General features: G+C 43.3%; 1 protein-coding gene across 1 annotated transcript; it reads right to left on the bottom strand.

Annotated features, from left to right (window-relative positions):
• Positions 1–58275: 58275 nt before the first annotated feature.
• GRXCR1 (glutaredoxin and cysteine rich domain containing 1) lies at positions 58276–142336 on the bottom strand. The gene is made up of 5 exons (XM_059721675.1): positions 141862–142336; positions 115402–115414; positions 99679–99908; positions 69773–69838; positions 58276–62213 (listed from the first exon to the last, which is right to left on the bottom strand). The coding sequence occupies exons 1-5, from the start codon at positions 142273–142275 to the stop codon at positions 62034–62036; spliced, it is 903 nt and encodes a 300-aa protein (XP_059577658.1). The 5' UTR covers positions 142276–142336; the 3' UTR covers positions 58276–62033.
• Positions 142337–144179: the final 1843 nt, after the last annotated feature.

Genomic DNA, 144179 nt, shown 5'->3' with positions numbered 1-144179 from the left:
CAGGATCACAAGTCACCTTTGAAAACGTTGTTATCTGTGTAAACATCTAATATTTATTATCTAATTCTGCTAAGTATCTGGACAAAATGCCATTTAAAAAATAATCTAAAGATCCAGAAACCACAGATGTGTGCCACGCTCTTTCAAAAGGATCCTAAATCTATGCAGTTTACTGTGTGGGGCCCTTTCCATATGATCCAGAAGTTAACTGTATGTGATGCAACTAAAAATAGGCAAAGTATAGTTATTTTCCCTCCTTCCCACGTCCAGATGACATGCACACCTGACTTAGTATGGAGAGCAGAGAAAAGCTTAAAAATCTAATGGGTGCCAACCAGTAGAGGTGGTGCGGGTGTGTGGCTGTGGTGATTCAGTTTCCCCAAAGTTTAACAGGGTACATACAAGGTGGATTTATTTATGCCCATAGGCATTAGAGGCCTTTGTACACACCACAAAATTGGCCTTTAAAGTGCCTTAATTGCCCTTTTGAACCGCTTTAACAGCACGGCTGTTTACACTGTCAGTGGCGTATTAAGTGTTAAATGACTTTAGGACACAGCAAAATAAAACAAGTCTGAGGGGTTTTAGTTTACTACCTTACAGCCACGGAGGGAAGCACTGGGCCCTGTGAAACTCAGGGGCTATGCAGGCAGCTGGTGCAGGCAGGCTCCACTGAAGGAAAAAAAACAAAGCAGCGAGCCTGATTTTTTTTCTTTTCCTCCCCAGAGTCTGTCTGCCTACCTGAGCTGTGCAGGGACCCATTGCTTCCCTCCATGGCTGTGGGGGGCCCAGTGCTTTCCTCCATGGCTGCAGTGCCCCCGGGGACTACCTGAGCTAGGTGACTTTGGGCAGGTGCCACCTGGGAGGTGCCACCACCATCGCAACAAGAAACACCACATCCCCCCCACCCCACTCAGGGACCACTCAGCCTGCCGGCAGCTCACCCTTTCCCCTTCCCTCCCTCTCCACCTCACCACCGGAGAGACAGGTAAGAATGATAAGACCTGACCCTTGGGCACACACCATGGGTGTTTACTTCATCCTAAACTGAAGCAGTGTTTTCACCGGTTCAATTTAGGGATAATTAAACCAATATAAACCCCCAAACCACCAGCCTAGAACTGCAATCTGTGACGTAACCCACAAAACCCAGCACAGAATCCTGATAACAAAATTACCCTTTTCAGCTGTATAACTTAAAATGCCAACTCCAACAGTCTCACAAGGACCCTTTGAGATAAGACTCTTCACCTTGTGCACAGCCCCAGCTCTCCCAGATGGCATAAAGACTCACACTGCTCTACAGCCTTCTTCAGCCTTTTAAGTGCCACTCACTCAGGCCCTGCTGTATTGTAGCAGTTTGATTTTCTCTCAGCTTGTGTCTCCTCAGTGAGGAAGTCAATTCTTCCCCCAGCTGCATTCAGACCAGGCTTCTCCACAATCTCCCTGGGGCCTCTTTCAATGCTGCATGGAAGGTATCAGGGAGCAAGGCCTCTCCCCTGCTCTCTCCATTTGATGCCAGGCAAAATTGCCCTCACTTTGCAGCTCCTCTTTCCCAATTCCCCTACTGATAGCTCTCAAAGCAGTCTGCAAGCTGTAGTTCAATCCAGCCCTTTACATCTGGTTTTCCTGGTTTTGGAGTGGCCCCACCCCTCTCTGCTTAGTCCCTCACAACCCAAGGGTAGGGGCTACAAAAAAAAAGATGTAATTTATGGTGCCAAAAATATCAGGTGGTATACTGAGCAAAATATGTTTGTTAATTACAAAAACAATCTCTAAAACAAGAATTGTCCTAACCAGCAAGGCATATTTTTACTATGAATTGATATTATTCTTCTAATGTAGCAGCAATACTAGTAGTATTAATCATCATCAGTCATAATTATGAACCAGGGACCCTTTTTGTTTGGTGCAGTACAAGCAGAGAACAAAAAGTTGTTCTTTGATCCAAACAGTTTAAAATTCAGCTACTTGGACTGTTAAAATAAAGAGGCTTCTTATAATTAGGGTTCTACTTAAATCACACTAGAAGTGCACTGTGCAGTGACTTCTTTAATCTTGTTCTTTTCCCTGCACCTCCTCTCCCACCCCCACCCCAATGATTGGCTGAGGGACCTTGGCAGTCCCGTCGTTTGCTCCTGGTCATCCAGGAGACCAAAACCACAATTTTAAATATGCCACCATTTTTGCCTCCCACTTCTGGTTGGCTGAGGGGCCTCAGCAGCCCCACCGCCCACTTCTGATCAGCCAGGAAACAAAAACTATGGCATATTTAAAACTATGGTTTTTGCTGATCAGGATGAAGCAGCAAGTGGTGGGGCTGTTGGGGCTCCTCAGACAATCAGCAGCAGAGGGGAGGCACATAGGGAAACAAACAAGATTAAAGGACCTGCTGCACAGTACAATTCTGGTGTGATTTAGGTAGATCCCTACTTATGAAGGAAGAAAGAACATTGATAAATTGGATTTCTTCTTATTTGGGGGCGGGGGAGGAAACACACAGTATTCTTAAAAAGGAAGACTCCTCCTCTACCTGTGCATCCATTCACCTTTTATTGAATACAACTAAGAGCTAATTCATTCATTAGTGTGATTATTCATTAATCCTGATTATGTGGTTTGACACAGGAAAGCTTTGTAAACATTGCATGGTGTTTTCAATATTTTTTTCTTTCAAGTAGCTTTAATTTATGTATTCTTTAGCTACAAGCTGATATAACATGAGAGAGAGCAGACCACTCCATTTTCAATATTGGTGAAAATAGGCTTTTAGCATTTTATAAAATAGCAATTTATATAGAAAGAAATACTAAAAATGAATGAAAAATAGAGGGTGCTTTATTATACCTGCTGTTTGCTATTATTAATAGTAGTATGCTCTCAGCTTGGATGAACAAAAGTACTTAGCGTATTTTCCTTTTATGTTTCTTTTGTTCTTTCTCAAAGTGCTTAGGCAACATCACTCTACTGGTAAAGAGGACCTCATTAACCAAGCTCTTGTTGAAGTAAAAGAGTTGTATACATAGATTTATAGTAGGATGAAGCACATGCATGCTAATACTATTTACTTTTTTGTCTCCACCCTATTTATAGCTGATTTATAGCTGCAGTTATATGGCTTGTTATCCAACATCCAATATTGTTTCTTTATTTTTCATTGAAAAAGATATATTCAAATGTAAGTGGTATTTTGGGAGTCCCCTTTCACCTCATCTACCTTATCTTAGAGTTGCTTGGAGTGACAGAAAAGGTTTGAATCTTTCCCTTCCCTGCAAATTCATAAATTCCACCTTGATCATGGCAGATCCCAAAGAATCCCCTATGGCCTCATACAGATATTAGTTTTCTCCTGAGATAATTGCTGCTCTCTCAGGAGAAACTACAAGTGTTCAAATGTTCTGGCTTTTTCTCTGATGGTAGAAATGGCCACTCCAGGAGAAAAATACCCTGGGAACAACAAGCATTAAATCACTCCCAGAAGTTTCTCCTGGGAGAGCGAATGCCTGTGGCTAGTCTCAGAAGAGAACATAGTCCTTCAAATTTTCCCCCGCTCTGCCAGGGAGACAGTGTGTCTTTTGCTGGACTCTGATGCTCTAGCAGAGAGCAGAACATGACCCCTTCACAATCCACATATTGTGCTGCAGGGAAACATAGGCTGACCATGGACTACCTGTCACCCAATCAAAGCTGCCCTATACACTGCTGCTATCTGTTGCCAGAAAGACTAAAGAAGCCTTTGAAGCATGCTAAAATGCACCCCCTCCACCTCTTCCGACCCCACCCCACCCCACCTACTTGCAGTGTCAGCATTGCAAGCTCTTCACCCTTTAGAGCCCCAGTATACAATTGTCTGTGTACATGGCTCTAGATAAGTTTCTGTACCAGGAGAACAAACCCAGGAGAATTCTCTCAGATTATTTGAATGTGTGTATGCAGCATAGAAGTAAGGGATATTTTTCAAGACGCATTTTGCCTTTCTAGTGCCATTCAGCCCCTCACTTTCCCATGGTCCCTTGAGGGTTCAGCTTTATTTATCAAGGGTGCTCTGCTGCCACTGCCCCAGAAGCTTTTTTTGGAGAAACATTTCCCAGATCCTCCTGCCTAGATCTGCCCAGGTGTTCCAAGTGGAACCAGAGGTAAATAGAAGGCCCTAAGAAGTATTTAGAAAATTTAATCTCTGTCTCTTCTGGTGTGGATTTACAGCTTTGTTAAGTTTCCCTTTAACAGCCTAATGGACGAAAAGCCTATTTATTAGTAGTTGAAGTCTGAAATGTTCACACGATTGTTTCTTTGTTGCTGTTGCACTCCCTGCCCCCTTTTCTGTGAAAACCATTTCATTGCAGAATACAGTTTTTGGTGGGTATATTTAAAAAACAGGTGCTGCCAGGAGCCCTGAAAACTAGGGCTGTGTGAAGCTTCGGGTGCTGATTCAATTTGGAGGAGATTTGGCCCGATTCAGTGACTGAATCTCTGAATCTAAATCAAATCAGGAGACCAATTAAAAGGTCTGAATCGATTCAAAGCTCTACAAATCAATTTGGAAAACATTTGGAGAGCTTTGTTGATTCAGGCAGTCCCTGCTGGCTGCAGCAGGGAGCTGCACCTGGATTCCATAAGTAGGAGGCGGGGGAAGCAGGGGCTGCAAGAGTGGGGAGGAGACCATGGGGCATCCCTGCCAGGCCCCAGCCCCTGCTTTCTCCCCCAGCCCCCCTGAGCACTCCCTGACCCCCCACCCACTCTCCTAGCCCCCCCCCCCGGCTGCCCCACCCACCCCAGCTCCTGGCCTTTAAAAAAAAAAAAAAAAAAAAACCCTGGACTCACTGGCTGTTGCCATGGCCTCAGGGCTTCTCAGAACTCATGGAAGAGCCCCTCTGCAGTGCGGGACAGTAGGGGCAGCATGGATTGCCCCACCTCCCCCACCAAGGCAGCAGCTAGTGAGTCCAGGGTGGGGATTGTGTTTTTTTTAGAGGACCGTGAGCTGGGGTGGGCAGGGCAGCCATGGAGGGCTGAGAGAATGGGTGAAGGTCAGGGGGCTCATGGCAGAGCCCTCCACATGGTGTGGAGCAGTGGGGGTCAGCGGGGATCACCCACCACCAGGCACTGTCACCTGAATCAGCCGAATCTGAATCTGAAACAAATACTAGATGCTTCACACAGGCCTACTGAAAACATTGAAGAGCAGCAGCAACATCAATTGCAAATATACCACATTTGGTTTTACAGCAATTAGAAGTGACATTGTCTATTACATTCTCAAATACTCCAATGGCAAAAAAAGAGCTATAAATTGCTTTAGTATTTCACTGGTACTTTCTGGAGTTCTAAGAAAGCCCAGAAGTGATTTTTCTATCTCTGTCATTGGACAGAGATATTGCTGGGAATTTTTTGGATAGAGCTTTTCGAGAATTAAACTATATATCATCTCAGGTTTGTCTCCTGAGGGAAGTTAGTATGCACTAACCTTGGCTGTGAATTTACAGTTTGCTGGCTACTCCAGGCTATCTCTTTTTACCTGGGAACTTAGTGAAGAGCAACTAGTGTGCTGTGAATTCTCATCCCAGCAAAGGAAGCTGTCAGTTGTCAGACAATTCTACAGTATTAATAATGTTTCATTCATAATACCTTTCATGCATTTGTAGCATGTTTACCTTTTCAGAGCTTGGGTTGAATCCCAGGATTGAGGGTCTGCTGTTTGATTGGTGGAGCCCACCCACCAATCTGGGGGCAGCACAAGGGAAGCAATGCCCTACCCTTTTCCAAAGGCAGGGGGCAAAGAGCAGCTGGACCTGAATCAGAACTGCACCAGCCAGGTCTGGAGAACTTCGTGGGTGGAGTCCCTGAAAAGTATAAAAGGGGAGGGTGCTCAGCAGGCTGGGGAGACGATGAGGGAAGAGAGAGGAGTTCCAGAGACGGCCATCCTCGGGACCCTGCTTAAGCTTCAGTGATATATGAATTGGCAGATGGGAATCAGGCCGTAGGAGCCACTCAAGGCAGTTTGAGCCTGTGAACATGGCAAGTGGCTGGGCAGTCTGTGTGCAGATTGGCACATGGAGAGCTGGCCCTGGGAGCAGCTCAAGGCTGCTCAGGCCCCACACAGTGTGCAGATCAGCATACAGAGAGTTGGCTCTGGGAGCAGTTTGCAGCTGCTCAGGCCTCCCCCGGTGCACAGGTCAGCTCACAGAGAACCGCCTTGGAAGCAGCTCACGGCTACTCACATTAGCCCTGGCCCTAGGCCAAGTGACCGGAGCCCCGCAGTGTGGCTCCACTTTTAACTCAAACAGCCCTGGTGCCCAGAGCAGGGCCCAGGAAAGGGGAGAACCCCTGGTGTGAAACCAGGAAGTCGGAGCCTGCAAGGGTTTGGCTCCCACAAGAGAGAAAGAGAGCCCTAGGTGCCTAGTGCAGGGTGCCAGGCCATCAAGGAGAGCCGAAGGCAGCGCTAGGGAGAGGCTCTTACAGGATCAGCCACCAGGGGATGAGCCTTGGCTTCTCCAGAGAGGAAACATGAGTTGCTGGGAAAGTGGCCCTCGCAGGGGAGGTTGACATGGGTGAGGAGGGTCTGCTGCCTCCACCCTCCATTGCGGGAGGGGCATGTACACATCCCAGGGCTCTAAAGGGGAGGGGCTTCAGGGAAAGCCTCAGGGAGGTGCTGAGTGCACGCCCTATTTTAAGGTTGTTGTGTTAAAGGCTATATAGCTAGGGGTATTCTTTAAAGAGTTTTATATGGTTTATGCATTTTATTGTTATTTGTGAAGGTTTAAAGAAATATTATGGCTAAGTTACTTGGGTTATATAGGTTAATATTCCTATATGTTAACTGATAATTGTGTTTGTATAGGTTGTAAGTCATTTGGTTCAAATTTGGTATTATATGTGAATTGTGGAATATTATATATAGTATTATATGTAAAGTCTTGTAAATATTCTATGTTTTATATTAAGCATCTGTATTCATTCTTGTAATAAATTGTACATGGTTAAGTATTTGGTTTTGGCCTAGCTCTATAGAGAGGGGAAGAAGCTGCCCTAGTGGCTGACCCCTTCCTCAGCACCCTGCCTAACCACCACCACTGTCATCAGAGGACAGGGCACACCCTTCGGGTGTACCCAGGCTACACATTGATCTGAAAGTTTTCACAAAGAGAGGTAGGTATCGTGATGCCCATTTTATGGGTTGAGACTCTGAGGAGATGTGAGAAGTAAAAGAGCTGAGATCATCCTATTTCCAACTGAGTGTACTAGTCACTACACTAGCTAAAACAAAGGACAGTATTCTGGAAGGTGCAGAGCCCTAGTCTGTCTTTTTAAATACTATGCTCATTTCCGTATATCTGAGGGACTCTGTCCACTGGGAGCTGAATATAGCCAATACCTCATAAAAGCTGAGCTGCTGAGCCCTGTTGTGGTAATAACAAGTGATAATATTTCTCTCGTCCCAAGAATAACTGAATTTGAATCAACCATACTCAAACAGGAATCAATTATGTAATTACATTCTAAATTTTATGAATTCAAAAGTGGAGTTCCATGTTATATTGGACCTAGAGTCTAAATTTTTGAGGCTATCAATTTAAAAGGAAATAAGCATATGGTGTTAACTGCATCTTTGTATCCTATATGCAGACAACTCAAGTAGTGTGCTTATATATAGATATTAATATGTATATATGTTGAGATTTGCTCAGGCATTCACTTGAGTTTGGAATCATTAAGAATACAGATTCTGATGGGCTAAATGGGTAACAAGAAGAGAACAGTACAATAATACAACCTTTCTCTCCATCAGTTGCTTGTCAGCGTTATGTTTCTGTAACAATGACCAATGATGGTTTGGAAAGTTTCACACACTGCACTAATAATGGACTACAGTAAATCACAATGTAAGAACTATAGAGGAGATAAAGTTTGGCACCAATACCACATAAGCTGCTGAAATTGCTCATAACTCATTTGTTTTCCATGATCTCAAATAGAGTTATTGGGAATATGAATGGCTGTATCCTACCTCACCCTACAACAGAATATACGTGCTCTGGGTTAGGGCCCAAAATGATTGCTCTTCCTACAGTATGGAACTCTAAAAAAAATAACACACACACACACACACACACACACACACACACACACACACACACACACACTACTTCTTCCCAGACTTGGAAAAATTCTGTTTTTCTCCAAACATTTATCTCCTTGATTTTTTTGTCCAAAAAAGTTCCTCAAAACTCATTTATGAACAGCAAGAAGCAATCAACTGTCCCAGCATATTCCAATATATGGGTAACCAGCCACTCTGTTACAATGAAAAACTTCCTCTTGTTAGCATTTTGTTAGTTATTTAATGATAGCTATTCAAATAGGAGCACACAAGCATTGAAGCTAAACAATTTTAGAAAAGGCAGTTCCATGGAGGTAAAGAAAAGACAATCCCTCCTCTTCCTGGCACATGAACAAATATTCTATGACCAAACTTCTATGCCCTACTACTGTGATCAAGCAATTAATGCATCACTGAGCTGGATACCAAAATGGGCAGATAATTCCATGAGTGAACCATCCTTTAAGAAATTATTTTCTCTATATGTCTGAATTGTAAAGGTTTAATAAAGGGCTGGGCCTTTACTAGGTATGATAATATTGACCGAAGTTGCACACTAAAGTAAGTCAGCACCATAGTTTGGTGAGAGCTGTCATCACAGGGGGTGATCTATACAAGAAGGTAGTTTGACTCTCCAAAATTAATCATAATTCTCTCTAAAGGGAAAACAGGTGTTGTGATACACACAGAAATGTCAATTGATTCTTTCTATTAACCACACATGGGTATAATGAGACTAGAAAAGCTCTTTGAACTATGAAGCTAGGATCTGAGACTAGGCATTTATGACATAAGAATTAAAGAGAACAGCAATTTTTTTTCCACTTGAGAGGTAATTTTCTGTTCTCAGTTACAGTCTGAATGAACTTCTTCACAGTTCGAGTGGCCAAAGTCTGGAATGGGCTTCTAAGGGAAGTGGTGCTCTCCCCTACCCTGGGGGTCTTCAAGAGGAGGTTAGATAACCATCTAGCTGGGGTCATCTAGACCCAGCACTCTTTCCTGCCTATGCAGGGGGTCGGACTCGATGATCTATTGAGGTCCCTTCCGACCCTAGCATCTATGAATCTATTAATCTATGAATAGTAATGGATATAGAATCATAGAGAAAAAGGGCTGGCAGGGACCACAAGAGGTCCTTTACTCCAACTCTCTGGTCAAGGCTGGATCATCCTTGTCTAAACCACCACAGAAAAATGTCTAACTTGCACATAACAACTTCCAGTGTTGATATGGTTTTATCTTTACAAAATGTATACTAACTTCCAAATTAAGCCCCAGGATGAATGGGTGAAATTCCCATTGACTTCTGTGGAGTTGTCTCCATATAATTCAGCATCGAATTGGGCCTATAAGAACTCAAGGGTTTTTTGCACCTTTTCTAAATAATTTTTACTGGGCACTCACAGCTAGTGGGCGTGTGGCAGCAGATTTCAAACCCTCATCTAGGCTTGTGCTAAAGGCTACTGTTCTTGTCCCTTCCTTACTCCCAGTCAACACAGCTGTCAATGGGTACTTTGTCATTCAGAGGTTACTGGATATGATGATAACCATATCGCTCCCTTGTATGCTGTTGGCTATGAAAACTGTTGTGCCTTGACCAGACCAGCTGTATGGGCTGTTAGGCTTGGAAGGATCTTTGTCATACAACTAATATGTACCGTATTATGCACTGTAAGCTCATGTATGGGGTGCACAGAGCAACAACAGAATCTTAAGAAAACTTAGTCAAGGACTACTTCATTATGTTTCCTATTTTGTCACATCCAGTAATCAGCACCAGCTGCTGATGATTTCAGTTGTCTTACCAGACACAGGACTGTTGATTCACAGTTATATCTGTTGCTCTTTCGGGCAGTTAGAGGCAAATCTTCATCAGACGACCCCCTCATAAAATACCCAGTTTCAGTACTATCATCTCTCATGTTAATCTTTCTTATACTAGGTAGAGACATCACAGATTAGAAGCACACTAGCTCCATCTGCTGAAACTGTTTGAGAAAAGCTATTTCACAAATAAAGTTACACAAGAGTTTTATTTGTTCAGTTTATGCAGATAGATATTTATAGCAGACAAAGTACATGAAGCATCCTTTCTTATTAGCTATCTAGCTCATACTAAAAATGCATCTAGCTCATACAAAACTGTATGATAATGTGTTCTCAGTTATAATCATTGTAAGTTTAAATCATTACAATGTAAATACAAATCACGCTTCCCTCCAAGTGCCCCTTATTTCTGCTGATATCCCCCATTTCAGAACACACCTCAGTTATTATATCACACACTTCAGAAAACTTTTACCACAAAATATTCTTTTTGTAGTCTTATGGATTTAAAAAGAGTGGAGCCAGTTTGAAAATTTCATTCAAAAGATTATTTTCCATTAAAAAAGGGCTTCATGTCAAACAATCCCATAAAAATGGTTATTTTCAATATTTTTTCTAGTTATTTCTTATAACAATGAAAATCTGAAAATTGATTTTTTGGTAACCAACATAGTTTCATAGTTTCATAGTTTGTAGGGTCAGAAGGGACCTGAGCAGATCATCAAGTCCGACCCCCTGCCATGCCAGGAAAGAGTACTGGAGTTAAACGACCCCAGCAAGGTGTTCATCTAGCCTCCTCTTAAAGACCCCCAGGCTAGGAGCCAGCACCACTTCTCTTGGAAGTTGGTTCCAGATCCTAGCCGCCCTGTGAAGTAGCGCCTCCTGATATCTAGTCTAAATCTACCTTCTGCCAGCTTGTGACTGTTATTTCTTGTCACTCCTGGTAGTACTCGGGGGAACAGGGACTCCCCCAATGCCTGCTGGTCCCCTCTAACTAGTTTGTAACAGGCCACTAGATCCCCACTAAGCCTTCTCTTGTGGAGGCTGAACAGGTTCAGGTCCCTTAGCCTCTCCTCATAGGGCCTGTCCTGCTGCCCCCTGATCATGCGAGTGGCCCTCCTCTGGACCCTCTCCATTTTGTCCACATCCCTCCTGAAGTGCAGTGCCCAGAACTGGACGCAGTACTCCAACTGCAGCCTGACCAGTGTCGCATGGAGGGGGAGGATCACCTCCTTGAACCTGCTTGAGATGCATCTGTGGATGCATGACAAGGTGTGGTTGGCCTTCCTGACCGCGTCCCCACACTGTCGACCCATGTTCATTTTGGCATCAATAATGACTCCAAGATCCTTTTCTGCCTCTGCACTGAGGGAGTTCCCCAGCCTGTAGGTATGCTGCTATTCTTCCTCCCCAGGTGCACTACCTTGCACTTGTCTGTGTTGAAACCCAGCCTGTTCTCATCCACCCACCCCTGTAACCTGTCTAGGTCCGATTGCAGCCTATTCCCCCCTTCTAACAAGCCCACTTCCCCCCATATCTTAGTGTTGTCTGCAAATTTGAACAGGGTGCTTTTCACCCCCTCGTCCAAGTCACTGATGAAGATGTTGAACAGCGCGAGTCCGAGGACCGAGCCCTGGGGGACTCCACTGCCCACATCCCTCCAGGTCAAAAATGACCCATACACCAGCACTCTCTGGGTGCAGCCCTCCAGCCAGTTAGTGACCCATCTGACTGTGTAGGTGTTGACACCACAGTCCCCTAGTTTTTTTAATGAGAATGGATGAGAGACCATGTCGAAGGCCTTCCTAAATTCCAGAAAGACTACGTCCACTGCTACCCCTGTGTCTAAGGATTTTGTGACCTGGTCATAGAAGGCCACCAGCTTGGTCTGACAGGACCTGCCTGTAATGAACCTGTGTTGGTTGCACCTAAGCATAATCTCCCCTACTGGCCCCTCATGGACATGCGCTATGTAATTCTCTCAAAAAGCTTACCTGGGATCAAGGTAAGACTAACTGGCCTATAGTTTCCTGGACATTAACCAACATCTGAACATTAACTAAGATCCAAATATACAATACTTTTATTTGGGATGTTTTCTTAATGAAAACAGGAAAAAAAGTTATCAAAAACAAACCTTTTGCATTTGCATATATACATACAAATTCTGGGGGGGAAAAACAGATTTCTGTCTTCACTTTTAAGTAGAAATCTGCAAAAAACTTAGATGGAAACTTTTTTGATCAAATGACCTTGATTCTTGACAACATCCCAGAGCGGCTTATGAGCAACTTTGTACCTAGTGTGTTAGGAACTGTTAGAGGTCAGGTCAAACAGTTTCCAGAATGGTTTCTCAGAATAATCACACTTTACTTCCCCCAATACTTTATTTCCCTTGCTGTGAGGAGGAAGCAGTGAAGGTTGTTTTACCAGCATTGTGAAACTGGGGAATTCCCTCTGGTACTGAGAGAATTCCTGATTGCAGAGACCAAGTTGGTCTACAGCCCCATTACATTTGCAGAGCAATGTAAAAGGCCAGGATTTAGCCCAAACACAGGGAGCACATTTTTCAGAAAGCAGGCAGTCCTGGCAGTTCCTAAATGTGAAGAGGAGTGAGTATTAAAATTTAAGAGGCCAAACTAAGCAGTAGAGTGAGTTAATTCCCTGCAAAGTGAGCTAATTCCCTAAAGCAAAATGAACCCACAGTTCCTAAATGACTGGTAAATCATGGAATGAATCAACTTGAAAACCCCTTGAGCCAGGAATAAAACAGAGCAAAAGACTTAAAAAAAAAATCTGATCTTGAATAGAATCTTTTGGAAAGCGACCTCTGCCTTTTCTTAGTCCTTTCATTGACTTTGACTGTACCAGTAGCAGTGGCTGTAAAGTAGGGGTGAGCAATTATTTAGAGTGGAAGGCCACCTACTGAGTTTTGGCAAGCCATCAAGGGCCACATGACAGGCAGCCAGGGGAAGATAAATATTAATTTTCTACATTATTTAGGGGCCCGATGGACCAGACAGAATGTCCTGATGGACTGCATCTGGCCCGTGGGCCACATTTTGCCCACCCCTGCTGTAAACAATTTGATATTGATTAAAGCATGGACCTAAACCAGAGAGGTTGTGGGAAGATATCAGAAGTGTTTTAGACATATATAAGGAAAGAAATCTGACATCACACAATGGGAAAAAACAGCATGGACAAAGCAAGAATGTGAAAGTGTTAAAGCTTTCTCCTTTTATTGGAAGTGCACACTTTTTAACTTCTGTTAATAGAAACTAAGTCACAATTCATCTGCCCATCTATCAAAAATATTACTGGAGTCAATAAGGCTTTCTGTGTTTTGTACCAATGCAACCAGCTGATATGCAATATATATCCAGTATCTGCTGGTTCGCAGACAAAAATAACTTATAGCCACCAGGCCCAAAGTTTTGACTCTTAGTTCAAGCAGTAGAAGTTCCTGCTCTTAACTCTGAATTTCCTAGCCCAACCCCCAGGCTGCTGGACATGAGGGAAGCCATCCTAAAAATATTGATCAAGAATCCTCTGCTCTGTTTGGATTTCTTTGCTAATTAGGTCACTATAAAGCAGGAGAGAATATACTCATCTTTTTTTCATTGCAAAGAGATATTATAAAATAATTCTTTCAGTTCTCTAAATCCAGAGAAATTTTGTAAAAGTTTAACCTCACTATCTCTCAGAATACAACAGAAGCATGTATTAATTGTTAATATATTGAGAGATTTGGGACAACAAAATGATATATTTACCTATATTATTAAGCCACTAGATGTCTCTGCATTCTGTTCAGAATGTGAAACAGGTTACTGTTACTGGTAAACAAAGAAGATAAAGCTGGGGCTCAAGCTCTTCAGAAGTTTGTTTACGTGTACCTGTAGCTTGTAACAATTTCTTTAATACATATCTTTATTTAAGATGGACTATGAGTATCCATCTTAATATATACCAAAATCACATCAAAGTTCACTTAGCATGAAACCAAATGCTTCAATAGGCCAAGAAAGATGGTCAGGTAGATCCTAAAGACTAACATACTGAATTATTTAAAAATGATTTTGAAATTTTCTCTCTTACTGAAAGTTTCTAAGGATTATACTTAAGAGTAAATCCTGGCTCCTATACTATGAATTTTGTGTAGCTGCCTCACAACATTGCTAGGTTCTTTTCTATGGGAGTAATAATTCTAGGATTCAAGGGTCATGTCCACACATGGGCATTTAATGAGCATTAGCCCATTTTAAGGCATATTAAAAGCACATGTCTACACAAGTGCGTCCTTAATACACAGTAAAAAATGGTGATTTTAGGCTAATTGTGCCTAAATTTGATACCCAGATAAAGCAAATATCAATTTTAGGTGCAATTAGTTAAAGTGCATTAACGCACATGTGGATGTGTTAATACAGGGACTTTAGACCTAGGTGTGCCCAGCCACTGTGGGCCAGCCGAAGCCCAGCCTCAGGACTCTTGGCTGGCCATCTCTCCTCCTCCAGGGCTGGGCTGCTCTCTGGCAGCCCCTAGCGCAGACTATAAAAGCCTTCAGCCATTTTGTGCCTTGGGGCACTGTGATAAAAGAGGCCTTGCATGTTGTACTACCTGTCGGGTGTGTAGCCCCTCCCCTCCACTCACCTGCCACAACTTGATGTTTTTCTCTAAAGAGAGAGGGGTTCAATGGAGATATTCTTCCTGGGAGGGCCCCCAACCAGACCTAGGAGGAGGTGCACAGCCTTGTGGCACTCTAGAGCAGAGCCAACATCCAGAGGCAGCTCACACAGGGCAGGCACTTGGACACCAACATTTATGAAGCCATTTCAGCTGGGATACATGCATGAGGCCACTCCTGGACAGTGTAGCAGTGCTGAGTGAAGGCCAAGCTCTTGCAGGCACAGTGGGTGGCCATGACCAACTTAATTCATCAGTCCAGTCAAGCCTAACACCATGCCCCTCATATATCACCAGAGGAGGGGACCTCAGGCTTTCAATGATGTTCCCCACTCACCTCCCCAGCTGCTGCATCCACTGGCAGCTCAGGATCCCTGCCCAGTTCCTGCCTTACCTCAGCCCAACCCCACATCCTGCCATGAGGAGTGGCCAGCCACACCACCACAAGCCAGCAGCAGCAGCAGCTCCTCCCTAGGGCGGGCCCTGGCCAGGTACCAGCCTGTTGCTCACCACAGGTTGTGGACACTGGGTGCAGCTGGATGCTGCTATTGATGGGGACCCCCATGCCAGGCCACCAGCCTTGGCAGCCCCAGACGCATGCTAAGCCCTGAACGGGGAGATGGCCCTCCCAGCTCCCAGCCCTGCCCTTGCCCCTGCCCCTTCCCCTGCCCCTGCGTCTACTCCTTGCCTGGCCCACCTGCATACCCCTGGCTGCAGGTTCCCCCCACAGAGCATACAGAGAGATGAGACACCATTCAAAATTTTATTCAGCAGCTCCTGTCCCCACAGCTGGGAAGGCACTGGCCTCTCACACACTGAGGAAGGTGTCAATGCTGGCAACAATGTCTTCCTCAGCAGTGAGGGGCAAGGACAAGTAGCACTGTGACAAGTAGCCCTCCAGACAGTGGCAGAGGTTGTGCGGCAGCTCAGGCTTTCCCCCTATACCATCATAGCTCAGGGTCCTGAACCAGGAGTGCAAGTGTCCTGAGGGCACCAGCAGGATCAGCAGCAGGGCACAGTGGCTTGCACAGTCCTCTGCCTTTGCAAACAGTTCATTGCATACTACCCAGGGTATGTACAGCAAGGGAATGCTCGAGGCACAGTGGCAAAATGGGTGGGGGCCAGCACTGTGTTGCCTCACCACAGAGGCCCCCTGAGGGGAGTGTATGGTTACAGCCAGCCCCTTACCCCAGTTGTCCAGGAGCACCATATACCCTGATCCCGGGTGCCATGGGCAGGGCAGCAGTGCAGCAGAGCGGTTGGCTTGCACAGAGGGGAGGGGAGGGGAGGGAGGTCTGAAGCTGCAGCATTAGGTGCTAACAGCAGCCTGGCCTGGCCTGACCTGCCCTGGGAAGGGGGAAGGGCAGGCAGACTGCTTGCAGCCAGCATCAAGTGGGCCACCGGCTCCAGGGGAGCAAGCAAGTTTGGGAGGCTTGGCCAATGGCTGCCTGGTCCCAGTCCTGCCTTAACAGTTTACCATGGTCCCTGGACATCCATGCATGGCTACTGTCCAATCTTAGGCCAGGCAGTGCATCTTATATCTGCAATGTTGCAAACTCACACAAAAGGCTTCTGCCTCTAGCCTCTGCAGGGCAAACATCTGGATGCAGAGAAGAGGATGCAGAGCCCTGCAGGATTGTCACAACAAGGTCACTACCATCTGTTGCTAGTGCTACCCAGATGCTCCAGCAGTGCACCAGGGACTGGACCTTCCTGCTCCAGTGACTGGTGGCAGTGGTTGAGAACTGGGCAGCACTGGAGCAAGAACAGCAGCAAGTGTGGGAGGCACAGGAGTTGGCCTGGTGGGATGAAGACATTGCCCAGAAGACTGGCCTGGAGTGGGCACAGGACTAGGTGCAGAGAGTACACTGGGCCCAGCTGGAGGCCCTGGAGCAGTACCATATCAAACTGGCCAGGGCTGGTCAGTGCAGCCCATGTGCAGGCCCCCCCACACTGAGCCCACAGCCCTGGCCCTGCAGAGCTCCTTGATCCTGTCTGCCAGCCCACAACAGACCACTTGGACTTCAGAGTAGAGTTTCCACCATCTCCTGCCTGCAGGAACCCCTGCCATTCACCACAACCCCTGGAACTGTGGAGGAACTGTCTGCAGCCAGGGTGCTGGCCACCTGCCACCAGGCTCTGCACCCTGGGCATCCACACCACACAGCCCCCCATGCTAGGACTCAGAGAAGGACTGAGATGGCTGTATATAGTTTTCAGTTTGGGGGGAGGGTTTTTATTGTTAGCGGATGGGGAGGGTGGTGGAGGGGCTTTGTGTGTTGGGGAGGGGGTGCTCTGTTGGTTAAGGCGGGAGGTGGGGGGAGAATAGGGGTGGGGCTTGTGAGGGGAATAAAGGTTTTCATTACGAACATGTGCATGTCCTAGAGTGGTGCTGGGGCATGAGCAGGGGGTAGGGCATGTGGGGGCAGCAGGGCAGGTGGATGTTGGCAAGGACAGTTGGGCACTTCTCAATGTTCTGGTGCTCCAGGTGGGGCTGGAGCTGGCACAGCAGGTTTTCAAAGGTGGCCCAGGATATCCAGAACATGTTGACTTACTGGTCATCATCCTATTTGTGCAGCATGGCATGCTGCCACCAGTGCTGGCTGGCACAGTAGGCCCAGAGGTAGCAGAGCTGGTGGGACAGAAGGCAATGGTGATCCCAGCTGTGGTATCCTGGAGCCCATGGTCACTGGGGCTAGTGGGAGAAGCTGTGTGGTTGCAGGGGCCCCAGAAGGCCATGTACCAGTCATCCAGCAGGCAGCCAGAGTGGGTGAGGGAGTCTGGTGGTGATAGGTGGCTGAGTGGCAGGTGCACGGAACAACAGCAGGTAAGCAGGACAGCTGCAGCAGCCCTGGAAAGCAGGGAACCCTGTCTGTGGGTGCCAGGTCCAAGAGCTGGGGCAGCAAGGGCTGGAAAGTGCAGCTGTGACAGGAGCAGAGCAAGCACGTGTTCTCTGTGTCTGTCATGCTGCTGCTTTAGCACAAGAAGCATCAGCCCAGAGGTCACTGTGTGGAGGGTGTGCTTTTAAGATGCCTGCCAAGTGCTGGCAGCCATGTGACCAGAGGCTGGAGCACCTCCCAGTGGCCACAGGGACACATGGCAGGGCTGGACTGACCTGCGACTACAGTTAGTCCCAAGTCCTAGCACATGTAGTCACCTGCCAAAAAATGCTTAATGTGCATTATCTTAATGTGCATTAAATTTAAGCCCACTTAAATTCACATATGGGCAAGCCCAAGGAGTCTGAGCAAGGAATCTGTATCTAAGATCACAGGAAAGATTTGCTGCATCATATGGTCAGTGATCTTCATGGCTAGGCAGATTCTCAACCAATTCCCTAGAAGCAAGAAGAACATAAGTTTATGGGAGCCCTGAGGCTCTACAGATGCTCCTCAATCTAGAAAGACAATTCTGCTCATATTCCCTTGGATTTATCACCACCACAGCTCATACATAACCTGTCTTGGTATAGGAAGGAAAATTTTCTTCACAGCACTCTGTAAGAGGGTATATATGCTTCTCTATGCCTCCTGCAGATAGCCCTTTAAAGCAATGTTTATCAAGCCCTAGAAAGACAATTGGTAGCAGCTGAACCCACTTAGACTCAAAAGTTTTAAAAGGAGGCTGCCTCATTTATACAAAAATGTTGGGAGGAGAGGGAGCAAGGAGGATAGAAGGGAGTTGTTGAGACTCAGGATGTGGTGATTCACAGGAGGATGAGCTATCTTAGTTAGATTGTTTTGTTTATAGTTAATGCTGGTTTTCATATATAAAAGTAATGAAACTGAAGAAAAACATAACAAGGATCAGTGGCTGGATATTGAAGCCAGTCAAATTCTAATGAGAAATAAAGCACAATGGCGAGGGTAATTAACCTTTGAAACACTACTAAGGGAGCTAGTGAGATTCTTCATCTCTGCATGGGGAAAACAAGATGGGGTGCCTTTCTCAAAAATAAGCATTAATCAAACACAAGCTACTTGGCTCAATCCTGGATCAGCTGGTGGAAGCTTATTATTCCATTTAATTGATGAGAAAGCACAAGGACATTAACACATTTCCTAAATGGGAGGAAAAGAATGAACCCGAAGGAAGTCTTATCCGTCTACCTTGTGCACACATCTATGAAGCAATAGTATTTTGGCTGACTACAATCAGGAATATCAGGCACAGAATCCACATAAAGTTACTATGGCTGTGAACTAGCCCAGAGCAGCAGAGCTGCTGCAAATTTTTTGCACTCGAAGGTGGTGCTTCTTATTGCTAAAATAGCTTCTTTTTGAAAGCAGAATTTTTCAAAGAATTTCAATTTTTAAATAATTTTTGTGATGTCCTTTCTGTAGTTTTTTTCAAATGTTTCATTTGCCCAATACCCAGTTGTCAGTAAGGGTTGTTTTCTGTTTGTTATTTTTTAATTTATGTTGATTATTTTGTAAAAATATATACCAAAAAGGGAAAGAAAGTAGATCCCTCTGAAACTGAAATAGAAACAACTTCAAAATGTTGACATTTCTCATTTCAATTAAATGAACTCAACTAAAAGTAAGCCATTTTCCTACTTTTCAACCAGCTGCATGAAGCAGGAACATGTAGGACCAAAAGTAAGCAAAGGAGAATAGTGTAGAAAGCACAGGGTACGTTTATTAAAATGTGTAGCAAGATTTGCTCCTATTTTGCCAGTCTTTTAAAGACCAAAATAAGTTTATGATCTTAAGAAACAATACACCAAGCAGAGGTATAAAAGAACTGAGAAACGAGGAAGATGGGTGAAGAGAACAAGGTTTTTTCTGCACTTATTAAGCAATGGTCACAGGAAAAAAAGGCAGCTGCCAAAGGAAAAACCATTAAGTTCCTGATTCTCACTGCAGCAGGCAAGCTTTTGTTTCCTTGTGCCTTAACAAGGTTTCCAAGGATATGAAACACACTGGCAGGAAATTGCACTAAAATGGAGACATTTCTGGAGAGCAGCCAGCACTGCCAGAGACTACCTGTCCTCTCCCAAATCTTGCAGAAGCAGATTAATTTCTTTCCAAACAGCTGGTCTCAGTATGACCACATATTGTCAGTACAGCAGAGAGTTGCCAAGGGAGACTAGAAATTAAAATTAATTTCTAATTCTCCTGCTATACTGTTTGCAAATTATGGATACAGTCTCACTTCCTCTGAAATATGTTACCAACCTCTTATTGACTTAAATGGAAGGAAGATAAGGCCTAAAACCCTTCGCACAAGAGAATGCCTTCCTTACAACACAGGCCACAGAACAAACACATTGTAGCTAGGGACAGAAGTTACACACAAAACAGTTTAAGTCATCAGAAACTGGTTTAAACCTGTAACAGAACAAAAGTTCAGTGTACATAAGCCAGTTTCAAAATGGATAAAATTGGGTTAAGGTAAACCTGGTTGAATGTAGTATCATACTTAACTGATTGAGGTTGAACCAGTTTATTAAGCTTCTGTCACAGACCCCATTCCTGGTTTAAATTAAATCAGAGTCCCCCAGCACCCCAGTATGCTTTGCAGGCCTGGGATTGGCTGTGCTATCTGCTTCAGAGAACAGGGCTGGCCCTACCCCTCTCATCCCTAGCTGGAGCACTATCACTGCTCTGGCTGGCTGAGAAGGGGGTGGGGGATTGCAGCCAAGGTTGGCTGGGCAAGGGCACAGCAGCATCTGATAGGCTTCTCATTGCCCCACTCCCCACTGCTCAAACAGGGATCCCCCCTGCCCCCCCCGACAGGACCCCAGCTAGGATCCCCCTTTGCCTCAGGCTACCAGCATCTGGCCACACCCTTCCCCTCCCCACCCCCATGCTAACTAATGCTGAGAGGTATCTATGTGCACGTGTCTCCAATTTCACTGGAATGGAGGCAGACAGAGCAGTGTCCACTTAAGGCTTTCTGGAACTAATCAGCAGGTTAGCTGGGAATGTCTGTCAGCCCGCCAGGGCTGTAGCTCTCCCTCCCTTCTTCTTTGGTCTCTTTGAGGTTTGTGGCTCTCCTGCTTTCTCTCACTGTCTTTGCCACCCTCCCCACACTCCCCCTGCTGCACACTAAACATCCAGGCCTTTGCCAAGCATTTTACTTAATCTCCGGGATTCTGTATATATGCATTAGTCTTTCCGTCATAGTGGAAGAGCACAGAGGGAAGGAGTACGTTTATTTTTCCCACTGAGATCTAGAGTTGCACTGCTGTGATTATTAGTGGTACCAGTGTGTGTGTGTGTCTAGGAGCTCTATTTAGCTTTTTTGTTTCTCAAACGGGATGAAGCTAGCAGCTCTGTTTTCCAGCTGCATTCTTGCAAATGCCTTACAAATGCCTGCACCCTGAAGGTAAGAAGAACTTGAACTAATGAGAGAGCCGCTTTTTTTTTCTTTTGAAATCAACAAGCAGCTTGATGGGCTGATAAGCTTTGTGTTCTGATAAGCTCCTTGCTGGCTTGCTTCAAAGCCATTCAAGCATCCTAACTGCATCTCTCACCTTGACACCTTTATATCAAATGAAGTTATTCAATATCTTCATCAGCGATTTGGATGAGGACGTGGAGAGCACCCTCTCCAAGTTCGCTGATGATACCAAGTTATGGGGCAAAATTAGTACACCGGAGGGCAGGGAGCAGATTCAGGCTGACCTGGATAGGTTGGATCAATGGGCAGAGAGAAATAGGATGCAATTTAATAAAGATAAATGTAAGGTACTCCACCTGGGAAGGAGGAACCCCCAGCACACCTAAAGGTTAGGCAGTGTCCTTCTCAGCAGCTCAGAGGCAGAGAGGAATCTTGGTGTCATAACTGACTCCAAGACGAACATGAGCCAGCAGTGTAACAAGGCCATCAACAACGCCAATCACACCTTGTCATGCATTAGCAGGTGCATGACTAATAGAACAAAGGAGGTGATGTTCCCCTTCTATGCAGCACTGGTCAGGCCGCAGTTGGAGTACTGTGTCCAGTTCTGGGTGCCACACTTCAAGAGGGACACAGGGAATCTCGAGAGGGTCCAGAGGAGGGCCACTCACATGATTAGTGGCCTTCGTGATAGACCCTACGGGGGGAAGTTGAGAGAGCTGGATCTCTTCAGCTTTCACAAGAGATGGCTGAGGGAAGATCTTGTGGCTGCCTATAAATTTATTAGGGGAGGTCAATGGGGAATAGGGGAAGCGCTGTTTACTAAGGCAACCCGGGGAGTGACTAGGAATAATAGGTGTAAACTAGTTGAGAGTGGATTTAGGTTAGATATTAGGAAGAAATTTTTCACATTAAGGGTGGCCAGGATCTGGAATGGGCTTCCAAGAGAGGTGGTGCTATCACCTAGCTTGGAGGTCTTCAAGAGGAAGCTTGATAGTCACCTGGCTGGGGTCATCTGACCTCAGTCCTCTTTCCTGCCAGAGGCAGGGGGTTGGACACGATGATCCATTGTGGTCCCTTCCGACTCTACAATCTATGAATCTATGAAAAGTTTCACTACCCAGCGAATAATGCTGGTGATTGCTTCTACACATCAATTACTGAGCCTGGTTAGAGTGCAGCTTCCCAGTCCCACAATCTGTCAGTGTTCAACAGGGGACAGAGAGAGGTGTGAGAAATGACCTGGTTTGCAATGAATAGGACCTGCCAGTGCTGTCAGTATGAGATTTGGGCAAATATGAAGCACTAACTAGCTGGATAAGAAGAAGGTGGCAGCAGATCTGCCAGAACAAACAAGTATCATCCAGTATCATCAACAGATGCATGCACCCACACAAGCAACTTCTCCCTCCCCCCCACCTCTTGCCTCAGAGTGCTAGCCAGGGGCCACGGTCTGGCAACACTCCCTGCCCCATAAGCAGGGCCAAAGCCTGGCAAGGCCTGCTTCCCTCTCCCCCTCCAGCTGGGGACTTTGCAGGCCAGCTGGGGACTTTGCAGGCCAGGTTGGGGGCTTAAACCCCTCCCTAATCATAGTTGCCTGCTAGGGTCTGGTCACACCCCTCCCCCCACCCTCAGCTCAGCATTGAAGAAGGGAAGGAAGGGCTCCCTCTACTGCCCTCTGGCTTCTGGCCTGAGCCACTGCAGGCATGTGCCTGCACTTCCTGAATCAAAAGTGAATCTCTATCCACTTGCTTGCTGGTTCAATCTATGTAGGTTAGACTAACCTGCAAAAATTGAATCTATTCAGCCTCAGGCTTTTTGAATATCTGTACTTAGCCTGTGCCAACAACCAGCAAATCTGGTTAGTCTTGTCTGACTATTACTAATGCCATACTTCTATCAATATGATCCAGTAAACATTTGTCTCAATACCCCGCCTAAATGTTCAAATCTGAACCTGCAGGTTATTTGGTTAAGAAGTCATTACATCCATGAATATCCTACAGTCTTTAATGGTGCTACTCACAGAAATAATTGTCTGAAAGATTTGTACAATGTATTTGCATAATATCTTACACTTCAGTTTGGGAACTGCATTTCCAGGGTATTCTTGTAGACTCCTGTTCCTTAAAGTCACTTGCCCTTTGGCTTGCTTCCTTTTAATAGGCTTGTAAAAATCACCCACAAATGCACAGCCTGTCATCTTATTTTTAACAGAAATATTTACTGGGGATAGAGGGCCAAGTTATAGTATTGTGGCTCTATTCTCTTCTATGTTTCAAGCAATTAAGTTCACACAATAAAAAAATATAAGGTAGTCTTTTTCATGAAAGTCATACTCCCACATTGATGAGACTGCTGACAGAAATGAAAGTGAATTATGGTCTGGCAAAGCATGAAGCTATTAAAGGTAAACTGTCCTTCAAGCCTTCCCTAAGGATCAGCAGGTTTTATACCCAACAATTTATCTGTAGGGACAGTAGCAGAGTTTGGATTACATTGTTTTATATTTAACCTTTGAAATACTGTGCCTAGTCAGTGCTGGGTTTAGGGAAGGGAGGGAGGAACAACTGAGAAAGTGGCCTAATCTAGAAATCTAATCTAAAAGTGTAATAGTTTAGAAGCCATTCTAATTTAATGGATTAGAAGTTTAATGCATTCTAATCTAGAAGCTAAATGGCTTAATCTACAAATAAGAAAGAACTGACATATTTGTTTTTCTGCATTAACACACATCTAATTGCTCTAATCCTTCCATGTTGAGTAATTGCTATTAAATATTTATTCACTAAAGAATTCTCCATCATTGCCACAAGGAAACTAAAATTGCAGGGAGTGTTGTGTACCCATAAAAAATATTAAACACTGTAAAATATTCTCTTAGGATTTGATTTACTTGTGTAAATCTAATTTACTTGTGACACTTGTGTTTTATTTTGCTTTTTCATTTTTAGTCCTCTGAATCATTTCAGGCAGTCTCACAGTAATACAAACTTCTTTGCTTTCCCTGTATAGTTAAAGGTAGTTCTGGTATGCACAATACTCCTCACTGACTTCCCAGTTCTATTTACTGAATTATTTTAGCTAGAACTGAAGTTAACCTTTTTTGGAATTAACATAGTATCTGCCGTACAGGATTAAACAAGTAATCCACCTACCCTTCTATATTAAGGGGTTTTATATCTACAATGGCAATATTGGTGGTAATGAACCTATTCCAGGTGGTAATGGACTCAGTTCATGAGGATGGTTATTTTATAATTCTTGTTTCTGATTGGGAAATGAAAAGTATACTTTTTCAGGTTCTGCCTGTCATTTTGTGACATTTGGCCTCCTTTTAAACAAACACCATATCAGATCAGCTAAGATTAGTTTAGATGTTTCCTAGTGATAGTACTGTCAACAGTCTCATGAAATATTAACATTTTTTGTCTTCCTCAACCACTTATAGATTAGTCCCAAATGTCCTCTTTTCCTATATTGTATTTGTAGACCCCTTAGTATACAGATGACCTTGAAGAAATTAAATATGTAGGGTGGAAGTTAGTAGCAACAGATTTCAATGGAAACTTCGATTATAAAGGGGATGCAAGTGATTCCAGTAGGCGCAAGCAACTTGAAGCCACTATATCAAAGGAATCTTCTTATATGTGAAAGTCAGTCTGTTTGAGACATTCATGGTCTCCATCCCTAAACATGCAGAGACATTGAAATTCAAGAAAGGTGACACATGAAGACAGCTAGCCTCATTGCTTGCAGGCAGTTGGTGAGATTCCATCAGAAATGAAACAATCAGAAAAAGAATTGGGAGATTGATAGGCTGGGGTAGGAAGAGAAAGATCAAGGTAGGGTTGCCAACCCTCCAGGAGCCTCCAGGAATTAGATATAAATCTCTAGGAGACTGCTGAGAATCACCTGGGAGATAAATGATAGGGCATTGATGATAATAAATATTAAATGTTGAATCCAATTTACATAGTAGTCCAGTGGGTTTTTAAAATGTAATAGTAATGTGCATTTGCCTTCCTGATGTAATGTCTACACACCATAATCTGTAAATGATATACACAAGCATGCAAGCACATTAGCATTCTATGATGCGAGGGTGTTGGCATTTCAGAAACCTCCTAGAATAGAGTCAAACAGAGTTGGCAACCCTAGATCTAGCAGAGGTCCAGGGGAAACCCGCAGGTATAAACAAAAGAAATAAAAAGGAGGTTTTGCTAGGAATAAGAAGACAGGTATGTGTGGAAATTGCCAACCAGGTAAAATACAACAAGAAAGAGGGGTTCTTTGTTAATGTGAGCTGATCTGCTAGAGCCAGCCAGTATAGGACAGTCCAGCTGTAAATACTCCAATCATTTTTTAATGGTAATTGCTATGTAATGTGGTCATTAATACATATTGTAACATCTCTATCTAATATAGGGTTGGTATTCTGTTACAGCTTTTTAGAGCATTTGTTTATAATTGCTATTGGCCTTGGATTTAATAAAAGCATTTTAACTGTATTACTGACATAATCAATGCTCAGAGTATTCTGTACTTGAAAGCTTGTCTAAAATCTCTCCCAACCATGAGGTTGGTCCAAAGATGCCATCCCCAGGTTATCCTTGCCTTGAGCAAACAAGGCAGTCAGTGCTGCGGCAATAAGTAGGAAACTCCAGATGTTTGGGTCTGCCTTTTGGAAGAAGAATGGCTACCTGCTAAATATGGTGCTTTTTAGCCTGATAATGGGAAGCAGTAGTAAATAGCTACATAAAATAGAATCATGTGACTGCTGTGCAAAGCTGCTATGTGCTAAAGGAAAAGACTGATCCTAATTGTGAGTTACATTACAACACATGTTTTCCCCTACAATCATTAGGCAATGAAACAGAGGAAGGCAGGAAGACAGGCAGGCAGATATGCGCATATGTGCATATTATTAATACATTTATAGGTGATCTATTTAAGATCCACAGAAGCATGAAATTATTTTAAAAGTTCATTAGTTTGTATTTAAAATTCCAAAAAGGATGGTTTAGGTCACCTCTTCTTATTCTAGCTCTTCTCATTGCATCCATAAAAATTACCTTGTAAAGGATATACTATTGCTATCCTATGTGAACTAAATTGGCTCTTTTTCAGCACAAAATCCACCACCTCAACTAACAGTAATAGGCTATCTTATTGGCACTTTCAGCAGGGAGGTCAAAGATTGAACAGCACTGAAAATGGTCTCTAAAGTATATGGCTGGGATATAACAGTGGAAAATATGTTCTATCTATCCACGCCTTAACAATATTATGAATAAAGACTTCGGTCTTAAAGCTTTTAGTTTGGAATCTTTCCTCTGTAGTTTCAATTAAAACATTCGTAGCAATATTTTTCAGAAATATTCCTGAAAGAATGCAATTCAATGATCCCTAAGCAAGAAAATTTCAGGAAAGCTTGCCCCTTTCATGTAGCCATATACCATATGAAATGACTTCAGCTTTCAAAGGCGATTACACTACTACTCTTCCTTCAAAAATAAATGGCTTCCCTTCCATTGTGGTACATTCTACTTATGAGACACTATAGATCAAATGTAGATCAAAATAAGACAGAGCATTAAATGGTGGAAACTCAGAATTTTACTAGTAATGGGTGGTCAGGCAAGCAAACAGACAGATATCTTCCTATAGTACAATAACACAGTGGGATAGCATCGAGCCTTAAAAAAAAAAAAAAAAAAGCAAGAACAGCTTTGGGAAAAGCAGTAGCACTTTTGACATGATGACAAAGCAGAGCCATAAGCAACAGCAGCTGCACTACACAGTATGGAAAACAACTGTGCTCCCCATTGCATATTTTCCTAAAGCATGCTCTATTAAAAACATTTGAGAACATCTGGATTGTTTAGCCAATGTCTGGATCATTTCACATGGCATTCTGCAGCTTCTTTGTTGTGGATAAAGGTTCAGATTTGCCAGAAGCCATCAGGCATTTGGGATTCTTTCTAATCCACTTTTTCACCATATGCTTTAGCATGGCTATACACACTTTGTTTGATAGTATGAATAATATTACTATTAAGGAACTTTCCAGGTACTTTGAATGATTGTTGGTAACTCGTGTTTCTTGACTCAAAAGATAAACACATTAAAATACTTTTTAATATAAAAGCTCACTGATAATATACAGAGCATACCAATTGTAGCAGAGACCCCTAACCCCTGATACTCAAAAGATAGAAAGCCAGCACTGGAGAGCTGCAATCAGGCAGGCAGCTGGAAAGGGACCAAAAGAACAAGCAGCCAAGGGAAAACCACTAGGAGTATAGTACAGCAGGTGAGAGAGCAGCAGTGGCTGCAGCTCAGTAATTTAAGCCTCAGCACCTAAGAGCAGTCTGAATACTGGGCTAATTAGAAACACCCAGCTAAGGAGAAGGACTTGTGACCCAAAACAGGTGGAGCTCAGCCTCCTGAAAGCCTGGCCTCTCCACCAGAGAGCTTTGTCTGGCCCAGATTTCCACTGCAGGCAGGACTCTTTTTGGCCCTGGCTGCAACAGAGGGGAACCCAGGCAAGAGATTAGATTAAATTAATAGGGTGTGGAAACAAAAGTTTTCAGAAAAGGCACTTCTTTCTCCAGACTATACTATCATCACCTGAATACAATATTCTATATCAGTAGTTCTCAACCTTTTTAGATTCAAGGCACCCACCAGAAATTGACGTCTTAGCTTTCACTGCTTTTTTTTTTAAGCATGGGAAATAATAGAGCAATTCTTCTGTTGCAATGAACTCTGACCAAAACAAGTTCCTGTTTGAAATCTCTGAGAACTTACCCTGATAGTGAATAAATATATAAACCCCTCTTCCACTTTTGCCTTTGACATGAATTCTCAAAAAGAATGAGACCTGGAGATCTTGTCAGATCTTTGTCATAACTTATTTGAATTAATTCAACCACAACAAACAGCATTATATTCTTATAATAAAGCTACTGTAATCTATATGCCACATCTCTTGGAGTCTATAATATTCAACAGCATTCACAAAATTATCCCTGAATACCATTTTTTTTAAATGCTATGTTAGGGACTTATAATTAATCATGTATTGTGACAAACTGTCATGTTGATTAACTATTAATTTGAATTAATTTATATTCACTCATTTTTAGTATCATAGTACTACTACAGTCTGGATGGCTCACCCATACACATAATTTCTACTTGCAAAATCATTCTACTCATTACAATACAAATCAGAATATCATTAGAGAAACTTGGAAGGTGGACACAAAACCTCAATATAATTTTCTTTAATTATTTTCCATGGCTATATTAAAATGCACTTAAACATATTGAAATTGGTTAGAATTTTTTCTTAGGTCATTAATATGATAAATATTAGAAGTAAGGTAAGTTAGGTAACCTCTACAAGTAATACAGAGGAAAATTAATAATGGCCAAATAGAAAAGAAGTTCTAGAGTTATCCACTGTTATCCATCTTTTCTTTCCATGCTCTGTCAAAAACTACTTTTAGACCTCTCCATATTCCCTATGTATTTGCACCCTGGTACTTCAGTCTAACACATTTCTTTAAGGGTTACTGTACGATTTTTTTACAGGCCCAATGGGGATAGAAACAGAATGTTCAAGCCATTGCAAAGATTATATTAATTACAAGAAACAGGCTGCCTTTTGTTGGAAGCCCAAAACCACTACAGTTATCTACTGCCATTCTACATTGCTGATTGGAAGTGTGAACAAGATGTGCAAATAAGGTATGAAGAGTGTGTTCCCAAAAAACCTTTCTTTTCCACCCACCAAAGTCCATCTATTTGCAACACATCTAATGACATTATTAAAGTGGAATAGTGCACCCTTGCTGGGGTTGTTTGACTCCAGTACTCTTTCCTGCCATGGCAGGGGGTCAGACTTGATGATCTGCTCAGGTCCCTTCTGACCCTACCAACTATGAAAGAAACAACACCATTTAATTATTTTGCCTAGTTTTGTTGTGTTTTTAATAAATAATTATGATGCAGCAAATCAATGCGCACTCCAATAAAGTGATATTAGTTGTGCTTTAATCTTAAATGGAATATTATAGCCCTAGGCCCCTAGCATATTGTTGTTACATGCGATGATAACCACACCATCTTTACCACCCCCCTCCCCCCGCCAGTTCTTCAAAATATACTGCTGCTGCTGCTACAGCTGCCGCTGCTGCTGCCACCGCCGCTGCCATGGGTGGATTAGTGCCTGGGCAGGTGGTCAGTAGCCCAGGGCCCTTCAGGAAACAGGGGCCCTGGGAGGGACAGGCAGGCGGCATATGCACATAGGCATATACTGCAGCCCGCAGGTATTCCTCATGATCAGGAGCCCACCCAGCCAGCCAGCAGAGAGCAGGGAGCAGAGCAGCCCAACAGACCTGCACAGTCCAGAGCCCACTTGCCCATGGAGGTAAGTTTGTGGAAGGGAAAAGGGGGTATGGGGGTTAGGGGGAAAATTGAAGCCCCTACAGTGAGGGGGCTGGGGCTGGGGCCAGGGTGCTGCCCCGCCCCAGCCAGGGCCATGCATGCCTGGGGCAGGCAGCAGGGCAGAGGCATGGGCAAGTGGCTTGTCCAGGGAACCAGAGGTCTGAGGGGGAGGAGGGGCTGCTCCTTGTTGCTGCATGCATCCCAGGCCAGGGAAGGCATGGGGGGGCATGTGCCCCCCAGATTTGTGCACAGGGCAGAGGCAGGCTGCAGCTGTTTGCTGAGGTCTGTGCCTGCTGCCTTTGCCTGGGCCCTGGGTCCCTTCCCTGCCCTGCCAGGCAGGGTGTAGGTCCCCCAGGGCAAAGGCAACAGACAGTTCAGAGGGACCCAAGAAAATGCTAGTTCAAGCAGCTGGGCAAATTATTTTAAAAGCTCTATATCTGAAACTAGTCTCCTAAGTGAATGGGGTGCATACTTGAAAAATCTTCAGGCTACTTACCTAGATACCCAAAGCCTTTAAAGCCTAACTTTAGGTCTCTGTGTTTATAGAATTTTTAAAACCTTGCAAATAACAACTTTTTGCAACTATTTAGTTGGTCTAATAAAAGATACCACATCTATCCAAAATGTCCAACTACAGGTCAACATTCCCCTCCCTCCACCTTCCTGGAACATCTAGGAAGAGCACAAAACATCTGCAGATGCTCTCTTTGCCTGAACAAGAGTGTCTGTGCCCAAAAGCTTGCAAAACAAGAATTTTCCCAACTATTTTAGTTGGTCTAATAAAAGATAGCTTATAGTGGTGGTTTTACCAGTCTGACCGCATTTGCTATGTACTGAGCTACAAGGAATGGAGCATGGCTCCTTGCCAGTTTAATCTTTCAGGATGGCTTATCCCAGAAGCCAATATACAAGAATGCCAGTCGATGAAAAGGCCACAAGACAATGGTTGAGAAATAGGTAGGGGTGGAGGGAGGGGAGTGTTGACCTGTAGCTGGAGTCTTTGGGTTGATGCAATATCTTTTATTAGACCAACTAAATAGTTGCAAACAGGTTGTTATTTGCAAACTTTTGGACACCCACATCCTCTTTCAGGCAAAAAAAAAAATGGTGAAATATGAAAGATGGTCAGAAATCCTTTAGGTATGAAAAGGCCAGTCTTTAGAAACCTGTTCTGCAGGAATGGTAATTTAGGAGGCCTCCAGGGAGCAACAGCAGATTCTTTACCTGTGGGTATCAGATGTCAAACAGATTGCAGGGGGGCATAAAGTCAATGCAGTATTGCCAACCCCACCCTGTCAAAAATCATGAAACAAACTGCTAAAAATCAAGAGATTTGGTATGTAAATCATGAGAGGCTATTTTTTAACTAATTGTGTGTTGGGGGGTGATATTTGTGAAGGTGTAGGGACCTGTGGATCTATGTATGGGGTTTGGAGCCTGGGGAGGGGTCTCTGCACACCATGGCAGGATGTGAGGTACTGTGGGTCAGGAGTGAGAGGCAATATTAGGGCTGGGATGGGGGAGCACTGCTGTGGCTTGGGGGTGAGGGGCAGACACACAGACAGAGACATACAGACACAGACATGAAGATGGGTCAAATTTTAGTTGTATTGTGTAGGCCTGCTATCTTATTTTAATTGCAATAGCAGTATTCTTAGACTCGTACCCAAGACTATCAGTATGGCCTGTATTTTTCTTGTAGTAATTTACTGTAGCATAGGTACAATGTAAAATGTGCATTTAAAAAAAAAAAAAAGTCAAACAAGAGTCTACATGACCACTAAACTAAAACATCATTCCTTTCATGTTGTTATACATGTATGGTGATCCTATTCATCTGAGTAATTTTCCTAAGGCAGCTGTTTTATTCAGTTTTGTGTGTGGCAAATCTAAGTAGTTAATTTTGACATTGTGTGTTGTGCTTTATTAATGCACCATGTAAACATTTAATGGGTCTATGTATTCATGCTTTTTGATACATTCATGTTTGTAATGAGGTATGGGGGGCCTCCAATTTTCTGTTTGCTCAGGGCCCCAACAAATTTTAAGCCGCCTCTGTTGTCTGCTGCTGCTGCTGCTGCTGCTGCTGCTGTGGTACTCCCACATGACAGATGAGAACAGATGATCAGAATATGCCTAGGGAAGAGGTAACACCTAGCTCCCACTCAAGCAAACAGAAGAGGAGGTGGAGTTTCATGGTCAACACTTAAAACTCTACTTGGAAAAAAATATATAATCCCATGCCAAGTTTGCTTGTTTAAATTGCAGGGTCAGTTAGGAATTATACGTGTTATATAGTAAGTGTGGGTAAACTACCAAGGACCTGACTGCTGCCTTAGGAGATGGCTGTGTTCCAGTTTACTGAGCAGTGAGATGCATCACTCATGATACGCATATAAGTTTTATTGAAAATGTTTGTCCTGTCTTAGTAATCAGATAGCACTGATTCAATTTCCAAACCCCTGACTTGGCACTCACCATACTAAGGTTAACACTAGGAAGCAGTTCTTTTCTTCAGCCAAGCATGCATAAGGGCAGTCTGCAGGAAGTTACAGAAAGGAAAGTTATTTTCTATTGCCCTGCTACTAAGGCCCTGTGTTTATCATTCTCCCTGAGGAAGACAGTGGGATGAGACAGATTTTATTTTTACCCTGTAAACTTGGCTCCTTTAAAAGTTTTTTTCCAGTATATAGCAAGAGAAGGCTTATTTAACACCATAGACTGATTGGTGCCATATTACCTCTGGGGACACTGAATCAGCTAAGCATTTGATAAAACTCGAAATGCCCTTCCTCACTTCTGTCTCAGTATGAGATGTGTGCCAACACTTCTAAGACACCTTCCTGTTACATTTATTGGCAGCACCAGCATGTTAGCTTCTATTCTCTTCTTGTACCCTCTGCTCCACCCCGCCTTTCTGCTGCAATCAACATTTGTCTACTTTCCAAACAGATCATGGGTTAGTGAGCTGAAAGAGCTAATGTCATGTTATTTGGGGTTGCATCAGCGTTCATCTGCACCATTCAGACTGATTTTCTATATAACGTACTAAGTTATTGCTCATGTTCATTTCAGATGCTACAACTGACTGTGGGATTGGGAGTTAAAAGGTAAATCAAAAGTGTTTTCTTCCAGGTCAAGTATCAGGATGCTGATTTAGGGGCAGTGTTCTTATCACATGCAAGTTTAACTCTATGAATATGATTACTTAAATTACAAAGCATAGGATTATGCAGAAGAATAAAGTGATGTCCATGAGTGTTAGAATTAAGCCCCTGGTTAACCATTATCCATCAAATTTTAGGCAGGATATAAAAATGTGTAAGTACACAATAAACCAGTCTGTCTTAAAACAGCAGCAATTTCACTGTCTGTTCAACTCTGCTCAGCATTGTTCCTGTTTACAGCACTATCCATCTTAATTACATCATCTAAGCACATGTATCATTTAGCAACATTAGAGGAAAGCAATGTGACTTCTTCCAGGCTGCTCTGTTTTTCTCAGACACTGCAAACATCCCTCCAAATTAAATAAAAGTTCTGCTACCCTACTCCATTAAACTAGGATTATAAACTGCAATTTCTTTCTGACAGTTCTGAAACCCCTTTACCACCTGTTTCACTGTTTTTTTAATTTGTATTAGATTCCATCTGGAGTGCATGCTCCCTTTGTGCACCACTTATGGCAATCTGCCATTTTTCAGCAATACTTGTCAGGATACTGTGACCTTTCCTAATGCTGCAAAAATAGTACTGTGAGTGACTACTGTCTGATCAAATAACTCTGGACTCATCAGACCAGCTTTTCTGTCTAGTACTTGTTTTTATATTCAGTTACTGCTCTGTTTGCAGTGTCAAATCTTTCCTTAAAGAGGTCAGATCTGCCCAAAAGACTACAGAGCTAAGTAGATTTTTTTTCTTTATACTGGGCACATCTACATGAGCCATTAATGAGCAGCAATATTTATTGGGAAGCTCTGGACTGCACCCAGACCACACCACATTGAGTTCAGCTGGGTCACAGCAGCCCCAGTTGGCAGAGGGTTAAAAAACTCAGCCTGCCAGCCCAGGGATGCTCCTACTGGGCTCAGCGTGTGGGAGAGGGGCTGACTGAGGAAGGGGCAGGCAATTATTTTAGTGACCTCACAAGTTTTGGCGAGCTGTCGGGGGCTGCTTAGGTAGCCTCGCCCCTTGACAGTTGCCCCGCCCCCTGGTCACCACATTGGGACCAGAAGTCCTGCCCCCCAAACCCCTGACTTTTACCTCTGGAGGTCCCTCTAGGCCACCAGAAGTCCCTTTCTGTGCCAAGCATGAGTGCCCTGATCTCCCCACCTGCTGCTGCTGCCAGGCAGCAGGGGCTGAACACCATGGGGGGAGTGTGTGAGGGATCTCTACCCTCCCACCCTCACACCCAGACCCACACCCTGCCCAGCTGAGTTCCTTGCTCCCGCTGCCCCTCTGGGTGCAGGCTCCATGCTGCACTCCCTCTTCCATCCAGCTGCAACTCCACCATCCCCACCAGCCCTGCCACTTCCCTACCTACTGCCCGAAGCAAGCAGGTCCTCACCCAGAAGCTACTGGCTGAGCAAAGCCCTTCCACACAAGAGGGTGGGAGCAAGGCCCAATAGAGTATGTTGGGGGGTAGTACATGTAGGTGCCTCACTCCCACCCTTGTGGGCAGAAGGGCTGGGTGGAGTGCAATTCATTGGGGGGGGGGGGGGCACCACAGGGTGAACGAAAGTGCCTGGCAAACCAGATCCAACCAGCAGGCTGAATTTTGCCCACCCCTGGACTGGGGCATAAGGGTGCTCTAGTGCAGGGCTACCTGGCAGAGAGCTCCCATACTGAAGCACCCTTGTGCCCCAGCCAGCCCTAGTTACCTTCTACGCATGCACAGCTGTGCATAAAAAAAACTCTGCAGCACTTGTATTTACTGTGGAGTTTATTAGTTTTGTGCATCCTAATAGGGGTGCACATGTAGATGCTGAGACATTTACTGTGCAGTTAATTAGTCACCTGTACAGTAAACTCATGAAGCACTTAATCATCTAAATTAGGGTAAACTTACATATTACACTTAGACCATATTAAGAGCACTTAAAATGTGAGAATCTACACATTAATGCTCACTAACTTGTGGCGAGTGCTCTTTGAGCATCTCAGAGTTATGCCACTTCAAGTGAGAGTTCATTCTTGGCTGTGCTACCTAACTCATGTTAGGGTAAATTCAGTCTGGCTCCATGGAGATAAAACGAGCAGTTTGCAGTCCTTCAGCTTCCCAGGATGTACAGCCCCCAGCACATGATGCCCTCTGCCTGGATGCCCTCCTCCCACTCCCCGCAGCCTCTTGCAGGCTGCAAATCTGCCAGACTGCAGAAAGCTCACTGAAAAAGTGCAAAATCCATGTGTTTCTCCATTAAAATGAAAAGGGCATGTTTTCTCAGGTAAAGGAAGAAGTGCACAGTTTTTTCCAATTTTCCATGGGAAACGGAAAACCCAGACCCCTGATTATCAGTTCAATCTATGCAGTTTAGACTAACCTGCAAAGATTGAATTGATTCAGCCTTCAGCTTTTTGATTATCTGTACTTAGCCCTAGTGGCAAGTCAGAGCTGTGTGAGCAAGGAACATTATTAACCCCTAACAAATAACTATAGTATGTCAGGGACACAGGAATGGCCATTAGGGCTGTGCGAAATGGCACTGTTCCGTTTTGACTTGCATTTCGACAGAACAGCATTTTGTTTTGAATTTCATTTCAAATCAAAACTGTTGTTCTGTTTCATTTCATCAAAACAGTTTCGCTGTTTCGATGCTGTTTCAATATTTCGCCCATAGGCTATAATGGGAATCAGCCTATAACTCAAAACAGCCTATAACTTTGTCATTTCTGGCCTGATTTAAATGAAACGTGCAGGAATAGTACCCCCTTCTGAGGGCATGAAGCCTGCCCTGTATCAAGAAGATAGATTCATAGATTCATAGATGTTAGGGTCGGAAGGGACCTCAATAGATCATCAAGTCCGACCCCCTGCATAAGCAGGAAAGAGTGCTGGGTCTAGATGACCCCAGCTAGATACTCGTCTAACCTCCTCTTGAAGACCCCCAGGGTAGGGGAGAGCACCACCTCCCTTGGGAGCCCGTTCCAGACCTTGGCCACTCGAACTGTGAAGAAGTTCTTCCTAATGTCCAGTCTAAATCTGCTCTCTGCTAGCTTGTGGCCATTGTTTCTTGTAACCCCCGGGGGCGCCTTGGTGAATAAATCCTCACCAATTCCCTTCTGTGCCCCCGTGATGAACTTATAGGCAGCCACAAGGTCGCCTCTCAACCTTCTCTTGCGGAGGCTGAAAAGGTCCAGTTTCTCTAGTCTCTCCTCGTAGGGCTTGGTCTGCAGGCCCTTGACCATACGAGTTGCCCTTCGCTGTACCCTCTCCAGGTTATCCGCATCCTTCTTGAAGTGTAGCGCCCAGAATTGCACGCAGTACTCCAACTGCGGTCTGACCAACGCCCTATAGAGGGGAAGTATCACCTCCTTGGACCTATTTGTCATGCATCTGCTGATGCACGATAAAGTGCCATTGGCTTTTCTGATGGCTTCGTCACACTGCCGGCTCATGTTCAACTTGGAGTCCACTAGGACTCCAAGATCCCTTTCCACCTTCGTGCCACCCAGCAGGTCATTCCCTAGGCTGTAGGTGTGCTGGACATTTTTCCTCCCTAGGTACAGGAGCTTCAGGGAAACTGCACCTCAAAGTCCTGAAAGGAAAAAACTCATATCAAGTGTATGTGTTAAGCCACAGTAGGGTCAAATCTGCAGGCATGCTAGCCCCTGGTGAGGCGACAAAGCCTGCCAAGTTTCAAGGAGATAGGTGCAGGCGTTTGGGGGAAACTGCACCTCAAGATGTGGACAAGCAAAATTCGTGACATGAGTGACACTGTGTGATAAGGCGCCATAGGGTGAAAGCTGCAGGTATGCTAGTCCCTGCTGAGGCCATGAAGCCTGCCAGCTGTCAAGGAGATAGGTGCAGGAGGGTTCTGGGGCTCTGTACCTCTAGCTGCTGACAGGCAAAACTTGTGATGTGGGTGACACTGCATGTGTGTTAAGGTGCGCCCTCACCCAACTGACACCAAGTCAGAAAGCGGGGCAGTTCAAACAATGCTGCCTTTTATGCAGTTTTTTCATCCCTCCCCCAGAGCCCTGGGATTGAAAGAGACCTCAGGAGAGGATGACAGTCACTGGCCAGCTACACAGTCAATAATGAAAGCACTCCTTTCCCCACATTTTGAAACGTTTTGAAATGTTTCAACTTGCCTCATTTTGTTTCGAGGCTGTTTTGAAGCTCTCTGTTTTGTTTCAATTTTGCTGTTTCGAGCTCAAAATGAGTTGAAACAAAATTGAAATGAAACTGCCAGTGAAATTTTGCACAGCCCCAATGGCCATGATGCCCCTTGGTGGCTCCACAACAGTGCCCCGCTCTGCCTCTAGGCTTTCCTCCCTTCAGTCTCACCTGTCACAACTTGATGCAATTATGGGATTAAAAGGGAGGTTGCCCATAGGCCTTAGCCCCAGTCCAGGTAAATCCCCACTGGGGTTCCCCAGCACCCCACTGGTCCCAACTACACCCTCAGGCTTAGTGGGCCCTCTTGGCCTGACCATGTCTCTACAGGGCACCTATAGCCTTAAGGGCTAATTGTATGGTTCTATTTCTCCCCTTCACCATGCCCGAAGCCTTGCAGATGTTGCTATACCATCACAGTCTCCTGTTGGGGCTTTCAACTCCTCAGTGTCTGCCCTTTTCTTCTAGCTGGGCCTTCTAGCCCAGGCCCACTGCACTGGACCTGGCTTTGAGGCACCAGCTCTAATCTCAACTTTGTGAGTCCCTGTCTGTCAGGACCCTGGACCCTGTCTTCACCCCTCTCAGGCACCAGGCCCCTTACCCCAGCTCTAGGCTCTGCAGCCCTGTGCTCTGCCCTGCTCCAGGCTCAACACTCACTCTGCCCTGCTCTGGGGCCAGCACTTGCTCCCTGGCAGGAATGTAGGTGATTGCATGCCCCTGAGGTACTAACGGGACCTCCAGATAATGTCCCTTGCAGTCCCAACCCAAACCACCACTTGTAAACTGCAATTAAACAAAAAGCCCACCAAGCTATAACATAAACTCTCCCCTCTGGACCCAGCAGCATCAACAAAAGAGGAAGTAGCCCTCTGCCCCTTTGAAATGGAAAACTTTCCATCCCCTCTGGTGCGAAGATAACCTCCCAGCTCTGAGTTATATCCCGGTGAGCTCCCATAGCCTCATTGGTGACTCAAGGCAGCACAGCAGTCCATCTAGTATTGTCTGGTAGTTTTTCTAGACAGGAGCTTCTACCCCTGTGGATTGCAGGGCTAGACTCCATACTAGCGAAGGCCCTGAGATTATATGCCTCCCAGGGCCCTGTCCCCTTCCAGTCAGGAGACTATCCTGGGCTGCCTGCAGGTGCCTGCTAATTAATCTCACTGACTAATTAATATGATAACCTGTAGCAGCTGTGCCCTGCCTGGCCTGCAGTGCTCTCTGTCTGAGCTGCTTCTCTCTTAAAGTAACAGAGTCCCAGACTCTCTGTTACACTAATTGCTCACAGCACAATCTAACTTTAACACTGCTTCACGTTCTCTAGATTAAGTATGCTCTAAAAGTAATGTGTAACTTCAACCTCAGTGGTTCTCACTGGTTTTCATGCATCATCTCTTGACTACAGAAAAAGAATGGATAGAACAATTCTTCTCTTGCAAAGACCTCAACAGGGACACAACAGTCTACAACAGGTCAGAATATTTTTAACACTATGGATTCCTGTTTGAGGAAGCATTTTTACATTTGCTCTGTTAAATTAAATTGCACTTTAATAATTAAAGTGTAGCAGTGTCATGTGTATCAGCATCCCCATGCTTTAAAATGGTGGCAGGGGCACTTGAACTAAAGCTTGTTTGACAAGCTTTAGTTAAAGCACTCACCCCGCCATTTTGAAGTGCAGGAGTGCTGATATACGAGATGCGGACGGTTGCTGGAGCATGGTAATTGCCACGCTCCAGCTGACTTGATTAATCATAATTACAGAACGTCAGAGTAGCCCTTGTGCTTACGTACAGGCAAGCTCTATATTGATTCTATGAATTATATTTCCAGACATAACAGTGCTAACATTGGATAGCACCCCATGGCACCCTTGAAAGCATCTCAAGGCACTCCAGGTGCTTCAGGGCACCCTGGCTGAGAATCACTGATCTAAGTAAAAGTTTTCACATTGGTCTCACAGCCTTTCAAATAAAGAGCTATGGGTGAAGCAGTCTTTCTTTGGCATCCTTTTATCTACAGGAGATGGTAGATATTGCAGCCTATGACATTGATGGTTTGCAATGTCTCATGTGACTGAATAGTTGAATCCGAGATTTGCATGATCTGTGGCAGTGGTTATAAATGTATATGTCATGGTAGGGGGCTTCAGGAGCTGCTTGTTTCCTATGGGCTTTTTTCTCTTCAAGCTGTTGAAGCCAATTTCTGTCATAGACTTTGATGCCCTGGTGGAGATGATGATGCTACTTGTTACAATCACTTGCCAAGGTTTCCCATTGGTCAGGATCGATTCCAAATCCCTTTATATCTCACTTGCATGTGTATTTGTAGCAAAGCTTGGGATGTCCTGTTGTTCTTGTTCCCTCCAATAGTTCCCCATATAGCATATCCTTGGGTATGCATCCATCTTCCAATCTGCTCAGATGGCCTAGTCAGCGCAATCATCTGTGTTTGAGTAGGGCTGTCACACTTGGTAAATTTGCCCTTTGAAGAACCTCTGCATTGGTAACTTTATTTTGCCATTTGATGTTGAATATGTGGCATAAACCAATGAGTGTTGAGGCAAGAACACATCCTTGCTTCACTCCACTTTTCACCTTAAAGCTGTCTGAAGTGGACCCATTAAAATGAACAGTTACTTTCATGTTGTCGTGGAAGAAATGTATGAAACTTAATAGGATTGGTGGGCATCCAGTCTTTTCTAGGACTGCGAATAGGCCTGCTCTACTGATGGTGTCAAATGCTTTGGTTAGATCCATGAAAACGATGTACAATGGTCGGTTTTGCTCTCTGAACTTTTCTTGAAGTTGATGCAAGGAGAATATCATGTCTCAGAGTGGTCTCTCAGCCTTTCAAATAAAGAGCTATGGGTGACACAGTACAAGAATCTAATCCTGCTGTCATGAAATTAAAAAGGAGTTTTGTTTTTCAAAACTTTCTGAACTGAGGGAAGCCTTGTTCCACTCAATCAGGATGGGACCCATATTTGCAACATAAAATAATAAATACAAAGGACTGTCTTCAAATAACTTTAAGAACTCCTTTGTTCATTAGTTTTCTTAACAACCAAAAACTTTTGAAGAATGAGGTGGTTTACATTGGTTTCACTGAGGAACTTTACCTAAATAATTAGAAAGGGAAAATAAAGCATGAAATCCTCTATTGAGTTCTTAAAATTTTATTTGCCAAGCATTAGAATTTGCCTACAATTTTTTGGTGATTACCGTGTACAATATAAATAAAAGAAGCTACACTTAAAAAAAAAGGATTGTATCATGAATTTTTCCAACAACAAATCAACCTGTAGCATCCCCAAACTACCTACTACTTCCTAAATGGGCAGCATAACCTGGGTAAATTCCATTTTCCTCATTTCACCATACCTCTCCTTGTTCTCCAGAAGCAAAGGTCAAGCTTTAATATGCTATCTTAAGAAATAAGAATATATTATAGACTTGATGTATAGTGCTGTTCCAAATTTCCATGAATCAGATGATAATTTGTTAAAATAACATGGAATAAAATATAAATTAAGAAACTAGGAACATAACCCCTCCTCAACAGAAGCCAGGGAATTTGTAATTAATGTTACAAATGTTATTCAATTATTTCTTTATAACTGTTTTAAGACCAGCCTAGATTGTTTTGACTTCTCTGTCTGAAGTTCCATGTCAGCATTACTTAAATGCCATTTTCATGATTATTATTTTGAACACACGATTGGCATGATTACTGGCCTTGGGTTGTAATAGATACCTCCTGTTGTTGAAAGGCTCCAGTGTGTTTGACTGGGATAATTACATTTTTCTGCTATTGTAAGTAAATAGCAATTAATTCAGGGAGGAAGGCAAAATGTCCTCTCTCTTATTTGTACTTGAAAGCTGTGAATTAAGACATTTTGATAAAAAGAAAACTTTCTCACAATTCTAATCATTTGAGAGTTTTTCTCTTAGATCATGTTTTTATTTGGTACACAGAAAATGGATTGATTTAATAACCTCAGATAGATTGCCGAAACAGTGGAAATTAGAGAGTAATTACACAAGTGTATGAAGACAGCCAAAACTCAGTGGGATAAGATTTAATTCAAATAATTCTCTTTGAAGGAAAATAGTGCAGAATAGCAAAATGAGGAATTGCTTGTTATAGAAAGTAATATGTGCAAAGCAATTTGTGAATGACAGTGGACAAAACATCTCACGCTGTAATGTTGTTGTGCAATTCAAGTGTAAAAGATCTGTAAAAAGATATTATTTCTTGTTTAGTTGAGAGAGGTAATAATTCTTTCTTATATGTAGGACCCTACCAAATATACAGCAGAAATGGGCTGTGCTACAGGTCCTTTAATCTTGCAGGTTCCTTGTGTACCCCCCACCGCTGATTGGTGAAGGGGCCCCATTTGCAGCTCACTCCTGATCGGCAGGGAAGCAAAAACTGTGGTTTTAAACATGGTGCTGTTTTTGCCTCCTTGCTGGTCTGCAGCAAGCAGCAGGGCCATCAGGTCCACTCAGCCAATCAGCCATGGGAGGCAAAAATGGCACCATATTTAAAACTGCGTTTTTGCCCACCCCCGCCAGTCAGAATTGAGCTGCAAGTAGGGCCCTTCCACCAATCAGAGGTGGGGAGCACATGAGGGAACCTGCAAAATTAAAGGAGCCACAGCCCACTTCCATCATGAATTCCGTAGAGCCCTGCATATACGCTGTTAGCAAGATAACACTGAAATTACCATGTACAACTTGAAGCTCTCCATTGTATAAGACAATATTGAATTAAGGAATTCAAGGAACTGGAGAGATTATAAATGAAGACAGAATAAGACAATTTAATATACATAGTAGAGTTTAAGAAGAGATTTTAAGAAGGATTTAATCAAGCAGTTCCTTTGGGACTATGTCTGGGAATACCTACCTGCTTTGTGGTTCTGAGCATATCAAGGATGTGTAGCAAATAGCTGCTGTGTGCTGTGAGCTCTCCCATATGAGCAAGTGGCTGGGAATGAGAAGATAGGCAGAAAGGGAGGGAAATAGGAAAAGCTATGGTTTGTAACAGTCCCTGTGTGCTGTTATACCGAAGTAGCTGCTCACAAAAAAATTGTGCTGGGTTTCACAGAGATCTGAAGTAGATCTCCCCCCCCCACCCCCCAGCCCGCAGAGTGGATGTGCTCAGGAGGAATTGCACTGAGGCCCATTGTCTTTCTTGGACTTTTCCTATGGCAGTATAGCTACCATACTCACCTCATACCATGCCACCACATACTAAGCACTGTACCTAAAGTCACTAGATAAATCAAATACTGGATAAAACATGATCCATAAAAGACATGTGGACTTGTTACCAAATAATAGGTGGGGTGAAAAAGATATGTCATACAACTCAGTGGTGAAATGTCATACAAAACCCAGCTCAGGTTTAGGTGGCTTAGTTTAAGCTGGCTCCAGGTGGGGGCCCGGGCCAGATCAGCTGGTGTGGGGACCCTCCCCCTCCCCAGGATCAGGGCAGCGAGTCCCCACACAAGCTGATCTGCCCCGGCCCCAAACCAGAGCCAGCTTCAGGTGGGTGCAGGGCCCAGGGCAGATCAGCTGGTGCAGGGACCCTCCCCAGCCCTGGGATCGGGATGGTGGGTTCCTGCCCAAACTGATCTGCCCCAGCCCCACTGGCCCCAGATGGCAGCACCTGGCTCCTGTCAGCCAGCAGGCTGATCAGGGGCCTGCTGGCTCCCCTGGGATGTCTGTGGGGGTTGTGCCAGAGTCCTCCCATGGGTACGTGCCCTCAATCTGCCTGCCAGGTAACAGGAGCTGGGTGCTGCTGCCTGGGGCCAGTGTCAGCACCAATCTTTCTGGGGCTGGTTCCAGGTGGCAGCACCTGGTTTCTTTCATCTGGCAGGCAGATTGGGGGCTCACACCCCCGGGAGAACTTGGGCACAGCTGCAGAAGCCCTCCCAGAGTTGCAGGCAAGCCCCTGATTTTCCTGACTACTGCATTTTATGTTTCCCCATAATAACCTATGGGTGAAACGTCAAAACAGTTTTGACTAAACGAAATGGGACAGTGCTTTCAAAATTAAATGAAACTCAAAACAAACCACTGTTCCATTGGATAACCGAAACAGAAGTCAAATCAGAATGATGCTGTTTTCCACAGCGCTACTAATCACCTCCTATTCCAAGTGCTTAAAAAATGGATTCCTTAAGGAGCTGCTCCATGATTTTTCCAAGGACTGAGGTGAGGAGGCTGTCTATAATTACCCAGCTCCTTCTCCTTCCCTTTCTTGAAGATGCACACTAGATTTGCCCTTTTCCAATTATCTGGGACCTCTCCAAATCACAAGTTTTCAAAGATAATGGCCAGCAGCTCTGTAATCACATCAGCCACCTCCATCAGTGCCCTTCGGTGCATTGCATCTGGCTCCATGAACTTCATAGATTCATAGATTCATAGATGTTAGGGTCGGAAGGGACCTCAATAGATCATCGAGTCCGACCCCCTGCATAAGCAGGAAAGAGTGCTGGGTCTAGATGACCCCAGCTAGATACTCGTCTAACCTCCTCTTGAAGACCCCCAGGGTAGGGGAGAGCACCACCTCCCTTGGGAGCCCGTTCCAGACCTTGGCCACTCGAACTGTGGAGAAGTTCTTCCTAATGTCCAATCTAAATCTGCTCTCTGCTAGCTTGTGGCCATTATTTCTTGTAACCCCCGGGGGCGCCTTGGTGAATAAAACCTCACCAATTCCCTTCTGTGCCCCCGTGATGAACTTATAGGCAGCCACAAGGTCGCCTCTCAACCTTCTCTTGCGGAGGCTGAAAAGATCCAGTTTCTCTAGTCTCTCCTCGTAGGGCTTGGTCTGCAGGCCCTTGACCATACAAGTTGCCCTTCTCTGGACCCTCTCCAGGTTATCCGCATCCTTCTTGAAGTGTGGCGCCCAGAATTGCACGCAGTACTCCAACTGCGGTCTGACCAGCGCCCGATAGAGGGGAAGTATCACCTCCTTGGACCTATTTGTCATGCATCTGCTGATGCACGATAAAGTGCCATTGGCTTTTCTGATGGCTTCGTCACACTGCCGACTCATGTTCATCTTGGAGTCCACTAGGACTCCAAGATCCCTTTCCACCTCTGTGCCACCCAGCAGGTCATTCCCTAGGCTGTAGGTGTGCTGGACATTTTTGCTCCCTAGGTGCAGCACTTTGCATTTCTCCTTGTTGAACTGCATTCTGTTGTTTTCTGCCCACTTGTCCAACCTATCCAGGTCTGCCTGCAGCTGTTCCCTGCCCTCCGGCGTGTCCACTTCTCCCCATAGCTTTGTGTCATCTGCAAACTTGGACAGAGTACATTTGACTCCCTCGTCCAAGTCACTGATGAAGACATTAAAGAGTATCGGTCCAAGGACCGAGCCCTGCGGGACCCCACTGCCCACACCCTTCCAGGTCGAGAACGACCCATCCACTACAACTCTCTGGGTGCGACCCTCCAGCCAATTTGCCACCCACCAGACTGTGTAGTCATCCACATCACAGCCTCTTAGCTTGTTCACCAGTATGGGGTGGGATACCGTATCGAAGGCCTTCCTGAAGTCTAAGTATACGACATCCACCCCTCCTCCTGTGTCCAGGCGTTTCGTAACCTGGTCATAGAAAGAGACTAGATTGGTTAGGCACGATCTGCCCGCCACAAACCCGTGCTGGTTTCCCCTCAGCATAATTTGCCCTGCCGGGCTCTCACAAATGTGAGCCTTGATAATTTTTTCAAAGACTTTACCAAAGATGGAGGTGAGACTGACTGGCCTATAGTTGCCTGGGTCCTCCTTCCTCCCCTTTTTGAAAATGGGGACCACGTTAGCCCTTTTCCAGTCCTCCAGGACTTGGCCCATGCGCCACGAGCGTTCGAATATTCCCACCAGTGGCTCTGCAATGATGTCGGCCAGTGCCTTCAGCACCCTCGGATGGAGCCCATCCGGTCCTGCCAATTTAAAGGCATCCAGTTCTTCCAAGTGACTCTGCACCATCTCAGGGTCTACGTATGGAAGTCTGGTGCCTTGCTGCTGCCTCTCTACAACCCCAGTGAGAGACTTGTCGTGCCCCTCACTTAGGAACACTGAGGCAAAGAACTCATTGAGGAGTTCAGCCTTGTCCCCCCTATCTGTCACCAATTGTTTCTGCCCATTTAGCAGTGGTCCTATTCCTCCCTGGGCCTTCCTTTTACTCCCAATATATCTAAAAAACAATTTCTTGTTGTCTTTTACTTGGGTTGCCATCCTCAGCTCCATGGTAGCTTTGGCCCGCCTAACTGCCTCCCTACAAGCACGAGCAGAGGAGGTATATTCATCTTTAGTGATCTCACCTTGTTTCCACTTTTTATGTGCTCCCCTTTTGGCCCTTAGGCTGCCCTGGATTTCTCTGGTCAGCCATGGAAGCCTCCTGGCCCCTTTCCCTTTTTTGCCTCGCTCGGGGATCGTCTTGCTTTGTGCCCGAAGGATCGTTTCCTTTAGGCACAGCCACCCTTCTTGGGCTCCCATCCCTTCAAAACTCCTACTCTGCAGTGCTTCCTTGACTAATGGCCTGAGTGCATTGAGATCAGCTTTCCTAAAGTCTAGCACTTTCACCCTACTAGTTACCTTACCCACTCGCCGTCTTATGTTGAATTCTATTATTAGGTGATCACTGTCTCCCAAATGGCTACTGATCTGGAGGTCCCCTATCATGTCATCCCCTGTTGCCAATACCAGATCCAGTATGGCATTCCCCCTAGTGGGACCATGCACCTCCTGTGTCAGGTGGAGGTCCTGTACACAGGTTAGAAACCTGCATGAGCGATGGGACCTTGCTGTCTGCGTCTCCCAGCAGATGTCCGGGTAGTTTAGGTCCCCCATGACTACCGCCTCTTTAGCTTTTATGGTCTCCGAGAGTTGCCTTAGGAGCCCCGCATCTATTTCTTCCCCTTGGTGTGGGGGTCTGTAGCAGACTCCTACCACCAAATCCCTTTCTTCTTGCCTCCCATGTAGCCTAACCCACAATCCTTCTACTCCCTCAACCTTGGATTCTGTCTTGATAAGGGTTGATGTATATTGCTCACTGACATAAAGTGCAACCCCCCCCCCTTTCTTCCCCGACCTGTCCTTTCTATACAATCTATAGCCCTCAATATGTACCGCCCAGTCATGGGATGAATCCCACCAGGTCTCTGTTAGCCCCACTAAGTCATAGGTGTTTAGTGCAAGCAGGAGTGCTTGTTCCCCATGCTCCTAGCATTAGTATATAGTCACTTGAGCCCTGCGACTGGTGCCTTTGCTGCCCCCCCCGCTCCGAGTCCCAAGAGGCCCATTGTTTCTTACCTACTTGTACACATCCAGCTTTTCTGAATAGTCCCTAACCTGTTCTTGCACCACTGTTGGCTGCTCACCTCTTCCTCAAACTATGCTGCCAGGCGCAGTAGTCTTGGAGTTGACCTTGTCTGTGAAGACTGAGTTAAAAAAGGCATTGAGTACTTCAACCTTTTCCACATCATCAGTCACTAGGTTGCCTCCCTCCTTTAATAAGGACCCACACTTTTCCTGATCTTCCTTTTGTTTCTGACATGCTTGTAGAAACACTTCTTCTTACCCTTCATGACCCTTGTTAGCTGCAACTCGAATTGCACTTTGGGCTTCCTGATTTGCATGTTTGAGCAATACTCTTAGACTCCTCCCTAGTCATTTGTCAGGGTTTCCTTCTTTTTTGTGGTGTAGCTCATTAAAGAGCTCCCTGCTAAGCCATGCTGGTCTTCTACCGTAGTTGCTAGTCTTCCTGCACATCAGGATGGTGTCCTCAGTAAGGTTTCTTTAACATACAACTAGCTCTCCTGGACTCCCTTCCCCCCTCAGACTGGCCTCTCAGGGCATCTGCCTATCAGTTCCCTGAGTCAAAGTATGCTTTTCTGACATGTCCATCAATGAACAGTTTGATCATTCAGGACCAACAGCAGCTGAATAGCTCTCACCTGGGAGTAACTATATCCTAGATGAAGCCAATTTTATCAAACTTTCTGCATCACAGCAGGAGGTTGAGATTTGAGGGAGTGAAATTTCTTCAATATCAAATCAAAGAACACAGATGTGAGTTCTGAGTCTTAAAGAGCACAGAGCTTGAGAGGCTAAGTGGAGTCTATAAACTAGCTAGCTGAAGTAGCAACCTTGTTGTTATAGCACAGGCCATGTATATGCATTAAGTTTCTACTGGTGGAAGAATCACTGCTTTCCCCACCAAATTGCCAGCATAAAGGTGTTCATTCAGTTTCTCCTGGAGAAAACATGCCCCAACTGGGACTCTTAGATCTCCACTATCAGAGTTTCTCTCTCTCAAATGAATGTCTGTATGGACCTTGTTACACATTAATTTTAGGTGGCTTCTGGAGCTCTTAACCCCTAGATTATCCATACATTAACACTCAGAACCAGTTCTAAGCATACTTTAGGATACTTAAAGTTAAGCCAGGCAAGGGTAGGTTTATCTCTGATCCATGTTATCTAGCTTATGTTCCATTAATATGTGACCACTCACCACAAATGAATCACCCAGGTTTCATTCCTCCAGCATCCCAGGATGCAGTGTTCCCTTCCCACCCTCCTGTGTGAACAAATTTTCCACCCCTTGAACTCTATTGTCCAGAGGGGGTTCTGACTCCAAACCAACTTCTCCTCCTGCCCCTGGGGGCAGGACCTTCCCATCACCGAGGGTGCAACCCCATGCAAACAGCCTGCAGAGCTCATGCCAGCTAGCCAGGTTGTGGGGCAGGAATGGATCCAGCAATAAGGTCTAGCAGAGTGCAGAGGGAAAATGATAAGCAGGGCTGGCCCATCCTATCCTGCAAAACCTGCAGTTGCAGGGGGCCCCACAGTGAAGGGAGTAAATCAACGTGGCACAGGGTAACCATTGGAGTCCCTCAGGTCTCGGTACTTTAACATCTTCATTAATAATCTGGATTCAAGAGTCAGATGCAAACTGGCAAAGTTCACAGATGACACCAAATTATGGGGGAGGGTGGTCACACTGCAGGACAGGCTGGCAATAAAGGCCAACTTAGGCTTTCAAGGTGGGCTGACCTAAATCTGATGGTCTTCAATGTAGAGAAGTGTAAGGTGCTGCACCTTGTTAGGAAGCACCTTCAACATACTTACAGGCTCAGCAGTGCTATGCTCACTAGTACCATGACAGAAAGAGACTTGGGAGTCTTGATTGACCACCAGATGAATATGAGCCACCAATGCAATGCAGTGGCTGGCAAAGCAAACCAAACTCTGTCTTGTATCCTCCAATGCATCTCAAGCAAAACCAGGGATGTCATCCTTCCACTTTACTCGGCTCTGGTGAGACCGCATCTGAAGTACTGCATCCAGTATTGGGGCCCCCACTTCAGGAGGGATGTAGAAGAGCTTGAGAGAGTCCAGAGGAGAGCCACTTGTATGATCAAAGGCCTGGATGGCAGGCCGTATGAGGAGATATTGAGGGACTTGGGACTCTTCAGTCTGGAACAGAGAAGGCTCAGGAGGCACTTGGTAGCAGCCTACAATTGTATAAGAGGAGTACATCAGGACCTGGGAGGGATTACAACGTCTAACAGCCATAAACTCCAGGAAGACCATTTTAGACTAGACATAAGAAAAAAGTTCTTTATGGTGCGAGTGTCTAGGGTCTGGAACAGACTCCACCCCAGAGGTGGTGCAAGCACCTAGTCTGGATCTGTCAAAAAAAAACAAGCAGATGTTTTTCTTGCTGGGGTCACTTGATCCCAGCTGACTTCCTGCCCCTGGGGCAGGGGGGGCTGGACTCAATGATCTCAAGAAGTCCCTTCCAGCCCCTAATGTCTATGAAATCTATGATTTCATTGTACACATATCCAAAGGAAGCTTGGGCAGGATTGAAGGGCAAAAGGGTATTAAAAGCAGGCTACCTAGCCTGCTGGCTTTTGTGTGTCCACATCTTCATGCTCTGGGCCCAGCCAGTCCCAACTGAGCAGTTAGGGTAATCAGTTCTGAGGCTGTAAGAAACCGGTCCCACCCACTCCAGCTTTTAAAAGCTTGCCCTAGTCAGTAACAGGTTTTTTTGGGTAATGCCTCTGGTGCCTGTCCTTTACAGTTCCTTGATTTCTTGTTTACCTAAAACTCCAGCTTTGACTCCTGGCTAGCTTCAAACTCAGGCCTTGATTCCTGGTTTACTATGAGCCCTGGCTTTGACTCTGACTGCCAGTGCTCTGGTCCCTAACAGAAGCTGACTGTCTTGCCAGTATCCAAAGAGAAAACAAGGCATCTACTTTGTGAATATTTGCTACTTGGCCTATTTATTTATTTATATAGTGCCATATCACTGCATTAGGAAATACTGTGAACACTTCCTGATTTAGCTATAACCTGCAAACCACTTTCCATGAATTTCTTTTAGGGTGTATCTTTTGTCCAAGCCTTGCACAATTTCTTTTGCAGACACATCTATCTTGGAATTGCAACAGTGTCATTATAAAAAAGTTTCATCATGTTCCTTGATGGTTTTGTTCTTAGCAGCAATGCTTTATGCAGAAATGTATAAGCATTTCATTATTGGCTTGTTTAAATCCTCAATAGCATGTGACTGTAAAATAAAATAAAATGGATATACATCTCTATGTTTATATTTGTTTATTCTTTATACTATGATTGTCATTAAAAAGATTACCTCATAAAGCTGCATGTGTGTAACTGGTCACTAGGCCTTATAACATTTTAAGGAGGTTACCTTCACTTGACATTGAATTCTAACAGAATTTGTTCCCTGCTTTAACTTTAAAATATCCTTGCTAATACTTTGTTAAATATAAATATAAAATAAATAGTGCTGATGATTAAATTTATATTTAAAATAAACAACATTGTATGAACACCTTGTGACCAGATCACCTTGATGGTATCATTTTCTCATAGGAAAAATAAAATGCTTAGTTCATTTTTAATTTCCATACAATTTTTAGATTTTAACCAACATCTTTATTTTGCTCTTTTGATTAAATTAATATAGAAAATATAATTTCATATGCATAGTGTTTATTAAGAACTTATAAATATAAAGCAAGGCTAGCATAAGCGGCATCATGAGCAACTGCATGTCTTTCATTGCATCACCATACACCAACAATTTAACCACTAAATTGTCTTTTAACTCTACAAAGCCATGTAATAACTATACTCTTTAACATTTTCTAATAAGGTTTTATTTAAATAGATTATTAATTGTATATTCCACATTATCTGTGGCACCATTACAGTAAGCCACCCTGGAATGCCCCAAGGCATCAAGGAGGTATTGTGTATGTGAGGTACAGCTCCTGTTGAAGTGGTGCAGCTTTACAACATCCCTAATGGGGTACTGCAACTTAAAACCACAACAAAACATGAAGTGACCAGTGAAGCCTAAAGTCACAGTACATATAGGTACTTGGCAAAGGAACAATTTTTGTGAATACAGCTTGTACCATGAGGATTCTGTTATTATAATTATGACATTCACCTGACAAGAGGAGAGTACTCACAATAGGTTATGGGGAAATTGAGATATATGGATGTTGTTATAACTTAGAAGAACACATTTCTATTTTTTTAGTTTTGTTGCTTATTTCTGTTTTTCTGTTCACAGAGATCACCTGTAGTAATGCTATCACTGTTCTAGATAGGGTCTGTTTTCAGATTAATAAAATAATCATTCAGACCTCAAACATAGGATGCTCTAAGGTGAACATGTGAAAGACTTCTAGGATAAATTATATTTAGTTAATAACTTTAATTTACATGATTTAATTAAACAGCAAAAATGCATAAAATATCTCATCCAAGAAGGGTAACTATTATTTTTCATTCTATCGATGTATTCAAATAACTCGTGTCACTGTTAAAATCTTTCTCTTCCATTACAATATTTAGTCGTTGTTCTTCATAGTTGAATGGTTTTACAGTATTTGGTCAATAGAAATAGTGCTTTAAAAATATCCTTATATCATTTTGTGTAATGACAAGATATTTGCAGTCACTATCAATGCCTGTTTACTGCACAGGTAACACTTAGCTGACATGCTCAGAAATGAACAAACCATGTAATATTGTTACTACCTTTAAGCAGAACACAAACCTTGAGTTTACAGACATGCCATTCTTAGTTCTTTTGTGCTATTGTGTATAAGAAGGCAAACCTCAGAAAATGTAATGGACAGTAAAAATATTGAAAGCATTAATAAGGCAGGGAATCAAATATTGATAAAGTGGAAAATAAAATATTAGCAGTAAATGTGATAATATTTTTGTTGCTACCATCCCCCTGAGAACTGCTACTGCAGTCTGTGTATTCCTGATGAACAAGGGAGATGAACAAGGGAGGGTAAACACAGTGTTATTTACAAAACTTACAGGAAAGGTTTCAGGTTTTTTTAGCTTGATTGTAAAAATATATTGGGTTTTCACTTTAGGGCCATATTTCAAAAGGGAGTAATTACCGCTGTTCTTAGAAAACGCCATGTTACCAGGCAAAACAATGAGCTACCTGCTGGTATTTGTGCTAGGCTGTTTGTCCAGTTGCCTGGATTTTTTTTCAGGTGCACTTGACTGGAAAGTCAAAGGAAGATAAATAGTTTTGTAAGGAAGAAGACCCAGAGGCAGGAAAAATGGATTGTATTTCACACTCTGCTTTTAAGTCCAGTAAAACCAGGGGTGATGAGCAAAGATCTAATACTCTTCTTTGTTGAAGTAATTTTATGTTCATGTAATTTTAAAAAAGGGGCAGTTAAGGTTTGTTCTTTCTGCCTTAGTTCCTGTATCTGTGAAATGGAGATGATAATGCTGGCCTACAGTACTGGTTTATTGGCTCTCTTCACAGTTTGTAAAATGCTCTACAAACAGGAAAGTACATAAAACATCTCATTAATGAAGGGTAGCTATTATTTAAGAAAAGAAAGTGGTTTATTTTTTATTAATGATTAAGGAGACCCCAAAAGGAACTCATCCTCCTGCTTAACACAAATAATTACAACGTCATAGGGATAACGGAGACCTGGTGGGACTCCACCCATAACTGGACCATGGGTATAGGCGGCTATACCTTGTACAGGAGAGATCGAGTAGATAAAAGGGGTGGGGGTGTAGCTCTCTATGTTAAGAAAAGCTATGCGTCCCTGCAAGCTGATGTTGGCGACCAGGGTGGATGACTGGAGACCCTCTGGGTTAAAATACGTGGGGAACATGGCACAGGGGGTACAATGATGGGAGTCTACTACAGGCCTTCCACCCAAAGTCAAGAGCTTGACCAGGAGTTCGCCTGGGAACTGACTGAGGCTGCATGCTCCAGGACCATGGTTGTCATGGGTGACTTCAACTACCCAGACATCTCGTGGGAGGATCACTCAGCAAAATCCACGCAGTCGCAAAGCTTCCTATCGTGCGTGGATAACCTCTACCTGATTCAAGAAGTCTACAGGCCAACAAGAGGTAAAGCACTGCTTGACCTGGTATTGGCTACTGGGGATGACCTAATCAGTGACTTAGTGATTGATGGGAAGCTTGGACAGTGACCATGAGCTGATCACCTTCACCATCCACTGTAAAGCTGACAAGTCAGTCAGCAACACAAAAGTCCTTGACTTCAGGAAAGCCAACTCTGACAAGCTCAGGAGGCTTGTCAGTGAGGCCCTAAGGGACCATGACCCGAGGGGGAGGGGAGTTCAGGACAAGTGGTTGCTCCTCAAGGGAGCAATCCTGGATGCACAAGCAAAGTCTATCCCCTCTCGGAGGAAAGGCAGCAAAAGGACACAACAGCCCCCCCTGGCTCTCCAGGGGTCTAGCAGACCTCCTGAGACTAAAAAGAAAGGCCTACAAAGGATAGAGGATGGGATCCACCTCCAAGGAGGAATATTCTGGACTGGTCTGGTCCTGTAGGGAGCAAACCAGGAAAGTCAAGGCTGCACCTGAACTCTAGCTAGTTTCACGTATAAAGGACAGTAAAAAGTCATTTTTCAGATATGTGGGGAACCAGAGGAAAAGCAAGGGCAACAATGGACCCCTGCTAAACCAGATGGGACAACTGACGCCCAGGAAAAAGCCAACCTATTAAATGGGTACTTTGCATCAGTCTTTCATCAGTCCCATGGAACACCTATGCCCACTATGGGACAGGGAGGTCCGGGTGAGGGAGATCTCCTGCCCTCCATCAATGTTGACCTCGTGAAGGAACACTTTGAGAGGCTGGATACCTTCAAGTCAGCTAGCCCTGACAATCTATACCCCAGGGTACTCAAGGAGCTGGCAAGCATCATGGCCCAGCCCTTGGCACAGATCTTTGAGAACTCCTGGTGCTCTGGTGTAGTGCCCAAAGACTGGAAGAAGGCCAACATGGTGCCTATCTTCAAGAAAGAGAGGTAAGTGGATCTGGCAAACTACAGGCCCATCAGCCTGACCTCTATCCCGGGGAAGGTCTTAGAAAAGTTTATTAAAGAGACCATCCTTAATGGACTGATGAAAACCAACATCCTGAGGGATAGCCAGCACGGGTTTGTTGCAGGTAGGTCTTGCTTGACCAATTTCATTTCCTTTTATGACCAGGTGACCTATCACCTGGACAAGGGAGAGGAGATTGATGTCATATATCTTGACTTCAAAAAAGCCTTCGATCTGGTATCCCATGATCACCTCTTGGCAAAACTGGCCAATTGTGGCCTTGCATCCACCACAATCTGCTGGCTAGGAAATTGGCTCCGTGGTCAGACCCAGAGTGTGGTAATTGATGGAAGTCAGTCGTCATGGTGCCCTGTGACCAGCGGTGTTCCCCAAGGCTCTGTCCTTGGACCCATATTGTTCAACATCTTCATTAATAATGTGGACATTGGAGTCAAAAGCAGACTGGCAAAGTTCACTGATGACACCAAACTTTGGGGCAAAGCATCCACACCTGAAGACAGGAGGGTGATCCAGGTTGACCTGGACAGGATCAGCAAATGGGCAGATGAGAACCTGATGGTGTTTAATGCTGAAAAATGCAAGGTTCTCCACCTTGGGAGGAAAAACCTGCAGCATCCTTATAGGCTCAGCAGTGCTACACCGGTTAGCACTACGGAAGAAAGAGACTCGGGGGTCATGATTGACCACAAGATGAACATGAGCCTGCAATGCGATGCTGCGGCTAGTAAAATGACCAAAATGTTGGCTTGCATCCATAGATGCTTCTCAAGCAAATCCCAGGACGTCATTCTCCCCTTGTACTCATCCTTGGTGAGGCCGCAGCTGGAGTACTGCGTCCAGTTTTGGGCCCCACAATTCAAAAAGGATGTGGAGAAGCTTGAGAGAGTCCAGAGAAGAGCCACGCGCATGATCAGAGGTCAGAAAAACAGATCCTACGATGACAGGCTGAGAGCTATGGGGCTCTTTAGCCTGGAAAAGTGCAGGCTCAGGGGTGATCTGATGGCCACCTATAAGTTTATCAGGGGTGACCATCAGTTTCTGGGGGAACGTTTGTTCACCAGAGCGCCCCAAGGGATGACAAGGTCGAACAGTTATAAACTACTGCAAGACCATTTCAGGCTGGACATAAGGAAGAATTTCTTTACTGTCCAAGCCCCCAAGGTCTGGAATAGCCTGCCATCAGAGGTGGTTCAAGCACCTACATTGAACACCTTCAAGAAAAAATTGGATGCTTATCTTGGTGGGATCCTATGATCCCAGCTGACTTCCTGCCCTTCGGGCGGGGGGCTGGACTCGATGATCTTCCAAGGTCCCTTCCAGCCCTAATGTCTATGAAATCTATGATATGATAGTAATTAAATCATTGGCATCAGGTCAGATTAGCAGGGATCCTGAGAATAGGTTAATCTGAAGCAGGAGGTGTTTTTGAAATGAAAGCTTGAAATGAAATCTTTGGCTCTATATGGGGGGGCACCTAGGTGAAATGTAATGGCCTGTTACACACAGGAGCTCAGATTAAATGATTCAGGGGTCCCTTCCAGCTTTAAACTCTATGACAGCTATGATATCGGTTCCTGTTCTGATGAGCACTTCCGCACACGAATAACATTGCTCACCTCAGTGGTCTCATTAACTTGAGGGGACTACATGTGTGGATAAAGCTGTATGCTTGCAGGATCAGACTTTTTGATAGTGAACTTTTCTGTCAATTTTTTATATAATTTTTCAACACCTCTTTCAACACCATAAAGACAAGAAATGGCAGTATTAGCGGTAACTTAGACAACTTGACATTTTAGTGGTAATTTTTGTTTTCTTCTCAATTGACTATCACTCTTCTATTTAAAATTAATCATAATCTCTGGAAGAAATAGCAAATGCAGCCCTATCCTTGTGACTGATAGTAAGATTTCCTACTTGCTCCACATAAAAAATTAGATTGCTTTCTCCTAGCTCTGCACTACCAACTCACTGCAGGGGACCATCCTGTAGTATATTTGCTTTATATGCTTTCACATTTTTAGTCATTAGAAGATAATGCATTTTTGTGGCGTGTAACTGCTAATTTGTTTTTCAAGTGAATTCTTCAGTTTTGGCTAAAGACAAAATCTGATTTCTGGTAAGTTAAAACAGGAATGGCATAGTAATTTTTTTTCTCAAATGTTGCAGTGTGGTTTTACTTTTATGAAATCCACTAAGTTTTCATTATTTTTTAACCTTTTTGAAAGCAGTTTCTCAAAGCAGCACTGATAAGCCAAAAGAAGCTTATACAGTATTGTAAGGATCTCTTCTAGCCCTTTCCTTTTAGCATGATTATTCCTTGATCCATTACCCCTTAGTAAAAGAATGCAAGAAAAGAAAAAATAAGCTTAAATATAAAGAATTATGTTCTTATAATTTTCACTATTAGAATTGTAGCTGGATTTTAATGTGCTTTACTATCATCTCTGAATTATTTAAAGTAAACGGAGCAATCTAAATTCTTTTTCTGTCTAAATTATTTAGAGCATAAATGTTTCCTGTTGAATGCTTTTGTGGTCACATCATGTATCTCAGTCTAAGTGAGTAAAATTAGCTTTAATACAATAATACAAAGGCAATAGCTAGAAATAATACATAAAGTGTCCATCATGTTTTCCTCACGAAAATTATGAAGTGCATTTTAAGAACAAAATCCATTTATTATATTTTTAATAAAATGCAAAACCTCTGAAGAATATGTATGTTTCATTTTTGTAGCTCATTGAAGTTAAATGTAATAGTTTTTCTTTGATGCACCTTTACATGAAAATCAGCTTTTGCTACCTCATATGGCAATATTTATCACAGTTCCTATATTAGCTATAATGAATCTATGGATGTGGCAAATTACCTCACTAAGTAAAAACACACCTCGTATTATTCAAAATACTATGCACTTTGTCTTACAAGCATTACAGGCTGACTCTTTGTATTTTGTAGTATCTTGATAGCTATATACTCCATACTACTTTGACAATAAAGTCTTTGTTAAAGACTTTGAGGCTCTGTCAAAAGTCCATTGCAATCAATGACAAGTCTTCCATGCATCTCAGTGGGCCTTAGGTAGGCTCTGTAAACTTGAGAATTAGAAACCAGAGGTCAATAGCTCCACATCAGGTTTACACTCTGGCTATGTACAGACATTTGGGGAGGTTAAAGAGGGGTTAGATTGCATTACAAATAGCCACCCAATCTAAGATAAATCATGATGTGGGGCTGTTGGGGGGTGGGGAGATCAGGGGGTAAGCAGGCTCCAGGGGGAAATGAAGGGTCCATGGAGGGATCAGGGGGTAGAATCTGCAGAGGGACTGGGGGACAGGCAGAGCCCACACAAGGGATCAGGGGAGCCAGCAGGGTCTGCAGGGTGGGCGGAGGGAGTGTTACTGGGGTCTGGGAGGGCTTGGTAGGATGAGGGGGGCTTGCGGGATCTGCAGGGGACTTGGTGTGGGGGGGCCTCTCTCCCCCATCCCCTCACACCAGGAGCTATTTTTGGCTCCTTGACCTCTGCCACCCCCAGATGAATAACACTCTGTCCCTATCACCCTTTCCCACATCCTGCCTTACTTCCTTGGCTCCTGGCATTGACAAATGCTGATAAAACCAGTACTGGGAGCTGCTTGTGGGATGGGGGATTTGGTGGCGGGAGGGAGAAAGACTGACTGGTCTTGGGGGGGAGTCTGTGGGGAAAGTGGTGTCCATCTGGAGGTGGTGGGGGCAGGAGCTGAGGCCTAAAAATAGCTAGGTGCCAGAGTAGGGGTAGGAAAATCAAAGCCCTGGGGCTGGAGTTGGGGCTGGGCCTGGGGCTGGGGCTGGTGGCCAGGCTTTCCCAGCCACAGGGCTGTACTGGGAACCGTACGGAAGTTCAGTTAGCTTGGTCTCACCAGACAAAGTTAGACTACCTCAGAGGTACTCTTAACTTAGATCGGGTTAGCCATTTTTGAACTGATCTAGCCATCCTGAACTTCTCTACAGTTCACACATAGGTGGGGGGTCTAACCAACTTTCAGGAAGCAGTTGGCCAATTTTGTGGGCAGATTGCAGAGGCAGCTGCTAGTTTAGAGGGCTTATTGTAGCCCCCACACTTCTGATTGGCTGATGTACCCCATTGGCCAGGCCCCCCACCACTGATTGGGGGCCCTGCTCCATATCACTGATTGACTGATACAGCCCTGCTCCATATCACTGATTGACTGAGGGGGCCATCTGTCCTGCAGCTGTGCCCCTTGCCACTGATTAGTGGAGTGAGGTGAAGCCGCACAACAGGCAACCCTCTCAGCTGATCAGTGGCAAAGGGGCTGAGGTGACAGCCATCTTGTCTGCTCACCTGTGTGCCAGCAACCTCCCTCTGCCCTTTCCTGGGGTGGGCTGCATAGCCGGGACAACTGCTGGCTTCCACTGGGAAGCCAGCATTTTATTTTTAGTGAGTTTCCCCCCCCACAGATTTTATGGGGGTTGGTTGCCCAATTTCTATTAAATCCCTCCATTTGTGATTTGGGTAAGTCCACCTAACTAGTTAGATCTATCTAAGTAGGGTAAGGTCTGCACCTGGGTGAACTAAGTTTGATTGGGTGGTGATGTTTTAATGTGACCTAACATCCGCCTGACTTCCCTTAATGTTCATCTGCAGCCTTAAAGGGATGAATTCATCATTATAGTTATACAGATCCTACGATGACAGGCTGAGAGCCCTGGGGCTCTTTAGCCTGGAAAAGCACAGACTCAGGGGTGATCTGATGGCCACCTATAAGTTTATCAGGGATGACCACCAGTATCAGTGGATTCACGGTCAAGAGGATTATAAAATATCTGAGTAGGATTGTTTATAGCAATCCTTCTTATCCCAATATATTGTAAATATTGTATTAGTATAGACATTGTCAGGCATGAGAGTGTTGCTACTTTTATGTGTCATTTGAAATAACACAAGGAAAAGCCATACATCTAATAGAAATCAATTCCTTGGGACACTCTTTCTCATAAAATGGCCGGATACCTCCAAAAGCTAAATAAAAATAATCCCCTTCAGTGTATTAAAAAAAAAGCAAACTATTCCACAGAACCACAAATCCAAAAAGTTTATTAAAGAACATGGGACTAAACAAAAAGCAAAATCCCTACATCAGACAGTAGAAATGAAACATGAACTACTTGATAAATACCGGCTCGTTATTAAAAACAAAACAAAAATCTCATACAATAAAGGTAAAAAAATCTTGCTAGAATTATAGAAGTCTCTTTTCTCCAAAGGAAAAGATTCACTTGCACTCCATCCTCATCCGGAGTGAAAATCACCCCAGAGCACAAGACCTATGTACCTTCAATAACTTCCATTCTAGGACTATGTCAACAGGACTTCAGCAAGCACTTTATGCTGTAACTCTCTGCACAGGGCTGAAATCAGCCCTTATCCAGACTCTACCAGACTTTTAACTTGCTGCAGGACCATTTTGTTATGTTTGTGTCTTTCTGGCTGCTGTCCTCAAGCACCTCCTATTTCTGAGAGCCAGGTCTAGTATTCCCTACTAGCTAGAAGTACTCATTTGCAGGACAGTCTGGTATTTTCTGTTGTCTTCCACAGCGACTGCATTCTCTCTGCCTTATCATAATCATGTGGCAAACTGGTTACATATATCACTTCTGGAAATGGAACTTCTCTACTGCAAGTCATAGCCTCTTTCTTGTTTTTAGCTAAAGACATTTCTCCATTAGATAGTAGGGTGTTTACTTTTAGATCAGGAAGCTCTGATTTTTGACCTTGCAACAGAATGGACATTCCTCCTAGAAAGTCAGAGAGCAGATTATAGTGTATTAAGCCTGCGGCATGAATATTAGTAAATGGAAAAAGAACGCCACTCAATGAATGTGTTATGGCTGTGGCATACCAGTGTCAGATATAATGTGCTTTTTCACCCAGTGGCATACATGATAATTATTACAAGAGTTCTGCAACCCTACTCGCCTTCTCAGAAGCAGAAAGCATAACTTGGCAGGGAGTCCAGCACAGGGGTTACATGATTTTGTAAAGTTTGAAGCATTCATTTGTGGTTCTTACACACCTGAGCCATGCATGTTAGGGAGACAGCCCCTGATCCCTCTTTCCAATTTAAAATATGTGGGGGGAGAAATACAATTTGGTCCATGTTTGTTTCTGTTCTGTATTCCTTCAGATTAATTTAAACACATTTGGCAATAAAAGCCTTCTTTTCCAGTGGTTTAAACTACCAGATTGGTGGATCGTACTCTCCTCTCATATGCAGCAGAATTGAACAATGTCTACTCAGTTGAAGTAAATAGTGTTATGCTACTATAAAATGCAGGTAAATCATAAGAAAATCAGGCTCTTTGTCTATGTTTATATAGCTTAAACTTAGACTACAATATGCATGGTAAGGGTACATTACTTTCATGCCAGTAAACCACTATGCATATTTCTGTTGCTAATTTAAACTATCATCATTCCAATGAGATCAGTGGTAATAGGCTTGATTGATGCTAGCCAAGGATCTGGCCCAAAACTGTACCAAGTAATAATAAGGAATAATATACTGCATAGCAAAACTGGCATTTCTTTTGTTCTCAATTTATTTTTCTAGTGGACCAGCTAGAAGGACAGTGCAGATGGATAAAACACACTGAAGCTTCACTTAAAAATTCAAAACACAAAGAAAGACTTGTGTTGTAATGCTAATTCATTTGCAGCCTTTAATGTTCCTAGCGGTTTAAATAATGTTTCATTTTTGTACCTTAGTATTTCTCAAGTTTTCACTGTATTCTCTATTCCCCCATAAAACTCTTACAACTTCTAAAACTTCATTTGCTACCAGCACTTTGCCTTCTGATTTCCTCATTCACTGTAGGCAAGCAAAATCTGGTGAAGCTTCTCTTACAAAACCATATAAGGAAGCAATGAAACTGGACTGTATGACACAGGGGTATTCTAATAAAAGTAGAATGGAACTATATTAGATATGCTTAAGGACATTTGAGGATAGCTTCTTAATATAGGAGAGCATTAGTGGCAGATCCTCAGATGGTGCAGATGACTATAATTCCATTAAAGGTGTGGCAGTATAATAATTATCTGAGCAGTGGTTTCATATTTTGATATTACTGTGATCTATTTTGGTTCACACAAAGACAACTGTCTGGTCTTTATGTTATTTTATATCTCGTTTTATATCTGTACCAAGACTGCTCAGAAAACAAGAATTCTGTTTCAAGGTTTTAAAATTACTTCCATGCTGTTGCAAAACAAAACCAAGACCTTTCCAAGGTTTTTGGAAAATGGTTAGGCATGTTGGCAGATATGACTTAGTTGCCTGATTACCACAGCATTGATTCAGGGAGCCAGAGAGCTAGTTTTAAGCACTTGCTCCAGATCAGTTGAATAATTCGGTTTGGTGAAAAGAGTGGTTTTTTAAACAAAAAAAAAGGCTTTGTAAAATATATTTTGACCATATTTAATCCATCTTCAATAATTTCTGTGGAAGGATGGATTATTTATTTTTCTCATTCTACTCCATGTCTTACATTTTTATGAGTGATAGGCTTTAGGTTTTCATTTCCATAAATGAACTGGAAATCTCTTTTGCTTTTAGTAGTAATTTTCCTTTGGAAAGAGTTTAATTATATGGTATTTATCATGACATTCATTATGAGTGTGCTTAGAGAATATCTGTTGGATGCATTAACAACTCTGGCATCGAATGCAAAAGGAGCAGTTTTTCATTCATCGGAAATGGCAGGACTGTAACCATCAGCATATTCTCTAATACCATTCCATTTTCCATTAATCCAATCAGTTCTTTTGCATTAGACACAAACAGAGGCTGCCTCTTTGTGGTAATATAAAACACAAAGAAGGCATTGCAAATTCTTTCCTGTTGTCCTTGTAGTTCAAAGAGTTTGATAATTGATGCTGCACTGCAGAATATACTATTGGAATTCTGGATATGGTATGGAATGCAATGTTAATATCCATCCGATCAGAAAAGACCTTTGGGAAGGGAAAGATTATTTGTTACTAAGCCAAGAAAGTAAAAATCTAATCCTGTTTGTTTTAGTCCTCTGCAGTTTTTAAATCTATCTTGTGATGCCATGTTACCACTCTAGTATGCAGCTGACCTGTACATTCTTATGACAGGTAATGATCAATGCAAGTAAAATCTAAAACACCAAATACTTAGGTAACAGCCTATTGAAAATAGTTTGGCATTGGAAGTACCAAGAAGTTGAAAGATCAGGGGGCTGCTAAGGGATATTTGTATTCATCATTCAGTCACTAGGTAAAATTTGGCTGAGGGTAGTACTGATGAAAGTCATAACTGATTTTGTTTTATTGTGAAATGCTACATTTTATTTTGTGAAATACCATGTTCAATGACTTGGTCTTAATTCAGTACACATCATACAACCACTGCTTTGACTCATCACCCAGAGAACAGAAATAAAGATGGTAAAGGTTCTGGTGTTATCTCCAGGTCAGGTCTTGAAACTTGGGTGGACAGCATGAGGCGATTCATACTCTACTACTAACATTCATTAGTAACAGAGAAGGCTTCAGGTCCAAAGGCTGCCAATCTGGTAGCTTTTATGAGCACTAACTTCTAATAAAGAAAGCAATGGCCTCTTCATTCTCCTTACTGAGATGTACAGGATATGAGCAAAGGCCTGCATTAAATGGCTTCAGCAATCAAATCAACAAAATTGTATTACAAATACATTTTATTCATTATCTGGTAAATAGGATCATTTTTAAAAAAGCGTATAACAAACTGCTGCAGTAACATAAAATGAGGTTTTATATATCGGAAGATGTCGTTCTTAGCTTGCACAGCTCCTGCAGCGCTGTAACCCATTCTCATTGCAAGCAGTACACTTGAGGGCCTTGAAAGAGTCTGTAAAACAGTTCCGAATCACTGACATCTTGCTCCCATGGCACACTGAGCATGGAAGGAAGCCAAAACCCCCACAAGAGGGGCACTCGTGGGGGTGCTGCACTCTCTGCATAAGAAAAAAGGAAGAGAGAGAAATATAAATAGTGGTTAATGGTCAGAAGCTTCGGGACAAAAGGGTTCTGAATGGGGGTTCATGTTTCATATGTTCTAAGAAACACTGAGCTCTGACTACTGAAACTCATGGTTTTCTACTGCCACAGAATTGCATTTTCAATTGGTAAGAACAGCATCCAATAGTCAACCAGGTTCATTAGAGGTGTGCGTATCTAACATAATGCTTGATAATTTGTGTTTACATTTGCCAAAATAACTAGCTAGGAGGTGAATATTGTTCAGTTAAATTATGCTCTTTTAGGTAGCTTAAGGTTTAATTATAAAACATACAAACTAGCCACGGTCAGTAGAGTTACACTGGGGGAAAATATTACAAGTTAGGAGATAATCCAGCTTTCAATTGGTTTTGAATTGTGTAACAACAATTCTGTCTTTTGTTTTCTTTTTCTTTATAACATATCAGATTAAAGACAAAGATTTAAGGAGCGGATTTCTAGGTCTTTTTTGGATGAAAATGTAACTAGTTTATATAATGATCATCCTGGAGGTCTATATCAGAGAAATAAAAAGAACCATATAGTAAGTACTTGCTGTAGCACAGATGTGTGCTGCAATGTTGGATAAAGACTTCTACAAAGAAAGCCAGTGATATAAACAGTCTCTGCTAATATTGCTCTGAGAAATTATAAATAATTACCTGATTATGTTAAAATATAAACAGAACACACACAGCGCTCTTTTTATAGTTGTATCAAAGAGCTCAACAGAAGTGCTTCAGAAGTGTCAGAAAAGATATTCATCCGCTAGTCATGCAGATTGAGGCATTGGCAGGAGAGGAGAGGCAGATTGCTGGCTGATATAAATCAGTGCAGGTTCCTTGAAGTCAATATTGATTTGGGAGAGAAGTTGTTCCAAATCTATTTTCTATTTATTTCCAAAAGTGTCTAACACATGACATGATATAGTATTTCCCAAGGTGTAAGGTGTGTCCATGAAAAACTAGTGAGGTGGATACTTAGTGTGATGCAGAGCAGTGGTTAAACATAGCACAGATATAATGGACAGTAATGTAATTTGGGGTGGGCAAGGGTAGCACCAGCCTCAGGCACTCACTTAGAAGGTGTGCCAGAATTGCAGATACCTGGGAAGTCCATAATGCTACTGTAGCAGCAGTCACTGACCATAGCTATAGAAGCAGCAGCTGGGTGTAAGGACTCCACATAACTGCTGTAGCAGCAGCAAAAACATCTGGAACTGGGCAGAACATTTCATGCCAGCAGCAGCCAAAGACTTTGAGTCCCAAGGACAAGTAACCTTGACTACCCCTCACTTACTGCTCTCTGCCCTCCTTATCCTCGTCCCAGCTGGGTTTTGCCCAGGGCACAAAACTTGCCAGTTATGCCTCTGGTAGTAGCTTAAAGTTTACTAGTAGCTGCTCCTTTTGAAATTTCAGAAAAATCAATTGGAAAGGTAGACACTGACCTGACCAAGTCATAATCTTTACACAAAGTTGCAGCAAGATGCTACACACAATGCTGTGAAAAACTACAGCCTCCCAAACCCAAGGTAAACATTAGATCATCTATTCACATGTGCAAAAATTGTCACAATTAAGTATTTGATGTAGTTAACAAAACAATTGATGCAGATATTGCCATCTTGGGTACAGAAAACCAGAAACTTCATAATAATATGAAGTCCCCTTTTTTGTTTTTTCCTGCATTTGACCAAAGTAGCTTCTATTATTGTGTCTTTGGGCAGGCAATGCCTGTTGTTATGGGGAAATTGTTCTCTGTACGGGTATTTAATCTCAACTTTTTTATGCATATCTAGGGATCCCCACATACTTTATGTTGTTTACTGTACTGGCCCTTTTACTGGTATGGCCATTTTTTCAATTAACTCCAAAATCATAATGGAAACATATTTTATCATTAAATTTCATAACAATCTGTGCTTAGGTTCTTGTGAAAAGCAGGCCATCTTGCAACCCTTAGCAAAAGAACATAACAAAAAAGAAAAAGAAATAATGCCTTTAGATTAGTCTGTATATGGAGTAAGGATTAAGAGCTGGTCAGAAATTTTTCAATTAAACATTGAAACTGGACATAGATTGGGAGGAACACTTGCCCAGGTTGGATCGGTCATGTAGATTCTTAACTGTAATCGAGGAGCTCTTTCTGACCCAGGAAGTGCAAGGGTCAACCAGAGGTACCACTTTCCTAGAGTCAGTCTTGGCCAAAGGAGATGATCTGGCATGTGGCTTGAACACTGAGGGTAGCCTGGGCAACAGCGACCATGAGCTCATCAGGTTCACTGTCCACCGCAAGGTTGACAAATCAACTAGCAGTCTTGAAGTCCTGGACTTCAAAAATGCTGACTTCAACAGGCTCAGGGCATTAATAGGGGAAGCGATGCAGGATCAGGGATGGAAGGCAAATGGGGTGCATGAAGAGTGGTCATTCCTCGAGGACATGATCCTCAAAGGACAAAAAAAAAACTGTTCCCATTAAGAAGAAAGGTAAAAGAAGGGCTGGCAAGCCCTCCTGGCTCAACAGGGACATCCTGGTCCTCTTGAAAAAGAAAAAAGAGGTGTAAACACAGTGGAAGCTAGGGACAGTCCTCAGGGAAAACTATACAACAGTGGTCCACACTTGTAGGGATATGATTAGGAAACCTAAGGTGGTGACTGAGTTTAAGTTAGCCAAGGGAGTCAAGGATAATAAGAAGTCCTTCTTTGGGTATGTAAGGAGCAGCAGTAAAACAAATGAAAGTGTGAGGCCCCTGCTTAGCACCTCGGGACAGCTGGTAATGGGCACTCAGGAAAAAACTGAACTCATGAATGCCCACTTTGCTTCGGTATTTCACCGGACAAAGGGGAAAGACAAGCGAGATAAGGATCACACAGGGCATGGTGGGAATGATAGCCTTTCCACTGTGGATGCTGAGCTGGTACAAAACCAACTAGAAAAGCTAGACATTTATAAGTCAGCAGGACTGGATGGACTTCACCCGAGAGTACTGATGGAGCTAGTTGAGGTCATAGATTTATAGATTCATAGATGTAGGGTCAGAAGGAACCTAAGTAGACCTTCAAGTCCAACCCCCCGCTCTGGGCAGGAGAGAAGACTGGGCTTGTATGACCCCAGCTAGGTAATTATCAAGCCTCCTCTTAAAGACCCCCAAGGTAGGAGTGAGTACCACTTCCCTTGGAAGTTGATTCCAGATCCTAGCTGCCCTGACTGTGAAGTAGTGCCTTCTAATGTCCATCCAGAACCTACTCTCAAACAACTTATGGCCATTATTCCTTGTTACTCCAGGAGGTGCTCAGGGGAACAGGGTCTCTCCCACTCCCTGCTGGTCCCCCCTGGTAGGTTTATAGATGACTACCAGGCCCCCTCTCAGCCTTCTCTTGTGAAGGCTGAACAGATTCAGGTCCTGTACCCTCTCCTCATAGGGTCTGACCTGCTGTACCCAGGTCATGACAATGGACCTCCTCTAGACCCTCTCAATGCTGGCCAAATCCCTCCTGAAGTGCGGCACCCAGAACTAGACGCAGTACTCCAACTGTGGCCTGACCAGTGTCACATAGAGGGGGAGGATCACCTCTTTGGCCCTGCTTGCGATGCATCTGTGGATGCATGACAAGGTGCAGTTAGCCTTACTGACTGCATCCTCACATTGGCAGCCCATGTTCATTTTGGAATCGTTAATGACTCCAAGATCTCTTTCTGACACTGTGCTTTTGAGAAGGGACTTCCCCAGCCTATAGGTATGCTGCTGGTTCTTACTGGCCAAGTGCAGTACCCTGAACTTGTCAGCATTGAATCCCATCCTATTCTCATTCGCCCACCCCTGTAACCTGTCCAGGTCCAGTTGTATCCTGTCTGTCCCTGGCATGTGGCTTGAACACTGAGCATAGCCCTAAGGGTAGCCCTGGCATACATTAACCATTGCATCTCATGCAAAACTAAGGAAGTGATACTCCCACTGTAGCCCGCATTGGTTAGACTGCAGCTGGGGTACTGCATCCAGTTCTGGGCACTGCACTTCAACAAGGACATGGAAAAACCTGAGAGGGTCCAGAGAAGAACCACCCTGTCCCAGGGAAATAAGACCGGAGATGCCAGAATGGCCTCCCGCGGTGGGACCCGAGGCAGGGGCAACCCGCCCAAAAAAAGAAAGAAAGAGCCCTGAGAAGAGGGCATACTTACCTGCAGTAGGGAAGTGAGAGCTGCACCAAAAAGAGCCACTGGCACGGTTTATCAGGCACATTTATTGACGGCTGGTGGCGGCACCGGCGGATGACGTCATAAAAAACTGCTACCTGGCAGACTTAAAGGCCGGTGGCAGAAGAGTGGCAGGAAGGACAGCAGGGACGCCGGAGAGTGAAGCTGCTCCCTGGCCGACATCCCCAGAAGGTATACAGCCCTGGTAGGGGCAGTACACAGACCCTCTAAGGGGGTCTCATCCAGATTGGAGAAGGGGGACGATGTCAAGGGATCAGAGAGGACCGCAGACGTTAGACCCATGAGTGGGGTGGGCAGAAACCCAAGCCCAGATTCTTTCATTATTTTCCTTTCCTTTTACTTTGAATTTTGAAAGACTCGGAGTCATGACCAAAGAAAGACTCTCCATGGGTCCAGGGTCACGAAGTAAGATTGAGGCCAAATGGACAGGGACCTGGACGAAGCTTGGGTGTGAAGGTGGGGAACAATTGTACGCCTCTCAGCTATCTGAGATGGGCGAATCAGGTAACAGGCCAACAACCCACCATCTAGCGATCCCGACGGTGGCACATGGCTGGGGTGTAGGGGAGGTGGAGCCCCATAAATGTTTCCACTGCATGGTACCCGGAGCAGCGAGAAATCCCGGGATGGAGCCTCCCCACTGAAAAAAAGAGAAGACCGAGTCATGGCAGGAGAGTGTTGGGGCTTCCTTCAGGGTGGAGCGCAATCTAACAGCTAAGATCCAGGGACATAACCTTTGGCCGGAGCTGAGTGAATGCTCGAAGGTCACCCAAGGATGCCTCTATGAGGTCAGACAGGGGCACACCCATATGATCAGAGACTTGCAAGACAAGCCATACAAGGAGAGGCTGAGGGACTTGGGCCTCTTCAGTCTACAAAAGAGAAGGCTGAAAAGGGACTTGGTAGCAGTTTATCACTATATCAGGGGAGTATATCAAGAACTCGGTGAACAGCTGTTCACCAGGGCACCCTGGGGAAGACCAGGGTAAAAGACCAATGGATACAAACTCCTGGAAGGCTGCTTCAGGCTCAATTCCAGGAAAAACTCTTTCACAGTCAGGGTGTCCATGCTGTGAAATAAACTCCCTCCAGTGGTGATGCGGTCACCTACCCTGGAAATCTTCAAAAGGAGACTGGATAGTCACCTTTCTGGGGTCACTTGACCCTAGTTGTCTTTTCCTGCCCAGTGCAGGGGGACTGGCCCCTATGATCTACGAGGTCCCTTCCAGCCCGTAACTATCTATGAATCTATTAATTGTTTCTTCCACTGCAAAATTCTTTGTCAAAGTGGAAATTTTTCTCAGAAGTGTCACAACCCAAAGTTGTGATTTTTTGTTCGTGTGTGCTTCGGCACTGTTAAATTATTTTCCCGCTAAATTGCAGCTTCTTTGCACGGTGGAGTTTTCTGCTGCAGAAGAGAACCCCGGTGCAACGGAGAATTTCCTGCCAATTTGAAGCTTTCTTTGCATGGTGCATTTCTTTTGCATCTAAGAAATGCACGGTGCAAGGAGTTCCTGCCATTTGTATGAGAATTCATGCCACATTATTGGCTGATTCTAATATATGCACACGTGACGGCTAGCGATTGGCTTGCTAGCCATATAAAGAGCTTGGGTGGTTTCCGCCCAAGTTGGAGAGAAATCAGTTGGAGAGAGAGAAATTGGATTTCGAGAGGGAGAGCGTGAAGATCTCTAAGCGCTGCGGATCCTCACGGACCCAACGCATTTCTTAAAAGGCAATAGAGGCCTGACCGAACCCACGGAGCTTCAACAACTCTGTGGGAAAGAACAAATACCAGCCTCTAGCCTCTCCCCGTCACTGATAAATTCCTAGACGTATCCCTTCCTGTACGAGAAACTACCGAACCCACGGAGCTTCAACAACTCCGGGGAAAAGAACAAATTTGTCGTAGTCCTCTAACGAGGATTTAAGCAGAGCTGTACCTGGAAAACTGTCCAGCCTACACCACGACCATCTTTGGTGTAAGTAAACAATCTTTAAATCAACCAGTACGCATCCGTGACTAATTCTAGCTCGCCCCGGTCTTCTCCGACCCCGCGTGCCCGGGCTGCTGGCCACAGCCCGCGTGCGCAAAGACGGGCCCGGATCGCTCCCGGCCCGCACAAGAAGCAGATTAGTCTCAGCAGGATGATGTTTTGTGTGTAGAATGGAATTTTTGGTGAGTGAATAACAAACTCCTCCACTTTCTCTCCAAGAATATCCAGTAGGTTGGTGGTTAGAACAGAGACCAAAAGCCAGATTTCCCACATCCCAACAATGCTGTAATGACTAGGCTATAGAGTTCATTTAAGGCATGGACTGCACATCTACACATGCAATTAATTTAAAGCAATAAACTCTTGTACTTATTGTGCTGTAATTTATTGCTTCTGGGTGTACTGTTTGAATATGTGCCTGGGACAACAGCACATTGAGCCAGGTCAGAGCAGCCCCATCTGGCAGGGATTTTGGGAGGTCAGCCCAGGGCTGCTCTGACCCAACTCAATGTCCTGCAGAGGGGCTGACTTGGGCACAAGGGTGCTTCACTGCAGGTAGCCAGCAGGCAGCCCCCACACTGCATGCCCCAGCCAGTTATGTCAATATTTACACATGCAATGCTACATAGTAAAAAAACACTGTAGCAGGATAGTACTTGTGTTTAAAAGTACAAGTTTATTAGTTTACTCCTGCTGCAGAGTTTATTAGTTTATTCCAGCCTAATAGCCCTGTACCTGTAGACACGAGATGTTTGCTGCAGAGCTAATTAGTCTACTCCACAGTAAACATTTCATGTAGATGCATTCAGAGAGATTTAATCTATTCCTTTACCACTGCTACTTAAAGTCCATCACATATTGAATAGACATGGTTTGGAGATTTTTTTCTTCAGTTGTATTGTACTGGATGCTGTTTTTAGTTGTTGTTCCTGCTGTTTTAACTATTGTGTTTGCTGATCCTGACAGAAAATTTGCCTTCAGATCAGACACAGACTACTCACAATGGAGTTATTTCATTTCAGATCTTGAAGACTGCACAAATAGTTCTTACAGAGAATAGTCTACTTTGGCCTTCTGACTGTCAAATTCGGGGTGTGGACTATTGGGTTTGGCTGAGTGGAAATCCAAACTTTTAATGGGGTGGAACATTCACTGGTTTGTAACAATAAGTAATCATCCATTGTAATTATTTGTTCATTGTAAGCATCAGCTTGTAAAAGAAAGAAAGGCAATACTTAGTAAGTGACTATAAACAGTACAACTTCTATTTAAACTTCTTAAATTAATTCCTTAAACATGATTACCTCAATTTTGGTTAAGAGATCCTGAAGCTCCCCCGATTCATTCATTGACAAAATTTTCTCAGCACCCTATTAATGAAAAGAAAACAATAGTAGACTTTGTGTTCAGTAACAGGAGTTACCTGAAGATTTGGTTTTGAAAATGTAACTAGCTTGAAGATAAAAAATAAATCACATGAAGGATCCTGTTATTAGATAAGTCTTTGGATTGCTAGAATGGCAAACAACATTAGCCAAGTTCCTGCAGAACTAAGTTTTAGTTACTGAACAGCTTCTCTTCTTGTGAATTTTGCCACAACTTTGAATGTCAAGACTGTTTTCACCATATTTTTCAGTATGTACCTCCTGATAGAGTAGAAAATATGTCTTGTTACTATGTCAAAAAAACAATTATATAAATATACAATTCGCCAAAGGATGTAACTAAGCAATATGAGAGAAAACTGTATTTCAACTATTTTGGCAGTTCAGCACTGACTTCAGACATAAAGCGGCTAATGCAGAAGAGAGAGAAAATAAGGGCAATGAAACTACTGTAACAACATTAAAGTCAAACTCAGTAGTGAATAATAATAATTTAGTTTAAGTACATTAGGCCTTTGGGGATTTCTGTGATATGAACCAAAGCAGTAATGAAGTAGCTCCTCATTTTTCTCTCTGAAACTAAATGTTCAGAGATTACTGCAAACAAAATGAAAGTGCCAAGGAAGATGAAAAACTTTTTCCTTCTTTTTTCTAAACATTGTGGGAGCTATTTGGATGTTTTCCATTCAAATTATATAGCTGTAAATGCGTACAGAAGAATTATGGCAGTACCCATCTCTTACATAGCATTTTCCTCCATAAGACTCGAATCACTTTGCAAAAGACATATTCATCATTATACCCATCTTACAGATAAGGAAACAGAGGTAGGGAGTCATCCAGTTGGTTAGTGGTGGAGCTGGGAACAAAATTCAGTTCTCCAGAGTCCCAGGAGACTGCTGTTTTCCCTGGGTTGTACCATCTCTGCTACAGATTGATTATTAAAGGTATTATGCTAAACAGTGTCTCATATAAGAAAAGCTTCTGCATATGCATTCTTATTAATAAACTAAGGAAATACAGACTAAATGAAAGCATAGTAAGGTGGATACATAACTGCTTAGACCACCATACTGAATGAATAGTCATCAATGGCTGACTGTCTCATTAGAAGATATCAAGTGGAGTTTTCCATGGGTCTTTCTTGGTTCTAATATTAACATTTTCATTAATCATTTGAATGATGGGATTGACTGCATACTTAAAAGATCTGTAAAGGTCACCAACACCAAAATTGGATTGAGTTGCAGAAGCTTGGGAGGGTAGGGCTAGGTCCCAGCATAACCTGGTTGCATTGGAGAAACGACCCAAAATCATTCAGATGAACTTCAACAAGGACACATACAAAGTCCTACACTTGGGACAGAATAATTAAATACACTGAAATAACTGCAAAGCTAAGTTGCAGTACTTCAGAGAAGGTCCTGGGTGTTACAATGAATACGCTGAATATGTGCCAACAATGAGCTCTTGTTGCAAAAAACAGTCAACCACATATGGGGTGTATTAACAGGAGTGCCACTTGCAAATCCAAGTGATTTTTCTGTTCTATTCAGCCCTGGTGAGGCTTCATCTAGAGTACTGTGTCAAATTTTGGGCCTCACATTTCAACAAGGATGTGGACAGACTGAAAAAGCTTCAGCAGAAAGGAATACAAATTATTAGAGACCTTGGAATTACGACATATGAGGAAAGGCAGAAAGAATTAGGAATATTTGGTCCAGAGAAAAGACTGAGGGGGCAATTTGATAACAGTCTTCAAATACCTGAGAGGCAAGTATAGGGAGGATGGACATGGACTATTCTCTGTGGCTACAGGGTACAGGACAAGGGGTAATGGTCTCAAGCTGCAGCAGAGAAAATTTAGTTTAGGAGTTTAGAAGGAACTTTCTGATAATGAGAATGGTCAAGCATTGGAACAAACTATCTAACGAAGTTGCGGGATCTCCATCCATGGATATTTTCAAAAGCAGGTTAGACTTGGCTGGGTTGATTTAGTTAGCAAACACCTAAACTATATGATCTCATGTGTTCTCTTCCAGCCCTTCTTTCCTATGATCCTGTGCAGATTTGAATGTAATTGTTTTGGTTACAAACACTTTGAGGGACATACACTGGCACCCTGTCTCCAGACATTATTGGCCAAGTGCTTGTGCCCTGCCTTAAAAGCCCCTGAACAGAGAAGAATTTCTCCTGTTTGGATGAGTAGGAAAACAGACTATGTAGACGACAAGCAGACATTCTCTGCATGCATCATGAGAGTGTACTCCATGCTACCTCCATCAGTATATTTGGGAGTGTTATTTGAGGAGGGATAATCCCAAAACAGAAGTGGGTGAGTGGCTAGTAGAGAAGGAAATACATTGAACTGGCAACCTTGGGTGTGAGAAATCTAGATGCACGTACAGTCCATTCGCTGACTGAGACAGCAAAGTGGTAGCACAGCTGCTTTCGTGCCACTAGGCAGATCCTAGTAGTATATCCTCAGCTGTTATAAATTGTTAGGAGGTGATTAGATGTGTCTGTTTGAAGCCAGACAGAAGGTAGGTCAGGATGGCATGTTAGAGTCTAACTGATTCAGATTAGAGGTGCACCAATACATTGGTCCAATATCAAATCGGTACTGATACAAAGAAAACTGGCTGGATCGGATATCGGCCAATAATTTGGCTGATAAATGCCCGTGCTGTGTACAGCCACAGTGCAGCTTTCAGGAAGAATGGAGCACAGCCAGCAGCATGGAGAGCTGCCTCCAGCTGGTAAATCCAGTGTGGTGCAAGGTGAGGGGGGAGGGAAGGGGCATGGCGGGGCAAATCAACAGTCCCGGTGGTGAGGGAGGGGGCAGGGGCAGGGGCAGGCACTGCTCAAACGGTGGGGCAGAGCCATGGCTCATGGGAGGGGAGGCTACTATCACCACTGCTTGCAGCCCAGGAGGGCATAGCGGGTGCCCCCTGCCTGGATCTGCACAGGGCAGGGCATGCTGCACCCAGGGCTCCACAGGGCTCTTCTCAGTGGGGGCTGGGCTCAGAGCGGGCACCAGTGGCACTGGGAGGTTGCTGCATCCACCCCAAATTTAGCTGCCACTCTTCTCCCAGTGCCACCGCTGCCAGCTGCCCAGCACAACCCAGGCTCTTCCCAGCACGTGGGTGGAGGTGGGGCATTGAACTGGGGCTGCACAGGGTGGCTGGTAGCAGTGGCACTGGGAGCAGAGTAGAGGCAAAATTTGGAGTGGATGCAGTGCCAGTGCCACCGGTGCCTGCTCTGAGCCCAGGCCCCGCCAAGAAGACCCCCAGCTGCAGCCCACCCCACACAGATCTGAGGGACACATGCCCCCCCCATGCCCTTCTGGGGTGCAAGCACCAGCAGAAGCCACCTCCCACCCGTGTGAGCTGTGGCTCTGCCCGCCCACCCCACCTGGGCTGCACTTGCCCCTACCCCTACCCCCTCCCTCACCATGGGGGGTATTGATCTGACCCCCCATGTCCCTTCTCTCCCCCTTCCCCTTCCACCACACTGGACCTACCGACTGGAGACAGCTGTATCAGAAATCATATTGGTATCAGCTGATATGCCTCCTTAAATATCAGCTATTGCTATTGGCCCCAAAAATCTCTATTGGTGCACCCCTAGCCATTATGCATCCTCTACTTTAGGGAACTGATTGGCCACCTTTTCTGTGAAGTGGAGTAGCATCTAGGATTGGATGAGACCATTGGACTGTTTTTCTCTCTGTGTATGTAGAAATTATTAATGCACTTAATGTATTAATAAAGTTAGATTTTAGTTAAGTTAAACTGTGTGATTCATATTCCATGCTCACTCTGGGTTGTTTATACTTTAGTGATCCTTTAGCACCATGAGTGGATAACAGGGGGCAGGGTGAGGGCACCAACAGCTCCATGTTCCAGACAGCTAGGAGCCTCTCACCCTCTGAGCAATGGAGGAAACTGCCTGACCTGAAGGAGGAGAAAGTGGGGAGTGGGTCTGGAGCCACGGCAGCAGGTGTTGCCAGGAGCCAGACCTGTCACAGCCTTGGAATGGGGCAGGGAAGACAGGCTGCCTGCAGCAACCACCCAGCAGTCCACCTGCCCCTGCAGAGCGAGCAGTGATGGGGATTGGCTGGCAGCCACCTGTACCAGGGCCTGCCAGGCCAACTTACCATGGTCCTGGGCATCTGCATGCACAACAGCTGATCTGAGGCCGGGCAGTGCACAGTCCCCTGGTATAGCACGTTTCTTAGATTTATAGATGTTTCGGTTGGAAGGGACCTCATTAGATCAAGTCTGATCCTCTGCCCTGGGCAGGAAAGAGTGCTGGGGTCACATGACCCCAGTCACATGTATGTCTAGCCTCCTCTTAAAGACCCACAAGATAGGGGAGAGCATCACCTCCCTTGGAAGCCCATTCCAGGTTTTGGCAACTATTACAATAAAGAAGTTTTTCCTGATGTCTAACCTAAATCTGCTCTCCATCAGTTTGTGGCCGTGTTCCTAGTTACTCCAAATGGTGACCTGGTAAACAGAGCATCTCCTCTTCCTGGATGCCTGCCCACTCCCTGCCTTCCCCCTCCCCGCACCCCCTTGGATGAATTTGTAGGCAGCCACAAGATGACCTCTCAGCCTTCTCTTGTGGAGGATGAAGAGATCCAGGTCCCCCAATCTCCCCTCATAGGGCTTTGCCTGCAGGCCCCTAACCATATGAGTGGCTCTCCTCTGAACTCTCTTGAGGTTGTTCACATCCCTCTTGAAGTGCGGCACCCAAAACTGGACACAGAACTCCAACCTAAGCCTAACCAATGCCACATAGGGGGGAAGTATCACCCCTCTGGATCTGTTTGTCATGCACCTGCTAATGCATAGATTCATAGACGTTAGGGCTGGAAGGGACCTCAGAAGATCATTGAGTCGAGCCTCCTGCTCCAGGGGCAGGAAGTCAGCAGGGATCATAGGATCCCAGCAAGATAAGCATCCAAATGTCTCTTGAAGGCATTCAAAGTAGGTGCTTGAACTACATCCGGCGGCAGTCTATTCCAAACCTTGGGGGCTCAGACAGTAAAGAAGTTCTTCCTTATGTCCAGCCTAAAATGGTCATGCAGAAGTTTGTGACCATTTGACCTAGTCATCCCTTGGGGGGGCTCTGGGGAACAAACATCCCCCCAGATCCTGGTGAGCACCCCTGATAACTTTATAGGTGGCCACCAGATAACCCCTGACCCTGAACTTTTCCAGGCTGAAGAGTCCCATGGCTCTCAGCCTCTCATCATAAGGTCTGTTTTCCTGACCTTTGATCACATTTGTGGCTCTCCTTTGCACTCTCTCAAGCTTCTCCACATCTATTTTGAATTTTGGAGCCCAAAACTGGACACAGTACTCCAGCTGTGGCCTCACCAACGCTGAGTACAAGGGGAGAATGACGTCCTGGGATTTGCTTGAGAAGCATCTATGGCTACAAGCCAGCATTTTGCTTGCTTTAGTAGCTGCAGTATCACATTGAAGGCTCATGTTCATCTTGTGGTCAATGATGACCCCCAAGTCCCTTTCTTCTGTAGCGCTAGCCAGCATAGCACTGCTGAGTGTATAAGGATGCTGCAGGTTTTTCCTCCCAAAGTGGAGGACCTTGCATTTTTCAATGTTAAACACCATCAGGTTCTCATCCACGCATTTCCTGAGCATGTCAAGGTCTGCCTGGATCACCCTCCTGTCTTCAGGTATGGATGCTTTACCCCAAAGTTTGGTGTCATTGGTGAACTTGGCCAGTCCACTTCTGACACCAATGCCTACATCATTAATGAAGATGTTAAATAGTATAGGCCCTAGGAGAGAGCCTTTAGGGACCCCACTGGGCACAGTGCACCACAACAATTGACTTCCATCAACCACCACCCTCTGGGTCCTACCGCAGAGCCAATTCCCCAGCCAATGGATCGTGGTGAGGCCAAGGCTTCAGTTAGTCAGTTTTGCCAAGAGGTGATCATGGGATACCAGATCGAAGGGGTTTTTTTTTTAAAGTCAAGATATATGACATCAATCTCTTCTCCCTTATCCAGGTGATAGTTCACCTGGTTGTAAAAGGAAATGAGATTGGTCAAGTAAGACCTACCCACAACAAACCCATGCTGGCTATCCCTCAGGATGTTGCCATCAGCCGGTATGTTAAGAATGGTCTCTTCAATAATCTTTTCCAAGACCTTCCCCAGGATCAAGGTCAGGCCGATGGGCCTGTAGTTTGCTGGATCCACTTTACTCCTTTTCTTGAAGATAGGCACCACATTGGCCTTCTTCCAATCTGCAGGCACTTCACCAGAGCACCAAGAGTTTTCGAAGATACATGCCATGTGCCAGCTCCTTGAATACCCTGGGGTGTAAACTGTCAGGGCCGGCAAGATGCGCTGGGCAATCTGGTGGTTGTGCCAGAGGAGAAGGCAGACCTCTTTAACAAATTCTTCACCTGTGTTTTCTTGTGCAGGGACCGGGAGTCCCCCATCGTGTTTCAAGACTGACTCGGGAACGCCTCAAGATCTAAGGTTGAGGAGGACTGGGTTAGAGTGCTTCTGGAGGGGCTGGACGTGTTCAAGTCAGCAGGTCCAAATGCTCTCCACCCCAGGGTGTTCAGGGAGCTAGCAGGGGTTATTGCAGGGCCCTTGGCGCGGCTTTATGAGCGCTCGTGGTGCTTGGGCCAGGTGCCAGATGATTGGAAGATAGCCAATGTGGTCCTCATATTTAAGAAAGGAAGGAGGGAGGACCCGGGCAACTATAGGCCCATCAGTCTTACCTCAATCCTGGGGAAACTCTTTGAGAAGATCATCGAGGAACACATCTGTGATGGGCCAGCATCGGGGATGATGCTCAAAGGCAACCAGCACGGTTTCATTAGGGGCAGGTCATGTCAGACCAACCTGATTGCCTTTTACGATCAGGTCACAAAAGCATTGGATGCAGGTGTCGCCGTGGATGTAGTCTTTCTGGACTTCAGCAAAGCCTTTGACACTGTCTCCCACCCCATGCTTATTAAAAAACTAGGCAACTGTGGCATCGATGCCTACACAGTCAGATGGATGGCTAATAGCTGAAGGGTTGTGCTCAGAGGGTGGTGGTGGACGGGTCATATTCGACCTGGGGGGAAGTGGGCAGCGGAGTCCCCCAGGGCTCGGTCCTTGGACCCGCACTCTTCAATTTCTTTATCAGCGATTTGAACGACAGGGTGAAAAGCAACCTGTTCAAATTTGCTGATGATACCAAAATTTGGGGTGAGGTGGGCACGCTAGCAGGGAGGGAAAGACTGCAGAAAAACCTGGATAGGTTGCAAGGGTGGGCTAAAAAAAAAGGATGCGTTTCAATACGGACAAGTGCAAAGTGCTGCACTTGGGCAGTAGTAACCGGCAGCACACTTATAAGATGGGAAACTCCCTTCTTGAGAGCACGGAGGCAGAAAGGGATCTTGGAGTCATCATTGACTCCAAGATGAACATGGGCCGACAATGCGAGGTCACGGTCGGCAGGGCTAACCGGACCCTATCGTGCATCCACAGGTGCATCTCAAGTAGGGCCAAGGAGGTGATCCTCCCCCTCTACGCGACACTGGTCAGGCCACAGCTGGAGTACTGTGTCCAGTTCTGGGCACCCCACTTCAAGAGGGATGTGGACAACATTGAGAGGGTCCAGAGGAGGGCCACCCGCATGATCCGGGCACAGCAGGGCAAACCCTACAATGAGAGGCTATGGGACCTGAACCTGTTCAGCCTTCACAAGTGAAGGCTGAGGGGGGACCTTGTGACCGTCTATAAACTCACTGGGGGGACCAGAAGGGTTTGGGGGAGACCTTGTTTCCCCTAGGGCCCTCCAGGATAACAAGGAATAACAGCCACAAGTTGTTGGAGAGTAGGTTTAGATTAGACATCCATAGGAACTACTTCACAGTTAGGGCGGCTAGGATCTGGAACCAACTTCCAAGGGAAGTGGTGCTGGCTCCTACCCTGGAGGTCTTTAAGAAGAGGCTTGATGCCTACCTGGCTGGGATCATTTGAGCCCAGTTTCCCTCCTGCCTGGGCAGGGGGTTGGACTTGAAGATCTACAAGGTCCCTTCCGACCCTACTTCTATGATTCTGTGAAGGTATCCAGCTTCTCATGGTGTTCCTTCATGAGGTCAGCATTGATGGAGTGTAAGGAATCTCCCTCACGTGGGCCTCCCTGTCCCATAATGGGCAGGGGCATCCCAGGGGACTGGTGAAAAACTGATCCAAAGTACCCATTTAGCAAGTTGGCTTTTTCCTGGGCGTCGGTTGTCAGTTGTCCCATCTGGTTTAGCAGGGGTCCAACGTTGCCCTTGCTTTTCCTCCAGCTCCCTACATATCTAAAAAAGGACTTTTTATTGTCCTTGATATTTGTAGCTAGTTGGAGTTCCATCACAGTCTTGGCTTTCCTGGTTCACTCCCTGTAGGTCCAGACCATTTCAGAGTATTCCTCCTTTGAGGTAGATCCAGTCCTCCATCCTTTGTAGGTCTTTCTTTTTAGACACGGGAGGTCCGCTAGTTCCCTGGAGAGCCAAGGGGGCTGCTGTGACCTTTTGCTGCCTTTCCTCTGAGAGGGGATAGACTTTGCTTGTGCATCTAGGATTGCTCCCTTGAGGAGCAACCACTTGTCCTGAACTCCCCTTCCCTTTGGGTTGTGGCCCTTTATGGCCTCACTGACAAGCCTCCTTAGCTTGTCAAAGTCAGCTTTCCTGAAGTTGAGGACTTCTGTATTGCTGACTGACTTGCCAGCTTTATGGCAGATGGTGAAGGTGATCAGCTCATGGTCACTGTCACCCTGCTTCCCTTTGATCATTAGGTCACTGATTAGGTCGTCCCCCATTGCCAGTACCAGGTCAAGCAGTGCTTTACCTCTCATCAGCCCGTAGACTTCCTGCGTCAGATACAGCTCATCCATGCATGAGAGAAAGCTTTGCAACCACTCAGATTTGGCCAAGTGCTCTTCCCACGAGATGTCTGAGTAGCTGAAGTCTCCCGTAACAACTATGCACTGGGAACGTATGATAACGTGCGGTTAGTAGGGCTGTGAGAAACAGCACCATTTCATTTTGGCTTCTGTTTCACCGTTTTGATGGGACAGTGTTTCATTTTGAGTTCCATTTCATTTGGAAGCACTGTTCCATTTTGTTTCGTCAAAACCTTTTTGCTATTTCAATGCTGTTTCAATGTTTAGCCCAGAGGCTATAGTAGAGAATAATAAAACTGCTTATAACTTTGTCATTTCTTTCCTGATTTTAATATAAACAGCAGGGAGGGTAGCCCCTGATGAGGCCACAAAGTCTGTCAAGTGTCAAGGAGGTAGGTGCAGGGGTTTCTGGGAAACTGCATCTCAAAATCTTGAAAGCAAAACTCATGTCATTTGTAAGTGTGAAGGCACAGTGGGGTGGAAACTGCAAGCATGGTAACCCCTGCTGTGGCCTCAAAGCCTGCGAGGTTTCAAGGATATAGGTGTAGAGGTTTCTAGGAAACTGCATCTCAAGCTGATGACAAGCAAAACTTGTTTCACATGTGCGTGTTAAGGTGCAGTGGGGTGAAAACAGTAGGCACAGTAGCACCTGCTGAGGCCATGAAACCTGCCAGGTTTCAATGAGACATGTACAGGGGTTTCTGGGAAATGGCACCTCAAGCTGCTGAAAAGCAAAACTCGTAACATGTGTGACTTTGTATGTGTGTTAAGGTATGCCCTCACTGGTGCCTCTACATGACATGGCAGTGTGTCCCAATGAGTCCTCCTCCTCCTCTACAGCCTCAGCCTGGTCCACCACTTTAAATAACAACAGGTAATAAGTAAGCCGCACAGTAGCACTAGCATGTCAGGCAGCGAAACTGTCACAGACTAGAGCCTTTCTTTCATTTCCTGCAGGAGCTGCTTCTCCAGCAGCTGCCAAAGAACGCTCCCTGTCAGCCCCAGCCCTTGGGCTTAGATGTGCCCAGGGCCCTGTGTCCTTTGTGTCAGCTGACTGGGGACAGGTGCTAGGGGTGTTGGTATAAGGACATGGCACTGGCAGATGAGTTTCTTTGGGTCAATCTGGTATCTTTTAGTAGACCAACTGAATAGTTACAGAAATATATCTTAGCAAGCTTTTGGGTTGGAAAAACCCTTTGTTAGCCTGAGTAAGCACCTGCGGGGCGGGGGTGTTGCAGTTTACTATTCCTTCTTGGATGAGAGGAATAGTAAAGAAGCCAGAAGAAGCCAGAGTTTGGCATGCAATGTGTCACAACCCAATTAAGTAGTGCCCATGTCACAAGCAAGTAAAACCATTCAAAGCAGTTTTGTTTTACACTAAGTTAACTAAGGGTTAACAAAAGTTTTTGCCAGTAACTGCCTTTTTGCTGCGCATGTCAAAAAGAAATTTATTGCTGAGCCACTAACAGAGATAGAACTTAGCCTTCTGTGCTGTACATAAATCCTTCTAATTGGTCAAAGAAAACAAGGAGTAACCCTATGATAACACCCTAGCAAAGACCGCTAGATAATTGGCGATTCTAATTAAATTTATGACATGGCAAAAAGCAATTGGCTATTACACAAATAAAACCCCAATACATTTCAGCAAAGAAGAAGAAGGGGGACCTGCGTATGAACCTTGGAGACCTCTGATCACACGTATCAGAGTAACTGACAACTTGATCACTTGCCAGTGGCCCCCTCGCGTCTTGACCCAATCTCAGACGTAAATCAACGACCTGCCGGCCCGACCTTTTCTCTGCCCAACCACCGAACTCTTATGCAGACCAACCTACGACCTATAAGCTGTAACTAACCAAGTATTTCTAACCTCCGTCCTTCACCACCTTGACGGCGTGAATAAATAATCTTGCTTTACAACCGATAAGCGTCCGCCTAATTAATTCCACTCCAAGCGTCACAAGTACCCGCCTGACGGCTTCTAAGGTCCCAACCCCCCCGCTGCAGTGCACGGCAGAACCACAATGCAAGCCAGAAAGCCAGTCAGTGAAAATGGAAATGGAGGCGTCAGGAGGTGAGGGACAGGCTTGGGGGAGGGAGGGGGATGTAGCAGCACAGGTACAAGTGGAGAGGTACCTGGGGAATCGGATGTCTGACAGGTTGTATTGTGTCAGAATTCCAATGTCTATAATGAGTCCATGAGTTTCTGTACCTAGGAGGTTGGTGAAGTGCAGTTCATAGGCTTGTCTGTGTAACCTGGGCGGTACTCCAAGAGGTACCCCCTCTCCAATTGAAGGGATCAAAGGAGGTGCACAAGTGCTGTGGGAGGTGTAGGGAGTCTCCTCCCCCTATAGAGCAGAGCCAGACCACCAATGGGGACTTAACCATATACCTTTTAATGAGAGAACAATACTGGGAACATAACCAGTATAAACCAGGGGGTATAGGGGACACTACAGTGCCCCAAGGGGGCAGTATTCAACAAAGGTTAGACACTTACAATCATAAATAATATTCATCCAGTTGACAAAAGACAGGGTTAACCAAAGTGTAAAACACAAACAATACTGGTTGGTGAAATATAAAAAGGCACAAAATACAAGATGTCAAATGACAAGGAATATAGGGCCTAGGTACCTGGAGGGGGAAAACACAATGGTCCCTCTCCACTGCAAGAACATTTTCTCTGTTAGTTCACTCACCCCAAGTCACCCCAACTGGGACTTGAACTCAGATCTTCTACATGGTACACAGAAACTCTACCACACAGCCATTAGTACTGACACTGCTTCAACCTGCTAGAGGTCTTGACCTTCCTGGAGCCCCAGCCTCACATCAAGCTGCCTGGCCTTTTATTGGAGGAGATGGAAGCAGGGCTGGGAACCTCTCAAGTTGCTACTCAGATCCTTGCTGGAGCTGAAGAGCCTCTCCTGCCGGCTGCACACCGCGCTGCTGAGGGTCCAACTGCTGCTTTCAGGTCCCACTCCTTCAGGCTCTTCTGGGGCAACTGCTCCCACCCTGCTGGCCCAGCTCTTACCAGTTCTTTGAAGCTCCTTCCTTGTGGTCCGTCACTGGTCTCTCCCTTGAGTCAACTGCACTGCTCCTTTTATCCCCCTCCAGGTGACCCAAGGGGCCAATCAGGGGACAAGGAGAGTGAGTCTCTGGGGCCTGGTTGGTGAGGGAAGGGAATCCCAAGTCCTCCAATCATCTTTTGCCCTTTCAAAACCCCTGGGCTAAATCACTGCCAGCTAGCCCGTCACATCTGTAAAAAGTGGTTTGTAAATTCAAACAAGCTCTGAATCTTGCTAACCTCATCACTAGAAGACAACTTCCTACAGCCCAAAACACACTGAATGGATCCATGCCATGCCAGGACAAGACTTGCAAAATCTGTCAACAATATCTTCAGTATGAAGATATCAAGATATCTTCACAATACAATACATATCTCAGTGAGTAGGGAGCACATGGTGCCCTGACAAAGAATACATAAGAGATACCAAGCAACAACTGTGCACCAGAATCAGAGCACACCAAAATCTATCAAAGACAAGAACAGAACACCATCTGTCTCCAATCTCTTAGGCCTAATCCTCAAAGGGAATTTACAAACCACTTTTCACAGACGAGCCTGTGAACTGCACTTTATCAACCTCCTAGATACAGAAACTCATGGATTCAATATAGACACTGAAATTCTAACACACTGCAACCTACCGGACATCTGACACCTCCATTTCCATTTTCACTGACTGGCTGTCTTGCCTGCATTGCATGCCAGACACTAGCTTCTTTACGATTCTTTCCATCCAAGAGGAGCATACACACACACCAACTGTAGGTGCTTCCTCAGCCTGACAAAGGCTTTTTCACCCAAAAGCTGGCATCCCAGCCAGCTAAGCTGAGCTCACCTGGAGCCTCACAACTCCATTGCAACCAGCAAGCCTCAGGCCTGTCAAAGACGTGATGGGTCTGGGCTTTCCCCAGCCAGGACTATGTGCATGCATATAGTGGCTGGAGATTATATCTCTTACCCGCCATTCACCAGGGGGATCCTCAGTCCTGACATTTTCTGGGGCTGCCGCAATGCTGGCAATCCAACCAGGCCTCCCTGACCCTGACAGAGTGCAGTTTTAGTGTTAATGCCCAGGAGCTGGGGCCTCCTCCTTCCCCACAGCCCCAGGCCATACCTCCAAGTTCCTCACAGCACAGGAGCTCAGCAAGGATATGTTCTTCCCCTGCTGGCTGGTGATGCAGTGAGTGCCACCTCCAGCTCTGAGAGTGGGATATTAATTTTTTTTTTTTAATTGAAAAAGGAAACAGGAGAAGATGGAGTGAGGAGAGTGGCATTCACTCTATCCGCACCTGGAGCTTGGGGAAGCGGGAGAACACCTTGCGGAACACCAACTGCTCATCAAACCAGGATCCAAGGTGTGGTGGGGTGTCACTACATCACCTGCAATGCTGAGCACCTGGGATCAACTGGCTCGGGAGGGCATCGCCAGTGCTGAGGATCTCAGTGGCCTAGAGGAAGGGCTTGAGAATCACCAAGGTCTGGGAGATGGTATCCCACTCAGCTGTGTTAAGGGAGCTGCTGATCCCAATCTCCCCAAGCAAGGCCATCTCATGGATGGCCTTCTTTTGCTCCACCAGCCTCTTGAGCATCAGGTATGTGGAGTTCCACCAAGTCTCCACATCCTGCATGATTTTGTGCCATGGGATGTTCAGCTCTGCCTTTTTGTCCCTCAGCATCTTGCCCTCCTTGACGCTCCGGTGGAAGTAGCCTGCCACCTTCCTGCTTTTGGAAATGAGCTTGCTGGTGGTACTGGCACTGTCACTGGTAGCTCTGTCTCCCTCCAAGTCATCCCTGACAGTGAGGTGGAACTTGTGTGCTACACAGTGGATACCAACAAGGTTGGCATCACAGACCGCCTTGACCCTACTGGCCCCATTGTCGTTGACCATGAACCCGCAGGTATGCTTCTCCTGCCCAATGAGCCACCCCTGCACCAAGCAGTTCATGGCCCCCATGATCTCTGTTGCTGTGTGGGACTCATCCATCACCTTGACTTGAAGGAGAGCCCACTGACAACCTGACTGATTGTACCAGTGCCCTATGAGGGAGAAGTATGCATGACCTCCACCCTGGCTGCTCCAGCTGTCCGAGGTGAACTGTAAGGCCACCTGTGGACCAGCCTTGTGCAGCTCCTCCCTCAAGTACTCCCCGCATGCCTCCTACAGGGAAGGTACCACTGCCCTGCTGAAGGTGGTACGTGCAGGAATGCGGTATGATGAGGCCATGAGTGCCATGAGCTGCCTGAACCCTGGCTGCTCAACTAAGGAGAAGGACTGGCCATGTACAGCAACCATCTCCCCAATGATCTCGGTGATTTCATTCCCCTTTGCAATGCACCCCCTTTCTGTCTGCCTTTCCCCCACTGTTCCAGGTTGGCTTGCCTCTGCTTTGTGGGGACAGGGGCTTTGGAGTGAGAAGGGGACTTGCCTTTCAGCATGCTCATACTGGTGCCAAGCTGAGGAGGAGCAAGAGCAAGGGGGTGGTGTCTATGGAGATGCATCAGTATCCCTGTGGTGCTCATGTGTTTTGTTCCCTTGCCCCAGCTGGTTTTGGCTCAGCAGTGCAGGCATATAACATACAGGGGATCTTCTGCCAGCTCAAAATGATCCCAGACCACACTACCCACTCACTTCTGGGGTGCAGGCGTATGTGTGGATGCTGACATTCCTCCCTCCTCAGCAGGCTGAGGCACATCAACAGGGGGAGTGGACTCAGCTGAACCACTTGCCTCCACAACCTCTACCTCAGCCTGGGAAAGGAGACCTGGCTCTGACGGAAACTTGAAGGGTATGGAGCACAAACTCAGATGATTCCTCCTCCTTACCCAGAATTTCCCTTGCTATGGCACTCTAATTCAGCTCCAGCTCTTCCTCTGGCACTGGAAGGCTCAGCACAGGAAGTGAAATGGGGGTGGAGGAGACTGTCATGCTGGTGCTGCTGCTTGTTGTCGTGGCAGTGGGGGAAGGTGCTCTTGGAGGGGATGCAGACTCAGGCACAGGCAGTGGCATTGGCACTGCTCCCCTCTCCTTGCTGCCTGTAGAAGTAGTGGAAGCCTCATGCCTGCTTGTTGTAACAAAGAGACTGTGTCTCTGTTTGGGGGGTAGGGGGACTTACAGCTTTCCCTCTATCCCCTCTTCTGCCCACCCACCCCCACCCCAAAGGCTTGCCTGCTGCCTTTCCAGCACACTTCTTAGTGTGTTTCATAGTGTCTTGTCTTTGGCTTGGTATACTGGAAAATCTGTGTCTTCTTCTGTAATGTTTTCTGATTTATGTAATATATGTAGATAAGATAATTGTATGTATGTGTATTTATCTATGTATGTATGTATTTATGCATTTATGGTCAAGCAGGTCATCCAGTCTGGCTGAGAAGAGCCTCCACCCCAGTGGAGTGAGGTGCAGGGACTGTCTCTTCCCAGCAGACTACCACCTCTCTCACCAAAAAGCAGACTGTGATTGTGGAAGCTGAAGCCTTCACAATGATACCAGTGCCTCAGTCTTTGGTTGACTACCTCGATCTGTCTCTTCCTCCTCACCCCATGACCCATAACAGGGGGGATAGAGAAAATAACACCTGCACCCCCAGCCCCCTAAGTCCCATTCCCAGAGCCCTGTAGCCATGTCCTGGTGCATGCCACAGACCTCCAGGACAACCTCCTTGGACAACCTCCCTGGCAGTCGCCTTGCCCACACTGAAGAGGTGGCTGACATAGTGCAGGCTGGTGGGTGTGGCCAGCTTGAGCTGAGTGATGGCCAGCTGGGTGTCCATGGGGAGGGGCCACTGCATGGTGGTGGCCTGCTGCTCCAGGTGTAGGTGGAGCTAGTGGAGGAGCTCTTGGAAGGTGGCCTGGATCATCTGGAACAACTCTAGCCACTGTTCATCCTCCCAGGTGTGCTAGGCTCGCAAACACTGGAGCTGGACCCCCAGAAACTCACAGATGGCACTGGTGGTGGTTTCCTGGTGCACATCTTTGGTGTCTCTACCAGGGTCCAGGTGGCAGCAGCACAGTGGTAGGGAGCCTGAAATACCACAGTAAGCCTGGCCACACAGCACAGGGGAGCAGGCAGGGCTGAGACTGACCTGGGCCAGGTGGAAGTCACTGTGGTGGTGAAGTACAGTAAGCAGGGTGGCAAGAAGGAGCCTGAGGCATGGCTCATCACTCCGGGGGCCTAGGGGTACAGCAGCCATCATGTGGTGGGCACAGGCTGTGGTGACAGATTTGCAGAGGGCTGTGCCAAAATGCTGGAGACTGCTCTTGGCCAGAAAGGCAGGTGGCTAAGGAGCAGCACATAAGGCTGGCTTGTAAAGATCGCCCATGGCAGTTGTGGCCATAGCCACCAGCTCCCTCTGGCCGTTGTAGGGTGGTAGTGCAGGGTTGGAGGAAGCCAGGAACGGGCTACTGCCAGGAGCAGCAAATCTGCTCTCAAATGCCCGCATGTGTAGACACCTGCCCAGAGTGGGTTTACTCAGCACTAAACTACTGCAGAGTAAGCCCATATAGCACTAATTGCATGTGTAGATGTGCCTCTTGTTTTGGTAAATATTTGGTGGGAGTTTTCCCCAAAGTATGCCTGCGGGATATGGTCCTAAGAGAATCGGAAGGAGTCCAATAGGTATTATGTAAGAGGGACATGATGTGGGAGCTTTCTTGCATTGTCCTGCCAAAGAATCTCAGACCTTTTTCCAATTCTTGGCATGTAACTCTTGAACAAAGACTACTTTTGGATACCTGCATGAAAATGCTGTGACATTCACATATTTTTAATACAATTACGGCCAGATTCTATTCCACCTATTAGCATCTACATGAATGTAGGCACCTAATTGCAATTCTATTCTACCCTGCTCAAATCCCTGAAAATCTTCCCTGCATCTTTTGTAACATGTTGTCATCTTACCCTAGAGGTTAAATCACAGAACAGCCTCAAAGAAGAGCAGGAGGAGGAGACCCATCTTCCTTTTTCATTACCTGCTTTGTTTTGTATTTTTCTGTTTCCTTTTGTTCTCCATGGACCTGAGCAGTGTATAATAGAATCATACATGGGTGGCTAAGTCCACTGGCCATTAAGCTGGAATGTAACATGAACACAAAATACTGAGTGTAAATATGTAAAGATCATGAAATGAGCAGAGGTACTGATGAAAGAGCTGGGCTTAAATTTCTACCTAGATATTCTTTTTCATTTCCCCATCTAATTGACACATATATTCATTTAATTTTTAGATTTTTAGAAAATTGTCCATTCCCTAATTAAAGAGAATACCGCCATTTACACCCAACTATTTTAGTAACCACAAGTGCTGAGAAGAAAAATATTGGTCCAGTCCCTCAAAGGTATTTCAGTGTCTAATTTCTATTGGCTGAAATCAAGGGGAGTTAGACTCATAAATACCTATGATTATACAAGTCATTATGTTTTATGGGAGTTTTACTGAAATGAATCTGATACTGGATTATTTGCTAAAAAAAAAAAGTTAAAGGGAATATCACTAAAATTCAGAAAAACAGCCTGGAGGCTGAGGGTATCATACCACCAAGTGTGGTAGAGGATGCAGAGTGATGTTTAGATTAAGCCCAACACTGTCTTTCTTTTTTCTTTTTCTATTTTTTCTTAAGTATGGAAGTGTACAGTTGTGAGTGTTTCTAAGATAGTAGAAGAAAACAACACAACTTCACATCTGGAAACTGTCTGCGTGGTATTTGCCTTTGAAAACATCCAAAAGAATCTATGATAAAGCCATCCTTTTCAATCATCAAATCTGCCCTTGTTTTAGTACATTGAGTTCTGATTCCCTGCACCAAAGCAGACACTTTATTTTGAAGTCAGGGTAAAGGTATATCTAATACACTAACCGAATCAGAGATGCATAACTCCATAAGGTGTACCCTGCCTCCTGCCTGACTTGAGTAACATGGCTGGCTATTTCATTCTTCTTTTGGTCCATCTCTCTGGATTGCCTGTCTTATTGTTCAGTTCAGCTCCCTCAAGGCTTTCCTCCTGACTCAAGTTAACAGAATCCCCCAGCATCCCAGGATGCTTTGCACCTCCTCCATAAATCCTCCCTGGCGGGGTGGGCAGGCTCGCCTTGGCCCACACTGTCTGTTCCAGCCAAGCATGGCCAGCCCACCCCATCCCTGGGCTGTCACAGAACAGAGGCAGCAAAGTTTCTGTTCTGCAGCCCTGGCCTTGCCTGATCCTGTCAGCATGGTGGGGCAGGGAGGAGAGAACAGAGCCACTCTCACCAGCCCCAACTCCAATCCCTGGGGTGCAAGGGTTTTCCCCTGGCCCATGCCACTCACTGATGCAAGGGGAGCAGTTTCTCCAGCCCAGGGCTGGCCTGGATCCCTATACCTCAGTGGGAGTTCCCCACCCTGGGCCCTGCTGCCAATGCAGAGGGGGAATTCTCCCCTCCCACCCCGCAGCATGGTCTTATGCTGGCTTAGCCCCACCCCAACAGGTCTGTGTGTGTGGAGGGAACAGGCCCTCCAGGCCAGAGCTGAGCCAGCACCAGACTATGCTGAGGGGTGAAAGGGGGGAATTCCCCCTCTGCACTGGTGTCAGGACTCTGAGGACCTTACCCAGGGCAAGAGAAGCCTCTGCTGAGGTATGAGGCCATGTGGGCTGGTGCAGGGTACCACTCAGCCCCAGGATGGAGGAAATGTTCCTTCTCCCCCACACCTGTGGGGGCAGGGCCAAGCCGGTGGCAGACCCTGCTGAAGGGTGGGAGGGAGCAATTCCTCCTCTGGCATTGCTTGGGGCACCTTGCCTGGAATGGCAAACCTCGGCTGAGGTCTGGGGATGCCTGCATGTGGGCTGATGCCCTGCACTAGCTGAGCCTCAAGATAAAAGGAATGTCTACCCCTGGTAGTGGGGACATCAGGGCGTTGGGGGGGAGGTGTTGTGCAGCCAGTCAGGGATGGGCCCTACTCATCTGCATTCGGGTACTCTTAGCAATGGCCAACAGTCTGGGAGGCATGTTCTAGCACGCCCCAGCTTCTGGTCTGGGCTATTACAGCAATCTGGCTACTTTTCCAGATTAAAAAGTGCACATCAGTTCACTTCATTACAGTTTAGGGAAACCTGCAAAGATTGAATTGATTCAGCCTCGGGCTTTTTGATTGTCTGTACTTACTCTCCAAAAACATCCTTTTTTCACATACATTTTCAATGGCAGGTTTATCCATTGCCAGGCAATAACAGAGAGTATTTGTTCTGATGATGATAATCTGGTCAATCAGTGAGAAGAGGAATAAAAGAGAACTTGAATATTAATTTATTTCTATGTATTAATAAAACAAAATTAACTTGATTAGCATGGTAATCCATGTTTTAATCAACATTTGTGTTTTGTTTTGCTTTTTATTAAGGCCATGGGGCCAATTTTTCTTTCAGTTATACTTTTATTTATCCAAAACAACTTTTTTGGCTTCATTTTGATCCATTATGCAAATTCTACAGATGAATGGTTGATTGAAAGTAGTTTCTGAAGTAGTTTCTGAACTACTGAAGTAGTTTCTGAACCTTGGGCAAACAACATGCTGGTATATATTAACCATTGCATCTCATGCAAAACTAAGGAAATGATACTCCCACTGGACTCTGCACTGGTGAGACTTCAGCTGAAGTACTGTGTCCAGTTCTGGGCGCTGCACTTCAACAAGGATGTGGAAAAACTTGAAAGGGTCCAGAGAAGAGCCGCCTATATGATCAGGGACTTGCAAGACAAACCATATGAGGAAAGGCTGAGGGACCTGGCCCTCCTCAGCCTACGGAAGCGAAGGCTGAGAAGGGACTTGCTACACCAGGGGAGTACATCAAGAACTTAGTGAACAGCTGTTCATCAGGGCACCTCTGGGGAAGACCAGAAGCAATGGAAGGCTGCTTCAGGCTCAATTCTAGGAAAAACTCCTTAATAGTTAGGATGTTCAGACTGTGAAATAAACTCCCTCCAGTGGTGGTGCAGTCACCTACCCTGGAAATCTTCAAAAGGAGACTAGACAGTCACCTCGCTGGGGTCACTTGACCCCAGTTGTCTTTTCCTGCCTAGTGCAGGGGGACTGGACCCAATAATCTACAAGGTCCCTTCCAGCCCCTAACAATCGATGAATCTATGAATAGGGTCTTAGTAAGATATACTGTAGTTCAAAAAGCTCCTATGTCTGGAATATCTGCCATTTCTCAGTTGAAAGAGATCTAGATTCGCTAGTGACAAAACAGACATATTGTCTGACAGCAACATTCGCAGATTTATAGATTCTCAGATTCATACATTCTAAAACCAAAAGATCTTCCCCTGCTATGAGATATGTGAATTTGTTGAATCTGCACACACGAATCCAAAGTTACTTTCTGTTGAATCTGTAATGCCAATGCATGTGTACTTTAATTTTGTTTACAATATATTCTATACCTGCCAGACTGGTAGCACTCTTTCCCACACTTTTTGTTGGGGTCACTTATTTCTACAGGCTCTGAGACACACCTAACACCCCCATACCTCCAACACCTGCATAACTGACACCTTAACTTCTAGCTAAACTAAAGCATCTCTTAGAAGACTATTCAAAGAGCTGATATAATAAAAAGCCACTAGACCCATTAATAAGTTATTCCACTGGTTCCTTATCTTACACAGCTGCAAAATGCATAAGCATTGGATAGAGAAATACTCTGCTAAATTCAATGCAAGGATAGCAATAACCATTTCTTATTTTACAGAAAATTATATTTTAGAAAATATTGTTTACTTAAGTGAAGCTATACAGATTTAAATATAATTTGTATTAAATAATCCTAGCTCATGTAGTAAATCAAAATAATCTGATTGTTAAACTCAATACCTATATATATAGGGCAAATTAGGAAGGGAAATATATTTTTTAAACATTTTGAAATTATTAAATGGGTATATGAGTAAATTATTCAACATGCTTTGTAAATAGGATGAATAATAGAAGATAAAATTAATCAAATATTTATATGAAAATAAAGCAAAGCAGAATGTATTTGAAAAAATATTCAACTACCTATTGAGCTCTTCCTAATGAGGGACTGTACTTCACTTATTCTTCTATCTATCCTTCCTCCATAATGAAGACATTATATAACAGCTCTAAATGCCATTAGAAAAAGCTAGATGAATGCTACAATTTAATTTTTTATCACTTTCTTCTCTCAGAGATGATTTTTCACTTTGCTCCTGTATCCCAGCAGAGGGCATGATTCAGTTTCACAAAGAGACAGGCCTCAGGTAAACAAAGAAAGAGATTAGAGCAAATGTTAAAGAGCCTGCCATAAAAAGAATCTGGAATTTACTGAAAGAGTGATAACATGAAAGCATGTGTCAAGGAATTTGGCAATTCAATTTTGAAAAACTTAGCTTAAAAATCAAATATAATGTTTCATAAAGGACTAGTCAGCATAGACTGAACATAGGCAGTACGTTTTGTCTTATTGCCCTGCCTGAGGATTCCATTTCTGTCATTCTGCCCTTATAGAAAATGACAATTTTCATAGTGTCTTGAAGATTTTGCAACATAATGTACAATGCCCTAATAATGGCATTGTTAATTTGGTTGGTTTCAATTAAATTTATTATATATGCAGCATGTTATGGTGCTTGATCACTGGATTTACCTAATCAGATATAATCCTCTCCCTTTTAAACTTTTCAAATTTTCTTGGCTTATTTTTTCCTTCCTTTTATGTAAATGACTTAAAGTTGTCTGCTTCACATCTAGGTTCTCTTTTATAAAGTTATGTGCAATCTCCCATTAGGAAATTATTAGAATAATAAAAAAATATTCTATGATTAATTTACTAACACATTGGGTTTTTGTACATTTGTTCTATTTGCATATCAGAAGATTAGAAGATAGTTATCAAAAAGGCATTATAGAAACATCCACTGTTACCTACAAGAGGGAAGTCTGTAATTAATTCCCATTCAGTTCCTAATGGAAAAAATGTATCCAGTACAGCAGTAAGCTTAAAAAAACAAGTTAAGTTCTGATTCAGCGTATCATGCACTTCAGGTGCTATTTCCCTGGGTAGTTAGCTGGGTAGAAAGATCCAGAAAATAAGTGTATCCAAGGCAGATTCTGGACAGTTACCTAAATATTTGTAATAGCCTTGGTATGAACAAGGACATATTTATTTGATCTGTTGTCTTTCTCCCCCATCCTGAGATCATAATATGGCTACCCACAATAATCAAAAACCTGCAGAATCTCACAGCATTTTTACTATGTTTATTGTTCAACTAAAGTGAACTCACAAAACTTCAAGTTGCACTCAGATGCTTACTACAAAGGAGACCCCTGACTAAGTCTCCATCACAAGAGGAAGGAACTGTTGAACATAAATTATCAGTGGGCATGTCTACACATGCAAATTCTCTGGGGTGTGCTTATTCTAGAATTTACTGTAGATTAAACCCCCCCCATGAGCAGGCACCTGCACGTCCGGAGAAATGGGAGCAGATTTGTTGCTCATGGCAGAAGTCTGCTCCCACACCCACTAGCCATCTGATCACAGAGCAGGGGCTGGGAGCCCCCTGCTACCAGGGCAGGGGGACATAGTCGTGTGTGTGTGTGTGTGTGTGTGTGTGTGTGTGTGTCTGTCCCCGGGTTCTAGTGATGAATCCTACCCCTGCAGCAGGCAGCCATCTACATATGCTGTACTGCACAATAATTACCCCTGAGTAAATTTGCTACTTGTATTTACAGGTAGCAAATTTATTTGCAATTAAAGCAAATTACTGCATAGTAAGCATCTGCACATGTAGATGATGATATGTACTGTGCAGTAATTTGCTGTAATCTCAAGTAAAGCAACTTGTGTAGGTGCACCAATGGTCTTGGGAACAAATTTCCATAGCTCTGGATATCAAAAAATGTAAGTTCACCATTGGAAAGAATCTGAAAGTTGTATTCAGTGCTGTACTTTGCAGCAGCTAGCAGTGGAAGACTTTGATTGCCTATTAGGGATATAAATACCATCTCTTGGCCCCATGGTCCTTGATCAGTTTCCTTAGCCTTTGTTTTCTTAATCTGACTCTGTTCTATTTCCAGTTGAACAGTGGATTGTTCCTATATGAACTATGAATTGCCCAGCTGTAATGCATGGACATAAACCAGAACACTACGGGCACACTCTTTCATTTTCACCCGCTTGTATGAAGAAATTGGAAAAATAGTTTAACAATAAGGTCATTTATACAGTCCAGAACTAATAGAGAGCAGTCTGATTTATTCTATCCTTTTCCAAAATGTATAATACTGAAATGGCTTTAAATAGGCTAGACCATACTGTCTGATGCTCGACCATTCCTCTGTTTAAGGAATGACTAGTAGGCCTGTGTGAAGCTTCAGTCTCTGATTCAATTCATCAGATTCAGCCTGATTCGGTGGCTGAATCTCCAAATCCAAATCTCTCCAAATTGAATCGGAACTCTCCGAATTGATTCAGAGAGATTTGGAAAGATTTGGAGATTCAGACATAGAGAGAGCTTTAAATTTTTTTCCATATACCTCTAGGTAGTAGGGGCTTGTGATCGCTGCAATGCTGGGGCGCATGGAGTATCCCACATAAGCACAGGGGGCTCTCCAGCACACTCAGCAGTAGACCTGGAAGTGGAGCAGAAGCACTTCCAGTCCACTTCCGGGTCTGCTGAAGAGCGCGCTGGGGCGGCCCCCGGCACCCCCTCAGCTCGGTGCCTGATGCCTCCAGGGTCTGGGAGTGAGCACCCGGGGTCCTCCTAGGGCCAATCACCAAGCTGGGGCAGTGCAGGGGGGTTCCCCAGCGTGCTCCCCAGCAGACCCAGAAGTGGACCAGAAGTATTTCTGGTCTACTTCTTGTTTCACCACTGAGTGCATGGAGGGCCCCCCCACCACACTCCTATGGGATGCTCCATGCATCCCGGCTACCTCGAGGTATGTAGAAAAAACGTTTAAAGCTGTGTGTGTGTCCAAATCACTGATTCTCTGAATCAGCATCAAATCTTCAGATTCTGATTCGATCGAATCGAATCAGGGACAGTGATCCGAATCAACAAATTGAATGACTGTCCCTGATGTGGGCTCAATCCAAATCAAAGAGAGACTGCTTCGCACAGCCCTAATGACTAGTACCTCATGACTTCCTGAAGAAAACAAAATTCATCCATCATGCTTGAAAGACCATAATCAGGGCTTTATGGTCAGTTGAGCTGTGTGAAATAATTTATTTATTTAACTTCAATATGTCAGTATTTTTCCCTCTTCATCAATTTACTAGAAGCAGATTGAAATTTCCTTAAATGTGGTCACTATATATTTTTAAACTTAACAAATTATATGAATAAATCTTAGTCTGTTTCCTGTTTACAATCAGTTAATTGGAATTACCCAGTATTAGAAATCTGAACTGTTTCATTTATCACAAAGCTCAGATGCTTCTAACTGGATAAGTAACTCTTAGAAATCAGTTTTCAATACAAGCCGTCAAAGTTATAACTCTGAAATTCACCATTTATCAATAGTCAGTGACTATTACACACAACAGTGTAGAATTTGTCTTAATCATGGTGCCTGGGGCTAGGGACAGACATTCAAAAAGCCCGAGCCTGAATTGATTCAATCTTTGCAGGTTAGTCTAACCTGGCTAGGCTGAACAAGTCTGTAACTGGGAAATATTCTCTCTGGACTGAGGAAATTCAGGCACATGCCTGCAGCAACTCAGGCTAGAAGCAGGGGGGTGCTAGAGCAGCCTTCCCTTCCACAGTACTGAGCTGAGTGGGAGCATGGCCAGGCCCCAGCAGGATGCTTTGATTAGGGAGGTCTGCCTGCACCATCACAGACTTTTCTCCACTGGTTGCTGAAGGGGTGGGAGTGTTGCCAGCCCCCAGCCCCCTGCTAGCATTCTGAAGCAAGGGTGGGGGGGGTGCAGTGCATGCATCTGTTGATGATATCGAGCATTTCAATCTCCCTCTCCCTGCTTCTTTATACGGTCTGCAGAAAACTGACAGCAAACAAGCCAGCAGGGGACTGATAACAGTGATTATCACCTCATCAGAAAAACAATAGGCTCTCTCCATTACATCAAACTCTTCTTAAACAGCTTACTGGCTGACCCGTTGGTTCATTCCAAACAGCCCTAAGCAGTCATGGTTCTGTCTGCCTATCCCAGTGAAATTGGAGAGAGACAGACACAGACACCTCTCAGCATTAGCTAGCATACCACATTCCTATGGTCCATGGGGCTGGGGTCTGTGGTATGGGAGATGGGAGGGAGAGGGGGGGATTCCTGCTCAGAAGTGAGCAGTTGGGGGGTGGGGGGTATGGCAGCGGGGAGCCAGGCAGACCCTGCTGTGCCTGCAGTCTCTGTTGGAGCTTCAGTGAGGGAGCAGAGGGGAGGGGCCAGCTCTGATGTGGAGCAGAGAGCCCTGCCCAGCCCAGAGAGCATGCTGGGATGATGGGGGAGTCTGGTTTATCTTAAACCAGCAAGGGGTCTGGGACAGATGTTGCATAAACTGGTTTGACCCTAATCAGTTAAGTCTGATACTACATTCAACCAGGCTCATCTCAAACTGGTTTCAGCCATTTTCAAACTGGTCTATGTGCACTGAACATCTGTTCTGTTACAGGTTTAAAAGTTTCTGATCACTTTAACTGGTTTGTGTGTAAATATTCTCCCTAGTCTAGGAGGATATAATGTGGGATAGATCACTCTACCTAGTTTCTTATACTCCTTCTCTAAAATAGTTGGGGCCAAACTCTTTGTCCAGTGTAGCAAAATTAGCTCCAATCCCCTTCCTTTGCTGATTCTGCTGCTTGGATTTCCCTTCTTGGCACTCTCTGCCTGATCTCCTCCTCTGCTTACAGCTTCCTGCCCTTTGCTCCTGTTTGATCTCCTGCTCTGCCCTCTGCTTCCTGCCCTATCTGCTTCTGTGCTGCCTGTCCCTCCCTGATATGCTGTGTGCCACAGAGTTTTCCTGTACCATTTATGGCACTTGTGCCAAAAGTTGCCCACCACTGCTCTAAAATATGCCACTGTTAGAGAAAGGCTACTGGGCTGGATGGACCCTTAGTCTGAACCAGTATCGTAAGTCCTATGCTCTTATTCTGAAAAAAATAATTTAAGAATTTAAGATTTGCTGTTTTGGCAGGTAGACCTGGTAGACTTGGTTAATCAAGTGTGCTCCAACATGCTGTAATTCTAGTGCATCAGAGCATCCTTGTTACACAAATATAGGTGCCCTTACTTGTTAGAACATTCAGAGGAAGCCATCACATGTATCATGCAAACAGTCTAAAAACTGCAAATATCAATTCGTCAGGTTTTTTCATTAGTAGTTCAGATCCAAACCCAAGACCTTCCACTTTATCTACTTCTTTATTGTCATTCCTCACCTCTTTAATAAAAATCAATGTGTTTAGCAACACACCTAAAATATCCCTAATGTGCTGAAATAAAGCTTGTCTGTGTACTCCCTACCTCACTTCTAGTGACAGTTGCTAGTTCCTGAATCATTAAAATGCATGCATAATGAACAAGCTTTCAGAACTCTTTTAGGAATATTTTCTTTCTAAATCACCAATCTTTATACTTCTTGTTTCTGAAAGAGAGTTGTATGAGTAGCTGAGCCCCAAATTTTTACCTCAACATGGCAGAATTCAAGCTTTAATCACAGTTTTCCATTTCCACTTTATATCTCAACATTAAAGAGCACTGGTGTTTTTCACTTAGGTACATTTATACCTGATTATCAGAGTTGCTAACAGAAGACAAATGCTGGTACTGCAATCTGCAACATTTTACTTACAACCAAACTCTTTGCTGATGTGTATTTTACCCTTCTACCAGGCCCTAGACAAAGCCTGCATTCAAATTTATGGTAAAAAAGCTTAGTTGTCAGTAAAAAGCTTATAGATTATCAGTAAAATAATTTTTCTTAGGTTGGTAATCCTGCTTGACTGCAGCAATGGTTTTACAACATGTTACCTCCATCCCAGGGGCTGCCTACTCACCCCTACATCCTAATATCCCCCAAATGAACCCTGTGGTGTGCTGTCTTCCTCTGCCTTAGCCTTGCCCTTCCCAACACCTGATCCCAGAACAGATCCCCAAAGAAGGGCTACTGTCTGCCTACCTGCAACCCAGCTATGTTATATGTAGGTAATCAGATGCAGCAGCAGCACATAGCTGGGGTAGGGGGAGATACAGAGGCTCTTGTGGGCTAGAAAGTCCTAAGAGAATACTCCATGTAGGATGCTGCTCTCCTGTTCAGATACCAAGTAGTGCTGGTTTGCTCTGTTTGTCCTTAAGGCTAGGGACAGACATTACACATAAACTGTTTAAGTGATCAAAAACCAGTTTAAACCAGTAATGGAACAGATTTTCAGTGCACATAAACCAGTTTGAAAAAGGCTGAAAACGGTTTGAGATAAACCTGGTTGAATGTAGTATCAGCCTTAACTGATTTGGTTCAAACCAGTTAATGCAATGTCTGAACCAGACCCCTTGCTGGTTTAAGATAAACCAGACTCCCCCATCATCCCAGCATGCTCTCTGGGCTGGGCAGGGCTCTCTGCTCCACAGCAAAGCTGACCCTCTCTCTGCTCCCTCACTGAAGCTCCAGCAGAGACTGCAGGCACAGCAGGGTCTGCCTGGCTTCCCTCTGCCTTCCTCTCCTCCCCTCACTGCTTGCTGCTCAAGTAGGAATCCCATCTCCCTCCCTCCCATCTCCCACAGCACAGACCCCAGCCCCACGGACCCTAGGCATGTGGTATGCTAACTAATGCCCAGAAGTGTGTGTGTGTGTGTGTGTGTGTGTGTGTGTGTGTGTGTGTGTGTGTCCAATTTCACTGGGACAGGCAGACAGAATAGTGACCACTCAGGGCTTTTTGGAGCTAATCAACAGGTCAGTTGGTAAGCTGTTTAAGAAAAGTTTGAACTAATGGAGAGAGGCTATTGTTTTGCTGATGAGGTGATAAACACTGTTATCAGCAGGGATCCTGGTTTTCTCTGATTTAAAAAAATCCCCAGTTTTCAGTTAACAAAAAGTAACTCCAACTCTACATGTTTCCATGATTAAAATGAAACATCACTATACACACACATCCATACACACACACATATATGTATACACACATATACACATACACACATATATATATGTATGTATGTATGTATGTATGCATGCATGTGTGCATGTGTTCACGTGTATGTGTGCGCGCATAGTGTTGTTTCATTTAAATCATGGGGAAATGTGGATTTGGGGTTACCTTTTCTAAACAAAAATTGGGGATTTTAATAAATCAGAAAAAAACAGGATCCCTGGTTATCAGCTTTCTGCTGGCTTGCTTGCCTGTCAGTTTGCTGTAGACAGTATAAAGAGGCAGGGAGAGGGAGATTGAAAAGCTCTGTATTATCAACAGATGCATTCACTGCACCCTTCCTCCTCCTCCTTGCCTCAGAGTGCTGGCAGGAGGCTGGGGTCTGGCAACAGTCCCGCCCCTTGAGCAGCCAGTGGGGAAAAGCCTGGAATGGTGCAGGCAGACGTCCCTAATCAGAGCGTCCTGCCGAGGGGCTGGCCATGCCCCTCTCAGCTCAGCACTGATGAAGGGAAGGGAGGGCTGATCTAGTACCCCCCAGTTTCTGGCCTGAGCCACTGCAGGCATATGCCTGCATTTCCTCAGTCCAGAGAGAATGTCTGTCTGGTTACAAACAGGTTCATCCTAGCCAGGTTAAATTTACCTGCAAAGGCTGAATCAATATAGGCTCAGGCTTTTTGAATATCTGTTCCTAGCCTAAATTCTTACCTCAAGCTTCTTTCCCACAAGCAATCTTCAGTCAAGCTCCCAGTGGCTTAGTTTGTTTGTTTGTTTGTTTGTTTGTTTGTTTGGGGGGGAGGGTTTACAGACTGTTTAATTTTTTATGGACTTTACAGACAGGTGCTTTTAGCCTGTTTTTTGACGGTCTGCCTGTAAATTTACAGACAGCTGGCAGCCCTCTAAAATTAAAAGGCAAAAACGTGTGTATCAACAAAGGGAATTAAGTATATAAGCATAGGGCATGTCTACATGTTGCCCTACAGTGATGTTCTTACTTCACTGTGCTTTAGTACTTCCTTTATTATAAGAGTGTGGCTCAGTAACTACCCTTATTGTGCCATACACATACTGCATGGTTATTTTAGCAGCTATTTTGCTGTAGCAGCACACTATAAAGGGGGAGTGTGCCACTACAGCAAAGTAGCTACTAGTCATGTGTAGATGACACCCATGGATGCTACAGCAACACAGCATCATGTGTAGATGTGCCCATAGTGTAGAAAATGTAAGAGTGCATACCTGTTGAAGAAATTGAGAAGCAGGCAGATAGAACAAATTTCATGTGCAAATATGCCCAAATACAAAAGTTTCAATTGACAGTTTCATTTTGACTGTTTTCTGCCAAGGTGTATGGATTAACTTTCATGGTATGATAAAAAGCCCATTTCTCTGAATTCTTATGCCTAGACATGTAAATATGAACTATTTCTTCAGAAACTGAAAATAACTCTTGTTGCTGCATCTCACCCACCACTGTTTCCCTCCTTTATTTCATCCATGTATTGCATAAAGTAATAATCTAGACTGTGAGTTCCCTAAAACAGGGACTTGCCTTTCACTGAATATCTGAATAGTACCTAGCATGATGGGCCTCAGTTCCTGATTGCTCCCCTTAGGTACTCTGGTACTAAAAACAACAAACAATAACAATTTTTCATTCTGATGGGTTAACAACTACACTTATAAATTGCAGAGTAGCATTCCTGCTGTACTTACCCCAAGATAATGGCCATCAATAAACACAACAGGTAGTGATGGAACTTCACATACCCTCCTGCACCTTTCATCTAGTTCTTTTCCATAATCACTGTTCAGAGCAATGTTTTTCTCTTCAAACTTCACTCTGTGATTTTGGAAGATCTTCCTTACCAGTTCACATCTTTCAAAAGTGGTTCTAACCACACGAAGGCTGGTAGTATAAATTATGATGCGACCAAATTCTAGAACTGTTGATACCTGGAAAATAAAATGTTCAGTTCTCATTCCAGCAAATAAAATGTTAATAGTCATATTTATTTCATGGCTGGATAGGCATCTTTATTACCCCATTTATCTGAAATATTATTTAACCAATAAGCACATATTGAAAAATCTGTTTCAAAGCCGTATTTTTCTCAAACATAAGGATGGCAAGGGAGGAAGTGTGATTTATAATTTTGTTGCCATAATTGTCATGCAGGGAGCCAGTTAAGCTTGGCTTTTGGGTAGTTCGCACACTGATGCAAGGAGTTTTGTTTATTGTAAGAAACCTTGTACCTGCAAAATTAAGTACATTTTCAACAAATGCAAAGCTGAAATTGTGACCTGATTGTAGGAGTGTGATGATATGATTGCTCTTGGACTTACCAGTTCCTTTCACAAATGCTAACATGTGTGTGTGTGTGTGTGTGTGTGTGTGTGTGTGTGCATGCGCGCGCACACGCGCATGTGTGTGTTTCCCCTGTTTGATTCCAAATAGAGACTCATATAGTTAATGACATCCCAGTCTCACATTACCTATCAGTACCGCAGCTCATGCTAACACAATTCCTCATGAAATGCATATGCTTCTACTAGTAAATAAGGATGCAAGAGAAAGAGGGGCAATTTACCTAATGGACAAGGAGCTGCATTTTTTAATCAGCAGCCCAGTATTTCCTAGGATATATATATATATACTGTAGTCACTAAAGTAACCACCATAGTGTAGTTTAGGGATACCTGAGCTTATTTTAAATAAACCAGCTTGAATACCCATAGCTGTATAACTCCAGCAGTAAAGAGCTCACTGCAAGTTAAATTATCATGCTAAAACTAAACTGCTACTAGTACTCAAGTTAGAACTAGCTTGGGTATCTGCATTACACTGCAGTCAGTTTTGCAATAGCAGTAAAGAGATACCCCTACAATTCAGTTAAGATTCAACCAAACTATTTTAAATGCTTTTAAAATACTAAATGTACATTAAGGGTTTGATCCAAAACCTGTTACAATCAACGGAAGGGAATGCAACTGACTGTAATGAACTTTTAGGCAGACAAGGTTCTTTGGGTAGATGTGATATCTTTTATTAGACAAACTAAATAGTTGGAAAAAATGTTCTTTGCGAGCATTCAGACACAAACACCCTTCTTCAGGCATATCAAAAGTCTGGTGGTGAGTGACATTCAATATGCCTGAACAAGGGTGTTTGTGCCCAAAAGCTTGCAAAGAACAATTTTTCCAATTATTTAGTTGATCTAATAAAAGCTAGCACATTCACCCAAATAACCTTGCCTGTCTAGGTCCTTAGACTAGCATGGCTATAACCAACAACCCTAATGTAATGAGTTTTGGATGAACTAGGTTAGGCTAGGCCTGATTTTTTACCTCTTCTCTGTGAAGATGAAACCTAATGGCTGATCCATCCTTACTGGTCAAGAGCCAACAGAGGAATCCATTTTCAGTGAAAAGATTAAACCAAACAAAATATCCCCTGTCCTAGATAGGATATATTTTCAGTGTAATATTTTATTCAGATAATTATTATATAAATAGATTTTTAACTAAAGTTAGCTGAGTTTCCAGGCCATTTGAGTTATTCACTACATCATACAAATGAAGATTCCACTCTCTTAGCAATGCTGCAGAAGCAAAGCTGTAAGTCAGGACACAACACACAAAGCAACCCATAACATATTGTAGAAATTTGTGGTAAATGACACTTGACAAATAATTATGTATTTTTGAATTATGTAACATCATAACTGCAAAAGCAAAAAGGCAGTCAAATTGGTAGGCAACACTGCAAATGTTGACAGATGAGAAATAATGATTGATCTTCCTAATCAAATGAAAAACATGTCACAGGCAGAAAAAAATATTTTACTGTTCTTCAAAGTTTAACTTGTAGTCAAGGGAAGTCCTTGAGGAAAAACATTCTGTTCTTTCAGTTGATTGAAAGGGCACTTGCAACAATATGAAATTTACCAATTTCCCACCTGGCACCCTGGGAATGATGAGTATCATAAAGGGGCCAACTGTTCTTACTCTCTAGGTAGATTCTGTGACAATTCTGGTTGTAAGAAAATGAATATAAAGACTGGGTAACTGCTCACTGAATTATACTCTCAGGAAGAAACTATAATTCTGCTGTTGCCAGAAACTTTTCCCTATATTGTGCATACTTCCCTAGTTAAAAGATTAGTTTGTCCCTTATTTAAAATGTCAGTATTATAAAGTAATGGTGCAAAATATTCCAGTAGGATTTCTGCAATGTTTTAGATTGATAGAGGCATAATACAGCTGTCATAGGGCCCTAGCTCTATATAGAATAAAGCAGAGTAAAGGCATCCAGACTGTTAGGGATATTCAGGCTGGAAATTTTCAAAAAAAATCCATTTCAGGAGAATCAAAATTATTTTTTAAGCATTCTTCCCACAAACCGGTCACAGATCCAGCATTTTGTTCTTCTTTGGAAAGACAGCTTGTTTGGAAATGATTTTTTTTCCAGTGAGTAGACATTCTGGTTCCTGCACAGCCTTTGTTTCTAATGCTGTTTGTTCCTAGCCATGAGGGACAAGATTAATACAGAGGGTCATTATCTGAAGTAGCATCGGCACTAAGATGTCTCAGTAGCATACAAATCAACAGGCAGAAAATGGAAAGTTGTGAAATGTGGAATGATACCAAGCAGAGATAGTGCAGGTATCAGTTGTCTGCTTTTCCTTTCATTTCTTTATTTTTCCTAAAGTGGAAATGAACAAGCACATGTGTTAACTTTGCAAAGGTGTCTCAATGATACAAACTATCAAGGTATTTAATTCTATTTTAGTTAGATTTTGGCAAACAGCTTTCTGAGTTGCAGACAGACTAGATTGTCATGTCATTAGAAGGATGTTATCAAACCAAGCAGAAATAATTAATTTCACATTCATTTAGCTGTACTTGATCCCTTAAATATTTTCTAAGACAAGAAACTTAAATTTTCCCTTTCATCATTACAGTTACTTCATATTTCATTATGCAGTTTGAAGAAGCATTATAGCCTACAGTGTTTACTGAATAGTACAAACTCTTGCAGTCAATCAGGAGAATCCAATTTTGAACTATTCTCCCCGTATCTTCACTTTGCTCAGCTAGAAATGTAGGTTCTTCTCTATGTTGGCCTTATATGACAGTAGTTCTATAATACACTAACAACAACATTCATTCATTAATTCAAAAGCATTTCAGAAAATAAATTTCACAATTTACTGTAATGGTCCTTAAATAAGATTCATTGCACCAAATATATTAATGCATTTCAAATTGTGAGCTGGATTTAATAGACGATAATTAATGGATTAATAGATATAAAGAAGCTGTTTAACAGACCTTGGCTGAGTAAGAAATAAATCACAAGGGCTTAAAGTACAATGGTTTATATTGACCATTGCATGTGTGTGCAAGAACATTCATAGCGAACACTATAGCCAACAATGTAATTTGGTTTCAAAGGTGCTATTATCAACTAAACCTTGGGTCATGCTAATCAACCCAAGTTTCTGGTGGATTGAGATTCAGAGAAGGCATCTTCATCGAATGAGCATTAGGAAGGGCATTTACTTCAACCTAGATCTACTGTGCAGTAAACTACTGCAAAGTAAGGGTTTTGGGGTAGGTGTTTGTCTACAAATGTGAGGATTAGGTAGAAAATTTGCTCTCAGTTCCTGGGAGCCCTGCAATGGGCCCCTGCTGCCACCAAGGGGGGAGCTCCATGCTCCCCCTGCATGCTAGTTTAGGGGCAGGCAGGGAGCACTGGGCCAGGAGACAGCTGCCATGTTCTCTGCCTAGAGAGGAAAATGAAATCTTGTGCTAGTCTAATCCTTTTTACTGTGAGATCTGAGAAGGTAAAGCTGGCATTATACCCTTTGGGCCTGATTCATTGACTGTCTGTTGACTTCATTGGGATTTTGAACAGTATTTTTGCACAGGAAAAACACTCCAAATTTGAAAATCCTGCCCAGACACTTATTAATTGAATGCTGTTGGAAGTTGATGCAGTCATAAGTTGACTAGGTGCTCTGGAAACAATATGAGAAGAACTGTGACATGAGGCTGTAGGACTGTATAGGTGAGTTAGTTTAGGAATGGAAGTGGACCAGGGAGAGGAGACAGAAGCAAGACTTAAAGGAAACAGAATGAGAGTAAAAGGGTGGTTGCAGAGGACTGAAGGGAGGCTGTGGAGAACAGATAAAGAACAGGATAATCATAAAGGAAGAACAGTATAAAACTAAATTAAATCTAGAACTAACACTGATAAAAATACAATAAAAGAAACAGATTGAAAAGCTTCGTCAAGATAGTAATGAAAGAGATGATGAAGACAGAATAGCTACATCCTGAACTTCTTAACGAAAATTTGGTAGCCAAAGCAGTTGCGTGATAAAACCTGAAAACCATGAGTTCAAGTGAATGTTTTTCAGAAACTTTTCAAAGCAGTGACTTATCTGTACAGCCCTCATAAAGTAGGATGTATACTGCTAAAATGCATGTGATAACTTGTTTTTCATAACAAGCAAATAATACATAAAAACAACTCTGATGGAATTTGTAACAGATTACCAAATATCTTTAAGAATAACGAATTATGCTCTCAAATATACAAAAATACAGTGTTTTCTGTCTTACTATTTTAAAAAAAATATTCAAAGTGTGCTATTAAATCCCTGTGTTACTGTTTGGGATCAGAACCTCCACATCATATAGTAGTCTCTGGCTATGAGGCCTGCAATACTTCTTACTTAGAAATATAAATGGCCAGTGTCCCTTTACCAGTCATGTGAGCTGTTCTGTCCTCACTCAGTCATTCAACTTTTACCTTTCATTAGTTAAAATCTGATATAGGATACTTAAACTTGAGTTACAAAATAATACCCCATTTTCTTGCATATGACAGGTGCTTTTTTCCCAAAATTGGGGTACGCAATTTGAGTGGAAAACCTGTTTTCTTCACTGGAAAACTGCATGCTATGCGGCTACCAAGATGACTGCCACTTGTTTGGTTTAGCAAGCAGAAGGGACAGAATCCTATGTTAACCCTTTCATAGCCATAGATATTGGCTGAACACTGTAGCCTATTTAAAGGAACGTATATAAAGAACTACTTATGGCAAAAAAAAAGTAGTCTTGCTACTGACCTTGCAAGTTATAGTCTGGGTAAGGCAGCTGGCATCAGAAAGTTTCTGCTGCCTACTGCCTCATCCAGACTGTCTCCTGGACACTCTGTATTCCCAGGAAGACTTATTTTATGTCACACAATTATCTATGACCCTAGAAAAATTTATTTTCCCTATATTCTACCAAAAACAAGGTGTGTTTTATTTGAGACCTACTGTATGCTGGAAAATATGGTAAATAGTATGCCACCTTAATAGAAAAAGGTATGTCTATCCAGCACTGTTTTTCCAAAGCTACAGATTACCATTTAGTATTTTTCTGACATTTTTATCAGTTATCTATAATACTTATTCTGCCACACTTACTAACATTGAGTAGCACTTCATCCCTTGAACAGACTTGTAATATAGATATTCATATAATGCTGTTCTGTGTGGACCAACATTAGAGTTATTGTAAATGATCTAAGTCACAAGTCATTACATCTTTCCTATAACCTTCTCCAGTGTTCTGCTTTTGTCCCCTCTATATAAAAGTAACATGAGCTTATATTCACACCTTTGTATAAGTTATGCCACCGATTGTGTCACCTCTGAATTAGTTCTTGCCTATTTGAATATACTTTTTTCCCAAGCCCATTTCTTTCAAATAAAACATGCAATGAAACTAAGTTTTATACTTTGTATTACATGATCTGTTGTATGCTAGAGGTGGCAGGATATCTTTTCTCCTGCATTTGATGGCATGCTATAATACTCTGAATCACTAAAGCTGAAATATAAATGCCAAACCTTTAGTAAATATGAGATTTCTAAAAGCTCTCATTATGTGAGGATATAGCATTCAAGTAATTCCATTCAAGTAGAGGTGAAATGCTTCACTGCCCCATATAAAAACTGGATACTTCCTTCTCTATCTAACAATATCATCTTTCTACATTTTAAAGTAGTCTACTGAAAAACACCCCTTGATTTTGTAATTGGATTGTGTCAAGCTGGTATGAGTACTTACTATCCAGGCACCCTGTAGCAGAAGGACTTCACAGTATACCACAAGCCCTATTCCAGTGGGGTTTAAATTGGATAATAAAGCACTTTGATGCTGAATGTTACATAGAATAAACATTTGGCTGATATCTGCATACCTGAGAGACTTAAATTAGGCTTCTCACTCCACATGTAGACAGTTGCATAGAGTAGGGCCTAAAAACATTTTTTGAAACAATATAAGCTGCTCTGAGTCTTTCAGGATAAAGTGAGATGTAATTATCATTATCATTCTGATTGTTGTTATTGGTATTATTGTTCATTTTGTTTCAAAAATCTTTTTGAAATAAAAAAATTAAATGTTTGCTTCCAAAAATTTTAAATGAGTAATTTCAGCATCACTAATATACTTCTTTACAATTGTTTTTTGAAACACAGTTTTGTGAAACTTTACATGCTTTTCAAGACATTTAGATTTTGTTTAAAATGGCATTTTTCAACAAAGATTTTTTGGGTGATATCTTTTACTGGACCAAGTGCATGGTTGGTGTAGTTTTAGACAAGCCTTCAAAGACAGGGCATTTTTTAAAGGCATGACTACAACATCACTGCAATGCTACCATTTTTCAACAAATATTGTCTTGATGGAAAATTTTCAGCTGGCTCTGCTGGTAACGTTCCTTGGATCTGAAGGCTTAAGAAGGCCAGAGATTGTTATTCACTGCTGATGCAGCAGCTGAGTACAGTACCATTAGAGTTATTACCCATTTGATGAAATGCTAATCCAAATTTCCTTCTGCCTGACATTGGGGGCTGTTCACTCAAAGTTAAAGATCTGCTGGGTTTTTTTTTAAGGAAGAAACAACTAACTCCTTGACTTACGTGTCTTGTATCCCAACAAACAGATCATAGCCATATTTTGCCTTGGCAGTTAGGACCTGTTTACTGAGTGTTAGAAGACATTAAAAAAAAATCACTCACAGGCATCTTCCATGGAAACAGCTTTTTCAGCACATTCTTCAAGTCCTTTGGTGACCAGCTAGTGACAATGGAAGCAGAATTGTGAAGTCTGGAAGCTGCTAGTCATGAACTGGCAAGAAGGTGGCAGTTTTAAAAAGGTCATCCAGCACTTGGAGCTAGGAGTGTGATTCAGCAGCTGTAACTGTAACTGAACAGCCCTCTTCAGTATCTGCTCACCTCACATGGATAGGAGGCTAGAAAAGGTGCCCTAAACATATTCTGGCTACCTATTTCCTGACTGGATAATCACAACCAGTGGGATCACTTTTACTGCAGTTGAAATCAAGAAAGACACACAATCAATTTGGGGACCTGGAATATCACGACTTTTATGGATGATCCTAACAGTGAATGCTCAAAGCATCACACCACAATTGTGGCTCAAGAGCTGAGGTAACACAATATGGATGTTGCAGTGAGTGAGACCCAGTGAGCAGGAGATGAGCAGCTCAAAGAACAAGGAGGTGGCTATACCTTCTTCTGGAAGGGTAAACGGGAAGGAGAATGCCAGCTTCACAAAATTGGTTTTGGCATTAAGAATGAACTCATAAACCAACTCAATGAATTCCCTATCCGAATTCCCTATCAGAATGAATTCCCTATCAGCCAATATGACACTATAATCAGCACATATGCCCTGCTTCAAAGCCACTGACAAAATCAAGGAGGAATTCTACGCCAACCTTGACTAAGTTCTTTCTGGTGTTCCAGAGGGACTCAGACTTATTCTTCTCAGTAATTTTAATACCAGAGTCAGGGGGGACTCAAACCTCCGGAACGAAACCTTTGGCAAGTAAGGAGTACACACGGTCTACTCCAGCGGCATCCTCCTTTTGACCAAATGTACAGAACACGGACTTACCATTAGTAACATCCTGTTCCATCAGAAAACAAGCACAAAACATCATGGCAACACCTGAAATCCAAGCATTGGCACTTGATTTACTACATCATTGTTCATGCTTAGGATCACAAAAATGTCAGCAACACCCAAGCTATGCTAGAAATTGGCAAGTGCTGGAGTGATAACCAATTCATGCACTCAGTTATGTCATTCAAATTAGCTCCCAAGCAATGACTATAGCAGAAGCAATGCCAATGGAAGATCATCTTCAAAGGACTCAAGGACCCAATCCAGCAAGACTTCTTCCAACAGTGTCTCAACAAAAAACTGGCAAATTCCAATCAACAACAATGGAAGAATGTTGACAGTGCTTGGCGTTCCTTCAATTCCACTTTCATCAGCACCTACAAGGAGACATTTGGATTCTCTACCATGAAGTATCAAGACTGGTTTGATGAGAATGACTGGGAGATCCAAGGGTTAATCAACCACAAGTGCAATGCCTTTTGTACTTGGCAGAATGACAAGCAAAAGAAACAAGCCAAAGCAGAGGTCCAAATGAGGACCCTTAATATGAAGAACAGATGGTGGGGAGACAAGGCAAAGGAGATTCAACATCTCACTGACATCCATGATATGCATGTTTTTTTCAGTGCCACCAAAGTCATCTATGATCTGAGCACTCAAGGACCAACCCCGCTGAGACCTAAGGATGGAGGACACCTGATCAAGGAAAGAAGAGCCATCAATGCCTGTTACAAGGAACATTTTGAAGACCTTTACAACTGAGACTCTGTTGTTGATGAAAGTGTTCTCAACTCCATCCCGCAACACCCCGTCAGAAATGAAGTCAGAATTCCTCCAACCCTTGACTAAGTCAGGAATGCCATCAAGCAGATGAAGAATACAAGGCATTGGGAACTGATGAAATCCCTGCCAAAATCTTCAAGCAGGGGATTGAGGAACCCACATTACAGCTCCATGCCCTTATCTTAAGGATCTGGAATGATGAGGAAATCCCTGATGACCTCAGGACTGCCATGATTGTGACAATCTTCAAAAAGGGAGACAAATCCAACTGTGGAAATTACAGAGGAATTTCCTTGCTGTCTACCGCAGGAAAGATCCTGAACCATCTCCTTGCCCTTGCTTGAGAGCTCCTCCCAGAATCACAGTGAGGGCTTAGAGCATCAATTGGTACAACTGACATGAAGTAGAAGACTAAAAGAAAAGAATTTGGGTTCTGTTTTGTGATGACAATTTGGTTTGGAAGAACAAAATTGAAACTACAGAGAGACTATAACATAGATCAAACTGGAATTTGGCCAGGAAATGATTTATGATAATCAAATGACAAAAAAGAAACACTAACAAAAGATCAGTATCTACCCATGACTGGTACAACTGGGTTTATAAAGAGTTTACTCTTTAGAGGTACCATCAACATTTCCTTTATATTGTCACACATCACTGCATGCTTCACGTTTTATTCTTTCCTACATATTATGATAACAGATAAATATCAATTTTGGCTCTACAAGGACACTTGAACCTTCAAAAATCAATACCCATAGGCACTCAAAAATGAACAGCTCTAATTTATTTGCCATTCATTTGCTATTTATTTCCTCTGAGTGCATGAACAACACATGCCTCCAGAAGCTGGGGGGGCACAGAGGTGGTGGGAGCACGGCAGCAGTAAGCAGCGGTGGTAAGCAGAGGCAGTAAGCAGTGAGCTCCTACAGATGCTGCTTGGGGGGGGGGGAGGGGTGACTGCCAACCAGGGGTCGGCGACCACCCACAGATGCTACTGGCAGTGGTGGCGACAGTCAGCAGCAATTGCTGACCACCCGCAGATGCCATTAGCAGCATCTTTTCATGGGGGGGTGCCACCTCCATGTTCAGGGGGTGCATGTGCATCCATGTGCACCCCCTATGTGTAGCCAGTGTCTGTGCCTGTCTGTCTGTCTCTTGCTCTCCAAAGAACTTTCTGGAAAAGGCAGGACTTCTCAGCCCACAGAGGAACATCCTTGAAGCGAACTTATAAGCAACAAATACTGCCACCATTAAAATACAGAGAATATATGGGGAGGAAAAATCTTGTAAGGACAGAACAAGGAGAAACAAGAATTAGTGAAAACAAATTAAAATAAGTTTGTTCTCAGCCCTGGCAAGAGTATATTATACTCTATTATACTATCTAACCACCTAATCTAATATCAGCTCCTACACTGCTGTGAGTTACAGTTTCTGCTGTCCTAATTCAGCCTCATGCTAAACAAGTTGTACCTAGTTTGTTTTGTAAAATTGCTGAAGTCATTATTAGCTAGTCTGATGTGTAGGATTCAGATTAAAACAGATACTTGTAGCTCAGCTGTTTGCTAGCTGAGTGCTTTTCCCCTCCGCATTTAGTCTTCATCATAAAAAGTAAATCTCTTCTTTCATTTCTGCAGAAAATATGCTGACTTAAAACAAACAATGCTATTTATATACTCTGAGATTCTTACCCTTTTTCCTCAACCACAACATTATACTGTATAGGTGGAAAAATGTAACTGTTTAGAGGGTCAAATCCAGTGCTAAAAGAATGGTCTCTGTTACACCCATTTCTAATTTGGCCTATTGCATCTGTTTTTTGGAAATCATAAGGATTTGACTGTAATAACATGTAGCAACTAACAAATTACTGTCCCAAAAACAAAAAACTTAACTGCAATTGCGAAAATGCAGGTAATTAATCTGTTCTACTTTATTTTCAATATAAATTTTCAATACAAAGCTCACCAGTGCAACCTTAATAGACTATGAAATAGCTTCAGATATAAAATTCTACTTTAAATCCTTTTTATATATATAGATGTTCCTGAAAATGTACTCAGCATGTGTATATTAATATAATTTCCTAAAATAGTACTAGTATTACTCAGGGTGCATCTACATGAGCCATTTCCTGTAGAGTTGACAAATTAGGTCCATAGTAAAATGTCACCGTCTACACATGTGGTGCTATTAAGATGGAATAAACTAATTAATTGTGCCATAGGATAGTACTGCCAGACATAACTGCTATCCTACGGTGGACTTATTTACCCCACTGTAATGTACAGATTCTGACAGGGCTGGCTGGGGCATGAGGGTGCTTCAGTGCAAAGTCCCCAGCTAGCCCCACACTGAAACACCCTCATACCTCAGTTATCCCCTCCACAGCACATTTAGCCAGGTTTAAGCAGCCCTGGGCTGGCATGGCAGCCTGAGCCTCAGGGCTGGCCTGCCTGCAGGGGCTGCTACACCCCAGCTCAACAGGCTGTGGTCCTAGGTGCATATGTAAATACAGTGACTAGGAGCAACATACTCTAGTGCAAACTGCACAGGAGTTTATTCAGCAACATTAATTGCATGTGTAGACACACCAGTGAAATATAATTATGCTGTTAATTGATACAAATGTTTGTAACTCCACCACTAAAACGCAGTCAAAAAGCTCTCTCAAGGAAATCCAAAGTCAATCATTTGGAACCAAAAGCTTAACATCCTAAATAAAGTTCTCCTCAGTTAATTGATTATACTAGTACATGCTTTCTCATTATTTTGAAACCCTTCACTGTTGCATAGATCACTGTCATACAATTTGTTAACCTCCTTGCCTTGATCATAAATCTTATAAAGACAAAGGACAAAGAATAAATCTGCATTTCAAAAATAGCATCAAAATGTTAGAACTGGGCTAATGATTGCACTAGCAGCTTTTCAGGGTTGTCCTCTACAACCTTAAGGCTGTAGCTAGGAATAAAACTTTTCCTAGCAGTTAAAGTAAAATGTCTATAGCTACATCTATGGTGGCAAAATTCAGACAGACAATTCACTGCCTTTTAAGTTCCACTGATAGTAACTGGATCAGACCTTTGTTTATGTAACTTCTATCATTCACTGGTGAGATGTTGCCACTGCTGTGATAAATATGCAGTTACAGCAGTACATGCCAAAAGAAACTTAGGACAGGGACTTAAATTACCAGGAGGATTTTAAATGGACACTTTGGAATGATCAAACTGAAATTTATATAAATTCCAGGAGCAGAATCCACTACCCAAGCAGGAAGTGGCTTTAGATGTTACACAGCACCAACATGTTAAGGCCCTACTTTTAAAAATAATATAAATGCAGGGCAACTTTTCTGTAAAATGTAAATCTACAGCCAAATTCATTCTGAGGTTAGTATATTTTAGATTAAGGGGTTTGGTTTAATTCCACTCCTCCTTACTCAACAGTACTTGCATTTCCTTAACTATTTAACCATTATAAAATGTGAAGAGCATTATTCAGTTTAGATTGACAAGTGTGATTAGTAAGATAAATATATATGGTGGTGTTAGCAATTCCTAGATCAAAAACCAAGCCAGAATCATAGAATCCTAGAAAAGCAAGGTTGGAATGGACCAGTGCTGTGCCTGAGGAAGGAGCATCCCTATCCAAAACTTCCTGATCAAACTTATTACTAAAACTACACAGGCAATCCTGTCATACAAGCACAAGGCACAGCACCCCAAGCTTTCACAGGCAGAGCAAAGGGACAATGGTGGCCAAAGTCCTGATGCTGAAAGATTTGTTGAAATACACTCAAGGCATCCAAGGAAGAGGGCCACAGCCCTCAGTACTGAGAAAGGCAAAAACTCCCACAATCCAGACCAATCTGAACCTGGGGTAAAATTCCTTCCTGACCCCAGATGTGGCAATTGTTCTGACCCTGAGTGAAGGGGCTAGATGCTTTGGCCAGGAACCTACAGGTTTTAGTCCAGCAAGAGCAATGGCATGCCCCAATCAAAATCCCCAGCCTTGGCTGCACCCAACACCCAGCGCTTCTGATAAAGGCAAAAAAAAACCCAAACCCTGACATGTATAGCAAAATGAGGGAGGAAAAATTCTCTCTCAGCTCTTTATGGAATCATCCCTGATCAATGTTTATACATAGGGCCCTACTGAATTCATGGTGGAAGTGAGCTGCATGGCAGCAACTTTAATCTTGCAGGTTCCCCCGTATGACCCCTCCGCCCCCCTCCCCCCCACACACAGATTGGTGGAGAGGCCCTGCCACCTGCTTCTGATCGGTAAGGAGGCTAACACCACTGTTTTCAATATGGCACCGTTTTTGCCTCCCAGCAAAAGGAGCTCAGCCCACTTCCGCCATCAATTCAATAGGGCCCTGTTTATACAACCTTATCTTGAACATCTTCAATAATGGAGATACCAGAAGTTCCCTAGGCAGTCTATCCCGCTGCCTCACTGGTCTAATAGAGAAGTTTTTTCCTGGTATCCAATCAAAACTTACTTTGTTTCAACTTCAAGCCATCAGTCCATGTCCTATTCTCTGCAGGAAGAGAAAAAAGGCTTTCTCCCTCATCTTTATGGCAGCCGCCCCCCAGATATTTGAAGGCTTCTATCATATCCCCCCTTAAACAACATTTTCATAAGCTGAACATGCCTATTTGCTTCAACCTCTTCCTATTTGGCTTACCTTCCCTTTATCATTTTTGTCATCTGCCTCTGGAAGCTCTTTGACTCTTCTATATTAGTTTTAAAATGTAGTCAAAAACTGTACACAATATTCTAGATGAAGACTAAGTAGAGCTGAGTAAGGAGGCACTATCACCTCTCATGTCTTGCATCTAATGCAGCCCAAAACTGCATTTGCCTTTATGTTGCTCCATCACACCTGTCTCCTATTGAGTCTGTGATCAACTAAGATTCTTAGATCCCTTTTTGTAGTGCTAGAAATATTATAGATATTGGATTATAGTGATGTTATGCTATCCTAAGTTTTTCCCCTGCTTCTGATTTTTGAGATAGAGAGGCTCCAGAGGATGACAAATAGTGTAGTTCTGCCATTTTGTATTTGTGTTTTCAATTATTCTTCTGCATTTGTCAGCATTGATTTTCATCCTTTTAGATCCAGGCCAACTTTCCAATCTGTCCAGAGCCTTCTGAATTCCACTTCTGTCCTCCAGTGCATTTTCAATTCTTCCCAATTTTGTCATCTGCAAACCTGTTCAAGAAGCTCTCTATTCCAGCAGCTAAATTATTAATAAATACATTGAACAGCATTTGGCCTAGGACTTCTGTTCCTGTGAGACTCCACTCAAAACCTCCTGCCATTCTGACATGGATCTATTTATAATTACCCTTTGCTTGTAGCTATTGATCCAGCTGTCTATCCACCTCAAAGTAATTTTGTCTAGCCCACATTTCTCAAATTTGTTTATGAAAGGGTAATGTGAGACATTGTCAGAAACCTTGCTGTAATCCTATATGTATATATCAACAGCATCCCCTTCATCCACCCAGTTCAGTTAGTTATCTTTTCAAAGGAGATGAAGTTTGTTCAGCAAGATTTGTTCACAGAAAATCTATGCTGGCTGCACTTGATCAGTCTTTCCTTCTCCAGATGTTTGAAAATGAACTTCCTTATGATATGCTCCAGTAACTTCCTGGGTATTGAGGCAAGACTAACCAGTCTGTAATTCTCCCTGTCCTCCTTTTTGCCTTTTTTGAAGAGGAGCACTATGGTTGCCCTTTTCCAGTCCTGTTACCTCATCCATCTCCCACAACTTTGTAAATAATATTGCCAAAGGCTCCAAGATCTCCTCTGCCAGTTCCTTTGGAAACCTGGACTTAAGTCCATCAAGTTCTCCTAACTTGAATTTATTCAGACTCATCACAAGCTTTCTAGCTGTTTCTTTACTCACAGTATTCTTGGCCTTTCTTTTCTGACCAACATATTTACAGAACCTCTTCTTGTTTTCCTTAACTTACATCACCAGGTAAAGTCCTTTTTTTTTTCCTTTTTTTACCTTTGCCTTCCTAATATTGTCCTTGCAGATTCTTGCTATTTCCTGGTATGTTTCATCATTGATCTGCCCATCTTTCCATTACCTGTATGCTTTTCTTTTCCATTCAAGGCATCCTCGAAGCCTCTTTTGAAGCCCCATTAATCTCTTTCCATTCTTTTTGTGCTTCTATCATGTCAGAACAATTTCTTGTTGAGTTTCCAATATTATGCCCTTTGGAAGCTTCTGAAACAGAATTTTACTGTCAATGTTGATGTTCCAGTCGCAAGAGCTGTTCTGCTAAGTCTCTGTGATACCAGCCAGATCATAGTTCCTTTCACAGGCTGATACTTCCAGTTCATCTTGCTTGTTGCCCATACTTCTCTCATTTATATACATACATCAGACATATTTTGGATTCTGACCTACTTGTTTCCTTTTTGAATCACTTGTTACTGCCCTGTGGCTCTCTGGCCCTTTCTCATAGTTGAGCTACTTCTTCAGGTCCTTTCCCCTCAGATTCATTTGCTCTGCTGCTGAAGCATTTTGTTCACCATCCTCCATGGAACCTTAAAGCCTTCCTTACTAGGTTGGCCAGATGAAGCCCAATGATGCTCCTTCCCATTCTAGTCAGATGGGGTGCCTGTACATGAGCTGGGAGGCTACTCCAACATGCTATAATTACAGTGCATCAGAGCAGGGATTGAGGGCTGGGGAGTTTGTTCACAGCCCCCACTCCATGATTGCAGACCAGGGGCTGGGAACAAGCTCCCAGCCTATTCCAAGCCCCAGCTCCACAATTTCAGAGCAGGAAATGGGACAAGCTCCCTGACCCTGCTCCATGATCACAGTTGAAGAGCCAGGGCTGGATGCTCCCTGCTGCCAGGGTAGGGGGACATTGTCCCCACCCAGGCACACAGGACTGAGAAGCTTGTTCTCTCCCTCACCCCATCTCCGTGCTCACGAAGCTGGGCAGAGAATAGGCAACCCAGCCACTGCCAGCAGGCAGCTCCCAGTGCCAGCTACGTGACTGTGGGTCTACTGCTGTAAGATGTTCATTTCCCAGCACCAGTTTTGTGACCATGGGGCCGCTGCTGGGAGACCCTTATCTGCCAGCAGCGGCCCCATGGTTGTGGAGTCAGCGATGAGAGATAAGCATCTCCCAGCAGTTGCTCCACAGTCATGGAGCTGCTCCTGGGATATAAGGCTCACCCAGCCCACCACTCCCTGATTGCAATGGTAGAGTGAGGGCTGGGAAATAAGAATCTCCAGCCTGCACTCCCCGATTGCAATCTCAGGGCAGAGGCCTTGGAGAAACCTGCTGGCAGGCCAGGGGGACATAGTTTCCTGTGGTGGAGCCCACCCCAACAGGAGAAAGCTCCCAGGGCAGGGAGCTAACTCCCACCCCCTGATGGACAGATTTTGCTCCTGGTTAGGCATCTACACAAGCACTGCTGCACCATTACTAATCTCAAGTAAATTTGCTACTTGCATATGCAGGTCCAGATGGTGCAGATGAAATGGTCTTGATCCTCTATAAGGCACATGAACATGGCAGATCCATGCAGGTAACAGCTGTTGATTCCGTCTCCATTTATGCCTCCTATGTTCCCTGGATGAGATGTAGGCTACAGGAAACAAAGCAAAGGGGAAAAAACAAACACACATACACACCCACTCAAATGCACATACACACATGCACACACACACACACGCACACACAGACTCCTGCTCCTTGGCTTCCTCATGCAGCAAACTCCTTTGTTTGCTTCTCCTCTGTTCAATACAAATGAATAAACTTGAAGATAATTCTCCAACTTTCACATAATTGTAAAGAGACTGGAAATATTTTAAGAAAGTGCAGCTCTCAAAGAAAGATTTTGCCACCAGAAAGTTTTAAGAAGTAAATTCTGTAGGGAGATTTCTTAATGTTTTAGGCTTTAACCCCCCCTAATTCCCCCACAACTTGACTTCCATGGGACTTTACAGGGGTATAAGGACCTAAAGAGACATATGGACTTGTATGACCAGGACTTCAAGAATTTCCAGGTACAGCAAAAACTTTATTATCCGGCATCCATGGGGAATTGCGGGGTGCTGGATAACAAAATATGCTGGTTAACTGAGAGGCTCGTATAGTCATCTTTGCCTGTTCAGGCTGCCGCCTCTCCCACTGTGTCCAGGGCATCGCCGCCCCTCCCGCTACATTGCTGCCCCTCTCACGGGCCCCAAGGGACAGGGAGGTGGGCCCCACACAGGCTGCTAGGCCCTGGGTCGTGGGGGTTTGGCAGCACAGGCTGCTTTGCCCCGGGCCATGGGGGCTCGGCAAAACCGGAATGCCACGGTGGGCACTTCCAGTTTCACTTTTACCTTACAAGCCAGCATGTTGTATTAACCGGTTAATACAACATGCTGGCTTGTAAGGTGCCAGATAACACAGTTTTTACTGTATATGTATTTAGCCAATTATAGGGTTTGTTAATCTGAAAGAACTTTTGGGGTTAATGAAGTGGCTTCATATGATAAGTGGAAACCTGACATTGTTTTCCTGTTCACCTAATCAATAACTACCCATTCCTCAGTGGCAGATTCAGCAAGAATTGGCCATAAAAGTATTATAACCTAGTCTAATGTAGTCATCTTGGCTAATAGTTTAGTGGCTATAACATTGACTCGTATAACAGGACAACAGTTGGCTGTGAGAAGAGGAGATGGTATTAAAAACAGAGATGAATGGGGCTTTTAATGAACAGCATCAGGAAAACAAGGATTCCATGGCCCTGTATATGAGGAACAGTACTGGGATTGTTTTGTTTCCATGGTGTAATATCATGTAAAATTAATAAATGTGCTTCTTCTGAAATGGTTCTCTCGAGTCAGTTTATAAGAATCAGTCTAAACAGTAGAAGTCTTTCTTTCAAGCATATGAATAAACAGAAAAAAAAACATTACTGCATTAGTGTGTAAAGTTTGAAATCCAAAGCTAGAGTCTCATGCTATATGTAAAGTTAATGTTATAAAAATCTCGTCACAGAAAGTGTATATCAAAGCAGCTGCACAGAGGCCCTAACAGTAAGTTTGAGCTTTCCACCTTTCCCAACACATCTACTTCATCTTAGGCCTCTGACTGATGCATCAGTGGAGTAAAATGAAACCGCAAGTTTCATATATAGATAGAGAGACCATTATTTTCTGTGAACAGACTCTACTGATGCCAGGGTAGCATTGTTTGATTATCCACTGTGTAATAAATGGCATCCCAGCCAAACAATTTGCATCCCATTACAGAGATAAACAGGTTCTCTTTGCTTGAGTTAATCACTGGATTCAGTGTTCACTAATAATTGAACTCATTCTCCTTCTCTTTTCCCAAATTATGTCTAACAGCTTATAGAAAACACAGCCTAGTTGGTTCTCAGCTTAGTTCTTTGATATCTTGCAACAAAACATTCACTTAAACTTCACTTTTAAAATGAAGCCATATATCAGTCCACTGTTATTAATGATACATGTGAGGAAATAGCAACTCAGGGAAATAAAAACAGGGAAAACTCCTAAGATTCAAGAATCTATGAGGAGCTCAGTATAGAAGGTACAGGCTAAAACTGAAGAGTCCCATTAGGGCAGGACCAGAAAGAAAACCCACCTCAAGATAGGGATAGGAAAAATATACCTTTTAGTACATAGTAATCCAAAGAACAAAAAATGAATGTGTGTGCGCCATGCCTCAGTTACACTGTCAAGAAGTTTACGTAAGCTACCAATTACCTATTTAATTACCAGGACTTTCATTTCCATTAGGATAGATTAGAGTTTTAAAAGAGCTTGTAGCAAAACCCCCAGTTTTTCTTTTTTTTTTAATTTATTTTAAAATGCATTCCCTCCCCTTTCCCCAACCATTTCTGACTTTTTCTCTCCCTCTCTATTCCCTATAGATAAGAATAAGTGAGCTCAGACTTAGGATAAGCTTTAAACATTTTTATTTTGGTAGCAAGTTTTTGGTTTTGGATATCCACCATTTTATATTGTATTATTATTAGGTTTGTATTGATTTTTACTGTTGTATATTGTATTATCATTTTCGTATTGATTTTTATTGTTTCATACGGATATTGTATGGTTTAGGCCTGTGTTTGTAAGTGAACCAAAGTCATGTCAAGTTTCCATTTTATATGTCAAGCCTCCATCTTCTGTCCTCTGCCTGGGCATCCCATGTTGCAATTGTATGAGTCACGTACCCCTCCCATATAAATTGGTTCCCCGATGAATAAGTGTGATTGGGAATGATTGAAATACAATGGTAGCAGGCCTCTACTGAATGGCCTGTAATGACTGGGCCATCACCTCACATTGATTCACCCAGGAACCACAGACCTCACCCAGAAACAGAGACCAGACCAGCATTTGAAAGACAAATGACCCTGCAAAACCAGCAACTCTCTCCATTACAGACACCTGAAACTGTACATCCATGCATGGAGCACACATACTCAGTACGCCGGGGGCTGACCCTTTTTCCCCTCTCCCCATCTACCTTTTCAGCTCCCCCGTAGCTCTGGCTTCAGTCCCAGACTTTGTGCCGGCATACTTCCCTCTTCTGCAGGCTTTGGGTGTTGTCTTTTAATCAATTAATATCAATTAACCTAAAGTTACCCCCAAGCCTCAGTTCTTCAGCCTAGGCCCCTGTAGTCTACCGGTTCTAATCCTGGTCCTGGTAACTTTAACTCCCTACCCTTCTACTTTCTTACCTTAACCTTTCCCCAGGTATCCCAAGTACACCGAGCACATACATACATACACATCACAACACCCAACTTAGGAACTCACCTGTGTGTATGTGTAGGTGGGTGGTATGTGTGAATTAGTGAATACACATATATATACATACATAGATATCATTGTGTGTGTGTGGTATATGAATTAGTAATCCACGTATGTGTATTGGGTGTGCAGGTGTTGGTAACTGGTAACTGATTCTGTCTAAATTTGATGTGTGTAGTGTGTATGGGCTTAAACTGGTGATAGGTGTGCATGAACCTAGACTGGTTATTTTGAACATGTGTGTATCTGAGTTGATAGTGTGAGTGTGTGTGTGTGTGTGTGTGTATACATATTTTTATATATATGGCATTGTGTGCATGATATACGAATTAGTGATCTGTGTCTAATTTTCGGGGTGTATAGTGTATGTACTTGAAATGGTGATAGGTATGCATGTGCCTCGGCTGGTTTGAATGTGTATGTGCCTGAGCTGGTAGTGTGCGTGTGTATGCACCTAATTGATTTGTGTGTTTGTATATGTGTAATTGTGTTACGACCTCCTGTCTAACAGCACAATTTTGAGATCCTGAGAGTTGGCCTGACCCCACAAGGCAACAAGCTTATGAACTTATCCAGAACGGAAAATTCCCATATACCTATGTTTTTCCCTTCCCTCAGGCAAGCCAACAAGTCTTCCCATACACTGAGCAGATGAATAGTCTGAAGTCTAAATTTCCCTTCCCATCAGGGAAAATTAATTGTTCTTCCTCTCTCTTCCTGTGTCTATAGCATACAGTCTTATCCAGATCTTCAAAAAAGATCACTGCCTTGCACAAGGGAGCCAGTTTGCTAAGGTCTCCATGTAACAGAGCACAGGGTGCTCTGTTACTATCAGGGGCCTGGCAGCAACTTGCAATCCTCATCAGGCTGTGTTGCCTGATTGGGGAGCAGGGCCCAGCTGGTAAATAAGGATTGGGTCCCTGAACAGCAGGGCAGCAGTTTGCTGCTACCAGTTGAGGAGGCAACATCAAGCTGAGCTGCTGCTTGGAACATCTTGGAGGTAAGGGCTGGGGCTATGGGGAAGGAGGAGACCCCCTGGTTCTGGGCATGACCTGAAACTGCACCCTGCCAGGGAATGGTGGCCTGGTGGAGCTACCTGTGGTGAGGTAGATCCCCAGGAATGCCAGGCCAGTTATCTCCCTGACAAAAGGTGGGTCAGGGTGCCTGAAAACCTCAGCCCCCACATCCCTGGTGGGTTGTGATCTGAGACAGGGAGAACCCAGGCTCACTGCGAGCATTGAGGCAGGGCCTAGGTCAAGTGGTGGGACCTTTGGCAGTGCCCAGTCTCTCAGGAGAGCCTGGGTGCATTAGGGAGCTGGGAATTAGGCTCCAGGGGAGTGGGGCCCTGAGCTTTGGGGAGCAGTTAGGGAAGCTCCTGGGGCAAGGGGATATCAGTTAAATAACTTAGAGTAGTGGGACAGGGCTTGGAGCCCTAGTCCACATTTTGAGGGGCTTGGAGCCATAGTGAGAGGACCTGGGGCCCAGGGAGAGAGTGATTTGATACCCAGCTAGAGCCCAGAGATGGGGCTGGGAGGCCCTGTTGATAATGAGATTATGAAAAGACCTGATGTGAAGCCAGGATAGAGAACCCAGTGTGAGGGTGCTGGGATCCCGTGCTCCAATGGGGAGTGAGAGTCCCACCTGAGACTCTGGAGCTCAGATCCCAGTGCTAGCCAGCTGGGAGAAACATCTGCAAGGCATGGGACACATTAAGGGAAGGTCAGAGTATATACAGAGGCACTTGTCATCAGGGCAGGTAAAGGGCAGCCTCCTGCCTGATTAACATCTAATAATCTGAGCTTCAAGGTGTGGCAGGAGAGACAGGTGGGTGGTTTGTCTGGAGTCAAGTAAGAGGGCCTAGATTGAGATCAGACCCGGGACATCGACTTCTTACATTCCGTCCTCAGTCCTATCTTTTTCTTGCCCTGATTCTCTTCCTCTGTCAAGGAGGCTTTTTCTCTAGACCTGACATCTCTTAACTCGTAGATGTTTAACTAAAGCAAGCTTAATTTCCAAGATGTTTTAAGTTATCCACTTAAATTAACCTTAGACAACACCAGTCAAGCGTGGGATTTATACTTTCCATCAAATCAAAAGTACAACAAACCCAGTATGAAGAAGACTATAATATGAATGGGCCAAAATCTGGCAAAGACAAAATCGAACATGTGCTCAGCAAAAAAATATTGCTCTTCTGTCTTTCTTAAAATCTGATTTTAACAGAAACTTTTATGGGGTACACAATTAATGTGTTCATGCATGTAAAGCTCCAGATCTACTAAGTGCTATACATCTCATGCGCCATCCACACACCCAGGCTGTCCTCATGCATTCTCACAGACAACACTTACTGTTACACATTTGGATGGGCAGCAAAAAGTTACTTACATAGCAGCTCCTGCATTCCAGAGGCTCTTATGATGCCTGATACATTTCACTACTCATTTCTGAGCAGGAAAGGAGCATCTGGCAGAGGCCTACAAGTGGCAGTAGAAAATGAGTCCACTCACCCAAAATATCACAACTGTTCTAGCTTCCCTATGTCATGCAGACATACCCCAGAAACTTGGTGACCTCCAAACTCCCTTTCAGCTACCCAGCTGTCATAGTTACAGAACTAACTGCACCTCTACCCATTTCTGATACCTCTAAGTTCACATCCTGGAGCATCAGGCCTTGTGTTTTTGCTAACTGAGTAACAGTATCCCACAGTCTGCAATCTCTTAGACCAGGACCTGAGCAACAAAGACCAGCACCAAGGTACCATACATACACCTTTTTCTCTAGACCTGACATATCTTAACTCAGATTTTTAACTAAAGCAAGCTGAGCTTCCAAGCTGTTTCAAGGTGGGGAGGGGGATGGTGAGTAGGGTCCCAGTCCTAGATGCCAACTTCAGAAAGGGAGCCAGAATGGCTGCCCCTCACCCTTCCCAGTCTTTGCCACAGCAAACGCAGCCTTGTATCTCTAGGCCAGGGGGGTCAGGCTGAAGCACCCTTACACTGCCTGGACAGAAGACCTGGCTGCAGGGGCACTGAGAGTAGGTAGAACCACTCTCCTTCCTCCTTCCCCCAGCACTCAGCGTCTCCCTCCCATGGAGCAGGGGAGTTTTGTTCAGGGCTTGCAACTCCTTACTTATGCCTCCGGCCTGTGACCAGTAATATTGAATAATCTGTCTACCTTCTTAAATCTAAAGTACTGTTTGTCCTAAAATTAGGAACAAAACAGAGAAAAAGGATATTAAAACAACAGTCTACCTTAGTAGCCCTCAACCTGTGGTTCATGTGCAACATGTTGTGCAAAGGATCGTCTGACATTGCTTGCAGTTATAGGAAATGATCAAGTTCAAGCTCAGGCCACCATTACTCTAATCCAGGTTGACAGCAAGAGCATAGTATGATGTTGTTAGTTGAAATGTATACCTTTCTCATTTAAATGTTGGGTATGGTACATAATGGGACATACAGCAGGCCTGACATTCTCAGGTCCTCCAGAAGATGCCCGTCTCAGTCTGATCCTCCTGAACTACCTCTCTTTTAATCATGCAAGAGTTCCTTTCTTCATTTAAGTGTTGAAGCTTATATAACTGGGTCCTAAGCAATCTCATGGACTAAGCAGGAAGAAATTAAGCTAACAACACTACAGCCTTGAATTATCTCTGAACTACTCTCAACAGTTTGCTAATGAGCCATGTTACCTTGCGCCATTGTTTCTCTTCCTACTTGTTTTCTTCCTTGACAGATCTTATTTAACTAAACCAATAAATTCACACAGTAAATATCCCAATAACCATAACAACATATTGTGTTGATGAATGATTGCAAAGCAGCTACATATCCATCACATCAACCACTCCCCAATTTCCCTCAACCCTCAAGATCCTGCTCCCTCCTCCAACCCCCAAAGCCAAGAGTCCTTTCATCTTTCCTCCTGGGCATCTCAAAAGAGTTTCAGCTTCTTTGATCCCCTGCACATTATCACAGACCCAGCTTCTTATCCAAATTACCCTGCAGCCTCCCAGGCATCCCCAATGGTTCCCAGCTTCTCCCTTTCCACCCAAACCTTTACCCACATCTTCCATAACCACTGAGCTTGCTTTCTTCTTTACACCTGGACATCTTTGCAAACCTAACTTTTTAACCAGCTAAGGCAGGGGTGGGCAAAATGCAGCCTGCCAGGTCATTCTATCTGGCCCACAGGGCCCTTAAAAATTTTAGAAAATTAATATTTATCTGCCTCTGGCTGCCTGTCATGTGGCCCCCGATGGCTTGCTGAAACTCAATAAGTGGACCTCCGCCCAAAATAATTGCCCACCCCTGAGCTAAGGGCAGCCAGACATCCTCCAAACTCAGCTTTCCTTATCTATGTCAGTTTCCACCAGTTCCCCTGACAGGTCCCAGTATAACTCCATCCTTCCCAGATGTGTCCATAAAAAAAAAAAATTTCCCTGAGCTGCCACTCAGCTTCCCCCTACTGCCTCTACCTACAATGATCATAAATCAGGAAGCCTTGACTTCCCCACCAGAAATGCACCTCTCTACTTTCAGACTCTCTTTAGTAGCCACAGTTGTCATTTTCTATCCCACAACCATTTGGTACAGGATGTATTGTATTTAAGCTGTATTTTATGGTTAGATATAAATCCTCTAGAATATGCTACAGTAACCCCTGCAGGCAAGACTATTGTGTTCTGGAGGAGCTAAGTTGCTATTGAAGACATGTACACAACAACACTGTTTTGACTCCATAGCCATGAACGCATTGTGGATGCCTTCTTATTCAGTTCTATGTTCAGGCTTCAGTTTTCAGTACATTTTAACCATTCCCTGAATCCAGCTAAATGCTTTTTCTAAGCTACGCTAAGCAATATTAGTATTCAAATGATCCCTGCAGGTTTTGTTATTCACATTCACTAATGAAAACAGAGCAGGAAGGAGCTGAGCTTTTCCTTGCTGCAGTCATTGTTCAATTGGAGACAGTCTTCTGTTAAGGGAAGAGTTTAGCTTGTGAAAGTTACAGCTTTGCAATAAAAAAAGTACAGAAATCTTCAAATATATGAAAAGCTGTGGGATAAAGCAACCCCCCCCCCAACCCAAAAAGTAGAGAACACAAATTTGCAGAATTCACCATTTTCATTCTTAGTTGTCCTCTCCCTAGCCATTAACACAGAACATTAGCTTATAGAGCTACCAAATTGTTAAGATTATTTTTACTCCTCCAGAGCACTTTACAACATAGACTAATTTATCTAAGAGCAAAAATAGGACCTCTCTCTGTCAACTGAAGAAATGTAGCTCTCAGGATATTAAAAATGTATGCCTTTGTGGGCTTAACATATGTCCACCTAAACCTGGGTCCGCAAATAGTTAGCACAGACTATCTAAGGGATGAAACAATGGATCACATAAGGATCATAAATTAGAAGTTTAATATTAATCATAACATTCTAAACAATATGAAAGTCTTAGGAATGCTAAAAACTAAACATTACCTGCGTAGTAACAAAATTTTAATTCCTACTGTATAATACTTATGAGTTAAGCTTTGTAAGAAAAATTATATGCAGGGGTATGGAAGGCATATTAACTTAATCTTTATTTTTGGGCAACAGTGGGCACATCCACAAGTTCATTAATGAGTCTTAGATACTGTGCATTTAGTTTACTACTTCCTCAATAAAGGACTAAGTAAATGCACAGTACCTAAAGTTGTAGCCTAATAACACTGTGCAGGAGGCTACTAGCAATGTTTGTGCTGTGATGCTCCACTGCAGTGTTATTAGGCCAATGCGCAGTAAGTGTCTTGTGTAGAGATGCCCAATATAACCCTGTGTTTCACTTTTGCTTCTCTTACTTTGTTTCCTAGAGGAGCAGAAGAACAAATTAAACAAAATAGGAATTGACTTGCAATAAATAAGCATTTTTTCTCAAATTCAGAACACATGGGTTAACACTATTTTATTTCTGTTATTTCATCCTTCATTTTTCCTATGTCTGCATTTTCTGATCCTGATCAAGACAAAAAACAGAAGCACTGGAAATCACAAATGACAGCTGGTACTAAAGATACTGTATTTCTTCATATATGACACACACCTTTTTCTGAAAATTAGGTTCTAGAAAGTGGACTGTGTCTTAATGAGGAAATGAAATGAGAGGGTCCAATCTTGCAGGAACTGAGTGGCAGAGCTACTAATGTCCCACTCAGCTCAAGAAAAGAAGCCAGGCAGTTTGGCTTCAGCAGGATCATGTCCTCAGCTGGCTCACCAGGTGCTTTAGGCTGCCTCCCTGCCTCAGGAAAGGGCCAAAGTACTTTGGTTCAGCGAGGAGCACCTACCAAGGTAAGTGATGACAGATCCTGCTGGAACCAAACTGCTTAGCTGTCTTCTCAAGTCATGTGGGCAGCAAGTAACACCTGCTACCTCCTCCAGCTAAGGTTTAGCAAAGCAGCTACAGGTTTTTGCTCTCCCCTTTATTCAGGTTCCCATGTTTTCCCTGCAAAAATACTTACCTGTATTCTCAAGGAAATATCTTTTTTATCTTCAACTCAGTTTCCAGAAACATTTGGAGGCATAGGGTAAGCAAGAAAATGCAGTGTTTCTAATGCAACTTGGAAAACAAAGGGTAGGTACATTCTTGGTTGCTTGGATTCTTGGTTGCTTGTCAAAATAACTTCTAAACATTATGAGCATTTCGGGTCAGATTTTATTCCACCTATTAGGTGCCCAAGATACTTGCATTTGCAGGTATCAACTTCACTGTCTAGTAGAAGAAATGACTGAGTAGTAAGGGTCAGCACATGCAGATAGTGATGCTTACTATGCGGTAATTAGCTCTACTGCACAGTAAAGTGTCTTGTGTAGATACACCCAGTGCGTTGTACAATTAGATGCATTTATGGACTCTCAGGAACTTGGACATGTTAAAATAGAATCACATGTAGGTGCTTAAATACACTCATTCCATCCAGGAAGAGCACACAGCAACTGCTGAAGCTTCCTTAGCCTGACAAAGGGTTTTTGAACCCGAAAGCTTGCTTAATAACTATTCTCCAACCATTTGGGTTGGTCTAATAAAAGATATCAAATTCACCCAAGGAACCTTGTCTGCCTAAATACACTTAGATGCTCTATAGGTGGAATGACATTTGACCATTACTGTTCCTGCTTCATACTTCATAATTATACAAAATACCATGCAACTCTTCTTGTTTTTGTCATTTTTTTAATGCTAGTTCACTTTTTGGGAAACTTCCTAGACTTTTATATAAAGGGTAACATTTTTCAAATTTATTTAGTTCAGAGTAGGGATGTTTCAGTCTTACATTCATAGTTTCTAATGATGATTCTATTTTGTATTTAGATAATATTTTCTGACAGAATCTTGAAGTACTTTAGAAACATTAATTAATCAAGTTTCAACAGAATCCCTCAAGTACAGAACCCATCTCTGCACTATCTGTCCTCTGCTGTAGCCGTAAGGCAATTTTTCCTCTTATTTCCTCACTTGTCCTGTATTTCAAGACACATTAATCTTGGGTGACATGCAGCAGAGGGGTATCATTGTGCTGCTTATGTCTTCCACCAGCATATACTGTATCACACAGTAAGATATTTTTCACTGCAAGGAAACATGGTTGTTAGGACCAAGTGCACAGGCAGTGTATGACAGCCATGAAAATGACTGTCTACTTTAGCTGACTTTCTTTTAAGCTTCTCAGTAGATTTGCAAAAACCTCTTTTGTGTCCTCAGTCAGGAAATGAAAATTGAAAGAGGTGTTACCTCTGCCAGTTTTAGAAGTGTTTTTTCCACTTGCAAAATAAATTACTCTCTCTCTTCTACCCTTTTCAGGCTTCTACACTCCTACAACGCAATATATGCCCATTTTAGTCCTAAACCCTAATATAAATTTATAGAGGTTAATAATAACATATACACAAAGCAGTGTCTCAGTCGTTTTACATTTAAACATAGCCAGGTGCAACTTCATCCTCCCTACTCATCTCAAAACATCAGTTCCATGTAATCTCATTAAGGCATTACTGGCCTATAAAAATGAATTCTAGCTTGTTGAACTCCGTACTATTGTGACTTGTCTTGCTGCCTGGAGAATAATATGGTTAGCTGTTGAAAATCTAATGGTATGCATTTATCACATCTCTTTTTAGTCTCCAAGATATATTTTATCTGCTGAAAGGATTAGCTTTTCTCAGGCTTGCCTTTGATATCCCAGAGAAACAAAAGAAACAATCATCAGTTCAACATTCTCCGACTATCTTTATTTTCCAACTATCTGAGATGCCTTTTTTAATTAAAACAAGTGTCAGTGCTTCGATTAGTAACCGTCCTAGTCTTATAGATAGTAATCAGCAAGCAACAAACACACTGCCAGTAAAGCTCTTATCAGTTATACTTGGCTCAGTTGAAAATTTATAGCATTTACAATTTTCACTGGCAGCTGATCCAGCCTTTCATCATGGATTAATTACACTCCAGGAGCAGTATGTCTGGAACAACAAAACCGTTTTTGTTCACCCCATCCAAGTGAAAGACTAAAGAATGCAGTGGGTATTACTGAAATAAGGTGTCACCCCAGATTGTTATATATGCAATCAGCAATGGAAAAATCCTTTCTTCATGGTTTTACTTTGTCAAGCAATAGATTCAGTCATGGGAATGAATTAAAGTCTAGATATTGTTTGGGGTGTACCTTTGGCAATAACAACAATTTTTTTTAAAAACAAACAAACAATAAAACTGTCAGCTCATATTTTACAATGTTCCCACGGTTGGAACTTGAAATGGGTTGCCCAGAGATCACAGCACTGAGACGCTGTACTAAATACAACTGCAAAACTAGCTTCAAATCCTTTATATTTAATTTTTATTTCTAAAATCCTGCTATTTAAATGCAAAATGTCGTGCCACTTTTTTAATGCAGTATGCATGTCCATTATTTAAAGAAGTGAAATTGATAATCAACTCTGCTAAAAAGAAAAGTAGTAATAAACTGAAAATGGGCTCTTCTCTAAAAATTGAAGTTTTTCTTGGTACTGAACAGTTAAGAGTAATACATTACAAATGCACAATACATTTTGTCCCAAAGGATCATAGAGCACCATGCAAACATTATTGACTTTTCCACTGAGATTTTAATGAGGCAAAGATACAGACTAAGTTTAGCCTGACAAAGTGCTGATGAAGTGTTGACTCAGTCCTGAGTCTGCAGTGATGCTGCTGTGCCTTACCCAACTCAGAATACAGTAATGATAAACAGGTGCTCTTCGAGTTATTATACTACATGGTGCTGTACCATCACTAAATGTTACAAAGAGTGAATCCCCTTACCGCTTACTTAACATAATTGGAACTATTCCTGTCAACTATCCTTCATTACTTAATAATGTCTAGAACTTGGAAACCCCCTTCCATCTTCAAACTTTAACTTATTAATTACATCAATCATTTTTAACCAAGCTGCTTCTATTAAATGGGTCTTCTCTTGTAAATTGCTTAACAAAATTCTGTTAAGCTATTCCATTAACCAATTAGGTAACCTAGTACACCTCCTAACTGTGCAATATTTTATCCCTGATAGTGTATCTTTGATCAATATGCTCAGACCAGCTTTCATAACTGAATTGGCAGAAACAATAATTAACAAAAGAGTTACAAAAAGGCCAGAAGAGTGGAGCATAAAACGACAATTAAAAACCATCATAGCCTCTGCAATGCAAAATTGTTCCTCTCTGATCCACTACAATTCTTTCATCATCTAAGAAAAAGAACAGACAAAAGCAGGTAGATATAATTTGTTTGAACTTGAAGAAAGCTTATGACAAAATAATTTAAAGAAGTTCCTAAAGAAACTTTAGTCAGAGGGTGTCAGGTGCAGTCCTACAAAAGTCAATTTAAATTACTACTTTCTAACCTTGAAAAAGTTAACACTGAGCTACCTTGAGGATTCCTGGGATAAGTACAGACAATCAAAACGCCTGATGTGGAATTGATCTAAGTCATGGTTTTCTGTAAGCAGTGTAGCTTAGATAGGTAGTGAACAGAACCCAGATTCATCCTTGATGGGGTGAGGCCAAATCTTAGACTGGGTTCTGCCATTTTTAAACCAGTCTATGCATGCCAAACTTCTGTTCTGTTATGGATATAGACCAGTTTTGTGTGCCAAACTTCTGTTCTGTCACAGGTATAGACCGGTTTTCAATCACTTTTAACGGTAAAAGTATATTATCTGTACGTGGCCCTGGCATTTGATATATTTATTTATGACCTAGAAAAGAGCCAACATAGAGATGCAAGAGTTTAAGAAAATTTAAGCGAACAAGCCCAGGTGAGCAGGCAGCAAGAAGGCATGTGAAATGTGCTGCTGACAAATGCAGGGTTCAAGAGATTAGAAAGACCTGAAGCATTTGTATACTTTGCTGATTATAAATTAACTGTGGGGAGAAGACCTGCAAATCACTGTGGATACTTCAAGGAAAATATTCACTCAATGTGTAGTGAAGGTTCCAAAAAATAACAGAAAGAATAAAATAGAAGGTAATATTGACAGTGCATGTCTGTGCATATAATCATGCATATAATGCATGATTATTCAAGCTACTCCGGATTTTCTAGTCCCAGGGGTGCATTAAACCACTTTGCCAAAAGTTATTTTTTCATAACAATCTATGAAAATGTTTGTGAATTGCTTTAGTCTAGGCCTAGAACTAGAGGGACTAATCAAGATTACAATGAAAACAATAGACATATGCGAGAGGAAACAACCAACATGGAAAAAAACATGGGTTTACTTTTTATAGATGGTGGGGAGACAAATATCCTCAAAGGAAAATATTCAGGAGAATTTTAGTAGGAATTTTGATATTATGGGTGTTATAGAAACACATAAGATAAACAGGTATATAGAGTAACTAGATTTTCAATGGTGCTAAAATCAGGCCCCTAAATCTATATGTAGGTATGTAAATAAGTAACCTGAAAGCACCGCCACTGAAGTATGATATGAACAGAATAGAATACTGGCTAGAAATCTTTCTAAACATAGTTGGACTTACCTGTGTTTATATCTCTTGCCAATTATGGCTTCAAGAAAGAATTTTTAGAAAAGCTGAGTATATGGTATCTCCACACAGCTCAAGGTTACTTCATAATCACTTACAGGTACACAACAAGGTGTTTCAATTGCAGAAGGAATAACTAGTATTTAGTTGCAAATACTAACTGTAAATATGTTCTCCTACCCATCAAGCTGTCAAATGAAAAGGCATAAATATACATTTCTATATTTAAACCCCTAAATAAATAGACTGATTTATAAAAGTGTTAAGTACCCAGAGGATTTCAGAACATGGGCAAAAATCATCACCCTGACAAAAAGATGTGCAGTCCGAATGAAAGCACTAACCAACAGCTGAAAGGGAGGCTTCCACAAAGCAGATAAAGGTTTGTGATTAGTAGAGAAAGTTGTTGCAGCAGTATTTAAAGCTGTCATTATCCCACCAATTCTGTCATTTTGTGATATCCTACATCTGGCTGGTATCAGAAAACTTCACAGATGCTTCTTATATTTAAAGATGAAATTCATGGAAAGCAAAAGGACTTCATCATTTAGTTGCACCTGAGACACAGATTTTCTTTTATGGCTTTAGGTGCAGGTTTTGAACCTCCTTGGGGCTCTGACCCTTTTCTCCACTATGTACACTATGGAAACAAGTTTTTGTAAAGTACTTGTATCCAGCTGGCTTCTGGCATTTCTTCAGTCTTTCTGTGGATATTTTTGAAAATCATTAGATCCACTTGTCATCAAGCTAAGTATCCAAGGGGCAACCTGATTGGGAAAGGTTCTGTGATAGGCCCCACAGTGAATGATATCTACTGAATTTTTTTTTTTGAGGGGGGAATGCAGTTTTCTTTGCAGGCAGAGAAAACTTGGGTGTAGCATTTCTGTAGTATGGCAGAAGTATGCCTCTGACAATATTGATGGATGATGTCTTTGGAGATAATTCCAAAGCAAAGTTGGCACTATGGCTTTTAAAATGCTTTCCACAGCTCACACTAGCTATACAGATGGCTTTTCTGTCATCCTTCCTGTCATGTGTGAAATGAGTCTATACTTCACTGGCTCCAGCAAGTCTTCTGTGACCAGTTTTGTTGATTTGGATTGTTTTAAGCTACAAAGAATCATGCTCCTGCTGTATTTGATTCCTGCATCTAGCAAATACACAGTACAGACGGCTTGAATTGAGAGAAATTGTTTTTCCTTAACCTTTTTTTTTTTTTAAACACCTACAGAAAGTAGCTAATATCCCAGATTTTCCATATAAAGCCAGGCCCAGCTTTAATTGTGAATGCTGATGATGATTTGTACTCCAACACCCTCATCGCTGAGTACCAGATGCTAAAGCATGTGGGACAAGGCAGTACAGAACACAACAGTCATACACCTATATTTCTGCCTTCAAATTACCCACATTTTGAAACACTGAGCTGCATTTAAAGTAGGGGCTTACTCAGAATCCTCCAGAGTGTAGGTAGAAGCTCTGTGCCTAGTCCATCCAAAAAGAATAGCTATATGTCCTTTTATATATTTACGTATTTACCTATGTCACCTATAACCTTCTTTTAAAGCTGTAATTCATGCATTTTGTGTTGGTGTTGTATGCAATAAACTGCCAAGAGTAGCAGACAAATGCCAGTACTGCTACAGATAGACCTGCACAGTCTGGCTAGTTCTCATTCTGAATTTCATCTGAAAATAAATCACTCCTTTGTTCCTTCTGTCCTTAGAAGAAAGAAGAAACTACTCCCACATGCTGGTCATGTTAGTAGCATATGACTGACTGAAATGTCAGTGGCTTATGATCAGCTTCTAAAATTCTATATCAGATTTTTCCCTATTGTCATAGTACAGCACCAGTACTGCATGAATTCTGTGTATGTTTCTTCTTTAGTTGATACTTGTAAGCCTTAGTGCAGGTTCACTAACACTATTACTTAAGTATTGCAAAGAGTGTAAATAAATGGCTAATGTATATTAGTGCCATTGCCTTCTGCTAGATGGGATCAGAGCTATCGGTGTTATGAGCCATATCCTGCTAAATAGCTAAGTGAGATTATCTTGTATTTCAATTGGCAGGAACCTGTGCAGTTGGAATAGGAGAAGCTGAGCTTGGCCCCCATTATCATTGTACTAATAGCTGCACCATGTGATGACTGTGAAGCCCAAGGCAGCCAGAAGTTGGTTACAACATTTACAGACGTAAGTATAAAATACCTGCTATGCAAGTCTTAAAAATTCAGGTGCAACACTTTTTATTTTCCACACATCCAATACTGCTGAATAATCACAACTGACTTCAGCTCCCTAAGAAAATGTTTATAATTGCTAATGGTAACAAGCTGATGGAGAATAGGTTTAGGTTAGAGATCAGAAGGCAATATTTACAGTTAGGGTGGCCAAAATCTGGAACCAACTTCCCAGGGAAGTGGTCCTCGCCTCTACCTTGGGCATATTCAAGAGGAGGTTGGACGATCACCTGTCTGAGGTCTTGTGAACCCAGCATTCATTCCTGCCTGTGGCAAGGGGTCAAGCTAGATGATCTGTTCAGGTCCCTCCTGACCCTAGCTACTATGAAACTATGAATTGTAAGTAATTTTTGCATTTATTTTTCACCTTTCAAATTAAAATGTTTTACAGCTCATGCAGTGAAGTTCATGCAGTGCCACGGGAATGCAGCCCATGTAGAGAGGAAAGACGGCACCCAAGCACCCAGTAAGCAGCCTGTTGTACAGCTAAAAGGGAAGGAGCAAGAATTTTGTTCACCAAGACAAGGCAAACTCCTATTCCCTCCAAAATGAGAAAGGTGTCAGGAGTTGCTTTGTTCTGTTATCTTTCAATGCGTCATAGTTGTAAGGTTACTTAAAAAAAACTGACAGTAAAAACACATAATTTGTTCTGTTGAGTCACCCTAATTAAACTCAGGTCATAGAGTACTGCAAAAAGATACAAGTCTGTTACTACTGGTTAATGATTAATACTGGCCAATGGTTCTTGTTATCTCCACCATGGGTAAAAGAAAGACTGGAGTCTCCCTCTGAGAGAGAGAATCCAAGAGAGTAAGATTCTGGGAAGTGGAAAAGCTGATTTTGGGGAGGCAAAGTCATCTGTTGTGATAGTGGTTTTGAATGATTAATAAAGCCAAATTAAAGGAAGAGAATATATTTTAGATTATAATTAAGGATCTGAAAGCCCTGCTGAGATCATTTTAGAGTAAGCTCTGGGTCTGCAAAGGTACTCAGATGCTGTCATGCCTGGTGTCACAGTGCTTAACTTTGAGGCACCTGGTTTCTATAGTTGAATCCACAGTCAAAGTTAGGCTCCTAAAAGTTAGGCACTTCAGTGTGGGATCTACAGTAGTGAGCACAATGAGCATGGATCTGCTTAAGGCAGTCAATAGGAAACATAGTTTTACATGTTACTTCCCTCTAGATCAGGGGTGGGCAAAATGGTGGATCCAGCCAGTGGCCAGACTCCATTTCCGAGCAGCCGCTGCCCATGTCACTGCAGATGGTTTCCATGGAGACCCCAGTAGCGGCAGCACCATGATGGTGTAGGGCCAGGGTTTTCATGGAGACCAGCCCCAGCAGTGCTGGCAGGGCACGCAGCTGGGAGGTGAGCTGCTCTGCGGCTGGGGCTGGGATGGCAATGAGTCTGAAAGTACTATTTATTATTAAACTTTTATCTGATTTAACTGTCTACAGCTGTTCTTCAGCTCTAACAAGCTCTTCATCTCTCTGAATGTTTACTTCTACCTTCCAGAATTTCAGCATAGGAGGTTTTTAGTTTTCTCCATGATACTGTATTTGATAATACCTTGAAGACCAAGTGCATTATCTCTGTTTCTTCACCTGTATCACTTCGCACTGTACCTTCCACAAGTGCATTAATCATATCTCTTAACCAAACCTTCCTGCAATGAACATTAGCAGGCTTGCTGGTGAATTAGGTATATACTTAATCTAACAGACAGTGACCTTTCAGAACATACTGGGTGACCAGCAGTGTGTGTAAATCTGGAATTAAAGAAAAAGCTCTTCACTGGAACTGTGTTGAGGAGAAAAAGGTCCCATACAAAGCCTTGGGACACCACACCTTGGGATAGAAATCTGATCTGGCAAACCGAACACTATGCTAATTAATGATGATTCAAATCATCTGAGCATTTTTGTTCAACATTATCTATTGGCTACAAAAGGCATGATCGAATCACAAAAAGGTTATAAAGAGCATTGTGTTTATTTAGAAATGAGAAACCATGTCACACTTAAGTTTTCTCTAGAAATCTTAGGTATATTCAAACCTGATCATTTTTAAGTAACAAATATTTAAGGAGCATGGAGAATAAAATTGAATGAAATGCAAACAAATATTAAGAATGCATTAACCTAAAACTACAGTTAAAGTAGATACATACCTAGTGGATATATCTGCTCCTACTGCATGTAGCTGGTCACTCCCACAGCTCTAAAATTTCAGCAAGTTACTCTGACAATATCAGCAGGTAGTATCTTCCATCACACTGGGCACATCTACATGAGACACTGACTGCGCAGTAGCTGAATAACGCTGCTCAGTAGTGCATCACAGCACCAACAGTGCTAATACACTACTGTACTGTACTACTACATTCACCTGCACCACTATGCAGTATCTCCAGTTACTGCACATTTATTTATGGTAATATTTACTGTGCATTTATTTATTTATTTATGCACATTGATTATACAAGTACAGGCAGTCCTCAGACTTATGACACAATTGGTTCCTGAAAATTGCGTCTTACGTAAAAACGTAACTCAGAACCAGTTTTCCCATAGGAAACAATGTTATAAATGGGGGCCTGGTTCCTGAACCAGGGCCCAATACCCTATTTTCACCAAAAGTAACCAAGAATTTTGTACTCGATCAATTATAGATGAGTTATATAGCTACATTCATGTATTTATATTGTAAATAGCAATCACGTTGATTTGGAAGGACTTCTTTGAGGTGACTTTGCTGGACTTTTTGAAGGGCTCCTGGTTGGACTTTTTGAAGGGTTCTTGGCTGGAGTCTTCTCAGGAGTCTTAGCTGCAAGTTTTTCTGGAGTCTTGTCTGCTTTCTTTAAGGAAGTGTCCAAGGAAGTTTGGACAGATATTCTCCAGGGAGATGAGCGACACAGAGAACTTGTTCGTTGGTGTGGCATTGTGTCATTTCAAGCATTGTAAACTCGAAACTGATGTCAGAAAGTTGAAACAGGGTGTCAATTTATAAATGTTGTAAGTGCAAAACGTTGTAACTTGAAATGTTGTAAGTCAAGGACTGCCTGTACTAAATAAATGCTCAGGAGCATCTCATATAGATGCTCCCACTAAGTAGGTGCAGCAGTGGAATATACAGGGAGCCCTCTTCCTTCTTAACCATGGATAGTTAAGGGTATCCAATTTGTTTGACTGCTGTTACTTCAGAGGTAAAAATTGGCTCAGGTTAGCTACTCTTCATTAACTACTCTGACTTCCCAGTATGAGTCATATAGGCTAGAGACAGAAGTGACACATAACCAGTTTAAGTCATCAGAAACTGCTTTAAACCTGTAACAGAACAGAAGTTTAGTGCACATAAGCCAGTTTCAAAATGGCTGGAACTGGTTTAACATAAACCTAGTTGAATGTAGTATCAGACTTAACTGATTTCGGTCAAACAAGTTTATGAAACTTCTGTCCCAGACCCCTTCCTGATTTAAGTTAAATCAGAGTCCCCCAGCATGCTTTCCAGCCCTAGGCTGGGCTGTGCTGTCTGCTCCAGCACAGAAGGTTTGGGGGGGAGAGCCCCCCCCGGGCAAACCCTGGCTGGGATCTGGGGCCAGGGAGCATGGGTTAAATGCCCCATTCCCTCATGTACAGAGCAGCCCTGCCCTGCTAAACTTACTGAAAGTTACTGCTGGATGCAGCTGTGGACTACAAATCCCAGAGGCACCTGGAAGCAGGAAAAGGAAGGATGAGCAACCCTGAAGAGTCCTGCTTTTGTGATTCTGGACTGCAAATCCCAGAGACCTCAGGGGGAGCAGGAAGAGGAAATGAACACACAACCTATGCTGGCTAGATGCCAAAGGGTCATGCTGTAGTGCCCCCTGGCTTCTGGACCAAGCCACTGCAGGATGTGGCTGTGTTTTCTAAATCAAAAATAAATATGTGTCCAGTTGTTTCTCAGTTTAGTCTCTGCAGTTTAGACTAACCTGCAAAGACTAAATCAATTCAGTCTCAGGCTTTTTGACTGTCTGTACTTAGCTTATAAGGTCTGGAACCGATACAACTGAGTCCTTGACGCACATCAATATTGCTTAAACTTAATCCTAAGCAACCAAATAGTTCATCAATAAGAGTCATACCTACTCTCAGGTACCCAGTAGAGTCATCAACAGGGCTTAGGCCCAGTCTTCAATGCCAAATGCAGGTCATTAACTTAGGACCGCCATTTAATTGGGTCAGTGGAAAGCCCTAACATCAAGTGAGTCAAAGCTTTTACCATCCCAGTGCTCTACACTAGACACAAAGTGAATCTAGAATTTATTCACCTTTGGACTTCAGAATATATTGAAGAAAGACCTAGGAATTGCTATGTCACCTGCTATCCTAAAAGCATCAACTCACATTAAGAAAGATTTGGAAGGTGTTGCTATAGCAACTTTGTTCCCTTCCTCATTGAAGCTCACATAGCATCATGAGGGGGTTGCTATGACAATCTCCAATCTAAGCACCAGCTGCTTAGAGGTAAAGTCTGGAGGAGTTGCTATGGAAACCATTCTCCTATTAAGTCATCAACAGGGCTGGTTTCTTGGCAGTGTCCTACCATAATTTCAATGTATTCACAACCTAAAACAGCCATCCATTCTTCCCATAAACACAATATAAATCCCACCGCACCATTCTGTTCCCCACAGTTCTTTACTAGACAAGATTGACTTTTTTATTTTCAAACATGATAGCACCCCCAAATCTTGGAGCATTTTAAAATACATGGGAGTTTTGAGAGAGACAGTTGTCCTTAAAATCATCTTTTAGACAATAAAAGACCAAAATAATTGACTGGATATTATTCACCAAACTCCAGTTACTGAAAATCCCTGCTCATCTCTAGAATTTCTGCTATAAAAATGACTTTGTTTTAAAGCCTCCCTTTCTTCTGCATCAAGAAATATTTGTCACAGTTACTAGTTAACAAACCTTTTGTTAGATACTGGCATAATGGATTGAAATGTGGTCACAACAGATCAGAGAATGCTCATATATTTGACATCCCAAATAACATTATCATTAGTCAACTTTCATCTTGTCCTCAGTGCTTTTCCAGAGGTTTGTGTACAGACTTTCAGATTTTGAATGGCTATACCAAGTAAAGATCAAACATATTATCAGGCCATCTAGTTCTCAATCAACATGCAAGGAGCTAGAGACTGTCCCACAGATACCGAAACAATCCATAAATGTTTAACTAAACTAATGTGAGACAGCAAACTGCTGTTCTCAAGTAGGGAAAAAGCATGTAACTATAGAGAGCTTCACTTGTCTACCACTGGATCTTCTAGGGCATCCCTATATCAGAATTTGAAGCTTTTTTTTTGTGAGACCCACATAATTATCATATCTTTGACCACAAAATTACTAGTTTCTTCTGCACAGTTTTTCCTCTGAAATCAAAAGGTCCTAAACGAGGTCATGGGATAATAGAAATCCTCTGATACTCTTTTTAAAGAGAAGGGCAGATACTATTCCACTCCTAACCGGAGGGACATGTGATCATATCTTCCACAAGACAGGGACAGTCTCAAAAGTTACCTATGCACTTCATTCTCACACATTGTGACTTAGTCTGGTATAATACAGAAATCTTTAACTTACTCTATGACTTGAGATGAAGATATACAAAGATAATTTTTCGCCCGTAGGCCCTGAGCCTTAAATCTGAAGAAACCAGTTTGCCAAAGCCCCCAAATATGAGTTTCTTGGAGCTTATATCTTTACCTTTTTCAATTTTTCAAAAAAAAAGTTTCTTCCTGGCAGCAATCTTATCAGTCAGTGGAGTGAAAGGGATTAAAACAAAGAATTTGATACACTTTTTTGCATATCCTTCTATCCAGGTACAAATTGGATCTGGTTATTGCCCTGTTAAGTTAGCACCTTCTCCAACATACCCACCTATGAAACCCCTCAAAGAAATAATTAAAATGGCTGGACCTGACTCTTACTGTACTAATAATAGGGATGACTTCACTGAAGTGAACTGAATTACATGTATGAAACTGATGAAACAGAATTTAGTTTATAGTTCCTGTCCTAAAGAACTTATAGGGGTCCCCCAAGGCTCTGTACTTGGACCCATGTTGTTCAACAACTTCATTAATGATGTGGACATTGGAGTCAGAAGCGGACTGGCCAAGTTCGCCGATGACACCAAACTTTGGGGCAAAGCATGCACACCTGAAGACAGGAGGGCGATCTGGGCTGATCTGGACAGGCTCAGCAAATGGGCGGACAAGAACCTGATGGTGTTTAACACTGAAAAATGCAAGGTTCTCCACCTTGGGAGGAAAAACCTGCAGCCTCCTTATAGGCTCAGCAGTGCTACACTGGCTAGCACTACAGAAGAAAGAGACTTGGGAGTCATCGTTGACCGCAAGATGAACATAAGCCTGCAATGCGATGCTGCTGCTAGTAAAGTGACCAAAACGCTGGCTTGCATCCACAGATGCTTCTCAAGCAAATCCCAGGACGTCATTCTCCCCTTGTACTCGGCCTTGGTGAGGCCTCAGCTGGAGTACTGCGTCCAGTTTTGGGCCCCACAAGTCAAAAAGGATGTGGAGAAGCTTGAGAGGGTGCAGAGGAGAGCCACATGCATGATCAGAGGTCAGGAAAACAGACCTTACGATGACAGGCTGAAAGTTACAGGGCTCTTTAGCCTGAAAAAGCGCAGGCTCAGGGGTGATCTGATGGCCACCTATAACTTTACCAGGGGTGACCACCAGTATTTGGGGGAACGTTTGTTCACCAGAGTGCCCCAAGGGATGACGAGGTTGAACGGTTATAAACTACTGCAAGACCGTTTCAGGCTGGACATAAGGAAGAATTTCTTTACTGTCCAAGCCCCCAAGGTCTGGAATAGCCTGCCATCGGAGGTGGTTCAAGCACCTACATTGAACACCTTCAAGAGTAAATTGGATGTTTACCTTGCTGGGATCCTATGACCCCAGCTGACTTCCTGCCCTTCGGGCGGGGGGCTGGACTCAATGATCTTCCGAGGTCCCTTCCAGTCCTAATGTCTATGAATCTATAGTCCAAACGTGGGAACAGAAAGTCAAGAGTGATGGTATAAGGTCACATAATTACTAAATAAGGTACATACCCATTCTGGTGGTTCCATTAACTTAGATATTTGGATTTTTTTAAACTCTATGTATGTAACGTGGCTGAAGTGAGTTCTTTTTAAGAAGGACAGAGGCTAAGGAAGTGACTTAGTGTGGAAATCTGATTCATGTAGAATAGCAGCATTAACAAACATATAGAGAAAAAAAGAGGAGAAAGACTCAAACACATCTTAATTAACATTTCCTGACTCATAACTTAATTAGGAAGAATCCCTTGTAAGGTGACTGAAAGTAGTTTCAAGAGATAATACATGCGTAACCAGTAAGAATGACACCATGCATCAGGTAAGTGGGACATAATGCTTACATGGCACTAGCATCGACTGAGCACAGCCTCTTTGAAGGGTGTTTGTTCCTTTGAAATGCCAGTATTTACCAAGACGGCATGAAACAATACAGGAGATATGCTTGCGTTAATAGAAGTAAATAGAGCGTTTGTTTTTCTATAGCTATTCCTAAGTGGAGGACACAAAAACTTAGCATAGATATGAGCATTTAATTTGAGAAACTAAAAATGAAAGGTTTATTTAAAACACCAGAAGTACATAAATAGTTTGAAAACAAGACTGCCTATTTATTAATTCTAATAATAATTGTGGATTTTAGCTGCATCTAGAAAACTATTTGAAAGCCTACATGTTGCTATTCAGTGGGTGCATCTATATGTGTGCTTTACTGCAGACCTGACTAATTGGCTTCTCATTAAAGCATCACTGTCTACACATGCACCTGTCTTAGGGTGCAGTAACTTAATTACCTCTTCTGTAGGATAGGACTGCCTAACACAAGTACTATCCTACAGCATAGTAGTTTCATGCACCAAAATGCACATGAAGACAGTGGTGGCTAGCCCCACACTGTAACACCCTCATACCCCAGCCAGCCCCTCCACAGTATGTTGAGCTGGGGTGGAGCAGCCTCCAGCTGGCAGGCTGACCGCCAGAGTCCCCTGCCAATTCAGAGCTGTTCTGCCCCATCTCAATGTGCTGTGGTCCTGGGTGCACATGTAAACGCTATGCCTGGGAGAAATAAACTCCAGCATGAGCTGCACCGAAGTGTATCGCTGCATACTAATTGCAAGTGTACATGCACCCAGTTTGAACATTAATATTAAAAAACTTTAATAGTGTATTTTATAATATTCATGTTTGAAATATAGGTTACTTTAAGATGCAAATTGATTTTATTTTTCTGAGGAATCTTGTTCTCACTTTTAAGGATTCAGAGAGAAATCAACTGTTTCCCATATAGATATTTGGCAATTTTGTGACCAGACATTAATTAGAGAGATTTCCGACTCTAAAACATTTGGGTTTAAGAATGGTTATTACTGCCATTCTGTTTAACTTGATTCACTACCAGGTTAAACACAATGCAGTCTGTAAGTATAAATATTTACGTACAGAGGATACTAGCTATGAAAGTAAACCCATTAAAACATACACAGTAAGCCTGATAATATATAATATAACCCCATAGTTCCATTCCAAAAACTTCAAATAATTAAGCTGGTAATTCATTCTTCAGTCACATCTTTCTTCCATGTCTTTCTAAACCAGGCAAAGAACAAACATTTTAGTTAGCAAACCCCAAAGGAAGTAAAAATGGAGAGAGAGGTTGTATAACCAACTTGCATTGTAAGGAACAATGATCCTGTACCACATAGGGAAATCTACAGTGAAGAGGTGTACTTCTATGAATTCTGTTCATAAGGACTAATTCATAAGAGAGTTTTGGAAGAAATAGGAGGTCACTATTAGATACAAGTAAATGAGAGAATGTTCTCTCACTGAACATATCTGTTTCACTTACCTGAAACACTTTTGCCAAATTATCAAACAGAGCTTGACCAGCACTGACTTTATGTTTAACTCCTCTGACTGTACCATTTTTGCTTAGAATGTTGACTCGTTTTGTACCAAACCCCTTGTCTTTAGTTGCTCTTGCTAAAATGAGCAAGTCATCCTGCTCATTTTCATTTTCATCACACTCCGATCCTAAATGTCCATTCTGCTGTCCATCCAGTTCACTCAGTCTGCTGTTTTGGTCAGTCTCCGAACTACTGGCACATTCAGAATCTAAAGAGTCTGCAGTTTCTCCATCTGCATACACCTCCTTTAGTACTCTCCCACTATGAGAAGAAGCAATTCGAAAGCGGACTTTCCTTGACAGTCTCTCAACTTCAGTCTTCATCTCATTTTTAAGCATCGTCATACCCATTGACATCAGCAGTTTACATTGTTCTGGTTTTGTTGTCACTGTATTTGCCAGTTTGTCACACTTACAACACAGAGGTTTTCCAGTGACAACAGGACTCATATTGAACTAAAGTCTAAAAGAAAGAGGATTCCCAAGAACCTACACTGCCGTTCTCCAGTTAATAATGAATGTGTTTGTGCTATGGTTACCTTTAAACTAAAACCTGAAAATTGATATCATCAATTAAATATTAAAGAGGCATTGTGTAGTTTTTTAGCACCAAGGAAGAAAGAAAAGGAAGGCAGGAAAGAAGGAAGTGTGAATAATTATTGATTTAAAGAGAAAATAATATCTAAAATTTGTATCAAATTAATATGTAAAAAACAAAATAATAACAATTACATTCTGAGAGTTTATTTGAGGTAAAGGTCTTTTCGAGAGAGTCAAAAGAGAAGGAAAAATTTTCTTTGGGCTTCAGTTCTATTGTAATTATACTTCTGTTTTTCTGTGCTCCAGGTTTGAAGAGAGGCCAATGATGGATGCATAGTTTTAAACAGACCGATAAGCTCTTGGTAATAGGTTAAAAGCCAGTATTTGCTTTCCATGCAATTCAGTGGAAAATCAATGGGAGTTTACAGATAAAGGCAGAATTAAATGTGTATATTTGGTGTTGGTGGCTTGTTCATACAATGGTAGAAAGAAAAGTGAGTAAACACACTTTTGATACACAGGTCACATCTATATGAGATGCTACTGTTCAGTCATTACTGCACATTTATTTTGTATTTGTATTAGCAAGTACTAAATAAATTCATAGTAACTGGAGTTACTGCGCAGTGGCACCAGCAAACATCTTTTAGATGATACTACTGCACAGTAGTCTAATAATATAGTAGTCTGTGCTGTGATGTGCTATTGCACAGTATTTTTCAGCTACTGCACAGTCAGCATCTTGTGTAGACATGCCCACAAAGTAACAAATAAATATATAATAAACTTATACATAAGTAATACTTTGCAGTAGCTCTATTTCTATTCTGTTTTATAAATCATGATAGGCTGAGTTAAGGGTGTCTTGAGAAGAGGTAGAAAAGAAAACAACAGGCAAACAAAGAAAAATGGGACAAGAACAGGGGGTAGGAACACATTTTACATGCTTGGATCAACCACAAGAGATCACAACCATTTAGTGCCAGCTTCTACTTCTTCTGAAACCAGTGTGACTAAACATGGAGTAACTCCTATAACTGGAACTAAGTCTATACTGATTTTTAAAGCTAAATGGTATATTAGTGACTAGGTCTGTCAGAGGCTTCAGATCATACTTTGGATCCGGAGAAGCTTCGGACACTTCAGCATCCGAAGCAGCATGTCCGGATCAAAGCGCTGGCTTCTTTCAGCTTGGAAGCTGGAGCTTCCAAACCACTTCAGAAAATCTTCGGAGCCATCTCAGAGATCCAGCCATAGTGTATAATGGGGAATCAATTAAATATCTATAACTTTGTTGTTTTTTGTCTACTTTAGATGAAACTTGCCAGGGTGGTAGCCTCTACTGAGAACATGAAGCCTGCCAAGTCTCAAGAAGATCGGTTCCAGGGTTCGGGGGAACGGCACCCCATCTTCTTGAAAGCAGAACTCATGTCACGTGTACGTGTTACACCACAGGGGGGTGAAAACTGCAGGGGTGGTTACCCCTGATGAGGCCATGAAGTCTGCCAAGTTTCAAGGTGATAGGTGCAGGGGTTTGGGGGAAACTGCTCCTCAAGCTGCTGACAGGCAAAACTCGAGACATGGGTGCTTGTGCAATTGACTGTCAGTCTTGGGACAGTTGATTGTCTGTATTGATTATTTCTTCCGCTTAGTCTGTCTTTTTGAAGGTGTTAACAAGCAACGATTAACACCTACAAAACCACAAACTAAGGAGAGGAAAT

Source organism: Alligator mississippiensis, chromosome 2, assembly GCF_030867095.1.
Source record: "Alligator mississippiensis isolate rAllMis1 chromosome 2, rAllMis1, whole genome shotgun sequence".
Classification (NCBI taxonomy): domain Eukaryota; kingdom Metazoa; phylum Chordata; order Crocodylia; family Alligatoridae; genus Alligator; species Alligator mississippiensis.
The sequence above is the reverse complement of the archived record's forward strand: the minus strand, read 5'-3'. Positions and strand labels throughout refer to the sequence as shown.

Bases quoted from the DNA above. Each gene is read 5' to 3' on its own strand.
- GRXCR1 (XM_059721675.1), bottom strand. From the start codon at position 142,275: ATGTCAATGGGTATGACGATGCTTAAAAATGAGATGAAGACTGAAGTT. The intron at 69,839-99,678 runs GTAAGTACAGCA...TTTCATTAATAG, and splicing joins TTGATGGCCATTATCTTGGG to GGTGCTGAGAAAATTTTGTC. The intron at 62,214-69,772 runs GTAATCATGTTT...TTTCTTATGCAG, and splicing joins ATCTCTTAACCAAAATTGAG to AGAGTGCAGCACCCCCACGA.